At 39.1% G+C, this 144,179-nt stretch overlaps 1 protein-coding gene across 1 annotated transcript; it reads right to left on the reverse strand.

Annotated features, from left to right (window-relative positions):
* Nucleotides 1–15,347: 15,347 nt before the first annotated feature.
* On the reverse strand, nt 15,348–86,221 carry LOC149015791 (mannosyl-oligosaccharide 1,2-alpha-mannosidase MNS1-like). Its single transcript, XM_089155601.1, has 14 exons — nt 85,576–86,221; nt 84,207–84,254; nt 49,446–49,625; nt 41,865–41,977; nt 41,609–41,674; nt 41,089–41,260; nt 40,597–40,686; nt 40,225–40,349; nt 29,234–29,299; nt 28,090–28,198; nt 27,899–27,997; nt 24,511–24,591; nt 24,251–24,421; nt 15,348–15,852 (listed from the first exon to the last, which is right to left on the reverse strand). Exons 1-14 carry the CDS (start codon nt 85,726–85,728, stop codon nt 15,607–15,609), a joined length of 1,719 nt encoding a protein of 572 aa, XP_089011727.1. The 5' UTR covers nt 85,729–86,221; the 3' UTR covers nt 15,348–15,606.
* Between the last annotated feature and the right edge of the window lie 57,958 nt (nt 86,222–144,179).

Genomic DNA, 144,179 nt, shown 5'->3' on the forward strand with positions numbered 1-144,179 from the left:
TTTCCTACTAAGAGCATCCGCAACTACATTTGCTTTACCTGGGTGGTACTGGATGTCACAATCATAGTCAGAGACCAATTCCAACCATCTTCTTTTCCTCATGTTCAACTCCTTCTAGGTGAAGAAGTATTTCAAACTCTTATGATCCGTGAAGATGGCGATCTTCTCACTATACAGGTAATGTCTCCAAATCTTCAAAGCAAAGACAACGGCGGCAAGCTCTAAGTCATGAGTGGCGTAGTTCCGCTCATAATCTTTCAATTGCCGAGAGGCATACGCCACTACCTTATCATGTTGCATCAACATGCAACCCAAACCGATCTTGGAAGCATCAGTATAGACTATCAAACCGCTGGAATTATCAGGTATAGTCAAAACCAGAGCGCTTGTCAATCTAACTTTCAACTCTTCGAAATTCTTCTCGCAAGCATCGGTCCACACAAACTTCTCTTCTTTTCTAGTTAGCTTAGTCATAGGGGCAGCCAACCTAGAAAGTTCTCAATGAATCTCCTATAGTATCCCGCCAATCCAAGGAAACTTCTTATCTTAGTCACGGTCTTCAGTCTTTCCCAATCAGCAACAGTTTGCACCTTCTCAAGATCCACACGAATACCTTCGGCTGAAACAACATGGCCGAGAAATACTACTCTTGAGAGCCAAAAGTCACACTTGCTAAACTTAGCATAGAGTTTATTTTCTCTCAACCTTTGCAATGTGAAGTTCAGGTGCTTCGCATGCTCTTCCTCATTCTTTGAGTAGATCAAGATGTCATCAATCAAAACGATTACAAACTTATCGAGCACATCATGAAATACTCGGTTCATGAGGTCCACGAACACGGCAGGGGCATTAGTTAAGCCGAAAGGCATAACTCTAAATTCATAATGTCCATACCTTGTTCTAAATGCCGTCTTAAAGATGTCACTTGACTTCACATTCAACTGATGATATCCCGATCTCAAGTCAATCTTTGAGAAAACAGCCGCTCCTTTCAACTGATCAAAAAGATCATCAATCCGGGGCAGCGGGTATCTATTCTTGATTGTCAGCTTGTTCAGTTCCCGATAATCAATGCACAAGCGCATACTACCGTCCTTCTTCTTTACAAACACAACTGGAGCTCCCCAAGGCGATACACTTGGTTGCACAAAACCTCTCTTTAAGAGTTCATTCAATTGTGTTTGCAACTCTTCGAGTTCGGTAGGTGCCATTCTGTAAGGAGCTTTAGATACATGTTTTCCTTCAAAAGCGAGTGATGATCTTGATGAAGATCATCCACCAAGCTTTAGATGCTTAGGAAAAGAGAGGGAATGAGTAAAGAGATAGTCGCAACAGAGATGCAACATCATCTCTACTGTCCTCAATTAGAAAAGGAAAGAAAAGTAATGGAGAATCAATGATGAAACATAAAAGAGGATGATCACATACCTTTTTGTGCAAATGCAAGAGATTTGACGAAGATCCGTCAAGAGAAACACCAAGGATGCAAAGGAGATGACTTGCAGAGGGCTTTGGTTCATTCCAAAGAGTTTGGAGGCAGAAAATACGAAGTAAACTCGAGATTGGACTTAAATAGAGCAAGCAAAGACCTAATCAACAAATCAAATCCCATTGGTCGATTGATTGGTCGACTAGCCCAGTCGACCAATCAGTCGACCACAACAAGTCCAAAACAGGGAAATGAAGGCTCAGCTCAAATCCAAACATAAAGGGGTTTTGCACACACACCAAGTGACTTACCTAGTAGGTAGAAATGCCTTCGAACCAAGTCAGAGAGTACTCCGAGTCCATCAACTAGTTCCTTCTTCATCAGGGTGCAGTTTCCATAAATGGAACACTGTCATCAACACTCATGGATTCTAAGCCAAACACCAAGTCTTCCACTGGGATGGCCCATAGTTGACTTCTCGCTTTACTTAGGGTTGTCGGACCTACAAATAACATGGTTTCCGAGTCAAGGTTAGGGTTGGGTTTCACAAGTAGCGTATCCCCAAAGCAACGGGCAAGTAGAGGTTACAAACCGAACGCTACTTGACGGAATAAAGAAGAGACTCGAGTCTAACAAAGCCTTATGGGTTGAAGAATTGCACAATGTTCTTTGGGCCTATCAAACTACAGTTCGGACTCCCACCAGAGAAACTCCATTTAAATTGGCTTATGAATCAAAGCATTAGCACCCATCAAAGTAATGGCTGGGACACTTCGGGAAAGAGAATTCGAGGAAAAAGCAAACGAACAAGGATTGCTAGATAGCGTCGAACTACTAGATGAAGTTCGGACAAAAGCAGTTGCCCGAACCCAACATTATCAGCGAAGGATAGTGTCGCACTATAATTCCCGAGTAAAGCATCGGCAGTACCGAGCGGGAGACCTGGTGTTAAGGAATACGTTAGCTTCAGATCCACGCCATCAGAAGAAATTAGATCCTTCGTGGGAAGGACCATATATGGTAATCAAGTCGGTCGGCTCAGGGGCATATAAGCTGAAGAACATGGAAACAGAAAAAGAGTTGGATCGTTCGTGGAATGCTAGACATCTGAAGAAATATTATCCCTAGAAGATTATCATTTTCATTTATGATGTAAGGCATTCGACTCAATCAATGCAATTCCCGGTTTTCAACACAACATCTTTTGATTGGGGGCAACACACAATATTCAGCAAAAATGGATCAAATCAAAAGGCATCGGTTTAAAACCCGAGTGGGACCTCCAAAAGCTTAGAAGAATTCTTCAGAAATTCCTAAGTAAAGGCATCGGTTTAAAACCCAAGTGGGACCTTAGCAAGCTTAATGAATTTCTAAGGAAATTCTTAAGTAGTCATAGAGGCATCGGTTTAAAACCCGAGTGGACCTCCGAAAGCTTAGAAGAATTCTTCGGAAATTCCTAAGTAAAGGCATCGGTTTAAAACCCGAGTGGGACCTTAGCAAGCTTAATGAAGTTCTAAAGAAATTTTTAAGTAGTCATAGAGGCATTGGTTTAAAACCCGAGTGGGACCTCCGAAAGCTTAGAAGAATTTTTCGGAAATTCCTAAGTAAAGGCATCGGTTTAAAACCCGAGTGAGACCTTTGCAAGCTTAATGAATTTCTAAGGAAATTCTTAAGTAGTCATAGAGGCATCGGTTTAAAACCCGAGTGGGACCTCCAAAAGCTTTAGAAGAATTCTTCAGAAATTCCTAAGAAAAGGCAACGTTTTCGATCGGCTAAGGCCTACTAAAGCAAAGACTTCGTTGATTCACAAAGTGTAAGGATAAAGTTAATTCTTTATTTCTTTAAATGACCAGAAGGGGCCAACCTTTACAACATCAAAAAGTTCTCAGGAAAAATGCATGTGAGATAACAAGTGTTGAGGTCAAATCTTCATTCGGTCGAGAAACAACGAATTCTAAGTATCATCATCGGTGATTGCGAAGAGTTCCGTAAACTTTCCTTTGTCCAAACAGAATCGGGAAGAAATACAAAAGCAACTTTCTCGAAAGCAACACAGAGTCAAGAAGAAAAATTGAAGCGGCTTCCATATGTTGAAACAAAGTCGAGAAGACATAGGTGGACTGCTGGCCATAGAGACATAGGTCCTCTCCATCATTTGATTGACCCCTCTCATCCTCGGTGATTGCAAAGAGTTCCGTAAGATCCCACTTACAGGACAAAATCCTCCGCAATTCCATACCCTTCATCCAGCTTTTTCTGAAGAAGTCTGACCCTTAGTCAAACCTGCATTCAAAGCAAGCTCTTCATAGCTGAATCCTCTAAGGGGGGACAAAGGAGGAGAGTCATCAAGATAATGCATTATATCCGGATCTGGAATGGGCCAGTCCACCACATCCTTAGCCCAAGCAAGAAGAGGAAGTCGCAGCTTTTCAAACACTTCGGGATGGCAGCTTGTACGATGGGGAGCCGTGTTGAAATAAGGATTCCTCCTTAAGATCGACTCCCATAACTCGTTCTCACCGTCCCGATAAGACTGCAAGTTATAAGTGTTCAACATATCAACAAATGGCTTACTCTGCAAGTATTTGAAGATTCAAGCCCTGCGAACATCAATCGGAAGAGTTTCGAGCTGAGGAGTAACGGCTTGCCTCTGAGGTGTAGGCGTAGGAGCTTTAGCTTCAGACCCCTTAAGCTCTCCTGAAAGCTTCTCAACTTCCCACTCCAGCTTTCGGATTCTCTCCCTAGCACCATCCAAATCTGAATGAAGTCGCCTGATTTCATAATTCTTCACTTGGGCAACTTCCCAAAGCCTATCCCGAAGATGAGCAAGCTCAGCATCTTTGGCTTTGGATTCTTTCCGAAGTCGGGAAAGATCATTATTTAAGCTACTAATCCTAAAAGCTGGTTCCACCTGCTTGTGGAAGTTATCAGCAAGGCTCCTGCAATACCGCAAGAGTTAGTCGGGAGCAGAAAATTTTCAGAAAAACGATGAAGAGATACTTACAGCACAAATGACCTTATAAAGGCCTTGTCTAGAACAACATTGAAGGCTCTGTTCTCGGCAGGCATCTGAGCAGAAGTGCACCATTCTAGCACCTTTTCAAAATCGCCTGTCACCAAGTCAGACCTCTTCAACGACCAGGAAGGCCTATGCACTTCATCATCTGACTGAGGACGCTTTCTTTTGGAAACAGTACCCTCGGCCTCTTGGAAAACCTCCTCCACTACCGGAGGAGGAACCTCCACAGCTTGTGGAAGGTTGGAGGAAGATGCCAACGAGGCACCAGATGGGGATTCGGAGGCTCGGACGACAGCTAAAGGAACTACATCTTCCTTAGCAGGCCGAACGGTCTCCATCATGAAAGAAGATGCCAACGAGGAACCAGCTGGAGTTTCAGAAGCTCGAACGACAACAAAAGGAATCACATCTTCCTTGGTGGGCCGAACGGTCTTCATCATGGAAGAAGACGCAAACGAGGCATCAGCAAAGGCTGTGGGAATCTGAACTTTAGGAGAATCACCAACAGCAACCTCTTCGCGCTGAACAACCTTTTTCACCACTGGAGTAGTCTTCTTAGAAGATTTTTCCCTAACAGCATCCAAGTTAACTTTTGGAGGCACTACAAGGAAGGACAAACGTCACCATTTACGAAAGGTCAACCAACAAAAAAAAATAGCAAGGAAAACCCTAAATGTCTGAAGTTCAAAAAAGGATATTCCAACAAAAGGCTTTCAGAATGAATAACCACCAAGGAAAACTACTTTGGAGTTACTCAAGGAGGAGAAGCCAAAGAACCCAACAAAAGAGAAGGATGGAGTGGATTAAAATAGCCCCAATGGTGAAGAGAAACGACTGTTCTTACAAACGACAGAGACAAGAGTGAAGCACACTTGAGGGATTTAAATAGCCCCAAGGGATGATGTGACGGTTTAAAGCTCATACGGATCAAGGGTCAAGGACGAGAGACGATTCAAATTTCGAAAAACAAGTCCAAGATCAACGGTCAGGAGATAATGACGTTTTAAATTCGAAACTTAAAAGTTAAGTCGTCCCAAGCCTCCACGTGGAGCATTGTGCACCTGATACGAGGATGTGCAGCAAAAAACCAACCGTCGCACCAATATTAAATGAAAAGAATATTTCCAATTTCTTGGGAAGTACAACTCATACGCAAATACGAGGAAACGTTTGAGTTTCGTCATAAAGTGGGTGCAACTTGGAGAAAAACTCTTCAAGTAAGTCACAAGGGATTCAAATTGAACCGAATCAACTTAGAGGCAAAGGTGTATCCCAAGGTTCCCGAACGTCAACCCCTCTAAGGTTCCCGAACGTCAGCTTCAACGAAGGTACAAGGTTATTTCAGAGCAAGCCTAGTTCATTTCCAAATGTGATTCTAAAAGAAGAAAAGAGCTAATTCTCTAAGTACACTATGAGAAAATACTACCAGATCATCACAAAAAATATTGCGAGAGTTCGAGAAAAAGAAAATTCATTTCATTTCCAAGGGCCATGGGGGGCCAACCCTTACAAAAATTTAAAAAAAATAAAAAGAGAGAGACAGTTTCCTATTTTTCTTGGACGGGTTTTGCAGAAGGATCCGCGACTGGAGCAGGCTGCTGAGGTGCCTCAGGAAGAGGTGGTGAATCAGTAAGAAACTCCTCGATGTTCGGATCCTCCGGAACAGGATCCTCTTCTTCCTAAGCCCAATCAGGGAAAGGCAGCTCGAGCTTTCCAAAGACTTCTTTGTGCAAACTGTCACATCCCGCCCCAAATCCACTTAGGGGGTACCCGATTTGGGTTACTCGGGAGTGATCCACAGCCCAACAAATCCAGTTTAGGAACGATCATATCCACTTATCACAATAATATAATCAAAAGCAAGAACAATATATAGTATTCAAGTAATCTAATAATAAAGGTTAAGAAATGATCACAGAAGGATCACAAAGAACATCAAAGTGCGGAAATGATTCAAATAGGGTAAACAGTCAATTATGAAAAGGAGGGAGGAAACCCATCATATAATAATAGCGGAAGGTAGATCGATTTAAAATTTAGGTTTACAACCGGTTCCCAAAATGACAAGGGAACAAACTAAATTACGGTCTCGACGAATCAAATAAAATGTTAAAGGAAAATGGGACGATATCCCAATACTAGCACACAAGTGCAAAGGCCGAACTGCTCCAGATAAGTCCCAATCTCGGACTACTAGTCTTTATCAGTTTGTACACCGTGACCAGTAGGGTACAGGTCATCAACTTGGTCTTCAGATTGTTGACCATCATAGTCAACAGTAGTAGTACCTGCAGTAGAGTCTAACAAAAATGTTGCAAAAGGAGTGAGTTCAAAAGAACTCAGCAAGGCAGATTATTCCACAATAACATAGATACATGATACAAAACATAGCATGATGCAATATGATATGAAACACATGATGCAATTTTGATTCTAACTCTATGTATGCTAGTCTCTATTGGTAGACATGCTTTAAGTCATAGCACCATACTTCTTTGGGTAGTCAGTCACTCCCCCTCAATCATACAAGATATATTGGGTCTGCCCCGGGAAGTTCGGTAAAGTCATCTCAAAAAAAGAACCATGGTAGGGGAATCGGTCACCGCTCTCTCACATCACCGTTTGGTATAAGTATTGGCGCATGTCATAGAAAATCCTAGCCCAATGCAAGTCATCTACTCAGTCGTATCAACTCAGTTCCAAATACGTCCATTCCTCGCCCCCGGCAATCCTTTATGGTATCCTTCACACTAGAGTCAGCGTAATCCCGGATTACGGACTCATCAACCCTATTGGTCATCCACAAATAGTAAACAGGAAGCTCTCACGTCCTCTCACGGGTTAGTTACCGGTCTTGAGCGCCCGTGAGCCCAAGTCTAGCCATTTGCAACCCTACCAATAAATGGCCCCTTTCGGGTATCCGTAGCATGGTTTATGTCCCCTACCGGATTGGTTACCGGCCTAGAGTGCCCATCAAACCATACACTACCACGGGTCATTCGGTCTCAATGCCCTTCCGATTCGGGTCTGATACGACAGGGATATCCTAGCCATACATCTAGACAAGTCCTATGTATGTCATCCAATGATCCAGGAGAGCGTCGATGGGCATCTTCGGAGAACATTCCATACTATTCCCTCCGATGTCCAAGGACAGAAGTACCAGTAGGGCACTCCCCAATCCCGAATCATACCTAAGCAATCACATGCCTATTTCCATCCATTACATATCAACAATACATTATTATATTGAAAACATGTCATAACATCTCATAATACAATGTATAAATAAATGACAAGAATAAGTAAACATGATAAACCAAGTAATTAAGCATGGTGCTACTGTCATAAGGTAACTACAGTAGTCATATGATGTCTGAAATCAACTAATAAGTTACGTCTACTAAGTTACCAACAACAGTGTAAAAGTCATACAGTCTATGTTATATGGCAATAACCGTCCTTACCTTAAGTCACGATGATGATAATCCAACAATCTCAAAAGAATGATCCAAAGATGGTAATAAGACCCTAGACAAACATAAATGAAAGGTTAGAAAAGAAATCGGGAAAATCGGAGGTCGAACGGATCAAAACGGAGCAAGGTTGTTGTCAGCAACAAGTTTGGTCGATGGTGTTGGTCGATGGTATCAACCAAAAGGATCGACCAAAATTATCTTCGGGACAGAATAGTTGGTTTTGGGGATTTTGGTCCGAAATGGGTCTTTCGGGGTTCTGATCAATTTGAAACTTGGAGGGATGATTCATAACAATGTAAGAACACTACCTAGAAAGTATTATCACAATCCAATGGTCCAAATGAAAACCCCCAAATTGAGGTCCTATGTTCTAAATACAAGAATCCTAGCATTCATGAGAAATTGATGAAATTGAAAGGGAAGCTAGAGAATTAGTTGGGGAATAGGTTAGGAACAGTAGCAGGAGACTATGTAACAAGAATCAACATGATCCAATGGTCAAATTGAAAACCCCCAATTTGAAGCCTTAGGTTCAAACTTGCAAGAATCATGTTCATCAATGAAATCGATTGCAATTGCAAAAGAACTTAGGAATTCAATTAAGGGAAAGATGGGCAGTAGATTAGAGATACATACTAACATATAATGAGACCTAATTGAAAGAGAAAATCAGATTAAGAGATGAATTCATGTTGTAAAGAAGAGAAAAATCAAAATAAGAAAGCAAGAATATCATGTATGAAAATCATAGCATGGAAAGGGTGAAGAGAGGTTTAATCAAAGCAAAAGAACTTGTAGAAGAGGTGGTTGCAAGGTTGCAGCACCTTCTTCACAAACTCAGTAGCAAGAACAAGATGAGGTAAAAGTAGATTAGAGAGAGAGTGAGAGATTACATACCTTGGAGAAGAGATTAGAGAAGAGAGACAATGATTTTTGTAGAAGGTCATCACCCAAGCCAAGGAGGAGCCTAAGAGGAGCTTTCCCACGTTCTCAAGTGTTGAAATGAGTAAATATCGTTCTAGGTTCGAGGTTTCACTTAAATAGATGAAGGAATATCCAAAAAGCATCTTTTTCTCGATTCTGGGTAACTTTGGTCAATGGTCCTTGGTTGATGGCATCGACCAAAGTGCATCGACCAAAACAGGTAACAAATTTCAGCAGAAAATCCAGAAATAGTTCATAAACTTTGAACAGGGATTCGGAGGGCTATACGGGGTCAAATTGAGTGAGGTTTTCTCCTAAAAGTCAATCAAGAAGTCTAGTTTTCATAAATACTTTTGTATCAAGCATGGGAGATCATTAGGTCCACCAACTAAGCTCACCTTCTTTGATGCGCAAGCAGGATTTGCCAGACACAGTTCAGCAACTTCGGACAAGGATTTGGAGGGCTATATGGGGTCAAATAGAGTGGGGTTTTCTCCTACAAGTCCATCAAGAAGTCTAGTTTCAGAAAATATATTCGGATTGAACACAAGAGTTCATTTGATATTTCAACTAATTCACCCATCTTCGGTGCGCAGATTCAAAACTAACACTGACAATGCCCTCAAGTGAGGGGCATCATCGTCAATGTCCAAGGGCTTGGGTTTCGACACCAATCATCAACCAAAAGGGTCCACAAGTCTCTTTTCCCCCACTTTGGGTCTTCGGACCTATAAACATAATAGATTCCGAACCAGACCAAGGTTAGGATAAGGCCAAATATTACAGGTCTACCCTAAAGGAAAGGTCTGGCATGACTTCTTAAGGCTTTCAAAGATAATAACACTGAAATCAAGGTCCAACTTTAGGGTCTAATATCAAACAAGTCTTTCTTCACCCAAAACAAATAGGGTGCCCCGGGCTAGGTTTGGGCTGGATGTTACATTCTCCCCCCCTTAAAATAATTTCGTCCTCGAAATTGGGAGAGTACTAGGTTTCTAAGGAGATGGTGGTACTTCGCTTTTATCTTGACTTTTCTTCTCTCAAAATCTTCGGAAAAGCAAGTAACAGTAAGTCTTTTGTAACAAAAACAAAGGAGTAAATCTAATATGCTTTGAAATCAAATCGAAAGTACGATCATGGCTTCATGAAGATTTCACAAGGATCATGGTGAAGATCAATATGAAGATCATAAAACCCAAAAAAATGAAAAGAGATTGTAAAGAGATGGTTGCAAGGATGCAGCATCTTCTTCATAGTCTCAATCACAAAGAATAAAACGTAGTAAGAGTAAAGTACGATCATGGCTTGATGAAGATTTCACAAGGATCATGGTGAAGATCAATATGAAGATCATAAAACCTTATGAATGACAAGAGATTATAGAAGAGATGGTTGCAAGGATGCATCATCTTCTTCTAAATCTTAATCATAAAGAATAAAACATAGTAAGAGTAGATCAATACAACAGAAGAGAGATTACTAACCTTTGATTGAGGAACAAGAGGTGAAAAGCTTGAAGTCTTGAAAAAAATTAGAAGGAATAACAATTCATGAAGATCACACTTGATTTCTCTTTGAAATCATTATGTGGAGAGTTCATAAGGTTATAGGGTGTACGGAGATCCACTCTAGAACAGCAGGGATAGAAGGATCAGTCATGGGAATGACTTAAGATCACCCTCCTATCAAAGGGAATAGAAGGCACAAGAAGAAATCGTAGGGAGAATAGATCAGCTTCGGGGTAAACTTCTACCAAATGAAACTAGGCAACTCATACGACAGAGAATAAATCGAATAATGCACATGGTGGGTGTGGATTTGGCACAATAGCAAGGTTAGGATTAGGCGGGATTTCACACAAACACCATGAAAAGGAGTTGTATCAAAAATAGGGTTTGCCTCAAGGATAGCCTTCCAGACATCATTTTGTCCCGCTTGGTAGGCTTGAAGGTTGTATGGAGTCATTAGTTCGCTGAAGGGGACGCTATTCAGGTACTTCAGAATGCAGTCCCTCCGAAGATCTTGGGAAAGATGTTTGGGTTTGCAGGGAACGGTCGCCTTCTTAAGACGATCATTGTCAAAGGCCAAAATTTCAACCCTATTCATACATTCGGAGGCGTACATATTCTATTTCTTCACGTCACGTTCCAGATCTCCAACACGACTAATGGACAAGTCAAGTTCCTTCTTCAAGGTGTTGACTTTGTCATTTTCCTCCTTCAACACTACAACTTCCTTCTTCAACCGATCCACTTCGGAATTTGCCATCGCCAACTGCTCTTCACAACTTTGGAGTAGGGAGCCACCACGACCAATCCGGTTCAAAGCCTCGATATGCTGGTAGAAATTCACCACAGCAGTCCTGAGAAAACAGACAATTATCAAGAAATCCTAGAAAGGAATACAAAGCAAGCGACAGAAGACCAAGGAAACACAGTACCTTGTTGAGAGACGAACGAGCATATCGTCACTCAAAGACTCAAGAGCTTGACTATCAGTTAGCATCAAGCTAAGAGAGCTCCACTCAGCGGCTTTTTCATGATCTTGCGTGACCCGATCCGACACGCACAGCGTCCACTGTGGAACGAAAACCTCCTCAAAGTCTTTACTCTTCTGATATTTCTTCGAGACAAAAGCTTCGGTCGGGTCATGCTTCCTTTTGGTTCGGGCTGAAGAGGGAACTTCCACTTCTTTTGTTGGCCTTTTTCCTTTCCCTGAGGCTTCAACTATTGGTTTCAAATTCCTTATACCCTTGTAAGAAGGGTTAGGAGGAGGCATAACAGCTATCTCATCTGCCGTCAGTGCCCGAGGAGACCGTTGCTCTATAGCTACAACTGCCTTGGCCACCTTGACCTGAAGGTTCTCTGGGCTAACTCTGGGAGGCACTACAAAGAAGAATAAAAGTCAGAAAATCAAATAAGGTTGCAATACAAATTCAACAGTTATAAAGCTCACAACGAGTTAGCCCCCAATATTGAAGAATCATGGTGTATTCCATCTCATAACCATGTATCTCTTGGTACCATGGAATTAACTTGATCTTCTTGGCAGCTGCTTTTTCGGCTTTGGATAGGGGAAGGACCCGATTGCCCTCAGAATATGAAGTAAGCAGCTTCCAGGTGATTGGGAAGTTAAGATCTGATTGAGGCACTTGGCAGAAAAAATACCGTTTGCGCCATCCTTTGTGATTGGAATGACAGGTTCCCCTAGCAAGGATATTGCCCGACCATCCAAGTTCAACCTTATTGCGCTTTGAAAGAAAGACCCAACCCGAAGGGTTGGAAAGAGACAAAGCATGGAAATGTACAAAGAGAGGGAGAGAAGGTTCGATACCAAGTTCAAAACACAAACCCAAAAAGCCAACGATAAGACGCCAGTTATTGGGGAGAAGCATTCCAAGACAAATGTCCCAATGATTTAAAACAACAGAAAACAAAGAATGGAAGAATGGAAAATGGACTCCACTCTCCAGAGTATCTATATACAAAGAAAATTCTTCGGGCAGGTTCAAATTGGCCCTTTCATCAAGTTTGGGGGCTCTAAGATAATACGATGGAGGAAAGTCAAAACGTTCAACTGCCGAAGGGAGTTCAACTTCGGTGAAGTAGGAAGGAACGGAACTAGGTTCGTCCTTGGGCCTGCTAGGTTGTTTAAACTGCCGAGAGGTCTCAGCAGTCACATTAGGAGTTTTGGACGGTCCATACTCAGGAGGCATGGAAGGAACTTCAATATCTTTCTCTACTTTCTTCTTTTGGCTCACTTCTTCGAAGTCACGCCAAATGGCGGTTAAAGTTTGCTTGTCACTATTTGACTGTTCGACGGGGATAGAGACAGATGCCTCACCGCCAGAGTCGCCCTTACCGGCGCTATGTTCGGAAGAACCTTCATAAGAAACCCTACCACCTTCCATTACTGGGAAGGTCTGGTTCTGGTTTTTAATAAAAAATATAAAAAAAAAAACGGAGACGAAAGTAAAAGGAAAGATCGAGACAAATAAAGGATACAAAGGAGTCAGTGAACTTACTAATTCACCGAAGCAGAGAGCGTAAAAGCGAGAAGATTGTTAGGGCACAAGGAAGAGGACGAAGTTTCAAAATCCAGACAAGAGAATGAAACATACAAAGACAACGAACAACTTTTAAGCACGCAGATAATCGAGGATGTGTACGATTAGCATAACTTCAGGATCGACGATCATGATCGGGAGACGTTTCAAAAGAGTTTGAACAAATCCAATCAGAACAAACGTTTTGAGAAACCGTCGTTTCGATTTCGTGAGCAATGATGATTTCGGCCGCAGAGGACACGTGGCGTCACCCCCATGAAAAATGAAGACATTCGCAAAACTCGAGGAAAAAGTGATGCAGCAGCATTAAATGCGATTCGACATTTAATAAGCGAAGGATCATTCAAAACCATCATTTGATAAAAGGGACCGGTTCAAACCAAGCCCTCGAAGTCACCCGAATGCTTGGTCTGGGGGGCTCGTGATACAAGAAAAATAATTATCGAACCGGGTCTGCCCTTGGTTCAACCCTCGACCCCAATCGGGAAGAAATGGACTGACTCGCATCCGAGCGGGCCAGGTTTAAAGATAGCTTGCTGAGGAAGAAACCTGACTCAGTCAATAGGCACGCCCGAATCCGTAATTATCAGAGTGAACGAATCCGTCAAGGAGGCGGTTAACAGCACTTACGGGAGCAAACGATCGTGCTTACTTGGATAACTGCCACGCTATGATCGTGCTAACAAAGAAGTCATCCATTATCCCATCAACGAACGGATCAATTATCAATGGATCTAATCGTTAAAGATCGGACGGCTACCCGTAGAAAGCTCAAATAAATCCAACGAAGGAGATTCAAAGGTAAACACTATATATCATGACCTACATACAAGAGAGGTATCTGAATCGTATTCCATATATTCGTATTCATATTTTTGCTCTGTACTCAAGCAGAGCCTTTTATGATCAATTCATCAACTGACTTAGCCTTCGGAGGTGGACTCCCGACCACCGCGGTTGGGCCACATCTGAAGATTGTTTTTGCAGGTCATTCATCCATGATCTAAGGGCTGAGCAGATTTTGGATGCATCAGGTTCAAATATATTACTTGAAGTGAACCTACGATGCCATCATAACTTCTTGGGTTTTGAGAATAGTTATCAGTGAGGCAACTGAGGATTACAGACGCACCGTTTCCTGTAACGAATATTGGCGATGATAGCCATGTAGACAAGGCGGCTGAGGAGTTCATTTAGAATTTGTATAACAACCTGAGATTACAAAACGGAATGGCCAAGAAAACACCATGGAATGAGTTCCTAAACATCTCCAGTATTCGATTTTATCTCATTGGAATTAATTCAAGAAAAGAGCTCAAGGACGATAATAATGGATTCTCTTCGCCTTGGAAACTGATTTGGATAGTCTTTGGTTTTGAAATACGTACTCATTATCGTCACTGAATTTTCATCTTCTTGAATGAATTTTTTTGTTTTTTTGGTGGGGCTCTGGATGCTTTATTATGGAGTTCTCTTCTCTCTCTCTTTGGTTTTCTTTTTTTGTTGGTTTAAATGGAGTTCTTTTCTTGAGTACGAAAGTTTTAGTAGATAACAGTCCAACCATAGAAGAGCAATAGAAATTCGCTCTTCATTTATTAGTTACCTAACGATTTTTCTATTTTCGATTGAACTAATTTTTTATAGTGATTTTTGAAAAATAAAGCAAAAAACGAAAATCATGCAAAGAAAAGCCTTAGTTGTTTGATTAATCACATACAAGGTTGATGTCAACAACATTGCTTGGAATTTCGGAAAATCCCACACCGAAGCTGTATTTCATGTTTGGCTACAATTATTGGAGTCTTTAAAGGGCATGAATGTTATAAAGAGTGAGAGTCCTCATGAATGGGGAAAAGAAAAGAAAAGAAAAAAAAATTATGAAAAAAACTAAAAATATAAATCCCTTTGTAAATAAAACAATATTTACTCTCCTTTTTCTACAAAATTTTCACCAGAGATGAGGTGGAAAAGTTGTTTGGCCACGTAAACAAACAAACTTAGATAGATTCTGTATTTAGTCAAAAAGCTAATTTTTCCCCACTTTTTTTTTTACTTTTCTCACCCCCACTTGCCAAATGCTATCTTCTCTTTATTCAATTACGGTGGCACTATACGTTAGAGGAATTATTGTGTTTTTCCCCTCAAATAGCAGCAGTCAATATGGAAAACGATATTTAACAAATCAGGTAAACATCACCAGATACCAGAGCACGTAAGAATGTCAATTATGTTCATCTTGAAAGCAGATAACCCCTTCCCACAAGAGACTGAAGTACCTTATGCAATCAGTCTCTACTCCAACCATCCATCTGGGGGCACCTGTAATTATGTCACTACCAACAAAAAATCTCATATACTGAGTCCTCAAAACAAAGCCGAACAAGAACATATAGAAAAGAATGTGGATTTGTTTATAAGATGAACAAGTAAAATATTACTTGAATGAACAGACCAGGGAATGATCTAGCAGCAGTGGTTCTCACTTGCAAATGCCTGCATTCTTGTATCAATTATATATGAGCAAGTAATAATTTTACATTCTCAGATTCTCATGTCCCATGAGAGAAAACTGCGACAATCTACAAGGTAAGGTGCATAACCTGCAAATTAAATATTAAAAGAAAAAAGAGAAACAAAGGAAGGGGGAACAAAAAGGATGAAGCCAAACTGCTTAAGTGATGGAAACTAATCATTCTCCTGTTCTACCTTCCTTCCTCCCACGATACCTAAATTGTGGTTTCTGATGTTCATCGAATCCTCTAGAATCCTGTGCAACATCTCGCCGATTAACAATTTTTAGCGGGTGGGCTTCTGTATTGAACACCCACTCATCAAAAGATATAATGGAGTCTGGCGAGAACAAGAGATAGAGATACTTCAGCGTCTCTGCCAGAAAGAAGCTTTGCATCATATTGTCTTTAACACCAGAATTTACCTGAACATGTCAAAACAGACAATAAACATATTGCATTCTTGTCAGATCAGAAAATAAATAAATAAATAACTGCTTTTATTCAATTGGTTCATAAGATCACTTCTACTCATCACTTTTAGCATGGCAGGAACGTAGGAAATCCCAACCACAGTTGTCCCTTCTCGTTCCCAGTAAGCCAGGAGAAATAATTGGTACCACATACCTTTGGCAGTTAAAATCTATTATCTCTGGACTTTAATGTCTAAGTATGAGAGAAAAAAATTACTTCAGTAGAATCAGACCAAGATGCAGAGGCTTATCATCCATGTCCCCTGAAAAGTAACTCCTAACAATGCCTATAATTTGTTGGAAACCCTCAAATTCTGCCTCTGACTATGCCTTCCAAGGTGACAGATAATGAAGAAATTAACAAAATAAAGCTAATCTAATTTTCATTTGACAACATATTTTTTAATTCGGTATACTATAATTCAAAAAATAATGGATAAAGTAATAGCTACCAAGCACGTGCAGGAATTCAAGCCCCAGTTTTAGTTTTCTTCAAACTATAAAGTAGTTTTCCACGTAACCTGATTGACTATAAGTTTTAAAGGAAACTGTTGGTCACACAAAACCCCAGATGCAGCTCTCCACTTCATCCTTCACATTTTTGTTCTCTAGGAAACATCATCATCTATATTGCTTTCTTTATTTATTGTAACGAAACCAGAACCTCTACTGAAGGTCAATCGAAGAGAGAAAGAGAGAGAGAGAGAAAAAAATGAGAAAATGAGATGGGGGAGAGGGGCGGCTCAAGCAAGCCTCTCCCCTCTAGTTCGCATTTTATTTATAGCTGGTAAAAGCTTAAGATTAGATCCCAATATATGATGGGAACCATACTACTAATTAAGGATACATGACGTAATAAAGTCTAATAAATATAAGCTCTACTAATCTAACTAAAACGGAAAATAAAATATTCTACCAAATTAGCCAGCTTGACCACTTGATTTTATATGCTCTACGATTCACTTTCCTTATCTACAACATTGAAACGTCACAACCCCCCCCCCCCCCCCCCCCAAGCTAGAGGGCATTGATCACCAACTCCCAGCTTGAGACATCCTTCCACAAAGGCTAGACCAGGTAAGGACTTAATAAATAAATCTCCAACACGTTCAGTAGCAGGGTTTACTAATGACTCCTCTCATAATTGCATCACGCACAAAATGAAAATCCACCTCAATGTGTTTGGTTCTCTCATGAAACATTGAATTACTGGCTATGTAGAACACAGCCTAATTATCACGAAACATTTCAACAAGCTCTTCAACCTCAACACCAACTTCCTTCAAGAAAGATTTGACCCAAAAGATCTCTATAAGACTATGTGAACCTTAGCACTAGATCAAGTGTAACCAGCTTCTTACTCCACTAAACGACCAATTTCCCTCCAAGAAATCTCCAAATCCTACCCAATCTGCATCTGAATAAGAACACAATTTTAGATGCTCATTTCTTTCGTACACTAGTTCATTTCCCGGAGCCTTCATCAATTATTGTAGGATCCGGATCACTGCATCCCAATGCGGCTTTTTAGGTGAGTGCATAAACTGGCTGAAGACCCCTATAACATATGATAAGTCTGGGTAGTCACAGCAAGGTGTTTAAGTTTGCCTACCAACATGTATTTCTAAGGATTAGAGAAATCCTCACCATCACCCTTAGCAAGTTTGATATGAGGATCCATGATGTAAACCCAATTCTAGGGTTAGGGTTTCTTGAATTGATTCCCTAGAATTAAGGATTTGCCCAGAATCTTCTAACAAATAATGATAAAATATTATGGGAAACCTTAGGGACAAGTTAGGATTGTTGACAAATCATCCATGGAATGGTTGGGAATATGAGATACCGAAGAATGACATGAGGAAAGATATGGGATGTAACAAATTAATGAGGAAGGGAACATATTATTCTTAGGATTCGTAGAAAATAAACTAAATAATTTTTGGATCCGTATGGGTATGTGTTGAAAGGGGAGGAGGAAAAACCTTAAAAGGGAAAGTAATTGGATCCGGCTTCTTTTCTTTTCTTTTCTTTTAGTTTATTTTGTTCTTTTCTTTTTTTCTGTTTCTCTATTTCTTTTTCTTTTTTTTTCCTTTTTTTTTCCGCTTGTTCATGTTGCTGCAAGTCACAAGGGGGGTCGGATGCTGGGTTGAGAGAGGAGGGGGAGGGTCCTACAAAGATCGTAGGGCTGGGAATCGAGGGCTGGGATGCTTAAGGGTGTCAATTGCGTACCGAAACCGTTTAACCATACCGAACTGCGCCGTCTAAAACCACACCTTTCAAAATTCGGTACAATACGTACCAAAACAGAATTTCTTCGGTACGGTTCCGGTTTAGGTCCTCATACTGTCGGTATGTACCGAAACCATACCGAATTAGTACCGTACCAAATTAAGGGATATAAATATAATTTAATAATGAAAACACTTCACATTTACCCTATCTATAATTCCCTATTTCAGTTTTTCGTTTTGTCCTTCACTCCTCTTCTTATATTTACTTGTTTTGTCTCTTTTAATCTCAAATTCTCTCAATTGTTTGGTCGCAATTTCATTAGGATCTTAATGAACTAATAACAAAAGTGGCATGGGTTTGTTTGTACTAAGAGTGTACCGCACTAGATACCATGTTTAAACCATTTTCCCGTACCGATTTAATACCGAAACCGTATGTACCATATCGTTTAAATTCAGTACGGTTCTGGTTTTCGGTATTCAAAGTTGGTACCATACCAATTGACACCCTTAGGGATGCTTGCTGCCAAGCAGCGGCAGCAGGGGAACGGGTGGGGGTTCTTGCACAGAACACGCGATGGGGTAGGGGGAGCTGTGAATGCAGGAGAATGAGGGAAAAGGGGCTTGGGGTTATCAACTTAATTGGTGAAGCTGCTGGATTATGAAGATGGCTGCTGGAATTGGTTGATCTTTGAAAAAGCTTGAAGGAAGGTGCTGAATATTGAAGAACTTTTTTCTAAAATCCGCCAAGGCCCTCTCAAACAGGAACCACGGTACTTAATAACTTTTCATTCAATCCAACTTGGGAAACAAAGAAACAATAGGGTTAAGACAACCATTCTTGAATGCTCTTTCAATTAAAACTCTAGTGGCACGTGCTAAAGTTTAAGACAACCAAGGACTCAATAACTAACTCAATAACTAACTCTAATCAAAAGAAAACTCCTAAAAGATAATAACCCCCTTAAAAGATAGGAACTCTCCTATAAGTTAGGAACACACTTTGTAAGAGAGTCTTTAACCAACTCAAACTAGACTTCCTAACTGACTGAAAACTCTTCAGAAAATAAAGATAAAATTCTGAAAATAAAATCCAGCCACTAAATTAGGGCTAAACAGACCAAAATACCCTCCTAGGGGGTTCCGCCAGCTTGCTTGCATGTGCTTTTGGGCCCGCTTTATGGTTCGGCCAGGAGGGTCACTGTGTTCACATCAACCCATGGGTGTATTGCCACTGGTTTACAGCCAAGCATACTGGTTTCAGTTAACAAGTCCATCACACTTTCACTGGAAAAGACTAATACCTTGAATGCTCCATGAGATCTCAATTCCAAAAAAATATTGCAAATGCCCCAAGTCCTTTAACTGAAACCAAGTCCCAAGAGATGTCTTCACTTCCTCAATACTTGTAGTATCACTTCCAGAATCAATTATGTCATCCACATACGCAATTAGTAACACACTTCCAGACTCTATCTTGCGTACAAAGACAAAGTGATCCAAATAGCACTAGGAAAATCCCACTTCAGATAATATGTAACTGAACTTTTCAAATCATGCTCTTGGGAACTGTTTCAGTCCGTAGATTGACTTGTGAAGTCGACATACTTTGGTAGGACCCCCCCCCCGGCACCCTGTGAGCAACAAACCTAGAAGGTTGCTCATATATACCTCTTCAGCTAAATCTCAATATAGGAAGGCATTTTTTATGTCTAACTTGATCGAGAGCCATCCCAAGTTAGTCGCCAATGACAACAAAATACGCATTAAATTCAAACGGGCTACTGGAGAGAAAGTTTCAAAATAATCTACACCATATATCTAGGTATACCCCTTTGCAACCATAGACATACAATATTCACCTGACGTCAAGAAATCTCCCATAGTGACTTGAACCCAACCTAACCTCTTTTAAACCTAATCCAAACTTCCCATATGAGATCACCTAGCATATTCAACTTAAAAACCACCATCTCTAACCATAGATATACACCCATTAGAGACCATATCATAAAAGTCACCCTAGAGTACTAACCAAAAACCTTAACCAAACCTTTTTTTGAGCTAGTTTTGAACAACATCTTGGTCAATTGGTCCTTATTCAGTCGAGGCTACACCAGGCCATCAAGGATAAGCATAGGCAACAAGGTGTCCCAAACGGATAGGAGTCCTGTTAGTAAATAACCTAGAAATCTCTCAGAAGCTAAGAGTTAGGAGTGAGGATGTTAGTCAATGACCTAGTGATCTCTCAGAAGTTGAGATATCTAATTTAGGATCAGCACCTATCTGGACTTATTTTTCTTCAAATAAGCCTAGGACTTGTTAACCTAGGTCATGGGCCTTTTGATGAGAGAACCTAGCTTTAGTGCAAAATTTGTTTGATCATGTGTCCAAGTTGCAATCTATAAAGAGTCCTCCGTCTAATAGGTTTTGAAGTTCTATTTCTTTTCCTTCCTATTTCTATTAAAGTTGTTAGGCTGTTTAGCCCTAATTATACACCCTAAAGGGAAGAATAGATGGAAAACTGATTATTATATGAAAATTCTCAACTTTGAAACCCATAATTATTGTCTCAGTTGGAATAGTTCGCAGCTCAAGGTACCTACAAGGTGTTTGATGAAAGGTTCTTCGAAAATTCAAGCAATGGATCCTTAATTGGTTCTTGTTTTTAACCAACACAAGTCATTCCAGCCTCTTCAAAGCTCAAGAACAGGCTCCCTCATCCAAAAGGAGTACTCTGTCCTCTTATCACCTTTCAATATTTTCCTGAATTTCTTTGATTTTTGGACTTCCTAAGACACCAAAGTTCAAGGTCAGATATACGTCAATCTAACCATCAAATCTATTCCACACTTTAGAAACGTCATCCTCAAATCTAGTGGTCTTGGATCCTCCTAATTTGACCTCATTCTGACAGGCCAATTTCAAGAAATAAATATTTTCTTGAATTTCCATTCTCCTAATTTGACCCCATATCTTCCAATTTAGCCGTTGAATATCCCTATATCCTGACCTAAATCCCCTCCAAGCTTCAGCCCATTCTAACAAGCCAAAGCTAGTTCTTGGAAGTCCAGATTTAAAACCCCAATATCAAGGTTCTTCACAAGTTGAAATTTTCACCACCAAAATTCAATTAAAATCTCCTAGGCAACGAGCTTTATGTTTCATTGAAGTTTCATTCAGTTCAGGGACCATTAGACCCCCAAACAAATCTCAAGAGATTTACCCCATATCTCCACATTTTGATTCCATATCTTGAAAGCTGACCTAATCTATTTAAAGCCTAACCCAATCATCCCACTTGAGATCACTAAGCCATTATACACTAAGCATATCCATCCTTAGCAACAAAGTCATTCCATCATAGTCCAAACCACAAGACCCAATTCATAAGGCCATAACCAAACCTACCTACACCCAAGGTTATCAAGGCAGCAAGGCATTCAGGGTGCTTAAGCACCAAGGCGATTTGGCGGCCACAAGGCGTTTTAGTATACATTTTTTAAATACAACTACTTATGTGGCACGAATAGCATACAAAAATTTATATAGCTCTACTATAAGCTAAACAAATATCAAAGAATCATATTTATGCAAGATTATCAAGAGAAAATAATAATAATAATAATAATTATATATATAAGTTCATCTCATTCTCATCATAATACAAATATACAATAATACAATAGTAATTAGCAACATAACATAATAACATTATACCATGTGATTATGAACAAGATAAATAAAAGGGTAAATATCACTTACCTTCCCTCTTAGTTGGATAAATAGCACTTACACCCCCTTTTAGTTGGATAATATCACTTATCTCCCCTCTTACCTATCAAATATATCAAACACCTCCCTTCTATTAACTTTCCCGGTTAAATTTAACTTTTACCGTTAAATATTTTTCTAAAAACCCAAACTACCCTTGGCTAAAAATATTTTTTATTTTAAACCCTAAATTACCGTAATCACTCTAACAGTTAAACTACTAAATTTCCCTCAATTAAAATAACTATTAAAAACCAAAACAACATAGTTAAAACCTAAATTATCTTTAATTATTAAAAGCCCAAGATAACCTTTTTTTTTAAAAACAAATTGTCAAACAATTAAAAAAACACGTACACTATCAAGTAAAATTATAAATGCAATTAAAAAAAAAAAAGGTAGGTTGATAAAATTAAACACGTACTAATATTTTGGGTTTTTTAATTGTTTGATAATTTTTTTTTAAAAAAAAGGGTATGTTGGGCTTTTAATAATTAAAGATAATTTGGGTTTTAACTATGGTGTTTTAACTGCTAGGGTGATTATGGTAATTTAGTGTTTAAAATAAAAAATATATCTTTAGCCAAGGGTAGTTTGGGGTTTTAGAAAAATATTTAACGGTAAAAGTTAAATTTAACCGAGAAAGTTAATAGAGGGGAGGTGTTTGATATATTTGCTAGGTAAGAGGGGAGATAAGTGATATTATCCAACTTAGAGGGGGTGTAAGTGCTATTTGTCTAACTAAGAGGGGAGGTAAGTGATATTTACCCTAAATAAAATTATAAATATGAAAATGGCAATAGTAATAATACTTACCTATGTGATGTCAAATAAGTGCCTTGTGCCCTACAAGCATTCCATTATATGACCTTAGCCTTATCTATATGATTATTGCTCAACTTAAACATCCAAAAAAATTTAGCCAGCTTTATTAAAAATAATAATAATAATAATAATAATAATAATAAATCTTGAATCCAAATCCAAATTTTAATTTGCCTGTTCTTTTACTAACTTTTTGACCAAACCGATAAATTAATCGGTAGCATTATTCCGGAAAATTCTCCATCTGAATGATTCTTGAATCGTAGAATAAAATTTGATGGTTTAGGAATCCCAAAAAAAAGACTGGGTCAAAATGTCAAAAAAAGCGACCGCTTTATCACCTAAGCGTCAATATGATGCACAAGGCAAAAAGGTGACATCGCGTAGGCAATAAAGTGGTTGTTTTTTTGCATGTCGGAAACGCATTGCATTGTCTAGGGGTCAAAAAACTGCCTTGTTGCCATGGCAAACCCTTTGATAACAGTCCCTACACCTAACCTACTTTGTACCATAGGTTGGTTCCTAATCAAAATCTTGGAAGAACTGGCTCTAGTTGATCATCTACCAATCTCGGACAAGTATCTATTGAGGCAAGTAGGCTGCTATTTTCCTATGCAACCACTAAGCCAAATAGATATGATATTGCCTTTGTACTGATGTCTATATGCCATACAAGTGTCTAGCAGCCATCAATTTTTATTTATAAACGTATTATAGAAAAAGAAAAATAAAGTTGGTGAAAGTTCTTATTCACTCAACATGTGTTGTTATCATACAATATACCATCTAAGTATTTTTCTCAGGGGAAAAAACTTAAAATGAAGAAGAAATACAAAAGCTGGAATCAATTGGCTAAGACAGCCAAGAATTTTAAATTATCTGGTTGTATAGTGCCTGGACCAGCAAGGCCAACGAGAGCACACACATAGGAGTTTGCCTAGATGAGCCTTTATATTTCATTGGTGGTTGAACAGTAAATTCAGAGTCCTAATTCTAGGTGTTGAAATCGCAGGTTGGTGAAGAAGAAGCTAACCCACTAAATCAAAGGTGAATGGCCACAAGCGCGAAGGGAGTCGAACATAAGTCACTGTCATTTAGAAAAAAACAACTTTTACCACTACCTTAAATAACTTTTGACAATAAAACAAAGGGCAATCAAAAGGACACAACTTCTCACTTCACCACTTCAGTAAGATTATGATATGCACCAACTGACCCGGACAGACAGTCGCACATCCAATGTCTTAGTGAACCTGAGGGTGATGGTTGGCTTGTTGGTTACCTCAGATATCCTTACATAGTTTTTAGGTTCCATTGACTTAGGTTTGTCAACGCATTCAAGAAAACCACCATAGTAGATGCAAATAATCAAAATGATGAATGGTTTGTAGCCCATACTTCAAACCAAGTTGGCTTTGAGTGATTGATTGAAGCTTTGAAGCAATTGTATCCACCATCAACAATTTCTATGGATGATTTTAGCTCAAGATATATCAATGGGATTGATAAGCACTTACATCCTTTAGACCAACATATCCAGATTCTATGCGGGAGTTCTTTTCAAAAGCTTGGAAAATGTTCCAACCCCATTCTTGGTATGTCTTGTTACCAGTTAAACGCCAAAGATAGAAGAGTGATTCAACAGTCTCTGGCCTCAAAATGTTCCAGGATGTGCCCACGCTCATGTCCTGCAAGCATTTAGTATAATTTATTTAATCTCCATAAAGCAAATCTGTCGTCAAGTTGAATGAACAAGCAGGAAAGCGGAATAACATACCTGTCCATCATGAAAGAAATAGTTCTCTCCAGCAAGTTTCGTAGGCGTGGACTGATAAAAGTTATAGCAAGTCCAAGCAAGCTACAAGAGAGAAAGAAATCAGAAGAAACAAAAGTAAAACGCAAAACTGAAACCACTAACTTGGTAAAGTGAGGGCAGTGGAATCTGTAATCTAGATGCCAATGACAGCAGTCAATGTCTCTGTTCATGCCATTGTCATGACAAACTGCCTCATACAATGAAATCAGTTACGAAAAGTACGGTCAACCAGATAAAATATTGGTTCTGAGTATGTGCCACAAGCATAAGGAAACTATTCAGAACAAGTTAAAACCTCCTTTTGGATTTACACCTGACAATAAAGCTTCAAGTAAGTCTTAATTGACTTCAGTTTGATCAAGGGGGAAAAAAAGCAGCTTCTTATGAACAAGACATTGTTCTTCCAAATCAGACACTTCAATATGAAATGTTGTAATACTATTTGTAGCATCTCTTAAGTTCCTGGAATGCCTCCAGTTGTGTAAAAAGAATCATTTGCGAGTCCAAAATTGATTGTGAAGAAAAATTTGGCTGATCTCCTGTTCAAACCTAAATCATCTTTATTTCCATGAGGCTAGGACCTTTCATGCATCCTGGGTAAATTATTCCTGTACATTTTAGCAGTCTAATAATTTAACAAAAGTAATATAAGATCTAAAAAGGAGATACTATTCATTATCAAAAGTAATGCACATATGTGAAAAAATAAATTTGCTGTTCTAAATAATGCAGAAAGCACTGATTTCCAAAGAAACATTGTTAATATGCTATTAGCAGTAGTGAATCACGAGTCTCCAACTCTAGTATTTAGAAACTGCTAAACCTTAACAATCCAAAATTTTGACCATAATACCTTACTATATCAGTCCAAACTAATACAGCTATTAGAAGATGGACTCTTTATACCCTGAGATATCAACCAATATCGAATTAGATAACTATTCTAGGCAGAGATTTCCCATTTATGAGTTTCCCCTTTATATGAGTGGTTTTCTATATATTATTTAACAAAAAGCATACATCATAGTCATGTTGAGACACAGTAACTTGACACCCATGATAACAAGATACTTGGCCATTTTTGCTTCAATAATGTCTCTAAAGTGCCAACAACAAAAAACATCACGGACTCATTGAAAGGGTTGGCTCTTGCTTTCCAATCGGCTTATTCAAAGCCATACATCATACAAGGCATATGGAAACCATGTCTTTGCTCCACAAAATGCTATTGTTATTTTAGGCTTGCCCCAAGCTCTTTTAGCTCCATCAAACTGAATCAGATTTTTGAGATGGATTAGAACTTAGTTTTATTGGAGTTTATTCTGTTATGTATTCTAAATTAGTAGCATAGAATTCCATCAGCTATTGGGATCCAATTTTAGGCTTGTACAAATACTAAATATGGTGTGAACTGAAGGGGAGAGGCTTGCTTGAGTCGTCTCTCTCCCATCCCCTTCTTCTCGTTTTCTTCTCCCTTTCTCACTTGCCTTCTCTCTCCTATGTCTTTGTTGTCTTTAGTAGAGGTTTTGGTTTCATTACATGGTATCAGAGCCCATCTACTGAAGGCGTGATTTACCTGCGAATTGGATTTTGGCAGTTCCCTTGAAGCAGCGGCCTCAAGTTGCAAAAATATTGTTATCAGAATGCGTTAGATTCTCAAAGAAGACAATTGGATCGTGATAGTTGCTTTTGTCCATAATTAGTATCGTGGTATAAGTTTTGACCATGGCTGATCCTTCAAAGTATGTCCAAGGAGGGTATACCATTCCAAATCACAAGTATAAAGTTGAAAGAAGCTAAAAATTATTTTCTTTGGGGGTAGGCGGTGACAACTTTATCTATTCCCAAAGTAAGTCAAAGTACTTAAAGGAGGATTGTCCCGTTGTTGATTCAAAGGGTGCAGTCTCAGTTTTTAGCATGAAACGTGGACTCATGATGATGCTGTCATCAAGGTATGGATCTAGAATAGTGTTAATTCTTCCTTTGCAAATGTTATGTTTTATGACACATACAAGCAGATCTGAGAAGACTTGGGTGATTCTTTTGGTAAAGAAACAAATTTGAGTCTATATGACTTGTATGATCAGATGTTTAGCAACTCTCAGAATGGACATTCATTGATGGAGTACTATAGTGGTTTTAGGGGATTACTGGAAGAGTTGCAATAGTATCAGCCTCTAACCACCAATCTTGAAACGTTAAAGAGGGTTGAATTCTATGTCTCAATTTTTGTCTGGCTTAAACCCAGAATATTCCCAGATAAAAGTCAAATTTTAACATCTGAAACCGTTCCTATCTTGAGTGATGCATTTTACAGACTACTATGCATTGGTGGAAGTAAAAATACTCAAGGAAGCAAAGAGAATGCAACCATGGTTTCTGGTTCTTTAACCCTGAGTTGAAATTGAAGATTCACAAAATCTAGATAATTTTTTAAGTATGATCAAGGTGCGACATATCTGCGAACTTCATCGTTTTGCCCTCTGCCAAAACTAAAGAATTTCGACAAAATATCGGGCAAAATTTCGCCCTATAAGAAATGGTCAGGAATCAAAATACAATTTTTTTTAATCTAATTTATAAATAAATAAATAAGGGGAAAAGAAAAGAGAAAAAGTTGCATGAGATCTCACAAATGTATGAAAAAGATCAAATAGTGGAGATTCAAAATACGGATTTTTCCTAAGAAAGGCTAGGTTGGGGTTTTCAAAAAGCAAGTGTTAATAATTACAAACCACGTGAGATCAAACTCGTACAAGTTTGCAAATAAAGCCATTCAGAAAAATATCCAAACTGAAACTGACAAGCACGGAATCACAAATAACAGTCCTTTCCACCTTGTGAAGCCACAATATACAGGCATGTAAATAATTGATCACACCCTAGAAACCACACATACAGCGATACATATCAAGTAGAAATAAAAAATGACCTCTATTTGAAAAGAAGCGATATTTTGCAAATGAAATTTTAAAATCAGCGATACATCGCCCATTTTTTGTAAATCTCATTTCGGAGGGGTCTTTCAGTTCAGCGAGTAGCAAACCAACGAACTATTGCCATGTTTCGGCGATATTTCGCCGAAATTGTTTTCCATGAGTATGATGATAGAAACTTAAAACAATTTTTGAAAATATCCATTAAAAAGCATTTTGAGCACACACTTACATATGATGGGCATATTAACATAGTTAGAGGACTCAATTGAAGAATTAGAACTCCTAAAAAATGATCCAACCAAATACTAATATTTCAATTCAAAATGGCCCTACACCTACTTGAAGAAATTAGAATTATTAAACAACCAACTCTATTCACAATACGTAACTAAATAAAGCAAAAAGAGTACCTCTTCTGCAAGTGTGAAAATTTTTTGAGCTTCTCCCGGGCCATACCCAGATGATCCCAGAGCAAGCATTCCTGGAGCAAAGCATGCTAATTCGTCCATCTGTGAGCATATGTTTAAAAGATAGAAGACTACTTAATCATATTTAGGAAAAACCCATATAATATGCTTTCAGCTTTAACAACAAATATTACCTTGGGACTCACAGACTCCCCAGTCTTTTCACATATGTATGTGAAGGATGATGGAGTTGTTTTCCGGGTCAAACTCACTAGTCCCTTCATTGATGTCTCCCACATTTCTCTGCATCAAGATATTATAGTACAAATACTGGTAAAAGGAAAGTTTAAGCAAACAAAAATCCTTGAAAGTCATTACATCAATTTTCTAGGATTAAAGATCATAGGGATAATTACTGATGCCTTCCTATACTATAGTTTAATTACTAATCGAACCCTACTCTTTATGAAATTACTATTGCCCCCCTCTCACTCCTAATGGTGTTAAGTGGCTGCTAAGGTTGGGTGTGCAATGTCAATTTTACCCATTGTTAGAATTAAGAAGCCAAAGAGATTCATCTAAAAAAATCATATGGAATACCAATTTTACCCTTACATTCTAATCATTTTGGATTCCAAACAGATAAGTAATAACAAAACCTTAGGGTTATTTTTAGGTTTTTGAAAAATATACAGATGCCACGTCCCCACGTCATCAATTAACTAACGAAGATTAATAACATGGGGGCATCAGTAGTTTTGGTCAAAATGTTAAGTTGCATTAGACAATTAGTGATTTCAAAAGGTACATGAGACAAGGCAGGTAATTAAGTTTTAGTACGGGAGGCATCAGTAAGTACCCAAGAGCCAAGATAATATGGTAATACTTAAACACCCCCCCCCCTCTTTTTTTTTCCTTTATTTAGAGAAAGAAAAATATGAACTTTCAGTAAATATATAAACAAATTTTTAAAATAAATTAATCAATTTGTGTGGACCAAGCCTGGGAAAAGCATATCAATTTTATTTGCATACTAAGTACACAAAAGATATATTTCTACATAAAGTCGCATTACAAAGAAATTTTCGAAATTCATCCAAAAACAAAGAAATTCTGACGGCCTCAGTAGGAGTGTGAAGAAACAGAGAAAAGCACTAAACCTGCTTACATTGCTCAATGAAAATTAAAGCATCATGGAAGATATCAATGAAATAATTAAGGCATAAAGACTATTGGTAGAATAAGTAGTCTGAATTAAAGTAGCTCCGATTAATTACAATAATTTCCACCTATGAGCAGCATAAATTCAAAGTCAAGATCAATGCTCAACCTACTTACCTATAGAGACTTACAGCTTCAGTTTTGTTTCCTTGTATCCAGGCTTTGAGGAGGTACTCATAGAAGCTGCACCATCAAGTTTGCAAGTCAAAAGCATTTTAAGTGAAGTAACATCGAGCAATAACTTTTTGCACTGGATGTTCGTAAACTTATCCTCTTGTAGTAATAATAAATATATCACAAAGCATCTGTGCAAAAAGACTGATATTAAGAAAAACTGATACACGAATTAGAAAATCCAGTTAGTAACTGAGAATAAGGATGAATCCAGTAAAATTTAATCTAGAAATAGCTAACACATGCATAAATATTCATGCCAGAAATAGACATGGTATTAAAAACTGATCAAAACACAGCTAAAAACCTAAGATATCAAAACAGTTTATTTAGCATCAGAAACAGAGATGGTCCTTTATATATTTTAGTCTTTCATTTCAAATAAAGTTGTAACAAAGCAGCCCACAATGGGAGTCCATGTAAGGGTTAAATTATAAAACCCTATTTCAGTCTTAATTCATGTTTCAAATTCAAGTCCAAGTGCCAGTCCTACTTTCATTAGGACTTTTAAGTTGCGAGGCTACAAATAAAAAACCCCCCTCCCCCTCAAAAAAAAAAAAAGGGAAAATTTTCTTCCCCTACGATGTGTAAAAGAGATTTACTTTGTAAGGTTTTCTAGAAAATGGTTTACCATAACTGATTCTGACTTTGAAATGAATTACCTAATCCTTAATTTTAATGTCTATTATTCCACCCAACAATATAATTTGATCAAAACTACCGAATTTATCCATTTTAAGTGTTTATCCCTAATAATTTACTCCTAAAGTTTAGTAACCATTATTGCTCATGCTTTTTTTCTAAAAAATAGAATTTTTTTTTTGGGTACAAAAGCGCTTTTTATATATAGGGATAGGGATATTACATATGCCGCCGGTAGGAGTTGAACCTATGACCTCTCCACTGAGAAGCAAGTACCTAACCATCCTACTCCTCCTCCATTGGCATACAAAATAGAATTTAATCCTCACACTTTGTAAATATTTTTATCATGATTTACTTCCTTCCTTAGGAGTAAGTGATTAAGAAAATTTTAAAATTTACAACAACCTTTCATTATAATAAATTTGAAATTTCACAACAATTTTTTGTTATCCATCCTATTTTTATTGTTTTTTACTTTTAGGAGTAAACTAATAAAAAAATGGGAAAATATCCCTCTCCGCTATACTTATTCTCTATTTAATCATACTCCGCTCTCAAAAGTCTCACCTCTAATTCTCCTAAAAAACTAAACTTTTACCTCTTATGCTCCACTGATACTTTAAAATGGCCAAATTACCCACTGTTTTTACCTCTTTAATCTGTTGTGTTGATTGTTCTAACTGTTTTTTTATATTGTTTTCCCCTTTTTTTCTCCCTCTTCGTAGGAATCAATACCTGGATGTATTTTTTAATTTTTTTTAATTTTTTCTTTCTTTTTGTTTAATAGTAATTTTTTTTTCTTTCTCCCTTTTTCCAATGAACCCATTAAACATGATTATATGTACCTTTTTTTTCCCCTTCCTCTATCTTTTATCAAAATCCATTAAACATGATTAGATGTATTACTTTTCATTTCTCCCTCTTTTATAAGAATTCATCAAAGGAAAAATAAAATAAAAATACAAAACTTCCATAAAAGAGGGGAAAGGAAAAACATAAAAAAAATCCTAATCACACAAATGGATTCTTACAAACAAACGAACCAAAAAAAATAAAAATAAAACGAGAGAAAAGGAATAAACAATTTGACGTAATCAACTAAAAGAGACAAAAAATAGAGGGTAATTTGGTAATTTTAAAATATCCCGGGAGAAGGGGAGGTGAGAGTTCACTTTTTGGGGAATGAGGTGAAACTTTCCCCATCTTCTAATTAATTGACTCCCAAAAAATTAAAAAAATAAATAAATAGAATGGATAATAAAGATCATTGTGAAAATTTTGAAATTATTATAAAAGAAGGTTATTGTGAATTTTAAAATTTTCTTCATAATTCACTCCTAAAAAAAGGGGGAAAATAAGATTATTATAAGTTTTCAATTTCCTAACAGTTTACTCCTAGAAAAGAAACAAAAAAATTAAAAAACAACGGGTAACAAAGATTATAGTGAAATTGATTTAGCAAAAAGAAAATTATTATGAAAATTCCAAATTCATTTTCATAAAAAATTTTATAAGTTGAGGTTTGGTAATTAGATTCTAAGAATAAACCGTTTTTCAGAAAAGTTGAGGAATTGTAACTAAATTTCATGAAGAAAAAGAATATAAAAGGATAGATAACTTCAGTAGTTAATGCCAAATTTTTTGTTCGGCGGGGAGGAAAAGCATTATATTGGTATTAGGTAAATATTTTCAAAATTAAAATCTATTAATGAAAAAAAAAAAATTGAAGTAAACATGTCAAGCAAATCCTTTCTAAGTACCGTAGATAAAGGAAATTATCCCAAAAAAGGGAAAAAATATCAGACACTCCACAATATACGGAAAAAAAGTACAAACATCCTAGAAGTATGCTAAATTGGCAATCACCCCACAAGTTGCATAATATACTCTTAAATCTCAATAGTATTTTCACAATTTCACTAAAAATCAAAATTACCGTTATGCCCTACCATAAATCCTCTCTAAAATAAAAAAGACCAATGCACCCTTCTAGTTATCCCTCTTCAACATTGGTATTGATTTCCCTCTTCCTTTTTCACTTCTAAAGATTCACCATTCTTGAAGATACCTCATTGCGACTCCTTGTAAAGACAATTTGTGAAGGTCAACTACAAACTCTTGCTACGGTTCTCACCAAGACACCATCCCTGGAACACTAAAATGGACAATATTTTCCTCAGCAAAAACTGGCTTCTCCCTCAAAATGAACCTGAACTCCAATAAACAAGTGGTTTTCCTTTTTCTTCTCCTTCTTCCCTATTACTCCAACCTCAATTGATGTAATTTTTCGCCTATTTCCTCAACAATAAGTTCAGATCTCCCTAACCCTAGCTTTTCTTCTTTGACTCTTACCAAAACCATACCCTGAATTACCGGTTCTTTTCTGCTTACAAAGAGAAAACCCTAACCCTGAATCTTTGTGATTCAGCATGAGCATTGAAGGGTTTATATTAGTATGCCTCATTAGGGATCAGGGTTGTGTTCATGGTTGTCAAAGCATCTGCCTAGGTGGCAAGGGGTTTTTCAACCGCCTTGTTTTGAACTGCTTTGTTAACATGCAATTTTTTTTCCCCGCTTTTTCACCTAAGAGGCACCACTTTGTCGCCTTGTGCGCCTTATTGCCGCTTAGATGCCGGTCACTTTTTTACATTTTGTACATGATAATATTTTTTCTTGATTTTTAAATTCACAAAGCCGTATACGAACTTAATAGTTAGTCATTTTGGCATTTGGAATCAATGAATCATGAAATGGATAAGGCACTTATTTGGCATCACACTATCATAGAGGCAAGTAAAAATGTAAAATTACTACTTTCATTTTCATACTTATAATTTGATGAGATAGTCATATATTATGATGTTTGATGAGATGAACTTATGTTTGTTTTCTTTTTTGAATAATCTTTCATAACTATGATTCTTGAATGCTTTTTTTTTAGATGAATGTGATTTTTAAATGTTTCTTTAGCTTATAATAGAAATTTATCCAACCGCCTTGACAAACTTGGTTGTGCTTTTTGTGGGGTATTCTACTAGGTACGCTTTAATGGGATCGGGAATGCAATGGCAAACATTGGCTTAAATTCAGTAAAAGGGAAAAAAGTTATTCCCAAGAGGTTTCGGGTACAACTTGGATCCAACCCATCTTCTAATGCCTAGGAGATGCTCACCAAGTGTGGTTGAATTCCAATGGTTGAATCCTAAGATAATGAAATTTGAAATTCTAAGATTTGGGAATTAGAGTTTGCAAGTAGGACTTAATGTTTCTAGGGCTTGGCAGGTCAGAACAAACTAAAAGTTGGAGGGAAATAAGTAGGGATATGATCCTCCAAGTTTGGCTGGGTTTGGATGGCTAAACTAGAAGAACATGGAGTGTCTAGGTTTTAAGGTTTTAGGAAGTCCAAAATTCTGAGGGAAAAAAAAGAGGCGATAGACAAGGGATGGGCAGTGGGCTGCCAAACACCTCAATGGGGGGCCATTTAGAAGCTTGGATCAAATGGATCTGGGGTTGTAGAAAAACAGCTTTCAACCATAGCAAGAATCCAGACTTGACTTCACCATGGATCTTAATTGTTCTCCAATCTTGGACTGTCCAAGCTGAGCAAACACAATGGTTACAGCAACACTCACAAAGGGGACTCAAAACTGAAAATAACTTTATTAATATTTGAATGGTAGCCTTCCAACAAATGTGATCGGCTATTTATAACAATAAACCAGGAGCTTTAATAAGAAAGGAACTACTAACTAACTTAGACTTGTACACTTAAAACTGAAATAAATAACATATGAAAATACTATTATCATAGTTATCAAAGCGTCCGCCTAGGCGGCAAAGCGGTTTTTGAACCGCTTAACTAACGGGCTGATTTCTTGCCGCTTTTTTGCTTAGGCACTACCGCTTTGCCTCCTTTTGCGCCATATTGCCGCCTAAATGCTAAAGTAACCGCTTTTTTTACATTTTGTAATTTGTGCATTTTCTTTTTTCTTTTTTTTTTTTTAATCATAATTTATTCTACAATGCCGTATATAAATTTAAATATGTGAGCCATTTCGGAATCGAGGCCCAATTTGCAAATGAACTCCGAGGCCCAAAGTGCCTATCGGCAATAGAATGTGAAGCATGAGCCATATTCAACATTGATAATCAATGAATCATTAAATAAACAATGACTTGGAAATCGGCATAATGAGATCTATTAATTTATCATGTCGGGCACTATTTGGTTAAAAAAAGGGAAATATGGATACATCAATTCTGATTACTGATCTATGCACAAGAGTACAAGACACTTATTTGGCGTCACACTATCATAAAGGTAAGTAAGAATGTAAAATTACTACTTTCATTTTCATTTTTCACATTGATTACTAATATAGTACATACTACATAATTATTGTTATGAATCTTATGATGCTTGATGAGATGAAGTTATGTTTTTAATCTTTTTTTGGATAATTTTTCATAACTGTGATTCTTGAATGTTTTTTTATTTTTATGAATGTGATTGTTGAATGTTTGTTTAGTACTTTAGTTTATTATAAAAAGTATTTGTATTAAAAAGTAGTTTAAAAGTAGTTATATTAAAAATATTGACTAAACCGCTTTGGTCGCTTTATTGCCGCCTAATCGCCAAGACGGAGCCCCAATCTCTTTGCCGCTTTAATAAGCTTGACTATTATGCCCTTGGATATTAAGTTGGGCAGAATTTACATAATTAGATCAATTAATCAAATTAAGTAACTTTCTTCCATACTCGGCCTGGCTCTCCACAATAGGCCCACAGAATAAGGCCCGTGACCACATAAACCTATGGAACATAGGCCCAACAACCACATCTATTGACCCTAGATTGATTTAAAAGAAAATAGTACAATACGATGTTGATCTCAATAACTATTGGCTTCTAGTTGGTTCTACTACCAATTAAGAACTACATTAGAGAGGATCAACTCATACCAACTAGTAGTGTCTCGGCCGATACTCCGGGAAGGATCACTCCCCCAATTGGGGGCAACTCACCCCATTCAGTTTGGAGTGAAATTTGTAAAAGTAATAAGATCTCAATCATAGTATGAGATCTTGCGAGATACCTCGCTATTTTGGCTTACCGAGAAGAGATGGAAGCGAGATTTTTTAGATTCTCGCCATCTCGAGAGATCTCACCCCTAGATCTCTGGCAAGATCCCCCTTTTTTTGGGTCCAACCAAGTGGTTTAGTGGGTTTTAAAACCCCTAAGTCTCGTACAAGAAAGGCATATCTCGCCTCTCTCTCGCTGCTCTCTCGCTGCTCTCTCACCTCTCTCCTACCTTGCCCATCTTGCCGGAAAATTGAGTTTTGGCCAGATTTTTTTGGGGATTTAACTAGATTTCAACTTTCAAGCACCTTTAGCAAATCTGCAGCTTCAAATTAGCAACATCCAAGATCTTTTCAGCTTCAACTTCAACAAAAAGTAAGATTCTTGCCCAAATTTTAAAATCTTCAAATACTATGGTGTACATATGTCTATGCATGTGATGTAAATATATATTGACCTACTAGTGCAGATCTACACTTTCATGGGAAAAAAAATTTTCCTTAATTTTAAATTTAAATAATTAAATAAAATAATTATGAAAAGTAGTATTATTAAAATTATCTTTCCTTTTTTTTTTTTTTAATGATGCTTATCTTATGTAGTTTATTCTGTTTGAGCATTATATGTATGTTATCCTAGAACGAAGTGTGTGTTTTGTTTTATAAATTGTTTTTACATGTTTTAAATATTTAAAAATTATTCTAATGATTATGTAAGAACATTCATGTATGTATTTAAGTGTTGTAGCTTAAATGGCAACTAGAGGGAGTGGCACTAGCAGTGGAGCCCAAGACATTGCTTGGCAACATGGGGATCCATTGACTGCCAACAAGAAAAAATCCTAATGCAAGTATTGCCTTAAGACCTTGAATTCTAGTGTTTCAACCAGATTGAAGCAACATTTGACTGGTGGCTACAAAGATGTTGCCAAGTGTCCCAAGGTTCCTTAGGAAGTGCAACAAGCAACTATAGGAAGATTAAAGGGAGGAAGACAAAGAAAGGATGAGAGGGCACAAAAGCAAAGAAAATTTGAGGGTGCAATGTTATAGAGACCATTTGTTGATGTTGATGAGGAGTTAGACGACGATGAGGAGATGAGGACCATGGGTATTGAGCCAAAGTCCAAATGGGGACATATGAAGGTTGCAATGGAAGCAAGCCAATAGTCCTTACATTTTAAGAACATGAGGCAATATGAACAATCAAAAGGAGCAGGAGGTTCGGGTTCAAGGTCATCTATGCCACCTAGACATAGTTTTCACGGAAGTGGGGGAAGTGAGAGGACTGAAAGGAGGAGGAAGACTGCACCATTCGATGCCACATTTGACCGAGACCCCACACTCTTCAGGCATGAAGACACCTATCAAAGAAGCATCCCATATATGTTTACTAGAGACAAAGAAGGCAGCAAAGAGGAGGAAGCTAGGTTGGCGATCAACAAATTCATGCTCTACAACGACATTGCACCCCATGTAACCAACACACCATACAACTACGGGATGATCAATGCAGTAGCTAGGGTAGGTGTAGGGGTTAAAGGCCCAACAACTTGGCAGTGATGAATAAATATTTACCAAAGGTGAAAAAGGAGGTGGAGGAATACATTGGTTCATTGAAGGAACGATGGGCAACATATGGTGTTATTGTGATGGCTGATGGATGGACTAGTCCTACTAGACAGTCCATCATTAATTTCATGGTAACTGTAATGGAAAGACAACCTTCCTTAATTCAGTGGACACCTCAAATAAAATCAAAGATGCTGACTATCTTTACAATCTTCTTAGGCAGGTGGTCCTCAAGGTAGGGCCAAGCAACATTATCCAAATTGTCACTGATAACAGTGCTAACTTCAAGAAAACTGGTGAAATGTTGATAAACAAGAACAACGAGATCCACCTTTTTTGGACACCATGTGCAGCACACACGACAGATCTCATGTTGAAGGACTTCGGGAATAGGAAGTCGATCGGTGGTGTGGTTGAGAGGACAAGAAAGGTCAGTAATTTTATTTATAAACATATGTCATATGTGTTGAAGATAGGAGGTGATCTAGTTAGACCTAGATTGACCAAATTCACCACCAACTATCTGACTCTGAAAAGCTTCCAAAAGAAAATGGTGGGTCTTCGAAACATGTTTGCAAGTGAAGAGTGGTTTGGTTGGCATAGATCTAGCCCTAATGCAGTAGTAGTCCAACAAACCATTATTGATGATTCCTTCTAGAGGGAGCTGAATAGGATAGTGGGCCTTTTAGAGTCTATTGTGTTTGTTTTAAGTATGGTAGTGCGGAGAAGAAGCCCACATTGACCACATCCCACATTGACCACATATATGCCGCCCTCCAGCAAATGAAGGAGTTGGTTAGAGCTGCTACTCTGACTCCTACAAATCCTACTTGAGGATCATTGATGATACATGGGAGATGCACTTGATGCATCATTTGCACTTGGCTGGTGAATCACTTTACGTCTTTAAGTTTTTGTTGTATACTTTAATTTACATTGTTATAAACAAGTAAATAACTAAGGCACTAACCAATTTTTTTTATTTAGACAATACAAGCTTACTACCTCAACCCAAATTACCACTACAAGAATAATTTGGGGCCCGATGTAAAGTTGATGAATGCGATGCAAGCCATGGTGGAGAAGCTCGTGCCAAATCCCGTCATGTAGGGGACAATTATTAGAGAGGTGAGAACTTATTCAACTGCTTCTTCAACTTATTGAATATAAAGTATAATAATTGAATAGTTGGTGTAGAGATCAGGGAGTTTAGGGATGCTTCTGGGAGTTTTGGAAAGCCTTCTGCGATTGCAAACAAGACTTTTACACGTGCAATTGTGATACTTGTGTACACGAATTTAGTACTCTAAGTCCTTACCATTGATTTCAATTGAATATGTGGCTTTATATTTCTATTTATAGGCAAGGAGGACAATGATGTTGTGTGGCAGGGCTAGAAGATCACATGCAACTACTGCAGAAGAGCCAAGAGCCCTCTATGGAGGGAAACGTTAATTCAAGCAACGCTTGTCTGGTGGGTATTGTGATACACCCATGTGCCGTGTTGTCCTTACTCTTGTGAGGGAATATATGGTAGATGGAGGGCCAACATGTAGCTGCCGGTATACATCGTGATTGTGATTGTGGAGCTGCTGGAGCTAGTGGTGAAGCAGAGGATCTTGATTGAATTTTTATGATTTGATCCCATTCCATGATTGACTTGTTCTTTTGTGAACTTATGACTTATGGATTATAATTTATGACTTTCTAAAACTTTTAATGGTTGTACACTTTTAAAGACATTTAAGTTCTTTAATTTATATGCCTTAAATGTTCAGCATTACATATTGTCTAACCTTTAATTCTCCAATCCTACAGCATTTCCATTTAACACATCGGGTAGACTTAGAAGACATATTTAGGGTTATTTTCTCACAAATCCAAGGCCAGTAGTGTGTTCAAAAGGCCACTAGTGTATTCAAAAGGCCTTAAATAGACTCAATACCAAGTTTCAGCCCATTCGGGACCCTAAAACCCACTGAGATGGGCCACCAAATTGATGCCAAAAAAACTTCACATCTCGATCGAGATCTCGCCATCTCGGTTGAGATCGTGGTTTTCAAGGTAGCGAAATCTTGCTTGAGAGCGAGATCTTCTACCATGATCTCAATTAGGGTTCAGACCTGGTTGCTACAGTACCACTTAAGCAATGCAAGGGATTTCTATTACTATCTACTGCCTCTTCAGTTCAATTTAATCAATATTTTATTCGAAGAGGGGTAAAATTGCCTACTTCATCCTAGAATTTCAGTGTTTCAAGCCTCCAAGAAACGTACATAATTCTCAAAATGAGATTAGGTCTGCTATCATTACTAATTGCGGAGTGAAGAACAATTTATTTTTCACATACAGGGATAAATTCTGCAGCTGAAAGACCTTTCTCTTAGAAAATCTTTCCCATGAGTTTTCTCTTCAAGCAACTTAACTAGTCACACCTACTTTGTTTGTTCGAAGATTAGTTTCTTTTAGGCTCACGCATTAATTTCTTTTAGGCTTACGCAACTTTAGGCTTACGCAACCTCGTTAAGATTTTCAAACCTAGGTTAAATCAACCCAAAGTTCTAATTTAAGCCTATTTGGTATGATTTTATGACCCTTGTTTCTCACTCAAATAGATAAATTAAAGTATAAATACATAAATAGATCAAGGATGCACAAGATTGAGCTCAAAGCTTCGGTTTTTCCTCAAACGCTATCCCTATCCCATAGGTACAGCGTTTGAATAAATAGAGAACCTTTTCGTCTATATCTATATGAATCGATCAATTAAAGTATAAATACATAAATAGATCAAGGATTGTTTATGATTTATCACCATTAACTGTTAATTTTTATTTATGTCCGTTAATTTTTATTTATGTGGGTACCATTTTCCTAATTAGTTAGGGTTAAAATGGTAAAATTACCAAAAAAATAAAACAAAACTTTGGTTCTTTCCAACCAAAGTTTTGTAAAATGTCCGTTAATTTTTATTTATGTGGGTACCATTAATGAATATGTAGAGAGTTCCTAATTAGTTAGGGTTGAAATGGTAAAATTACCAAAAAATAAAACAAAACTTTGGTTCTTTCCAACCTCCACCTTGCTCCCTTCTCCACTTCAATAATATTTTAGGGACATTGATAATAGTCTCAAACAGAGCTGATTGGAAGGCAAGAATCCATGTAGCCGATCCCATTTAGTTGGGACAAGGCTTGTCGTCGTTGTTGTTGTACTAGCCCAAACCAATAAAAGCAAACCAAAACCTCTATATATGCATACACACACACACACACACACACACACACACACACAAGGCAAACCAAAACCAACCCAAAACCAAACTGATGATACATGATAAATTGTTAACCCAACTACACCAAACCTATTTCTTGTTATATAGTATGTCATGTCTAGTAGTTAACAACAACCAGCCCTGTCCCAACTAAATGGGTTTGCTACATGGATTTTCACCACTTCTCTATTTGTTGGTATATAATATATCATGTCTCATAGTAACCAAACGATTATTATTTACCACTCATAAGCTATTATCATACTTGATTATTCATAAATTACGTCATAAGTCGTAACCATAAATGTAAGTTATGCCAAAGAGAGCCCAGGAAAGTATATCTCATATCAAAAAAATTAGAAGGTACCTATCACCCATGGCACCAAATGTAATAGCAGAATATGATGTCCTCCCTGTATGAGGATTAATATAGATAGGAAGTAGACCATCAGCTGGGAAGTTTTTGTGAAGCTCTGTGATAACATTCTCCACCTGATACGATAGATTCAAATGAAACAACTATATAATTAAAACAGAAAAGGGCAAATAAATGGAAATTGTTGTGTTCCTACTCAGGATTGAAAAAGAAATGAAGTATTTTCCTAACAAAGATAACACCTATGAGATAACAGCACGCCTAGGCACCAAAAAAACACACATTTTGCAAAAAACAACAGAAGTAAGAAGATAACAACAGTGTCATATTATAGAAAAAAACTACAAACATTATCAAAGATACCTTCTGCTGGTACTTTGGGTCACCTGTCCTTTGAGATAGAGCAATAAATTCTAGCTGCTCTGTGGCAGAATCTGCCAGGATGCTCTCACCCTATGAATAAGAAATGCTTACTAAGTGTTGTTAGAAGTAGCAATGAATAAACAAAAACAAAATGGAAGAAGAAGAAACGAGAACAGCAGGATATATGTGGGTGTGTGGGTGTGGAAATGAATCTTTCTAAAATCTACAAACATAAAAATAGATACCACTAAAAGAAGGGAAAGAGGTATAGGACATGCTAGACTCTTCTAACCCTAGAAAACATAAAATAATAACTCAGATTAATATGTGGACATCTGCATCTGCAGGTTAGTTGCTGCAGATGCACCAACCTAGGCTTAATTTAAGGAAAATAAGCCCTGGTAGGTGCTGCATCTGCATCAGAAGTATAATAGTTAAATATAAGAAAGGGAAATTCAAACTAGAATCATACAAAAGAAGTTCATAACTTACCCCCGTCCATCCAGGGTTATGCGGATTTCCTTGTAACAAATTAATCCTGTTATAAGGAATCCCAGAAGGTGTATCCCACGCAGGCAACAACCTATCTGCAATATCTCTAGCCTTTTCAAGGAAAACTTTGTCCCCCGAGAGATCATAAGCACTAAGAAGTCCACCAACAACTCTGGAATTGAACAAACGTTAAAGAGCTATATAAGTAAGATGCACAATAGGCATCCTCTACTGTCTCTCATCCCACATTTGCATAAAAAGAAGAAAACTCCCATCATCCTTTTACAGGAGAGCAATATCAATCCAGATTTTTAGGATCATTCAATCTGAAAAGGATTAGCTTGGGGAGCAAAACAGTGTATACAGCAGAATGGCTGATCAACTGTGTATAAAATATCAGAGCAGTCGTCTATCATATCAGGCAATCCATCATATCTGATATCAACCCTTACAACCCTCTTTCCTAGATGAGAGAGGACAAACTAGAAAACAACAATAAGATTAAACCTTATAAAGCAACCTTATGGTTGTCTCGAAAACACTAGCCTCATAATCTTTGTTGAAATCCAGTGAACTTGCAACCCACCTGCCATGAAGCATGAAAGTATTTATAGATCAAAAAGGTGCTGTGATAGAACTTACTCATTCCATCAGAGACAAAATATAGAAGCATTAGACACCAAAACCTAAGGAATAATAATACTTTAATAAATTTACATTTTTTTAGTTTGAGATAAAGAATGGTACAGTTGATTATGTAGAAGAATAGCACTCACTCTCTAGCTTTCTGAAACTGCTCCTTCAGACCCATTATGAATAATGTGTCAAGTGAGTCGATTATAGTTGCGCCGAGACCACCAAAACTATTGACACCATTCTTTGTTTGTGGCTGCAAAGACAATTAAACATAACAGTTCTCAAAGTTATAATCATGAAAGTATCACATCAGGTAAAATTGACGGAAGCTATTGTCAGAAGTTAAACTTAGAACAGCAGCCGTATTTCACCCACAAGACTAATATAACAAAAGAAACAAAGAACAGTTATACATGTTCTAGGTTGGATCAGTTGACAATTATGGGAAAAGGCCGAAGAAGATGTTTTTATTCCCAGTGTTGGTTGAACACTTTGGTGGCCTTGGATTTGTCAGAAACAACCCTATGTATGATTTCTAAGTCTACCCATAGTGTGAAACCGAAATGTAGTAGGATTAGGGAATGCAATGTTATACCACGTAATATAGAACCTTTAAAGCATATAAATGAAAAGAAAGTATATCAAATGCATCAACTAACTTAAATGTTATCAAAATTCCATCCATATGATTATCACAATCTCAATTTTCAAGAATAAAATAATTATACAACCATTAAAAGTTCTATATAAGTCATTAAATCATAAATTCATAAGACAAGTAGAGAATGATTGATCTTCCTTGTTGTAGATGTGCTAAGAGTAATTGTAAGTGAAAATTCAGCCAAAATCTACACAAAAAAAAAAAAAGGCAAAAATTGAGAGTTCCAGCGAGATCCAGGGCGAGATATGGTGAGATATAGCGAGATATGGCGAGATATGGCGAGATCTCGAGCGAGATATCCCAACTCGTAGATCTCGACCTCCATCTCGTCTCACCAAGGTGAAAAAACGAGATATCTCGGCGAGATCTCCCACCATGTTTGGAAGTAACCTGCTCGAGATTTAGAACCTGTCTCTGGACAGTTGTTGAGTCCTTATTGGACTCTCTTTGAGTCGTTTATTTGATAGACAACCCTTTTCCTTTTCTCCATAAATTAACAACCGGTTTATTGGAGTTCAGCAAAAGAAGTGAGATGTCCCACATCTTCCCCTCACGACTTCTTCTCCTCTTCTTCCTCTGGCTTTCTTCTCTTTCTTGTAGAAAAATTCACATGGTATCAGAGAATTGGTAACAGAATCCTTCAGAGTTCTTACCCTAAAACTCTGAGTTCTTCCTACTACTTGCGGCAACTTGATGGAGATAACAACACACTGTTTTGGGAGTTTATACAGCTTACTTTTCAATTTGGAACGGAAATGGGTGCTAGTTTTTTGGCACTAGTTTCAGAATCTGCAATGGACTGATTCTTAATCAAATGCATTTTTTGTCTGAAGGTTGGTAGAATGCTCTTTCTTCTGTCCAGGTATGTTTACTGTACTTTAGACCTAATTTTATTGAGTTTTTGGGACTACTTTGTGAAAGGTTGTGATTTGAACCAGAGTCAAGGCCGAAATAGGTCCTCGGATAAGAGCCCCATACCCTACGGCGCTCTTCTCCAACCAGGGGTATTTCAGTAATTTTGCAATTTGAAAGAGTCCTTGTGTGAATATGACTACTAGTCCAAGTAGGAGTTCTAGTTTGAATATCAAGCCCTAAAGTTGAATCTTAGTGTGACTTCCTTCTAAAGGCCATAAATAATGCCCTTTATAATGTCAAATTCAAATTATTATTAATGAAATAAAGCTGAGATTTGAATGAGAAATTGCTGCAATTGTGGGTCCCCTAAAGGGGAACTTGTGGCAGCTTTAGAGTGAAGAGTTTCTGCACAATTGTGAAGTTTGAAAGCCCTACGCCGTCTCCAAGTATTGAAGCCCTACACCAACCCCAGCCCCTTCCCTCCCCCTCCGCCCCCACTTTTCACAAGTCACCTACCCCACTCCATAACCCTACAGTAGCCCCTACCCTCTCCCCCAGACCTAACACCTCTTACCCCTCCCTTCCCCAACCCTTGGTTATCAATCCCAGCCCCCTCTTCTCTCTTTTCTTCTTCTTCCTCCTCCCTCTTTCTTGTGGCAATTCTGGAATTTCCAGAATTCATAGAAACCAGAATTCCATCCGCATTCTAAACCTTAGATTCCCCCAACCCCTTGGCCTATACCTAACCCCTTTAGGATCTAGACTACACTCCCCGTACCCTACCTTCGACCCTAAGTTATCGCCCCTTCTTTACCTCAAAACCCCAGTATAACCTAATCTCATCTTCTTCATTAGAAACCCTATACCCTAAATTTTTAAATTTCTTAATTCTCTTCGACCACTCATCCAAACCCTAAACCGGTAAGCCCTTAATGATTATTTTCCATCAACCCTAAGAGAAACTCGACCGAAATCTTAACCCAACTAGTTCAAACCCTAGAAACCCTAAAATCCTAAGAAACCTAATTTTCAAACGTTAGACTTGAAAATTCAATTCTGAAATCAAAATTAAGTAAGGTTTCCGACTTGGCTCTCTAAACCCTAGCTAAACCTAACCCTACCGCATCCCCAACCCTAGACACCCCCCCCCACAAAAAAAAAAAAAGTCCAACCCAATGTACACTAGCTCGGGTTTTACAAACCATAGTTGTCAAAGTGTCCGCCTAGGCGGCAAAGCGGTTTTTCAACCGCTTTGTTTTGAACCGCTTAATTAACGCCCAATCTGCAAAGGAACTCCAAGGCCCAAAGCGGGACCTCCGTGCCCATTGGCAACAGAATGTGAAGCATAAGCCATACTCAACATCAAGAATCAATGAATCAATAAATGCATAGGTGAAAGCTTTGACAATCATGGTGGATGAGATGAACATATGTTTGTGTTCTTTTTTTGAATAATTTTTCATAATTATGATTCTTGAATGCTTGTTTTTTTTGGGATGAATGTGACTATTGAATATTTGTTTAGCTTATTATAGAAAGTAGTTGTATTGAAAAGTAGTTTAAAAGTAGTTGTTATATTGAAAACAAATTATCCAACCGCTTTGGTCGCCTTATTGCCGCCTAAGCGTCGCTTTGTCGCCTGCTTGGCTAGGCGGGTCCCTAATCGCTTTGATCGCCTTGCCACTTTGACAACTATGTTACAAACCCTAGAAAGTTGTTGATTCACTTGAAGAGGACTCCGAGGGTTGGGTTTGCATCAACCATTTAAACCCTAGATCCTGGTCCACATCAATTTGGTATCAAAGCTACAGACGAATCAATAGTAGCTAGGCAACTTGAGAACATACAACAAACCTAGATAGAGATGCAAGCCCAACCACAAGGTCTTACAACACAAGTTCAGGGTCTAACCAACAAAGTGGCTCATCTTGAATAGCCACACAAAGAAGATGAGCAACATAGTCCTCTCCCACCCCCAAGAGTTCATTCCCAAATTGTTCTACCCCACCAAGGAGAGACTAGCAAGCCACACAGGGATGATGTATCAGTTGGAGGATATAGGGAAGAGAGGGATAATGAAGGTCACACTCAAGAAATTAGGTATGACAGTCCTATTTATGATAGGTTTGATATAAAGGAGAGACCAACCCTTTGGAGAGGCCACCAACAAACACCCCTCACCTTGGAAGAGCACATGCATTCCTACCTTAATAGGGACCAGCACCATAGAAGGGGAGTAGACCACCTGATGTAACAACAATTGGCAACCATAGGGCACCTCAAACTTTGAGGCCAAAAACAGACCCCAGGAGACACGTTATAGATTTATAGGCTGGCCGAACCATATGAGGGGAAAAAGTGGTCTTTTACCCGTCAAGTTAGTTCCAAAATAGTTTTAGGATCCAACATCTACTTTTTGTTTTCCGATTGGACAAGTGGTTAAAGTCCTTGTCTGAAAGAAGTCTAAGTTGAAACCAATTTCAAGAAGGATTCCATTTTAAAGTTGATTTGCAAGTTGCATTTGTTTAGGAACTCTTATCTAAGTGTCATTTTCCTAGCTTAGAAGTTGAGTCTAATTGGAATAGGGAATTATAATCCAAATAGGTTCCTTAGTTGAGTTCAAGCATTGTAAAAAATGTAGCTAGACTATCACTAAAAGTTGGCAATATTTCAGTGTTTTGTTAAGAGGCGACACAAAACCCCATGGCAAAAACGAAATTACAAAATGTTCACAACATATCGTCATTCATTCAATTTCTCGCCAATTTATTGGCTATATACACCATTTGAGAGTCGAAATTTCACTTATTTGGGCAAAATTTCAATTCTCAAAACCACAGTTTCTCTCTCTTCATTACCTTGATCCATGCATTTTTTTTTTTTGTGTCAATTTTTGACATATGGGTTTGTTCTTGCATGATGTCGCCAGCAAACATGTGCACCTTATCAATCAAGCGGGTTTCGCTCGAATATTAGAGATTTTCATCTTAGAGGTAGGCATAGCAGAGGATGACATGGGTTCAGTATGTATTTATGTTGGCGGAAAAGATGATATATAGTACGATGGAGCATTAGCAAGGGATGGATCCGTCAAGGCACAATACTTAGTACTGAAATTATGGGATCACTATGTACAGTTGCCTGCACTTGTGTTGTTGACTGTTGTACATGATACATTACATATACTTCACTAGTATGGTACTGAGATGATTCCTTTTGTTCTTGCAATAATAAAGACCTTCGTGTTCTCTTGCATCATTTGCATATTTACATTTGTTTAAATTCATGTTTCAAACTTCCAATTTTGCATGCATACAAGCAAGCATGTGTCAATCAAGAACACCTCTTTAGGTTAGGTTTTAGACAAAATAACACTCCCAATGTGTTTATTGGCCACAAATTAGGCTATACACCAAAAATGACACTCCCAGTGTGTTGAGATTTCCTGCAATTTTCCGCAATTTACAGATTCTTTTTCTCTTCACTCACCTGCAGCAGCTTGGATCTTAAGAATCTCAAAAAGGCCGTATAAGGGTTCTCTAATCCAAGGCTTGAGGTCTCGCAGGATCTCAACCGAGATTTCAAGATCTCAAAATGTCGAGACGGGTTGTCTTGTGAAATTGGAAAAGTCCAAGATCTCGGTTCAAGATCCTCTTTAGAGTCATCCAACTCGACGAGTCAAGTTGAGATCTCTCAAACTCTGACTCCTCTTGGTGCTTCAAACCCCAAACTTCTCCCAGCTGCCATTTCTTGAGATTTTGCCAGATTTTTGGTCAGAAACCTGCTGGAGCTACTACACCTGCAACACTTGTACACTCTTTAGATCATCTATAACAAGGAAACCCAAGGCTGCCAACAATCCACCATTCTCAACTGTCAAAAATAAGTTACAGAGAGAAGAGTGTTACATATTTATATCAAAACCCTAATCCAAGTATAATCAACACTGTACATCTCTAAGAGACACTAGACCCTAACCCTAACAAAAGTTCAAACACTAGAAACCCTAGAATCTTAAGAAACCCTAATTTTCAAACCTAGACTTGAAAATTCAATTCTGAAGTCAAAATTAGAGCAAGATTTCAGACTTGGCTCTCTATACCCTAGCTGAACCCAACCCTAACCCATTCCCAAACCAAAAACCCCCTCCAGTCTAACCTACCCTACCGTAGGGTATTACAAACCCTAAAAAGCTGTTGATTCACTTGAAGAGGATTCTGGAGGTGGACCTTGACTTAGGGCTTGCACCAACCAATTAAACCCTAGATCCTGGTTCATATCAGGTTGTTTGCATCAGACCTTGCTGATAGATATAGGAGACTGTTTGAAATCTTAATTAATTTTTGAGGACTGGATCAGACCTAGTATATTTTTCTGAGAGAATAATTTTCTGTTTACTTGTTTTGGGAGCAGATTCTGCTACCCTGAAGATTCAGATATGCCCTATTTATCTGGTTGTTAGTTTATTTGAAGAATTCTGCAAGGTCTGGTGCAAGGTTTGGTTATCAGATAGAGACTGATCAGAAGCCTTGTTTACTGCAGTTTCAATATTTCAGACCTAGCTCATTGCTACCTCTATCTTTCAGAACTAGATTTTATTGAGTTCTGTTTTGATTCTTGGAAGACTGGTTTACTGCTGTTTAGTGTTTTCAGATCTAATTTTACTGAAATTAAGAGTGCATTTGGTAAAGTTCATAAAGAACATTTCTGGCATTCTATTTTTTGAGAATGGGTACTCAGCGGTTGATAAAACATTTCGTTCTTTTGTTCTTTAAGCACAACTGGTGTGAAAAGCATCTCAAGAACACCTCTTGCAAAACATGTAAGACACATTCTGTACGAAGAACAAAATCCACGGTAAATTGTTCTCGATAGTTGAGAAACATACAGTAGAGGCATGCACACGAAATCCTCTGTTGGTAGAAGAGGGACTCCATTGTCTCTCTCAAATGACACATCTGCAACTCCTAGCATAAGGTGATGTTTTCAATCTCTCCAAAAGCTGGAAACTTCTAATGGCTTCTCACTCTCTCTCTCTGCCGGTTTGCTGATAAATTAGGACATCAGGAAAACCTCCGTTGTTGCTGCAGAAACCGAAATCTCTCTCAATACATATCTTCAAAGCAAACCTTAGATCTTCAAGATGGACAGGAAATTATTGGCAGTGAAGATTAAAGCACCGATTACAGAAAAGCTTGTCGAATTTTTTGGGAACTACACGGATGATTTACTCACAGTATGCTCTTCGAAACTTCAGAGTTTGCTTATCCAAATATTGACTTTCTCCTGGACAACTCATCTGTTTTAGTTAGTTTAGGTTTGAAGTTCTATTTTATGGTTTTATCTGCTTAGATTTTTTAGTTTATTTTGTGATCCTCAGAGGATGACTCATTAAGGATTAGGGAATAAATTTGGCATTCTGAAAAGAAGCAAAAAAGTTTGAGAAGACAGAAGATTTCGGAGTGTAATGACTTAGCAGAGTTATGGAGGCTTCATTTATTCTGAACATGAGTTTGGGTCCAGAATAAGTGACTCAAATGTAAAATCTTATTGTCTTATTACTCCTCTTAATCATAGTCCCTACCCTATTTTTATATGCCTTTATCCCCTCCAGCATCTTGGGTTGTATCAGACTTACATCTTCTTAAACCTGTCCCTTCCCATAAAAACTATTCTGTCCAGCAACCCTAGTACGACATACCTAATCTCACATCCTGTTTGGACAAATTGATCTTTCATCTGTCCTACATTAGGTGGGGTTGCTGTCTCATGGGGTCATTTGTAATTGGTATAAATATGATGTATTTACATGCACTGTGAAGTTCATTCACTTTGATTTGTTTACTGGAAATTGCAATTTATATTCGAATTAACTAAATCAGTCTATTATTCTCTAAAAAAATACATTTTGTCAAGATTCTTCTGTTTTTTCCCTTTTTTTTTTCTTTCTTTTTCTTCCCTTCCAAATTCTCTATCTCATTTAGAACGGGAATCGGGTAACTTACACGGTTACACCTACATTTATGGGGGTAGAAGTGAAGATGCCATTGTTAGGAGCTCTGTATGCTTCTATTTCTGTAATTTCATATTTTCTTGCATGCGCCTATATAAAGAGCATATTCTACACATGAATAACAAGTATTGAGACAAGTGGTCCCACATCTACAGAATGAAATATCCAATAACTCATCAAACAAGAAGCAACCTGAAGTTCATCTTGACCCCATGCATATTTCTCATAAGATGTCCATGCGTGAAGCATGGCTTCTTTAACCTTTTCTCTTCTTTGAACATCAAGAGGATCATCCTCAGCAGTCATCTTCTTAGTGACACCACTTCTGATATTTTCACTCACATCTCCTGCATTACTCTGCAAATCCTGCAGCTGCAATCAATTTATAAATTCAGTCAACTGTAAACATGAAATCAAACCGCCAAGGATAGGTTTAGAATTCCAGCTTGAAATTCAGAATCGCAGTAATAGTTAGAAAACAGAACTGAGAGAAAATTAATTTCAGAAATCAAAGAACCAGATGAGACCAATATTCTGGTTGAAAGTCAAACATGGATTGACGATCAATCTTGCGAAGTTTGGTTCAAATCCAACAGCTGAATTGGGAATGTCAAATAGAAAAGAAATTGGTAATTGAAGACAAGTAATATCAGAAATACTGATGAATAAACAACTGGAATAATTGATTGAACTCAGATGACAATAATCTACCTGACAATGGGTACAACACTATACCATGCGGGTACAGATTGTGTGTACCACAATAACAGGAATGCCTACCATAGCATATCTGATTAGATTTGCTTTGTCACTTAACAAGTTAGATTAGATTTTCCTTTTTTCCTATTATAGCCCAAGATCATATATTGGTTCTTATATATTCCTTTTCCTTGGCTAAAAAGGAACTCTAGGTTGTAACTACCATAGTATTCCGAGCAGTCTCCTTCTGCGTTTCTTCTCCCTATCACTCTCATCTTGTATCATTAATCATTTTATACTTAAGATGTTTACACATGGTATCACAGCTTTAATAACCAGTAATTTTCCTCTTTCAATTTATAAGTTAACTGTCCATTAAAGGACTGCAATTTTTCTCTGGTTTCAGCAATCTATGCTTCCTATTACTGGTTTTGCTTGATTCAGGCCCCAGTTAACGATGACACAAAGCTATGGTAAGGCATTCTAGAATACCTACTTCGGCACATATGAAGTTATTCTGATAAAAAGATCAGATACTATTAATGTAACTGATGCAATTCCAGTTGTGGATTTTTTTTCATGCTTTTCAGATACAATGCATGTCAACACCTTAGACATTTAGAGGGATTCCTTGTAGAAGACATTGTAGGATATTATTAGTGTTTACCAAGTACTAGGCAAGGATATTCATAGGAGGTATCGATGTGATGATGTCCATGAAAATTATGTACCTTATTAAATGAACCTTTGAGAACATGTCTGAATGCTTTATTTCTTCACTTGTTTAATATCTTATTTGTGTCTTTTAGTACTTAAAAAGACTTTCTAAATGTGTAACTTGCTTAATTGCTCATTTATGTCATTAATACTTAAACAAAGTGTAAATGTGTGATGCATGAGGATTTGACCATCTACTGCCAATCATGGGTGTGAATAGCACCAATATTGATGCAGATCCAGCACCAAAGTGGCCTATTTACCTTTGAAATCAACCTAGGGTAGCTAGGTAGATATGCGGGTTGGACCTTTGTTCCATAGGTTATATGATCTCTTTTTTCAGGGGTAAAAATAGGTTAATATGATGATGGTACGAAAATATGTTAATTAATTATTTTAATTTGTCAAGTTATGTAAATTCTGCCCAACGTTTTTATCACAGTTTTAGGTAACCTAATCTAAATCCATCAGTTTCTATTTGGAATTAGTTTCTAATTTTAAGTTAGAGTCCAGCTTGGAGCATACGTTGTATAAATAAGCCCCTCCCCCCACCCCCCGTCTCAACGGGAAAGCACCCGACCTTGATATAATTAGTAAAGCTTCTCAGATTCGAGTGATTCTCGTGTTATGCAGCTGCATGCTGGTTTTGTGCAATTTAGTTAGTGAAGGACTAAGAATGAAGAGACACTTAAAATCCTAAGGTGATGTCAAGCCTAGATCTTTTCTCTGGATGAAAGGACTCCATGAATTCTGGCATCTACAAGACCCCAACCAAATATTCAGGTGGCCTACCCCATTCCAATCCCCTCTTTTCCCCTTTGGTTTCTGTCAGGAATTTCCAGTCCCTGGTTCAAGCAACCTCTCTCACCCCATATCAAGAATTCACACATCTCCTCAACCAGCAACCATAATCCTCTCAAACTCCAGCTACCATACCACAACACTCACCTTCTATACCAACTACATCCTTTATCATTGATTTCATCCCAATGGAGCTTTTCTCACAACCTCAACCCCTCCCCCCCCCCCCCCCCAAATCCCAAAAAAGAAAAAGAAAAAAAGAGCCTATAACCAAGGTTCAAGATCTTGCTCTCAAGGGCAATCTCGCCCTTGAAAAAAAAGGAGATCTAGTATTTTTTGCCAACCAACTCAAGGGCCCATCTCAGGGGATTTTAAGAGTCAAGTAGGGCTCAAAGTTGGTATTTAGCCTATTTTAGGACTTCTAAACACACTAGCTGCCTTAGATTTGGGAGAGAACCCTAAGTATGAGTTCCAGCTCGACCCCAAGTTTGAAACCGAAATGCTATAGGAATGAACAAGCAAGATTATAAAGTACGAAATATAAACTATTAGGACACATAAATCAAAAACAAGTGATAAGATACAGAAATAACTTAAATACCAACAAAATTCCATCCATATGAGCCCAATAGAAGATCACATTCTCAAGTCTCAAGAATATAATAACACAACCATTATAAATTCAATATAAATCACAAGTTCATAACAAAAGTGTAGGTTATGGCTCATGCTTCACATGTTGTTGTCAAAACCTTCCCCGCCCCACCCCCACCCCCCAACACACATGGGGGTCCCACTCCCCGGTGAGTGGGCTAGGGGGCTAGTAGAGGCCTTATATTATATCACCTTGGGCTTTGAGATTTCCTTTGCAATTTGGGCTTGGGCCCATGAATAGTTGTTGTGGCTTAGGGTTTCTGAGCCTATATATATCCTCTTGTAACCTAACATATATAGTAGGTTGTTAAGAATAGAATATAATGAAAACCTAAAAGCTAGGCGAAACTCTAAATGGGATGAACCAGGGTAAATCCGTGTTGGGAGCAAGGAAAAACTTTCGGTCGAAACCAAGATTTTGACCCAAGAAAAGGCCGAAATTTTAGGTTTCAACCGAAATTTTGGTCCTAGGTTTCAGGCCTTATATGACGTCCATTTCATCTAATTTATTGCCTCCTACCTATTTAAAGCATAATGAATACAATGGAACCAGTATTTTGCCAACAAAAAAACCATTGAAAATTTATCATTCAAGTATACTAACAAATGACTAGTTCCAACAAGTATAAATTGTATTGCATACATGCATAGAATCATCACCATACATGAATTGTTTGATAGAATGGTTACATATACAACAAGTCAACAAAATAAAATGACCAACTAGATCAAGTGATGGAGTCTCACATATATTAAGTTGAAGCCCACATATCATATATACATAAAATAAAAATAAATGGTAGCAAATAATAAATAAATAAAAGTTTAACAAAACACAATCATAGATCATAATTCTAGGCTAAACATATATTAATTTCAAGGCAATACAAGATCATTTAAGGCATGAACAAAACAAAAATAAAAAAAGGGGAAGTTTGGAACTGTTAAGCATGGCTCATACTTCACATCTATTGCTACCGGAGTTTCCTTTGTAACTGTTGTGGTTTAGGAGGTGTTTGGAGGCAAAAGACGAGCAAAAGAGGTACTTGAAGGCGAAGGAGTCATGGAAATTAGGTGAAAATGGGATAGAAATCAACAAAAACTGAGGAAAAACAAGTTGGAATGTTGATATGGTCGAAATTTCGGCCAAGATGGTTGAAATTTTGGTCAAAATCTCTGAAATTTCAATTGAAACCTGTAACTTTTCCGAAATAATTGGAGTTCTGTTTCGGTTTTCAAAAATGCAGGCATTTCGATCGAAATTTTTTCTATAATCGAGAGGAGGCAACAATCTGGCAAGAAAAAGAACTTAGAAGCTGTCTGCAAAATGGGAAGGCAGGTCGAGTGGTGTATTTCGTGGGATTCAAGGTCAATCTCGGCACGAGCCTTTCAAAATAGCGAGATCTCACGAGATCTTGAACCTTGCCTACAACCAAAATCTCAAGAAACCCTTTCTTTGACCCCCCCCCAGCCCCCATTTGAGTTAATTGGCCTTAAATTCATTTAAGGCTACACCATTCTCTAGTGTAAGCCTCCAACCTCTCGAATAAAACTCAAAAAGATGGTAATTCTTAAGGCAACCCAAGAGGATCAAAGATGAGTGGAGTGTTAATTGGTCTTGGTTAATTGGCCCCTGTCCATTTGAGGCTACACCATATATGGTGTTAGCCTCCAACATCTCAAAAATTAAACCTATACACACTATTTATGGTGTCAGCCTCCAACATCTCAAAATTAAACTTAAAATAGACAATAGCTCTTTAGGCATCCCAAGAAGATCAAACATTAGTGGAATATTTAAAGATCAATCGGGTAAAGTTTTGCACTTCTTCAAAAAATTACTAAGGGTCTTTCAAGATAATTCAAGTAAAGTTCTCCAGTTCTTCAAGACAATTTTTGGTGTCAAAAGACTCAAAACTATCTTTGGCGAGATTTTTTACAACAAAGAGATGAATGCCCCATCATTGTGGTTCAAGTCTTATTCAACTTCAATGAGTCCTCTATATTCAAGAAAATGGCACTCAAATTGTCTATCAAGATTAATTCTTCATCCAACCTTCCCTAAGCTCTATCCATTGGAAAATTGATGTGCACCAACCGGATTTGACATTACTTTGAAGAGCAGCATGGGTGTGGGCCTGCAGTAACGTCAGGCCTATTCAAGGGCTGGTTGGCCCCCCCAGAACGAAAATGAATTTGGTTTGGCAACAACAAAAGAAGAAAAGCCGCCTTGCCCGTTCCCACCGGGGTGGCTCTGGTTCTGCCTCCACGCGTGGCTTACTTTTGGCCTGTTGCCTGTTTCTCGTTCTCTGGGTGTATCTGCCCCTAGCTCTTCTAATTCCTTGAATTTTGGTTAAATCACTTTTCTGTGCAGGGCATCTACAGGCCTCTGCTGAACGACCATGCCACCTCAAACGACTTTCTTGCAGCTTATCACTTCTCGAGGCTACTCCTAGACCAGCTCTAGTAGATCATTCGTAGTCTTATCCTTCCTAGTTTTTCCACTCATCCATCCTAGCATCCTCATTTCAGCCACAGTGAGTTTATCTATATGATGCTTCTTAACAACCCACACACTGCACCATACATCATAGCTGAGTCTAATTAATATATTTATGTAAGTTCTAGTAAATTTAAGTTAAGAGAAAAAAGAGTGTAATCATATATCATGGTCTTAGTCTTCTACTAAGCCAACTCTGTCAACACTCAGCTCTCTACTCGTACTAAGTAAACCTATAATGCTTCTAGAAGTCTTGGGAAAAAGAGAAGGGGCGAACCTGGGGTAGAAGGCGTTTCCACAAGCAGTGTGTGGGGAATTTCCTACGCAGCCCTACCTGATTTAACTCAGGGATATGGTTATGTTTCAGGAACTCTCTTTAACTATAACCAGCAACAATGACCTCACCATATGGAATCTATTTCAAAATTTGGTAGCCCACAAGGAAGGGATTTGAGAAAAGGATTAGCTATGGGATGAGTTTGGGATGGGTTAGGGCTTTAGCAATCAATAAGATGGGATAGATTAGGATAATTTTAGGGTTTGGGGATACCCAAAATTACCCAAGGATAAGGGGGAAGCCTTAGGGTTTGTTAGCTAGCTCGAGATGGTAGATGGAATCCTAGGTAAATGAAAAGGAGGCAAGAATGCTTGCGGCACAGGTGAGAAGGGGTTGGGTTCTTGCAATTAGTCCAAAGAGGGCTTTGGGGTGACTTCTTGAACCTGATTGGATCTTCTTTGTCATTCTTCCCTTCTTGCTTGCTTTCGTTTTCTTTCTTTCCTTTCCTTTTCTTTTCTTTTTCTTTTTCTTTCTTTCTTTCTTTCTTTCTTCAGCTTTGTTTTCTGTTTTTCTTACTTAGAATTTCAGCACAGACTCAAGAAGGGAATGGAGTTGCAGAATTTCTGCAATCACAAAACAGGGCTGCAATGGGATTTCGGGGGTTTCCTAGGCTATCCCATAAGGATGGGGAGGAGATCACAGGTTAGAGAGGGGAGAAGATGGGGGAAAAGGAGTGTGATGGGGTTTCAGGGGGTATGAATTCACAGCAGCCTTGGGGAAAGAGATTTGAAGGGTGGGAAAGAAAGAATAGGGGTGTGGGAAGGGCTGGAATGAGACTTACTGGTCCTAGAAAGTTGCTGCTCAGAACCTTGGAGGGGGGGATGACTTTACCAGCTGGCACAGGGCTTCTCAGCCCTGATGCACATTGGCACACTTCCTGACTGTAATTCTCGCAATTTCATTCATCAAAACTGAACTGAATTACAACCCTAGACTTGTATTTATGGCTAGCACTAAGACTCCTTCTTGAACTCTTAAAGAAAAACCCACTAACCTCTAATTAGGATTCCTAATTAATAACTTAGGAACCCACCACTAATTAATTAAAGAACTTCTACTCAAAACTAAAACTCTTAAATAACTCATACACTAGGACTCCAATTAACAAAAAAAAAGTAGGTAAGGACTCCACAAAAATAGCAGGAATTATTCCAACTAAACAGGGCTCGAACTAGGGGTGGTTAATGACCAAAATACCCCTGCAATGGTTCGACCCCCTCTGGGCTGCTGCGAGCTGCTAGTGGGCTTGGGCCCTCTTTCGGCACCTCCTTTGTTGTCTCTCAGGTTACATCACTACCCCAACAATTTTTGCTGAGAGGCCGTTTTGATGCCTTGACCTCAGGCTACAATTGTGGTCCACTAACCATTGCGCCAAAGCCCTCCCCAAAGTACAAGTATAAGAAGATAAAAAAAGATTACAAGAGAGTTTGGAAGAATGAAAATTGTAATAGCACTACAACTCACTGACAAGGCTGGGAACTCACTTGCTTGAGGCCTTGTCCAAATACAACCAACTCTACTTGTATGCACTCTAGCTTACAAGGAATGGCCAGGATTTGTATAAGTAATGAAAATTGTAATAGCACTACAACTCATTGACAAGGCTGGGAACTCACTTGCTTGACGCCTTGTCCAAATACAACAAACTCTACTTGTATGCACTTTAGCTTACAAGGAATGGCTAGGATTTGTATATGTGTCCTCTGTCCAATAGTGGAGAACTTTCTAGCTTAGATGATATTCTCCAAAGCCCCTAAATATTTCCAAGGTTAAATTCTAAACAATTACAAGGATTTAGACGCTTACAAGGCTAGTCTTCCCTACAAGTGAAGGGGGGGGAAAAAGATAAAAGGCCAATCTTAGCCCAATACATATATTCATGGGTTAGGCCATTTAGGCCTTCCAAGCTTATACCCTTGGACTGAGGTTTCAGTTCCGACTTCCGAGGCCGGTTTCGACTTGGCTAAAAACCAAAATCTTGAGGTTTCGACAAAAATTTCAGTCAAAAACTGGTACTTTTTTATTAAGGCTTCAACCCCAGGTTTTGGGGCTTGTATGGTCTCCATTTCATCTTATCTCTTGCCGCCTACCTATTTAAAGCATACTAAACACAATTAAACTGGTAGTTTGCCAAAAAAATCACTGAAAAACTATCATCAAGTATACTAACAAATGATTGGTTCCGAGAAATACAAATTATATTGCATACAGGCATAGAATTATCAACATACATGAATTGTTTGATAGAATGGTTACATATACAACAAGTCAACAAAATGCAATAATCAACTAGATCAAGTGACGAATCATTTAAGTCATGAACAAAACAAAAATAAAAAAGAGAAGTTTAGAACTGTTGGGTGTGGTTCATGCTTCACATTCTGTGCTTGTAGAGGCCTTATATCACTTCAGGCTTTGAAGTTTCCTTTGTAGTTTGGTCTTGGACCCATGAATAATTGTTGTGGCAAAAGAGGAGCAAAAGAGCTATTTGAAGGCGATAGAGTTGTGGAAATAAGGTGAAAATGGGGTAGAAATAAATAAAAATTTAATAAAAAAATATAAAAAATCAGCAAATAGAGGTCAAAGCCTAAGCTGCGAAACTAGGGTAGAAAGATTGAAACCTGCGAGATAGAGGATTTTATAAGGAATAATCGACCGAAACTAGTCGAAATTTCAAACTATTTTGCGCGAAACATTGTAACAAAATGTCAATTTTGAAAAATGCCGATATTTTGGTAAAAATTTCGATCGTTTCACTGGAAATTTGTTCTATGCTTGTACCCATGGATGTTGCAGGTTAAGCACGTTGGGCCTACAACTTTATCCCATCTATCTTCTAGGCTATACTTGTGGGCCTATGTTTGACAAGCTATGACACTCGGGTGTAAGAAATCTTCTAATCAAGGTGCGAAATTTCAGTCATCTCGATCTATTGGTACTTACCGAGTTACCTAGAAGACCAAAATTTCAGAACTTTTTTTCAGATTTTGACCTTAAGTTTCGATGGGTTTTTAATGTCCAGCCTAATTTGAGGCCAATAAACACACTAAAAGGGTTATTTTTTCCTATAACCTAAGCCACAGTGGTGTTCTTGATCAGCACATGCCCTATTGTATATGAGCAAAATTAGAAGTCATAGAACATGAATTTTAACTAAAGTAAATATGGATAAGATGCAAGAGAACACTAAGATCTTCATTAAAATGTAACAAAAAGCCAACAACTAAAATTCAATATACAAGTAGTTGAGTACAAGTGTAGAAGTTAATAGTACACGGTTAAAACAAAATAATTGTGTTATATAAATGAATTACAAATTTACAATACATATCACACCTATGAATAACCTAATAATGGACATTGTGCTGTGGTGGCTCCATCGTCTCAACCCTGTAGGCCTACCTCTGTGAACGGTGGACATACTCAACCCTTGCAATCAAACCCATGCAGTGCTCCAAATAGTCAAACACTGCCCTTTTGTAGCTAGCATCATCATCATCATAAAACAACCAACCATCCTAAAGGATGTGTCATAAGGATAAGGATTGCCAAAAATTTTAGTGAACAAAATTTCAAACTTTTCCATTTCGACCCATATTTCATTTCGGTGTTTACCAAAACACCAAAATGTCGGTGAGATTTAGCCGAGATTTCGCGAAATTTAATACCTTGGTTCTAACTTCTATTTCTTTAGAGTTCAGTTCCTATTTCTTTTATGAGTTGTATGGGTGATTAGCAGCCTATTTACACCCCCGTGAGGGTAGAATAGAGATAGCTCCAAATGATTGCGCATTAACTCTCAAGCCTTGCATGTTTTTATGTGTGTGTTGCTGTTACAACAAATGGTCAACTTTGGCCAAAGAAGGTCTAAGAGTTGAGTACTCCATAAGGTTCTAGGAGAAGTCAACCCAAGACCCTTGTTGTGGCTTAAGTGACAACTTTCCAGACTCCACTACCATCCGACCCAAAGCTCCACAAGGCTCCCTCATCCAAGTATTTTACAGCCTAAACCCCATCACCCTTTCCTTTAACACACTTTTTTTCTTGAATTTTTTCATGGATTTTGGACTTCCCAAGGCACCTAAATATTAAGGTGAATTCTTGATGTAACACAGGGGTCTGGGTTAACCTCCAGGACCATTCTCTAATTAGAACCAGCAAAATATTGGGCAATCAAAGAGTTAGGATTTTATCTACGGGTTGGTTTGGGTATGTTTTAGGAGTGGAAACTAATGGGTATCCTATGGGATGGTTTAAGTAAGGTTTTGGGATGATCTGGAGAAAGCAATCGATAGTTCGAGAACAAAAGGTTCCTGGATGGGTTGGAAATTTACACCTAAGGTATAGGATGGATTGGGGAAGGTTAGGGTTTTAACAAATCTAGTTGGGATGGGGGGCTAGGGTTTACAAACATCCACAGACACTAAAGTTTGAATCAGGTAGACGGGAAGGATTAGGGTAATGGATGTGGGAAAGAAAAGGAAAGTGTAAGAGCTAATATATAGGGAGAACGGGGACAGGAAACTTTACGATTGGGTGAAAAGGGTAGGGAAGGTCAGCGGTTGGGTCCTGGGAATGATTCTTGATTCTTTCTTTTCCTTCTCTCTTATTTCTTTCTTCTTTCTTTTCTCTCTATTTCTTTTCTGTTTCAGATCTGCCACAAAAAATCAAGAAGGAATTGAATTGCAGAAAATTCTGCAATTCAAGAAAGGGCTGTGATGGTTTGTTGGTTTCCCATGCTGTCTTAAGTTCAAGAAAGGGGAAAGAAAATGGAGAAGAGGAAACAATAGGTTGGGGAAGGGTTGCGCAAGGTCTTAAGGAGGCAGGGAAATGGCTGGTTTATACTTTACTTGGATGGGAAGACTTAGGCTGCTGTGATGTTTGAGCATATCTGCTGTCATAGGCTTGAAAGTGATCAAGGAGATGACGAATTGCAGGAATTATTCACACAACCGTGCCTAGGACCACGACTCCACTCTCCTTCAAATTCTGATTTTTTTCCCCAATAACTCAAAACTGCTTTCATCCATAATAAGAGGGGCTATTTATAGCCTTACTACTTGAAATAAAACCTACTTGGACTCAACTTACTAATTCCTAATAAGACTCAACTAGGGGATCCTACTTAGGATAGGATTCCCTTTACAACTCTTATCTCCAGATAAAAACTAGAAAAGGACCCTTTAAATAAGAGTTCCAAAAAAATACTACTTTGGAAATAAAATGCCTAATTACAAGGAGGGGTCCTACTTGAAAGTTGGACTCTAACTGGGATTCCTACTCAGACATTGACTCTTTAATAACTAGAGAAAAACAAACCCGAACAGAAAAATAAAGATAGATCCATGATCCTTGGATCAAGGGGATTCCAACCAAACCCCTCTAAAATGACCAAAATGCCACTAGGGTATTCAACCAGCTATGAATAGGGTCTGAGCTTTAGGCCCAACTATAGGGGGTCCAACCCTGGCTACATCAGCTCGCCCCTTCTTGAAATCTTTCAACTACTGATGAAGATGCCGACTATGTACTCCTAGGTCAATCTTCTGGAGGCTTCTGGTATGAACTCATCCTCGCATCTTACAGTGGGGAGGAAATAGCATGTGTGTGGCTGCTTGCACCTTTCCTAAACAGAACTCCAATAAGATAAGGCTGGTGGAGATGAAGTCTTCAATACTAGGGGCCCTTTTTGACAAAAACCCTAGGAGGAAAGATGAAGTCAGTAGGCTACTGAGCACTTGAAGTCAATGGGCATGCTCCTGGAGTCTTTCATTGTCATCACCTCAGTCAGCACTGTAGCTATAGCCTTGAGAATCCCTGTAGTGTCTCCTCTATGTTTGCCTTCTTCAATAATGATAGCCTGGACTTCAAACATGTCTTGAGGAATGCTTATACTAGTACTCGTAATGTAGTATTGTATTTGAATGATCAAAACAGTAGCCAAATAGGACCTTTCTCAGGAAATCAACTTCAGATTTGATAGACTTAAGATAGATAAAATTCAGATATAATGGAAGGCTGAAAACCGAAGTGGTAGAACAAGGATATTGGTTTAAGAACAAGGACTAACTAGGTCTTCAAAACAGCAGTATGCTATAAAGAAGAATGGATGGAACAATATAAGAGAATTAAGAGAACAATAAGGACAACAAAGTAACATGTAACACCCGGGCTTCTCACCGCAAGGTGGATCGATTGGATCAAACATCAACCTTCCTTGATCAAACACAAGGAGTCTTAACACCCGGGCTTCTCACCGCAAGGTGGATCGATTGGATCGAACACCAATCTACCTTGATCAAACACAAGGGTTCTCCAAAGAGGAGGAATGCTAGCAAGCAATTTGATTTCAATTCATAAGTTGTTTTTTCACCATTTACATAAGTCTCTTTATATAGCATTCTAAAGAGACAAAAACATTAATGGTAACATCCAACCACTAGCTAACACAACCTACTACAAACATTAATGGAAACATCCAACTACTACCCAACACCACTAGTCAAAACAACATTGGAAATATCCAACTACTACCCAACACCACTAGTCAAAACAATAATGGAAATATCCACCAACTATACCCCACCACTAACCAACACCACCTACTAGCTCCTTTTGTTGACTTTTCAAAGCTAGACTTGGGCTTAGTTCAAAATAGTGGGCTGGTATTCTTCTTCCACTAAAGTGATCCAAGCCCATGAAACCATGGGCTCATTTTAAACCCACTCCAATAGTCCTAGCCCATGCAAGCCATGGGCTGTTTTGGGTCATGTCCTTAGGCTTTAATGGGCTTGAGCTTTGGTCTTTTCTCTCTTTTGTATCTGCTGCCAATTCTGCATCAACTCTCCTGGTTGGCGTCGTCCTAACCTACTGGTGGTACTCCCAGAAAAAAATTTGAGGCTAAAAGGAGGGACGTTTCACATGGAATAGGGGCTGGTGCAGTCCTGATGTCTGTGGACAGAAATACTCTACCTTTAGTGCCAAGGGCATAAGAAACCTCTGGTGGAATGGGTACTCCATCACTTACGTCTCTGATTGGTGTAAGCTGACTTCGCCATGTCTCTGTACCTTGTGGGGGCATCTCCGTCAATTATGAAGTCCTTGTCATCAAGGATTTGATAGCCTTAGGGTCACCATCAAACTCTTCTAGCATGGTTGTAGTAAGCATCGACAAGAGCTTTGTTCGTTTTGTTATCTCACTAATACCTTAGCAATGATCCAAGCGCACTACATTATCAATGGTTTCTTCTAGGACTAATTAGAGTTTGTATAGGAGTTAAATTAGAGTTTGCATTCATGTAAAATTCTATTCCTTGTAATAATCTAATTTCCACTTAATTATACATAGAGGGCTTGAGATCATGGATCAATAAGCCATTCTACTACAATCGTTTATTTCAACATGGCATCAGAGCCTAAGTTCGATTAGGATCTTCTTCTTTTTTTCTCGCAAAACCCATCGCAGATTTTCTCCAATCATTGCAGAAGTTTCTGCAATGGTCGCAGGAATTTTCTGCAACCATCAAAGAAAAATTTTTTCTGTAACCTATCGTTCGCTTAGGGAAGCAACCCACCTTCTTCTTCTTCTAATTTTTTTTTTAAACTCATCGCCAATCTTCAGTTCTACAGCTGGCAGTTTTTCAGTACCGTCTTGGTCGCCAACTAAAACAGAAAAAGAAGAAAGAAGAAGAGAAGAAGACTGTCGATTCAGTTCCGACGAATCAGTTCCGTCTCGATTCGACAAATAAAAACAGAAAACAAAGGAAAGAAGAAGAGAAGAAGAAATCAGCAACTTCCGCTGCTCCTGCAACTGCAAAAGCTTCGATTTCAGCTCCCCAATGCCCGATTTGACACGCAGCTTCAGATCCTGCAACTACCGCTACTTCTACAACTTCAATTAAATTAGAATCAGAATCAGAATCAGATTCAGAATCAGATTCAGAATCAGAACAAAAGAAAAAAAATGGTATTCTTTATAAGTATTTTTTGAATTCTATCATTTGTTTGGGTGGTTTGGCTATTGTATTCTGCGACATTTCGGTTACTTCGAAAGGGTGAAGACTGAAGAACTGCAGATAATTTTGTCAACATGACAACTATTGACGATACAACCTCGAGGCCCTCGACCACTGCTTCCTCTACTACCCATACCAACTCCTACCTTGCTACTTCTAGGTAAAACTTTACAAGCTTTCAAGCTTCTTCGGTTTCTACTCCTTGGATCATTGATACAGGAGCCACAGATCATATGACAGGTTTATCCTCCTCTTTCTTACAATATTCTCCAACTTCTGGAAAGGATAAAGTTCAAATTGCGGATGGCTCCTATTCTTCCATTGCTGGAAAAGGGACCATTCAGCATTCTCCATCACTTTCTTAGTCTAAAGTTTTATATGTTCCATCCTTCTCTACTAACCTACTCTCTATCAGTAGTCTTACACATGACTTGAATTGTAAAGTAACTTTTTTCCCATCTTACTGTGTCTTCCAGGATCTGGTCACGGGGAAGGAGATTGGACGTGGTAAACTAGACAATGGACTTTATTTGCTCGAGCCAATTGGAGAATCTACGTCTGCTTTGACTACATCTTCTAATCCGGTCCATTCGGTAATATCAGACCTTCATCAGTGGCACCGTAGGCTAGGTCACCCCCCTCTAGGAACTCGTAAGAAAATATTTCCTGATTTGGTTTCTTTTTATAATGAGAATAATTTTTTTTGTGAAGCCTGCATTTTTGCAAAGCAGACTCGTTCTACTTATTTACCTTCTCTTCATAATAGAAAACGTATTCCTTTTATGCTAATTCATACTAATGTGTGGGGTCACTGCCGACGTGTGTCTATTACTGGCCATAGGTACTTTGTTACTTTTATTGATTGTCACTCTCGTTCAACATGCATTTATCTTTTAAAACAAAAAAATGAAGTTTTCCGACGTTTTCGTGATTTTTATAATATGATTAAAACTCAGTTCAATGCCACTGTGAAGATCCTTCGCAGTGATAATGGCACAGAGTATATTGATGGTGAATTTCAAACATATCTCTCTAACTCTGGCATAATACATCAGACCAGTTGCATTGATACGGCTGCCCAAAATGGGGTGGCCGAAAGGAAGAATCGGCATCTCTTAGAGATAGCCCGTTCTATTATGATTGCTATGAATGCACCTGACCAGTACTAAAGTGATGCTATATTCACTGCTTCTTACCTTATGAATAGGATGCCCGGTAGGATACTTGGTTTTAAATGTCCTAATGAGATTCTTCAGGGAGCCTCTTCTTTTGTTATTCCCCCAAAGGTTTTTTGATGCGTGTGTTATGCCAGAATTACAGCCCACCAGAGTAAGCTGGCTCCCCGCGGCCTACGCGGCATATTTTTGGGGTATTATGCTACTCAGAAAGGGTACAAATGTTATCATCCTCCTTCCAGGAAAACCATTGTATCCATGGATATACTTTTTCACGAGTTTTGCCCTTACTATACACCTCTCCAGGGGGAGAGTCCTAGAGGAGAGGTGTTATTTCCGACTTTAGATCTTCCTATCACACACCAACACAATTTAAGAGTCCCAAAAGAGTTTCCTGACCAGGGGGAGACTTCGGCCAATATACCTAAGGACTCTATACCTCCCCCTTTGATTTCTGAACCATGTGAAGAACCTAGCCAGGGGGAGACCACTCCTGTGAGACACACTGTTGGGGTCTTTCAAAACCAGATTGATCAGAATAAGGAGGTGCAAACTTATCAGAGGAAGAAATACAACCGGCTAAAGCAGGTGGAGAAAGGTGATACGTTACCACTTCAATCTCCTACTCCAGAATCAGATTCGACTGAGGTATCTTCTTCTGATCTTCCTATTGCTGTTAGAAAAGGGGTCAGATCTTGTACTCAACATCCCATAGCTAAATATGTTTCTTATAACTCTTTGTCTGACTCCTACCGTGCTTTTATATCCTCTTTGTCATCTGTATCTGTTCCTAAAAGTTGGCAGGAAGCCTATGCTGATAAGAGATGGAAGGAAGCTATGGTAAAGGAAATGCAGGCAATGAAGAAAAATGACACTTGGGAGCTGGTTACACTTCCTCGATAAAAACCAGTGGGCTGCAAATGGGTATTTGTGGTTAAACAAAATATGGATGGATCAGTCAACAAGTTGAAAGCTAGACTATTTGCAAAGGGGCTGCAAATGGGTATTTGTGGTTAAACAAAATATGGATGGATCAGTCAACAAGTTGAAAGCTAGACTATTTGCAAAGGGGTTTACCCAGACCTATGGGATTGATTATCAGGAGACCTTTGCCCCGTTGCGAAACTAAATACGTCGAGTTACCGTTGTCCGTAGCTGTGAACAAACACCGGAACTTGCACCAACTAGACGTAAAGAATGCCTTCTTACATGGGGAGTTAGCAGAAGAGGTCTATATGGAAATCCCACATGGTTTCTCCGATGACAATACTGCAGGGAAAGTTTGTCGGTTGAAGAGGTCAATTTATGGGTTAAAACAGTCTCCTAGATGCTGATTTGGACGCCTTTTGAAGGCAATGACTTCTATTGGGTACAAGCAAAGCAATGCTGATCATACACTATTTGTCAAGAAGTCAGGTACTAACATCACACTTCTCATTGTTTTTGTAGACGATATTGTCATCACAGGGAATGATGGTGAAGAAATTCAAAAGTTGAAAGACTTTCTTGGCAGAGAGTTTGAAATTAAAGATCTAGGGAAGTTACAATATTTCTTAGGGATTGAGGTGGCTCGATCAAATAAAGGTATATTCCTATCCCAAAGAAAGTATGTCCTAGATCTATTATTAGAAGTGGGAATGTTGGGGTGTAAAGCAATTGATACCCCTATTGAAGCTGGAGCTAAACTTAAAGAAAAAAAGGGAGAACCAGTGGACAAAGGAAGATACCAAAGGCTGGTAGGGAAGCTTATTTACTTGTCCCACACTAGGCCAGACATCGCTTATGCTGTAGGGATAGTGAGCCAATTCATGCATGATCCATATTTAGCTCATATGAAGGTTGTTACCAGAATACTACAGTATTTGAAGGGAATTCCTAGAAAAGGAATATTTCTGTCACCCAACGATAATCTAAAAGTAGAAGCATACACTAATGCAAACTGGGCTGGATCTCCAAACAGGAAGTCAATTTCAGGTTATTGTACCTTTGTTGGAAGTAATCTGTTGGAAGTAATCTAGTTACTTGGAGAAGTAAGAAACAAAATGTGGTAGCTTTATCTAGTACAGAAGCTGAATATAGAGCTATGGTTCGTGGAGTTTGAGAGCTACTATGGTTGAAAGGCTTGCTGCAAGATATTGAAGTCCAAGTTCCAAACCCTATGATGTTATATTGTGACAACAAGGCTGCTATTAGTATTGCTAATAATCCAATGCAACATGATCGAACTAAGCACATTGAACTTGACAGGTTTTTTGTCAAAGGAAAGTTGGAACAAGGGCTTATCTGCATGTCTTTTGTAAGATCTGGAGACCAAGTAGCATATGTTTTCACTAAGGGTTTGAATGAAACAGATTTCCTTCTTATTGTAGGCAAGTTGGGCATGACTAATATCTATGCCTCAACTTGAGGGGGAGTGTAGGAGTCCAATTAGAGTTTGTATAGGAGTTAAATTAGAGTTTGCATTCATGTAAAATTCTATTCCTTGTAATAGTCTACTTTCCACTCAATTATAAATAGAGGGCTTGAGATCATGGATCAATAAGCCATTCTACTACAATCATTTATTTCAACACAACTACATTTCTTTTGTGGTGCTTTCTGGCTAAGTGATCTTCATCAGAACAACCTCCAGAGTTGCTGATTTTACCTGATTTTTCTGGCACAACCTGGCTTGGTGGAGAAGGTCTATTGTCTAGAAGACGGAGTTCTGCCTTCCCTGTGTGATCACTTATGGTGTTATCCACTACTTGTAAAACTTCTGGATTGGAACTTATGGCTTTAACTTTTCCTGGAATGGGAGGGGCTTCACTTCAAGCTGGACTTCTGGAGTAGGTCCTTCGAATTCTTGGGATGTAGAGCTAGAATTATGCTGATGTAATTGGCTGGCCTGTTTCTTCCAAATCTCTGCTGGTAAGTTTAGTGGTAATAGGACAATTACATGACTATTGTGGACAAACTTACATTCTCTCCCCCATAATGGCTACATCATTGTCATACAACCAAGGTCTCCCCAATACAATGTCACTCACCCTCATCGGAACTCCATCACATCAAACCTCATCATAATAAACACAATGACTGAGAGGGACTAAACATCTCTGAGAAATCCTATCAGCATTCAAGAGAGAGAGTTAGGGATGGGGATGTTCTTCAGATTGGCCCTTCTTACAAACACACTAGAAACCAAGTTGACTCTACTACCGCTATCAATGAGTACTTGGCCTATACAATCACCTGATTTAACTCTGGTGTAGAAAGGCAACTCCTCCTCCAGTCCTCCTCTTCTGGATCTGCTGAAAGGAGCTTCAAGATGACATTGATGGAAGGGTTGTAGCCATAGTACCCTTCATCATGGGGTTCGTTTGTGTTCAGTTTCCCTCTGGTAACAATATTTCAAATCATTAAGGTTCTGTCTACTACTGGATCATGCTAGCTCTGACTATTGGGCAACTTCTACCGTTAGTTCTTGCTGGTTCTTCTAGCTTGATTCCACTGATGCAACCCAGGTGTAGAAAGGCAACTCCTCCTCCAGTCCTCCTCTTCTGGATCTGCTGAAAGGAGCTTCGAGATGACATTGATGGAAGGGTTGTAGCCATAGTACCCTTCATCATGGGGTTCTTTTGTGTTCAGTTTCCCTCTGGTAACAATATTTCAAATCATTAAGGTTCTGTCTACTACTGGATCATGCTAGCTCTGACTAATGGGCACCTTCTACCGTTAGTTCTTGCTGGTTCTTCTAGCTTGATTCCACTGATGCAACCCAGGGTTCAAAGTTAACCTTAGGACAAAGAACCAGCAAAATATTGGGGTATCAAAGAGTCAGGATTTTATCTACAGGTTGGTTTAGGTATGTTTTGGCAGGATTGGAAACAAAGGGGTATCCTATGGGATGGTTTAGGTATGGTTTTGGGATGATTTGGACAAAGTAATCGACAGTATGAGAACAAAAGTGATGCGAACATAGAGACACCCCTCGGCCAAACCCGAAGTGGGACCCAAGAACCACCCAAACATGCTGGCCAAACCCCATTCTAGGGGTATTCTGGTCATTTTTACAGCCCTTTTAGGGCTCAAGATGGGTCTGGTTGGAATCCCCTCAATCCGAGGGTTAAGGATCTATCTTTATTTCTTTTATTTGGTTAGTATTTTGTCAGTTATCAAAGAGTCAAGTCCATTGTAATTTTTTAATTTGAGTTGTGTTTGAATTGGTTAGGTTGTGAATAAGATAAGACTCTTTAACAAAGAGGGTTCTTATTTTAGGAGTTTGGTTTTGTTTAGAATTTGTGAGGTACTTGTGTAAGGAGTATTTTCCTAAAGAGGACTCTACTAGATAAGGCATCATTTATTCCAAGAAGAAGTCTCTTACTTAGGTGGTAGTTAGGTTGATTTCTAAGTCTTACTTGAGTTTGAGTCAAGTTCTTCTTTCTTTGTAAAGGCTATAAATAGCCAAGTATTCTCTGTAATTTGGCAGTTTTGGATTGAATATAATTTAAGAGTTCTACAAACCACAGGGTCGTGGTTCTCTTTGGGAGGGCCACGGCGGATTTTGAATAATTCTCCATTACAACCAGAAGCTCTTCTCAGATCACAGCAGCCATTCTTCATTCCCAGAAGCTCTTAACAAGTGATCATCCCCAGCCCCATTCCTTCCCCCCCCCCCTTCTCCCCTGCCCACGCCTGCTTCCCCTCCCGTCTTTCAGCCCTTCTCTGCCCCTCCGCTGCCCTGCGCATATTTGAAGTACCCAGTCCAAACCCCTGCAGGACAACACAGCCCTTTTCCCCTTGCTGTTTCAGACCTCCAGGTACCTTCCCAACCTCCTACGACCTTGCCAAGTCCTTCCCCCATCCCACTCAGACCCTGCTAGTCCCCTTAGCACACACACCCCAGGCTTCCTTCTCATTCAGCTCCTTGTCTAGGGCAGAAATTTGGGAAACAGAAATTTCTGCAACTTATCATAAAACTTACTGAATTCAGAACCCAAATTATATTGCTGTTCAGAACCTCCCCATTAGAATAAGGTCTGAACACTCAAAGGCAGCAAGTTTAGCCTCTTTTCTACCCTAATCGAACCCGCCCCCCCCCTCTTCTTTTTCAAACCCTAGATTTCTGATTCTGTTAAAATTTCAGAACTGAAATTACATTACAGCAGGGTTTTTGATTGATAAAATCCATTACAAACCCTAGAATATTCAATCTTCTTAGTTAGAATTCCTGGGCAACCCTTAGATTTAGGGAAATTCCCAAACTACCCTTAACCCTAAATCTGGGTTTTCATCAAAAAGATTCCTGGTGAGATGGAAATTTATACCTAGGGTATGGGAGGATTAGGGAAGGTTAGGATTTTAACAGAACTAGTCAGGATGGGTTTTGGAACATCCAAAGACACTAAGGTTTGAGTCAGGCAGATAGGAAGGATTAGGGTAATGGATGTGGGAAAGAAAAGGAAGAGTGGGAGCTAGTAATTAGGGAAAAGCAGGATAGGGACACTTGCAACAGGGTGAAAAGGGTAGGGAAGGTCTGCCGTTGGGTCTCAGGAATGATTCTTGAAATACCTACTTGATCTTCTTCGTTGTTCGTTCTTCTTTCTGTTTCTTTTTCTTTTCCTGCTTTCTTCTTTCTTTCTTCTTTTATTTTCTCTCTTTTTCTTTCTCTTTCTTTTCTTTTATTTCCTTTTATTTTATTTTCCTTCTCTCTTTTCATTTATGTTTCAAGGAATTGAATTGCAGAAAATTCTGCAATGGTTCTTGGTTTTGTTCAATGAATTCAATGAATCCTGACATGTGTCTGAAGAGCACAGCAGGAGCTTTATTTATAGTCAAAACTAACCAAATAAAGAACAAATCAAATCTTCCCCCCCGGGGGGGGGAAGGAAGAGATCCTAGTAATTCTACTCTTAATAAGGAAAACACAAAAACAGAAAGTAAATCTAGAAAATAAATCTACTAACAAGTAACAAACAACTCACAATCTCACCCCAAAATCTACTCGATTCTATCTTAAAACACTCCCCCTTAAGCTGGAGCATAGACACTTATCATGCCCAACTTGTCACTGATACTACTGAATATTTTGGTGCTTATGCTCTTTGAAAGCATATCAGCCCGCTGATTTCTAAGTTAACAAAAGTCATACGAATCAATCCAGCCTCAATCTTCTCTTTGATAAAATGTCTATCAATCTCCACATGCTTTGTCCTGTCATGCTACACTAGATTGTGAGCTATATTGATCATTGACTTACTATATGAGTACAACTGTATAAGAACCTCTAAATCTGAGCCAATCTCCTGAAGCAGCTCTCTCAGCCATAGTACCTCACATATGCCTTGAGCAATTGCCCTAAATTCTGCCTCGGCACTAGACCTTGCAACCACAATCTGTTTCTTGTTTCTCCAAGTAACCAAGTTAGCTCATACATACACAAAACACCCAGAGATAGATCTCCTATCATACGAACACCCTGCCCAATCTATATCTATATATGCTTCAATCTTCAAGCGTCCATGAGCTGAAATCAAAATTCCTTTACCTAGAGTGGCCTTCAAGTACCTCAAAATACATTACATCCAAGTGTGAGGAGTAGAGATCATACATATATTGGCTGACAAGACTGACTACAAATGTGATTTTTGGTTTGGTATGAGATAAATAGTTCCAAACTTCCCACCAACTTTTGATACCTCAAGTTGTCCACCGTTTCTCCATCCTTTTCCTTCAAGCGTAGATTAAGCTCAAGGAGTTTCAGCAAGGCTTACACCTTAGCATCCCAGTTTCCTTATGTAGATCCAGAGTATACTTCCACTGAGAAAGAGAAACACCACTGGCCGAATACGCCAAGTCCAGCCCTAGGAAATATCTGATCTTTCTCATATCTTTAATCTCAAATTCAATTCCCAAAATTCTCTTCCAAGCGGAAATTTCATTCTCACTACTGCTTGTGATCACAATATCATCTATATATATACTAGAAGTACAATAGTGTGGGAACCATCTCTTTTAATGAACAAAGTGTGGTTAGCATTGCTTTAAGTGTGGTTAGCATTGATTTGCTTGTAGCCATTAGAGATCATGACCTTAAGAAACCTTCCAAATCACACTCTCAGAGATTGCTTCAGCCCATACTTCCCATGAGTTTTGGCAATGGAATACCAAGGTGGAACACATCCATATATACCTCCTCTTGGAGTTCTCCATATAAAATAACATTCTTGACATCTAACTGTTGTAGGCTCCACCCTTTATTCACCGCACACAAAAGAACAGCCCAAACTGTGTTCCTCTTATAAACAGGGGCGAATATCTCCTGGTAGTCAATCCCAAAAGTCTGAGTGAAACCTTTAGCCACCAATCTTTCCTTATACCTCTTAATAGTCCTATCTGCCTTGTGCTTGATCATGAACACCCATTTGCACTCAACAATCTACATTCTTGCAAGCTAAGTCACCAGTTTTAGCGAGATAATGCTTCTTGCCAATGTTAGGAAAAGAAGTAGAGGACAAGAAGGAAACGAAACTTTGAAACTCTAAGGATAGAGATTTATGTGAAACATAATTGGAAATAGGATGTTGGTGCAAGCCCGTGGCTTCTTTCTCAATGCAATTGGTAACTATAAAGCAAGGTCAAAAGAATGGTAAGAGATAGGCCACCTTCTAAAATAGGCTCAACTAGAGGAACTTGTACTTTAGGACTAGGAGCTGAAGCTTCCAACTGGCTCAGCATAGAAGGGGGTTCTTGCTGGTTTCTTTGATTGATCCTTAAAGGTCTTTGCTCCCCCTGCACATCATCCACCAATTGTTTCTTTCCGGTCACTCCATCTTCCAAAGGAGTATTATCTCCAAGAATCTTAAGAGAAATAGCTAGAGGGGGAATCAAGATTGGAACCTCTTCACTACAACTCTCCCCAAAAGAGGCATAGGGGAAAGAAAGGAACTTGTTCCTAGAATACTGTGATTCCCCGCATTTTTTTATATTATTATTTTATCATTGTATTGGAAAGTTTCTATCCTCAAGATTATTAAACGATCATGGTGGTTGGACCATATGTCAAAATGGTTTGTTTGATGGTTTAACCAAATGGTTTGAGTGTAATTAAATGATAGCTTAAATAGAATTTGATTCCAATTAGTATTTTGGTCGAGATCCTACATTGCTTGTCGGACCCACAAAGATTGAATTAGACTGAACTGAAAGCAAGGAAATGACCAGCATAATTTTCTGAACCCGAAGTTATTAATATTTGCATCCCAGAGTGGGTTCTGCGTAAGAAATAGAGTGGGCCTACGAGCCCATAAAGTAGCCTCATTAATTGTGTGTGTGTATATATTATATAAAATGTGAAAATTCATGAGAGAGAGAGAGGAGGTGACACCTCCCCCTCTCCCTCCCACTTAACGTGGAGAATTTACAAAAGGATGAAGTGAAGCATTATAAACATATATAATATTTTATATGCTAAAATACAAGGGAGAGAATTAAGTGGGGGTGGTTTTGCGTGTAAACAGAAGATAGAAGACAAAAACACACGAGAGGTGAGAGAACAAAGAAGAAGTTAAGAAGAATTTAACGAAGAGTGAGCAGAAGAAGAGAAAGAATAGAGAGAGTACAAAGAGAGAAGAGGAGAATTTATGAAGAAAGAGAGAAAGAAAGAGAGAGGAGGAGAGAGAGAATTAAAAGGTGGTGTTAGTGCATGGAAGCAAAGAGAGAAGAAGTAAAGAAAGAATAGAGAGAAAGAGGAGAATTTATGAAGAGAGAGAGGAGGAGAGAGAATAAAAATGTGGTGCTAGTGCGTGGAAGCAGAGAGAGAAGAAGAAGAGAAAGAATAGAGAGAGTACACAAAGAGAAGAGGAGAATCTATGAAGAGAGAGAGAGAGGAGAGAGAATAAAAAGGTGGTGTTCGTGCGTGGAAGCAAAGAGAGAAGAAGAAGCGAAAGAATACAAAGCGTACAGAGAGAGAAGAGGAGAGAGAATAAACCAATGGTGTTAGTGTGTGGAAGCAAAAAGAGAAGAAGAGAAAGCATAAAGAGAGTACACAAAGAGAAGAGGAGAATTTATGAAGAGAGAGAGAGAGACACGAGAAGAGAGAGAATAAAAAGGTGATGTTACTTTTGTGCGTGGAAGTAGAGAGAGAAGAAGAAGAGAAAGAACAGGGAATAGAAAGAGGAGAGAGAGGACGGACAGAGAGAGGAGGAGAGAGAAAGAGAGGGCAAGCCTGTTTGGTTCCTACATATTCGGAATTAACCGATAATCATTCTAAATACAAAAAAGAGGGTGGGCTTCAATTGATTCAAGATCAAAAGGTGCATCTGGAACAGGAATAGGTAAGTGATATTGACTAACCTATATATGTTATAAGTGGGTGGCTCCCCTTAGTAAACAGGTAACATTCACATGTTAATATAAAATTTATCTTATTCTTTCACTTATGCAATCTATGGAAGTGCATGATATATTACTTTGTGAATAGAACAGAAGTGCATGGGATCGAATGATAGCTTAAGAACTTGATTGAAATGTTTGAATTAAAATGTTTGAATTGAAATGTTGATAGTCTTCTTGAAATGATACTTATGCTTGTTAAATTCAGAATTATCATGTTTTCTTATTTAAATGATGGGATTGTATGAATAATCGTATCAATTGTGACAAGTCTTACTCAAATAAGGCTAAGTGATAATTGAAATGCAAGAGGTATACTAAAATAGACACAATATAGTAATGCAAGGCTGAAATTGAATATAAAAAGACGAAAGAAAATGCAGGAAATAATTAGAATAAAGAAAGAAATAAAATGTTAATGGCTTCTGTAAGTCCTGGTACCAAGTGTACTCAAATGGAAAGGCATGAAGCAAGACTAAAAAGTGAATAGACTAAACCGATGATGGCCTCCTGTGGAGAACACTTGGCCTTGGGCCAAAGAGACTGAAAAGAGAATCTCTTAATGAGAACCTCTAAAGACAGACAGAGACTGGTGCCATTTGTGTGGTTTAGACTGAGGGTGTCCTCTCTATAGGTAGCGCTAGGTCTAGATTAAGAAAGAAAAAGAAAAGGGAAAATGAAAAGGAAACTGAAATGCATAATGTCATAAGACTTTGATGTGATAATGAATGTATGATGATTTACCTGGTTTGCTCACATGGTTGACTATATCACTTATTGGGCCCACAAAGTCCATTATTATAAATATTGACAGGTCCCCCATATACATGAAAAGGGCAAAGGTATTGGCATCCAAGAGTACAGTTAAAGTAAAGGATGGGAATTTCTTTTGCAAACTAATGTTTTGCTAAACTGGACTGTGGAATGTATATATCTCTTTTGAGGTTGTATGATAAAACCAATTTGATAAGAACCCACGAATCGAATGCAAAACTGATATTATTTAATTAATAGAATAACGAAGAACAATGATAAACTGGTTACAATGGTGTCAGTCAGCCCCACAGCACATTGCTGCCCCTCAGCCTACGGCTGCCCAAACACTCACATAAATAATCCTTAACTACTACTCACATCTTACCCCTATTTATAACCCCTAATCAACCATAATCTCCCCAAATCTCTCTCATTCAGTAGTAAATATTCTGCAACATTCTGTCTGTCCCCAAATCTCTCTTATTCAATAGTAAATATTCTGCAAATCATTCACAATATTCTGCCTGTCCCCAAATCCCTCTTATTCAGTAGTAAATATTCTGCAATATTCTGCAAATAATTCTTTATTCAGCAACCTCCTTCTTAGGACCAGATCTGATTTCTTTCCCTAACTATTGTTCGCCAGATATTCAACAAATCATTCCTCTCCCAATATAGCATAATATTGTGATCCGAGTGCTCTACCACTTTATTCAGTAGTAAATATTCTGCAATATTTTGCAAATCATTCTTTATTCAGCAACCTCCTTCTTAGGACCAGATCTGATTTCTTTCCCTAACTGTTGTTCGTCAGATATTCAGCAAATCATTCCTCTCCCAATATAGCATAATACTGTAATCCTAGTGCTTTATCACTACCGACCCCTCGAAAATCACCTTGTCCTCAAGGTGATGGAAAATTGGAAGCTTGGTCTTTACATGTTTGCCACACAACCATGCTAGTTCAACATTCTGCACAACATTCCTCCTTGAGAACCAATAACCACATAACTCCAAGCAACCCAAATGAAGAAAAACCTTGGAAATTACAGCTGAATTAAAGAGTACACTGGGAATAGCCATTGGAATTGACTTCATCTGAACAACAGTAACATACGGACCCATATAAAGCACAACTCTTGCTCCTTTGAGTTTCGTGTCAATATATGAATTAAGGACTTGCAGCGGATTAGCAGCACTGGTTGCCATGCCGTCATTTGCAGTAATTTCCCCTTTGACCTCTTTTTCACCCTCTTTTAAAATCTCTACCAATGCTTCATCGCCATGGTTACTATTTGCAATACCGTCACCCCTTGTCTGGATGGCTCCAAAAATTTTCAGAGCATTTCTATGATTTCAGCCTTTGTTGCTTTTATTTGTTCCTTTGTTGATGGTTCATACACTGTGATGCCATTAACTTGCTCAAACCTGGTATTTTCTGCTTCTCCCGCTCCTTCAGTTGCTTGCTCAACACTGAAATCCAATTTCAAGGCTTCCTTGAAGGTTGACCAATTGAAGTTCGACCAGTTCTTATGGTAAAGCCATGCTAATGCATCTCCTTCTAAATGTTGTAGTGCCACTCCCAATCTATGTTCATCATCGATCTGGTGTTCCCAACAAAATAACAAAACTTCAAGAAGCCATTCCTACACATCCCCTTCCCCGAAAAACATGGATAATCCGTTTTCCATTGCTTCCCGCGGATCAAAACATGCTCTGATACCAATTTGATAAGAACCCACGAATTGAATGCAAACTGATATTATTTAATTGATAGAATAACGAAGAACAATGATAAACTAGTTACAATTGCTGCCCCTCAGCCTACGGGCTATGGCTGCCCAAACACTCACATAAATAATCCTTAACTACTACTCACATCTTACCCCTAATCAACCCTAATCTCCCCAAATTTCTCTCATTCAGTAATAAATATTCTGCAATATTCTGTCTGTCCCCAAATCTCTCTTATTCAGTAGTAAATATTCTGCTTGTCCCCAAATCCCTCTTATTCAGTAGCAAATATTCTGCAATATTCTACAAATCATTCTTTATTCAGCAACCTCCTTGGGACCAGATTTGATTTCTTTCCCTAACTGCTATTCGCCAAATATTCAGCAAATCATTCATCTCCCAATATAGCATAATATTGTGATCCTAGTGCTCTATCATTGTATGTATTTAACTAGATACTGGGTGAAACTCAATGTCAATAAGACAGAACTTTGGACCATATATATCTGTATATGAGTCAAACAGTCAAACAGATTATCTATTTTCATCCTTGGAAATGTTTAGTTTAGCACTGATTTTAGTGGCTATAAACAGGTTGATACTAAGAGGAATTGTCACGTGCCCCGGTTGGATGTTCGTAATGTGAGCCCCACCAAGCCTGTAAAAACTGGGGTCGTGACAAATACAACATCCATCGACACAAAAAAACAACAAGAACCAGGATGACAACACTTATAACCCCTCTGTGTAGGAGGATAACCCAAGAAAAAGCACCGTAGCCCACGTGGATCCAACTTACCATGAATATGGTGGTTTCAAGCAAAGGCAACACAACCAAAAACCTTAGGTGGTACTACAAAGGCTGCTATCCCTAAAAGAACCTCAAGCGAGCAGCACTGGTCCAAGACTGAGGAAGGCATTCGGTTAATAAAATAAGCTGCAGTAAGAACCACATCACCCCAAAACCAATGAGGTACATGCATAGTAAACATAGGGAATGTGCTACTTAAAGTAGATGTCTATTTTGAATTTGGAAACCTCGTTTTAAGGTGGAGTGTCAACACAACTAGTCTGTGTATAATGTCATGGTTGACTAGGTAAGAAGGGAATGCACCACCCAAGTACTCATTCCCATTATTCGTATGATGGATTTTGACTATGACCCCAAACTGTGTTCTAACCGTATTATGGAAGTTTTGAAAGCATGGTAAAACATCAATTATCTAGTGTAGTAAGTAGGCCCATATCGTCTTAATGCACTAATCGATAAATGTGGCAAACCATATATGACTTGACAAAGACATAGTCTGAGAAGGACCCCACACATTAGAGTGAATAACTAAAAATGGAACAGTACTAAGATGATCTGAAATAGGTAAGCATGTCCAGTCTACTTAGCTAAAATGTAGGCCCCACAATGAAAGTCATTTAAATTATAATTCTTAACTAAAACAAGAACTTGGGAAAAAAATAGATTAAGGGATGTGGCTAAGACAATGATGCCAATGCAATAAAGTAAAAAGTGCAAGAGAAGTGGAATTAGAGGCCGTAGAAAGAGCTGATGGAGACCCATCTAACAAATAGAGCCCCCCCCCCTTCTATCTATCACTGCCAATCGTACACCACGTTCACAAGTTTTGAAACACACAATGAAAAGGGGAAAATGTTACTTTGCAATTTATAACACAAGTAAGGCTACTAATAGACAAAAGGTTAGCCAAAAACTTGGGAACATGCAAAGTAGAGGATAGAGTAAAAGAAAGCAAGTAAATAATGGATGCCTTCCCAAAGATAGAAGAAAAAGACCCATCAACCATTTGAACAACCTGAGTCAAAGGAACAAAGAAATAGTATGAAACAAGGAAGATGAACCAGTTATATGATCGGTTTCCCCAAAGTCAATTATCCAAGAAGGATAAGTCGAATTGACATTGTGACAACCAAAATGATCAGCAAAGGGAACAACGAAGGAGGCTACACTTGCACTGGAAGTCAACGTTGAAGACAATATGTCAAGTCTGTACATCAAGTGGCAAAGGTGTTGGAGCTCACCTGAAAAAAGAGGTGTTAAGAGTACTCAGGGACCCAAAGTGTCAAAATTAACTTGATTTGCAGACACTCAATTACTTCACCAATTTCCATTCCTACCTCCTCCACAGGAATTTGCTGAACATCCATGTCCATAACACTCGCACTTCACTAGGGCGCGAGAATCACCAGAACTAGTCTTATTGCTACCAAAGCCAGCCACTAAAGCAAACATGTCAGATGCCAGAGTGTGCACCGCAGCTATCCTACAACTATCCTCAATGTCAACCATAGTATAGGTTTACTCCAAAAGGAAAGGGTTCCCAGGAAAGAATCTGTGATCGTATCTTATAATATTCAATATTCAGCCCCACAAAAAAATCACACACTCTAAGCTTGTCTTTCCACTTTTGATAGGTAGCAATGTCCACAGCATAAGATGGAGTAAAATGGTCATAGAAGTCAAGAGTCTAATAATAGCCTCGAAGAATGTCGTAGTACTGAGACAAGGTAACCTCCTTTTATTGCAACTGATAAATCTTCCTTCGAATCTCAAAACATTGTGCATCATTCCAACCTTGGAATAAGTCTCTTTAGTAATCCTCCATATAGTAGCAGCATCAAGAAGAAGAAGGTAACTCTCTCCAATAATTGTTAATGGAATTAAGGAGAAATCCCCATTACCAAGCACTCATCTATCTCCCACTTGTCTTAAGCCATGACAGGTGAAGAAGGTTTGATAGAAGTTTCATGAAGATGGTCAGTTAAACCACGAGCACCAACCGCAAGAGAAATAAAGCGAGACCAGTGAAGATAATTGGTCCCGTTAAGCTTAACAGTGATCATCTGAAAAAGGGAAGAGTCACAATCCTGAGAAACTGAAAAAACGGAGATCCTCCATATTAAATGCACCAAAAGAGGCGGAGGAGACTGTATCAGCCATTGCAAGAAGAAGAAAGGTCAAGGACTAAAAGGAAAAAAATTGGGCAGGAGAAAAGTGCTCACCACCACAAATTAGATATGGAAAGATGAACTTTTAGGGGAAAAAATTTCAGAACATAAGAGAGACAAGGGTAATGACTCTAGGGACTCTCGTAAAGGCCAAAGTTGCTAGGTGATAGGCCTAAAGGGATTGCATATGGTTGTCGACCCTTCTAGGACCTATCACAAAGTCTAAAATAGGAGCTAGGAAGGGGCAATAGATAGGGATGCCTAGAGAGGTGTTACAACATCCCTAGGAGTATCACAAAGAGCAAGCGATGCTCCTAGGTGAGATCATTGGCAAAAGGAGGCTCAAAAAACTAAGTTTGACCCTCCTAGGAGTAAAGCTAAGAGCAGGCAATACCCTAGGGGGTTGTCACTGGTGTTTGGGGGGGTTCTTCTAAGGGTGTCACTGGGTTAGAATGGTGGAAGAGATCCTGGCAATGGGTGGTGGTGGTGTTTCAAATATGTAGCAGCAGCTCGCAATGGTAGAAAGAAGAGAAGAAAGGTGGTGGAAGAGGGAATGGGCTACACGATGGTGTTTGGAAGGTTTGGTGGTGGTGAGATGGGAGGAGGATGAGCCAGAAGGTGGCGGCCACAAGTGGTGTAGTCTTGCGATGGATGGTGCTGGCCCTCAGATCAGAGAAGGCACTGATACCATGTTGAAAGAAGTGAATGAATTTTGACACGTATCTGAAGGACACAGCAAGAGCTTTATTTATACCCATAACTTACAAAATACAGAACAAATCAAATCTTCCCAATGTGGGAATCTTACAAGAAAATAAGAGATACTAAAAGATCCTAGTAAATCTACCTTCATAAAAAAAACACAAAAATAGTAAGTAAATCTAGAAAATAAATCTACTAACAACCAGATCACAATCTCACCCATAAATCTACTCGATTCTATCTTAAAACAGGTTTTGTATGCTGTCGCAAGTTCAACAAAGGGAAAAGAAAGTGGGGAAGACGAGGAATGGGTTGGGGAAGGGTTGCACAAGGTCGTAAAGGGTAGGGGAAGCACTGGTTTATACTTACTCGGATAGGGTACTTAAGCTGTTGTGATGCTTGAGTATAGCATTCATAGGCATGAGAATGACGAAGGAGTCGAAGAATTGCAGGAATTATTCACAAACAGCCGTCGGATTCCTCCTAGGAAACCACAACTCCACTCTCACTCCTTCAAATTCTTTTCCCTTTTTTCTTTTCTTTTTTTCAATGAGTCAAGACTGCCTTCATCTATAATAGAAGGGGCTATTTATAGCATTGCAACTTAAAATAAAACCTATTTGGACTCAACTAATACCTAACAAGACTCAACTAGGGGATCCTATTTAGGATAGGATTCCCTTTACAACTTCATCTCTAAATAAAAACTAGAAAAGGACTCTTTAAATAAGAGTTCCAAAAAGAAACAACTTTGGAAATAAAATACCTAACTACCAGTAGGAGTCCTACTTGAAAATTGGACACTTAACTGGTATTCCAACACAGACATGGACTCTTTAATAACTTGCGGGGAAAAGAAGAAAGGAGGGGGGACACCCACACAGAAAAATAAAGATAGATCCCCTTGGATCAGGGGGATTCCAACCAGAACCCTCTTGAGCCATAGCTAGGAAAATGACCAAAATACTCCAACGGTATTCGGCCAGCTTTGCATTTGGCCTTTTGAGTCTGGTTTTTTGGCCCAATTATAGGGTGGTCCAACCCTAGTTACACAGTTCTCCACCAATCTAACCATTGATCTGTCCCAAACTTTACACATTATTCCCCAACACTATTGACTTTAGTTCATAATTTGCCCCATTTTGACTTAGCCAATTTCAAGAAATAAATAATTTCTAGAATTTTACACCACACACCACCTAAAACCTCTAAAAGAAAAAACTCAATATCTCCCAGTTAAGCCATCGAAACATAACCGAACTTGGAGAGTCATAACCCTATACCCTTTGCTACATCTGCTCCAACTTTCGGCCCATTCTAAAACCTACAAACCCCAGTTCTCCATCTCAAGGAAATTATCCCATATCTCCATTCAAGCATTCTCTTTTGTGGCTGCAATTCCAGTTTTCTTCAATATGGTTAGTGAAGATCAAGATTGAAGAGACTCTTAATGAAAGTGAGGTCAAGCCTAGATCATGGTGGGAGATCTTGCGAGATATCTTGCTTTTGCAAAGAAGCAAGACGAGATGGAGGTCGAGAGCAGAGAGTTGGGATATTTTGCTCGAGATCTCACCATATCTCGCCCTAGATCTCGCTGGAACTCTCAATTTTCACCCTTTTTTTGTGGATTGCGGCTGGATTTTCACTTGCAACTACGCTTAGCACATCTACAACATCAAAGGAAGATCAATCATTCTCTGCTTGTCTTATGAACTTATGATTTAATGACTTATATAGAATTTCTGATGGTTGTATAATTTTATTATTCTATTCTTGAAAATTGAGATTGTGATACTCATATGGATGGAATTTTGGTTATTTGATTCATCTGATACACTTGCTTTTCATTTATATGCCTTAAAGGTTCTATATTACATGTTGTATAACCTTGCATTCTCTAATCCTACAATATTTTGGTTTCACACAATGGGTAGACTTAGAAATCATACTTAGGGTTGTTTTCTGAAAAATCCAAGGCCACCAATGTGTTCAAAAGGCCTTAAATAGGCTAAATACAAAGTTTTAACCCAATTGGGACCCTAACACCCACCAAGATGGGCCACCGAGTTGAGGCCAAAAAATTGTATATCTTGACCAAGATCTTGCCGAGATGGTCGAGATCTCACTTGAGAGTGAGATCTTCTACCATGGCCTAGATCTTCAACACTCAATTGAATCTAGGCATCTACAAGGCCCCCAACCAGATATTCTGGCAGTCTACCCCATCCCCCCCACCCCTCTTTCCCTTTGGTTTCGGTTTGGAATTTCCCATCCCTAGTTGAAGCACCCTCTTTCACTCCATATCAAGAATTCACACTTCTCTTCAACCATCAATCACAATCCTCTCGTACCCGATCCACCATAACACCATCACTGCCCTCAGCTTCAACCCAATTACAGCCAAAAGTTGAAACCTAGATCTGCCCCTTTCTTAAATTTAGACCCTATTTTCCCTCCAAAATCAAGATCTTTTGCAACTCCAAATTCCACAATTCGAACTTGATGGAACTTGGTGAGCATATACCAAATAAGTAACCATACACTTGATCCAAGTTTCATCCCATTCCATTACCTTTAGGCCCCTAGGCTCCCCAAAGAACTTGTCTCCAGTTCCCACTACCCATAATTCTTGATATATCCCATATACCCTGTAAATCAATCCTATGCCAGCACAACCATACCTGAGGGATTCAAAGGTATTTCACTCAACCCCTGGGAGGTCACTTTCCAGAGACCTCCCCTAAAAGCCATTATCGGAGTTGTTAATTTGAGCCTGGAATTGAGTCTTGTACTATAGATCTTGGAAGTTTGGCCTTCTGTCGATTGAGGATAGATTAACCCCATCCAAATCACTCAAAGGCTCACCATATTATAGAAACTCAAATAAGACGGTTAGTGGCAGATCTGTAATTTCACAGTACAGTTTAAGAATCAAGACCATTTGGATAGCAGATGGGCCCACCAAAATTATACACTAAATTAGCCAAAGTGGATAGACAAGACTCAAGCTAACAAGGAAAAAACTGAAGTGAATCATATGTATAATGGGAAAGCGGTAAACTTGGAAGCCATATGAAAGAGCATGGGACACGAAGGAATAAAAGATAAAAGAAAGGGTATACTTGGAAAGACAGCAAGGAATACCAAATGTTAGAATTCCAGAACCTGTGATAAGATTAAGAACAGAGAAGAAGAAGAAGAAGAAAGCAGACTGAGAAAGAGAAGAAGAAGACAACCAGCTACTGCAAGAAGAACGGCAGCCTGCAATTAGATAAATTTCCTCTCATCAAAGGGCCCTATTTTATATTATATTAATTTAAACAACTAAAAAGGTCCTTTCTGCCCCTCATTTAATGACGGCAGAAATACAATATATAAAACAACAGAATCAAACCTAGACTAATAAAGAAAAGAACAGAACAAAAGTTCCCTTGCTGTCGCCGCTAGGACTATTAAAGAGGCTGAGAGAAAGAAATAAGAAGACCAGCTTTGGACCATGCTCATATATCCATAATTCATTAGACAATCCCAAACCCAAACCTCCATTCCTCAAATTTGTTCAATGCATTCAGTTAAATGGCATGTTTAAATAGAAAAAACAGAGTCCGACAGATGGAAATTACTACTAAACAAGGAAACAAAGAAACTAGGAAACTTGAAATAGGAAACTAGGAAACTTGAAATAGAAAACTATCTTCTGAATATCCAACTCTAATTATAGAAATTATGCAGAATCCCAAACTAGAAATTATAAAACCTAAGATACCCCTTCTGAAAACCCAATTTCGCCCTGGTTCTCAGTTGGGTTCTCAAACAAGTTCACCCAACCTGGGGAAGTGTTTCTACATCAACTCAAAAAAATACTAAACTTCCGAAATAGAAGTCCTGAACCAACCTAGAACTTAAGGCAACATAACCTAAGAGGAAACTAAAAATACACAGTTTGACTTTTAGAGTCCTATTCCAGCCTAACTAAAACACATAATAACAAATAAATAAAGAAATAAGGCTCTAAATAAACTCACCAATAAAGCAAACCCTACTCGGAATTATGAACCTACATAGGGCATACAGAAACATGCTCATTACACAAATAACACAAAATAAGAAGGGCCCAGGCCCATTAAACCCAACAATGGACCAAAACAAAGTTTTCTGAAGCCCGCTGGCAAACTTAACTGCATCAATAAGAATCCAAATCATCACAAAAGAAAACAAGCTGATATCAGCCCTTCCATCAACCACATTCCACCCCCCCCCCCCAATTCTCTTTCTCAACCTCATCCCCAGAACTCCAAAAAAAACCAGTGAATGTACAGACATTAAAGTGAAAGGAATTTTTATTGCATACATGATGTGTTTTCTATTGTGCACCACGTGGGTCAGCAGGCAATGCACTGAACTTGAGAGGATAAATATCCAGGTGAAAGCCAATGAAAACCATAAAAAAATTTATTGGAAGGAGACAGCAGAAAGAACATAAGCCTTTCAAATATCTTAAATAATTACCTGATTTCGCAATTTGGTAAGTTCTTCATTTAATGTGGAAAGCTCTACCTGCAAAAAGATAATAATAATAAATTTGTTAAAATGATGCAATAAACAAAGAATTCCTAATACTTTCTGTAAATACGGGTTCAAACTTTGATAGAACAAAACTTTTCTTTTCATATGACTGTTCTATAAAAATACAAATCAATTCAATTGAGTAATGTTGCATTGTTTCACTGTAGTTATAACCAGAACAGCACTTTTTTCAAGATTGATTTCTCCCACAACTAAGCTAATGGTTTTCAAATGACTTTGCCAGCATCAGACATCATAACAGAAACAGTAATTTATTAAAGGAATTGAATGACATAAACAGACAGAGAGAAGTCAAAGGTCTGAAAATTATCAAATGCAGCAATTCTGAAAAGGAAATTCCACAGATAAAAAGCAAATAATCTAACAAAATAACTAAATACAAAATGAATCCTTCCAGAATTTAAAATTTGACTACAATATAAACCAAATGAATTCTTTATATATAACATTTTAGCAGTGACCTGAAAGTATATATCATTTAGCAGCAGTGTGGAAATGTGACCAAGGGGAAGAAGAGTTCTCCATCTGTTTGCACTTTCTACATACTGGTAAAGTCACCCATGCAAATGCACATGCTTTTATCTATGAATTATATTTTTTTCAATTAAAAATTCAATTCAGCTCCTGGAGAAGTAAGGTGCTCCTACTTTAAAAGGGGGTTAGTTAATCCTTAATTTTGAAGATGGGTACTTGTTTAAATAAATATATATGATTTTTTTTTTTTGTGATTACTGTTATTTTTTCTTTTTTCTTTTTTCTTTTTTTTTTTTTGGGGGGGGAGAGATGGGATTTTGTGGTTTTCAATGCCATATTTAAAGCTTAAATTAAGTGAAAGTGGATTTCAGTTAATAGTAATCATTACTAGATGACAACTACTAGTTTAGGGCATCCTTATTTAATGACATAAAGATCTAATAGTCTGAACAAGTAAGGGTTCTTTAGGTAAGGAAAATGTACTCATATTTCTGGAGTTCATGCTTTTGTGATATGAAATGAGAGCTCTCACAAATTCTACTTCTGCTAAGGGTAACACAGCTATAACGATAATCTATAAAAACAAAACCTTTCACTAATCCAGAATGCAAGTTAGACAGCATAAGATTTTCATCATATCTTACATTTCTGTGCCAACACATCCTCCCAATTCGAATCAACAATCCTCATAGATCAAACAAAAGAAACACTAACAAGAAACCCTTACCTGATTATTCAAGCATAAGGGAATTTCACAAGCAGAAAAATACCTGAGAACTAACAAATGGGAAAACTATTAGAAGATGCAGACAAGTACCTCGTGCTCCCTGATTAGGGTTTGTCGATCCCAGATAACAAAGGTGACACCAACGAAGGCAAAGAAGAGTAGCGCTAGACGCGTTGGTCGCTTCAGATAATACGATGGCTGAAGATATCTCCATCGACTGCTTGAAGATCTGCCCCGTGCCATTAAAATCTCAAATTCTTTCCAGACTATTCTGGCTCCAAAAAATGTAGATTCGACTTGGATGGAAAACTCTCACTCTCTGAAACTGTTATTTTGGCCTCAGATTAGATCGGAAGGAGTTCGCTTCAAAGGGGGCGTGATCGGAAACATCTGTCTCGCTTGCTGTGCTTGGCTCTCCACAATCTTTAAAGGGTCTTGGAAGTCTACCTTTTGGAAAGAGAAATTTCGGTCTCTGATGCAGTGATGCAACGTTCGTCTGGTCTCCTCAGGAAACTGGAGACTCAAAACAACGCAGAACATGAAGAAATTGGAATGTTAAAAGCCCATCAGAAGTCAGATGACCAAGTCTTTCTTCACGCACGGTGAAGGAAGATTACTCTTACACCAAAAAAATAAAAAACGGAAGATTACTCCTGCGGGGTAAGTTACCGCTAACATCAATCAGGCAATCAAAGATGATGGCTATTTTCCAAATTCGTCAGGGTTTGCCAGATTACATTTTATTTCTCTTTCTTTAGTAAATTGTCGCGAGCTGACATTTACGTATGGATTGTCTGGTAATAGTGAATTACATTTTATCTTTTTTTTCAAACATTTTCCCTTTTTCGGTAAAAAAAAAATTAGCCGAGCTACCTCACTCTTGGCACCGGGCACTTGATTTTTATCCGCTCCAGTACTGACAACTTTCAATTTCCTGAAGTTAATCGTTTGATTTTCGACACGTGGCTTATTCCAATCCAATGAACAAAATTTCATCAGAAGAAAATACCCTTTCTAAGTGTCAGCGATTCCCTCTCTTCACCCGGCTCTCCCCTAGTTCTCCTTCTCCATCTTCGGCTCCGGCCACACCAATGTCTCCACCACCACTGCCGCCTTTTTCTTCTTTAACTCCAGCAGCCTTTCAAAGAAAAAATCAAAAGAAGAAAAATCACAGAATCAATCGTTTGAAGATTCTTGGGGATTGGGGACTATTTGCTCTAGTCTAAACATTTCTCTTCTCCCTTTGGCCTTGCTTTGATTTTTTAACATTCCTGCAAATGACTCATTTTGCAAGACCCTATTTTATCTCAACATACACCAACAAAGTAAGCACCACAATTTTTCCTTTTCAAGCACTCCTCTCCCATTTTCCTGTAATTCAACATTCCTTTTGTAAGTCTTTCATAAACTTTATTATATTTTTCTCATGGAAAGTGAAAATCGATGAAAATTTTCAAATGCATCATTAGTACTTGTTTGTGAAATTAAAAGTAACCGCAAGTGCACGGTATCGTGTAGCTAACGGGTCGATCTCAAGGAAATATGTCACTTTAGAATTAACTTCTTAATGATAATGTGAGAGTGCAATGATTAAAATTTGTTAATTACTTAATTAAACTAAACGAATGGTCATAATCCATACATCTAATGCGATTGATTTGAAACGAAAATTAAAGCAACATAGTCAACGCATAATTAATAAAGGCAGAAAGAAATGCGAATAATAAATAAATAAAAATAAAAGGGAAGTGATCTTAGTGTCAGCTCTGGATCTAGGGAAATTGAGTATAATTATAATGACTTTGACCGTGGACCCTTTGCCATAACTTATAATCCACCGATCAGGGGAGAGGACATTAGAGAAAAAGAAATTGCAGAAAAGAAATAATTAAAGCAATAAAAGGAAAGGGAAACATTAACCAAAGAGAGGCATGATTGTAAGCATCTCTGATCAAGGACCCAGGGGTAGGGGAACAATAAATAAATGATGAAAGTAAATCCTAAATTAAGAATATGGAGGGGTAGATAGAAGCGGGAATGGATGGAGGAGAGAAGATTACTGAAGAAGGTTACTTACTTGCGAATTGAACAAACGATTCCAATCTCAGCCAACCCTAACAACCAGATCTAGATTTGCAATTGCTAGACCCAAAGAAAAACGAATCTTAAAACTTGAAACTTGAACTTGAATTGCATTACATAGAAAAATTAAACCTAAACATTCAATCTAGAAATTTAAATCTCACAAATGCAAACAAAGAAAACTAGAGAAAACCTAAATAAACTGAAGAGAAAATAAGAGTGCTTCTACTAAGCTCTAAAACACATTCTCCCTTGATGGATTATGCTCTCCTTTTATAGAGTTTACATGGGATATGAATCTTGACAGAATTTGAATCAAACTCAAGGTTTCTATTTGACTCAACCAATTAGGGTTTTGACGTACTAATCGGACTGACTTAGAGAGATCAAATGCACAATTCCACCGTTGGATTTGAGGATCAATAAGTCGTGAAGCTCTCCTCCAAAATTCAGCTCGATCGGACACCGGATAACCGTTCGATGAAGGGCTTGATTGAAATTGAACAGAGACATTCAAAAACGGGATTTTTCCTTCTTCCTTATCTGAATATAATTATTTTTTCCTCTTTTTCTTTCTTTAATCATATCACAAATAGGAAATAAGATATTGAGGTATGCAAGGACTATTTTCTCCATTTGGACTCTCTCAATAATATCTCTGTAGATTTGATTGATAATTTATAATCTCAGCCATAGATCAAATTTGCCTTCTTTATCTCTTAAATATTTCGGAGTTGGCCCATAATCACATCTCTAGTCCATCATGCTCCAGATAAGGCCCATTTTTGCAATTGAGAATTTGAATAGACCTCTTGACATGTAAAATTGCATGATTCATACCCAAAACTCCAAATATTTGCTTAAATATTAAAAAGTCCTAAAATCTGCAAAAACAAAATAAAACCCAAGGTAGCTCAACTCTAAGTGTGTAAAATGCATGCTTTATGCCATAAGATTACACACATAAATGTGCTCATCAGTATTCATTGATGCATATGGGTTAGATCTTGTGATGGTGAGGGAGACAATTAGGTTTCCAAGCCTGAGAGTCTATTCTTCCCTGCGACAAGGCGCCAAGCCATTGCCCTATCTGTTTCTACTCCCTTTCGAGGGGATTGTTATTACATCATTGCCGCCGGAGTTGATGAGGAAGAAGGCGGTGATGATGGCAAGGTCGGCATTGCTAGAGCCGAAGATAAAGAAGGTGAGAGGAAAGCCAAGTGAGGAGAGAGAACCATTGAACCCTATGAGTGTTTTTCTTCAGATGAAATATTGTTCGTCGGATTAGAATAAGTCACGTGTCAAAGTTTAACAATCAACTGCAAGAAACGGACGTTGTTAGTACTTGGAGCGGATAAAAATCCTTTCAGGAGTGGAACCAGAACCTTGGAATACACAATTTATTTTTGGAGGGTTGAGGGTATTTCGTTAATTAGTCGCCCGCTATACCTGTCCTTTCTATGTTATACTTATACGTAATCCTAATAGTAACCGTAAGGCCTCACAATTTCGGAAACCCTAGAACCTGAAAAAGGAAACTCAAATTTGATTCATAATTAGGAGTGTGGATACACACTCATATCCCTTGACGGGGAACACTCTATGCTCCCCCGACAGCGATTACAACCACAAATTATGTGGGGCCCATAAGTAAAAAAATAAACTACATCACCCCAACTCTGTGGCTCCCTCTGTAATTTGGGGTCAACAATAGTTGGGAGAGCATAGAGTGCTCCTCGTCGGGGGAAATAATACGGACTCCATAATCAGTAGCTCTTTCCAAAGTACATGTATCTAGTCACGATGTATTTTCTTTTGGTGAAACTGTTAGGGTGAATCAAAATTGGACCAAACTTGTAACTTGTTGAATGAATGACATGTGGATTATCACCAAATTTCATACATGCATAAATTCACAACTTAAAACCAACGATGTGAATTGAAAGAATTTAAGTTGTGGTTTTATGCATATGAAAAATTTGTGTGGATTTAAGCCATCCATGTGGCTTTCATTCGATAGTACAAAAGATTGGGAGTATAGGAAGGCTACATGTAGAGGATCTAAATCCTTAAATGAGACTCAATAAAAATTGTTGCATATTCTGCAACTCCAAATGATTAGAGTTTGACTGTAATTATAATTAGAATAGGTTCTGAATCAATTACTCATATAAAGGAAGAGTTCTAATTATATTTAGATTAATGTATTGCATTTTTCTTAAACGTTGTCTATATAAGAAAACACCCATGTAAGCAAGCAAAGGATAACAATTTATAAATTTGAAAATGATATAGAGAGTTATTGAGGTAATTTTTGTTTATTTATTTATTTATGGGTAAATATCACTTACCACCCCTCTTAATTGAACATAGCACTTAGACCCCTCTTAATTGGATAATGTCACTTACCTCCCCTCTTACCTAGTAAATATGTCAAATTCCTTCCATTTGTTAAATTTTTTGGTTAAATTTAACTTTTACCGTTAAATATTTTTCTAGAAAAACCCCAAATTACCTTTCGCTGAAATATTGTTTTAATTTAAACCCTAAATTACCATAATCACCCTAGCAGTTAAAATAATTGTTAAAAACCAAAATACTAGAGTTAAAACCCAAATTATCTCTAATTATTAAAACCGCAATGTACACTCTTTTTCTTTAATTTTATCAAACAACTAAAAAAACACATATTACTTGATATTAAAATGCAATTTAAATTGAGAAGATGAAGTGTCGATTCTCTCTCTTTTTTTTTTTTTCGTTTAAATTAAAGAATAGAAATTAATTAAGGGTGTTTTGGGCCAAGATGTCTCAATTTAAATTGAGGGGTTTTTTTAGTTGTTTGATAAAAAAAATAAAAATAAAAAGGTATATTGGAATTTTAATAATTAAAGATAATTTTGGCTTTAACTATGGTATTTTGACTTTTAACAATTATTTTAATTGAAGGTAATTTAGTATTTTAACTGCTAGGGTGATTACGGTAATTTAGGGTTTAAACTAAAAAAATGTTTTCAGGAGGGTAGTTTGGGGTTTTAGAAAAATATTTAACGGTAAGAGTTAAATTTAACCGAGAAAGTTAACAGAGGGGAGGTGTTTGATATATTTGCTAGGTAAGAGGGGAGATAAGTGACATTATCCAACTAAGAGGGGGTCTAAGTGCTATTTGTTCAGCTAAGAGGGGAGGTAAGTGATATTTACCATTTATTTATTTATTTTTAACCCTCAAGTAGTTGTAGGCAATTTTGTGGAATCAGGTAAATTCTTTGCTATTAGAAAAGAAAAAGATCGATGAATTCAAGTTGATTCCATTTGGGTCTAGAAGGAAGGCCGTCGTATGTTATTTAGAGGAAGAAGGAAGGTCGTAGTATGAACATCCACCTAGCCGGTACCCTACCTGTCATACCCGAGTGTGTGATCCATAGTCTCGAAGATTAGTATCGAGGAAATCAACCTCCTACATGCACAAAAATATAATCAAGAACAAGACTAAATCAATGTTAACAATATTAATTAATGGATCATGCAAAGTAACAAAATAACATCAGAGTGCGGAAATGATACCAATATATATATATATATATATATATATATATATATATATATATATATATATATATATATGTATATTATATTTTTTTTTTTTTTTTATATATATATATACCTATATATATATATATATATATATATATATATATATATATATAAAGTGAGGCGGAATCTCACTCCACGAATACAGCGAAATGTAGTTCAAATGTCAAAAGAAGATTACAACCGATTCCAAAGGAAAGAAAGAAAGAATTAATCAAACTAAGCTAGAATCTATTCTACTTTATAAAGAACGTCTTCATAGACATAGACTTCAGAAATTAAGCTCGGACGCTCCCACTCCACAGTAGGGTTAATCATGGTACGAAGCATGATCACTCGAGGGATCATCACTGAGATCTTCATAACTGCCAACACCTTGCGTGTAGTATGCTTCTTCAGCTTGCGCTTCCTCATATTGGCCTTCATAGTCTTCTACACCTGTAGGATAATCTAACAAAATATATTTGTATAAAAGGAGTGAGTTTAAGAAAACTCAGCAAGGCAAGTCATTCCATAACAACATAAATAACATGATAATAGATACATAACATGATGCAGTATGATATGAAACGGACAATGCATGTATGAGTCTAACTCTATGTATGCTGGTCTCTATAGGTAGACATGCTTTAAGTCATAGCACCATACTTCTTTGGGAAGGTCATTCACTCTCCCTCAACCATCTTGGTATCTTGGGTTCTGCCGGTGGTAGTTGGGTCTTGCATCCCTCTTGGACATTCCATGGCTGGGGTTTAGGTCACCTCTCTCTCACATCACCATTGGTCTAAGTATTGGCGCATGTCAGGGTAAAGCCTAGCCAAATGTGAGTCATCTACTTGGTTATATCAACTCAGATCCAGATATGTCCATTCCTCGCCCCGGGCGATCCTTTCCAGTATCCTTCAAACTAGAGTTAGCTTAGTCCCAGACTACGGATTCATCAACCCTATTGTCATCCACAAGTAGTAGACGAGAAGCTCTCATATCCCCTCACAGATTGGCTACTGGACTTGAGCACCCATGAGCTACTAGATGCGACCCTCCCAATGAATGGCCTCTCACGAGTATCCACAATGCGATTTATGTCCTTTCACGGATTGGTTACCGGTCTTGAGCACCCATAAACCCCCATTGCTACCACGGGTTGTTCAGTCTCAATACCCTTCCGAATCGGGTCTGATATAACAGGGAATCCTAGCCAAATACTGCTAGACAAGTCTAAGGTATGACAACCAATAATCCAGGAAAGCCTCAAAGGGCACCATCGAAAATATCCCATACTATTCCCACTGATGTCCAAGGACATAAATGTCAAAAGGACATTCCCCAATCCCAAATCATACCTAATCGATCACATTCCCAATTCAGTCATATCACACACAACTGATATCTCATCAAATGAAAGAGTATATAAAGACAAGATCAAATGAATAAGCAACATACATGAGTAAGTATTCATACATGATCAAATACATAAAGGAAATAAGAAATAAGATCCTATTGTACTTACAACATTCATATCATAATAGAAACTACAACATCAGTAGCAAATCTAGGTAATTCCCAATTTAGAAACTAAGATTCACGCAATCTATGTTAATATGGTAACTACTGTCCTTACCTTAAATAGATTCGAAGATATTCCGGACGGATAAGAGAATGGATCCAAGGTTAGCAAACAAACCCTAGAATAGCATCATACAATCATTAGGAAGCAATACTAAAAGAATAAGCATCAAACGAATCAACACGGACGAAGAAATCCCTTACTATCATGCCGGGTAGATTGGCTGGGTTGATTGGTCCAATTGACCCAAGGCAGTCTGCCCATGAACAATACGCATCCAAAATCATATTTTTGGTCCCAAATCTATTCTACATGATCCGAAATGCTACGAAATTTGGAGGGAATGTCTAACATAGTATTCTAAGACTATCTAGCATATGTTGGACATCAAACAATGATAAAAACCAATACTTACTAATTTAGAATCATACTTTCTAATTTGGTAGAAAACATAGTTTTCAATGAAAACAAGATATGAATGAAAGAGAAGGACTAGAGATGATAAAATCTCATTCTAGTAGATTAACACAGTAAATCAAGAGTATAAATGATCATGGAGATGCATCTATAGTGCTAGAGAAATCATAATAAGAATATGATCATAGATGCATGAAGAAAACATAAGAATCATGGTTAGAATTGAATATGAAGATCATAGCATGAAGGAATAAATAGAGATTGTAGAAGATATGATTGCAAGGATGCAACATCTTCTTCATAATCTCAGTTCATAGAAGAGAATGATCATAGTAAGAGTAAATCAATAACACACAAGTGAAAATACTAACCTTTGATTGAAGAACAAGAGAGAGAAGGCTTGAGAGTTGAGTGTAGATCTTCTTCCACACTAATGGAGGCTTGGAGAGGAGTTCCTTTCGTTCTCTAGGTGTTTTGGAGGCTAGGGAAACTAAACATACGAAGTCCTATGGTATATATAGCAATATAAACCTAAACAGAAGATTCTGCTCGAATTCAGTATCCTTGGGTCGATTGTCTGGGTAGATTGACCCAGTCGACCAGGGCTATCAGCAAAGCCTGAATTAGGGATTTGAGGGCCTATCTCTTATCAGAATCAAACGAGCTTTTAAACGCACAAACTATAACTTACATAGCATGGAGAAATGCCTTCAAATCATGTCTAACCTAGCTCTAAGGTCATCAACTGAAGGCACACAAAGTCTTCCTCTAAATAACAAAGCCCCATCCAGAAGGCATCTTAAAGTTCGTCTGTATGAAGTGCCTGTGAGTATTGTTTTGAGTTCCTCTTAGCTGTTTAAGAAGTCAGCCAAGAGTCCAGTGTTCTTTACCTATTAGGTCTATTTTTCGTTGTACCTTCCATCCCCTGGTAAAGATTCGGTGGAAGAATCACACCTCTGAAGAAGTTTCCTCATCTTATTGGAAGCCCAAGTATGCTTTCAATTTCGAGGACGGAATTTATTTTTTAGGGGGGGGGGGGGAGATTGTGAAATCCCACCTAACCCTAACCTTGCTGTTGTACCAAATGCATACATACCATATGCATTGTTCGATTTATTCTTTGTCGTATGAGTTGCCTAGTTTCGTTTGGTAGAAGTTTACCCCGAAGCTGATCTATTCTCTCTAAGATTTCTTCTAGTGCCTTCCATTCCCTTTGATAGGAGGGTGATCTTAAATCATTCCCATGACTAATCCTTCTATCCCTGTTGTTCTAGAGTGGATCTCCATACACTCTATAACCTTGTGAATTCTCCACATGATGATTTTGAAGAGAAATCAAGTGTGATATTCATGATTTGTTAACCCTCCTAATTGTTTCTGATTTCAAAGCATGTTAGATTTACTCCTTTGTTTGTATTACAAAAGACTTATTGTTATTTGTTTTCCAAAGATTTTGGGAGAAGAAAGTCAAGATAAAAGCAATGTATCTCCATCTCTTTGTAAGCCTGTACTCTCCCAATTTCGAGTACGAAATTATTTTAAGGGGGGGGGGAGAATGTGAAATCCAGCCCTGAATCTAGCCTGGACACCTTGTCTGTTTTGGGATAAAGAAGTGACTTGTGGATATTAGACCTATAAGTGGGACCTCGAGTTCAGTGTGGATAGGTTTAGAAGACCCTAGAAAGTCAGTTTAGACCTTTCCCTAAGTTGGCTATAGGCCCAAGTGTCGGATTTAACCCCGGGAGACCAAAATTTAGAAGTTTGAAGAAGGAAGACCCTTTGATCGATCCTCCTTGGTCGATCCCATCAACCAAGGAATCGACCAAAGCTGCCCATATTTGTTGAACTTCTTATTTTTGGAAGTTTTGATCTTAGGACCCTCTATATAATGCAACCTCGTGTTAAACCCTATTGTTTGGCCTCTTAATTGCTAGTGAACATGGGAAGAACCCTAGAGCCTCCTCCTCAAGCCAAGGAAGATCCCCAAGCATTCCTCTTTGTTTCTAATTTGGTTTCATCTTCAACAAGGTTAGTAATCTATCTTCTTCTTCTTACTATTCTAGCATGATGTTTTGATTATGGAGAAGGTGTTACACTACTGTAACTACCTATTCTCTTGCCTCTTTGTGTCTTAGAGTGAACCCCCAATCACTCTATGCATTCCTGGAAGCCATATGGTGAATCTCCTCAATTCTTCATTGGTTTTTAATTGAGTTTTGGACAGCATGATCATCCTATTGTAGTTTCCTTTCTAATCAATGTTTCAACATGTTTAATCTTAGTCTATACTGCTGTTCTAATGTATTTCATCCCTTTGAATGAATCCCCATTCATTCTAGCCATTCTAGCATGCTATGTTGATCATTGGTTTAAGCATTCTAGCAAGTTTATATTTTTGATTCCTCTCACTTTAGGATTAATATTCTTTGATTTTCTATTTAGTTACTCTTGTTGTGATTAGGAAGATGGTATTGTATCCTTGCAAACACCTCTTCTATGATCTTTAAGGTTGCGCATCCATTCAATTCTAATGATGCTATGATTCCCCTATTTGATTTTCTAAAGGAGATCATGGATATCTTCATGAATACATGTTTTCTCTAGCATGATTGATCCATTCTTATGATGATTCTTATATCTGATATGTTACTGATATTCCATTAGAGTGAAGCTTTGTTCCCTCTAATTCCCCTTTGAATCCATGGTGTGTTTTGCTATGAAAACCATGTTGTTTCTAATTTAGAAACTCATGTTCCCAAATTCGAAAGTGCTGATTTTTGACCATGGATGATCTCCAATTCATGCTAGATAGTCTTAGTATGTTTGTGTGAGGTTCCCTTTTGAATTTCAGATCAATCAGACTTCAAACGAAGAAGATATGACCAAAGCAATGTAATTTGCCCGGATTGAATTCTGCTTGGTCGATCCCATCAACCAAAGACCATCGACCAAGCATGCTGGTGACAACAACTTTTCTCAGTTTTGCTCCGTTTCGACTCCGATCTTTTGGGAATTTGTTCTTATGACCTATACATGTTTTGTCAAGCTTGTTTAGGTGATTTTGGATCTGTTCTCTGGTCTCTTATTTGAAGACTATAAGTTCGGATTACGAGGTGAGTATTCCAACTCACATTATGCCTATTTACATGTCTTTATGTATTATAACATGAATACATGATCTAGCTGCTGCTACCTTGTTTTCTTTACATCATGATACTTCTGCAACTACAGTAGCTTGTCCACATTGTGAATTACATATTAGAATTGATTATTGATTATGAGAATGTGATATGGACTATGATGTGGATATGAATGTGAATATGACTTGTATGGAATCATGATGTGATGTGGATGCTTAGGTCGTAGTTGTGGAATGGGGAATGCCCTATTGGCATTTCTGTCTTTGGACATCAGTGGAAGTGGTATGGGACGCTTTCCTATGGTGCCCCTTGACTCTTTCCCTAACTACTGTTTGACATACCTAAGATTGGTTTAGCAGTGTTTGGCTAGGAATACCCCTGTTATATCAGACCCGATTCGGAAGGGTATTGAGACTGAACGACCTGTGGTAGCAATGGGGATTTGTGGGTGTGAAATCCAGTCCAAACCTAACCAGGACATCCTATTTGTCTTGGGTTAAAGAAAGGCTTGTTCAATGTTAGACTGTGATTTCAATGTTTTTATATTTGAAAGCCTTAGGAGGTTATGTCCGACCTTTTTCCTTAGAGTAGATCTAACGTCCCAAAGTGATGGAATAAGTCCTTGTGGGCCCTTTTTATGGAAGACATGGTGTTTGACCCAAAACCCATGGACATTGACGATGATACCCCTTACTTGAGTACATTGTCGGTGTTTAGTGAGATTCTGCGCACCGAAGAGGGGTGAATTAGTTGAAGTACCAAATGAACTCCCGTGCTCGATCCGAAGGTATTTCTGGAAACTAGACTTCTTGATGGACTTGTAGGAGAAAACCCCACTCAATTTGACGTATAGCCCTCCGAATTCCTGTCCGAAGTTACTGAACTATTTCTGGATTTTCTGCTAAAACCAGTTTTGGTCGATCCTCTTTGGTCGATGCCATCAACCAAAGAGCATCGACCAAAGCTGCCCAGCTTTGAGTAAAAGATGCTTTTTGGAATATTCTCTCATCTATATATACTAGCCTCATGTTTTGAGCCCTATTACACTCATTTAGACCACTGAGAACGAGAGTGGAGCTTCCCAAGGCACTCTCTTGATATCTGTGAAGGATTCTTGCTCCCAATCATTGCAATCATTGTCTCTCTTCTCCAACTATCATCTTCTAAGGTATGATTCTCTCTCTTTCTCTCTATCCTACCCACTTCTCTTCTTCTTTTTATTGATGAGACCATGGCCAAGGTGCTGCAACCTTGCAAACACCTTGCCATGAATGTCTCTTCCCATTTATACTTGCTTTTCCTTCATTCTTGCTATGCCTCACTTGCATCTTGATCCTTGCATATGCATTACCATGATTCTTTGCTTAACAACATTGATTTCTTATACTAGACTGAAATGTGGAGTATGATTAGCCTAACTTCTGGCTTGTAATTGATTGTAATCTTATTCCTAACCCATTCCCCAACTTATTCTCTAGCTTCCCTTTCAATTACATCGATTTCTCATGAATGCTAGGATTCTTGTCTTTAGAACATAAGATCTCAATTTGGGGGTTTTCATTTGGACCATTGGATTGTGATATTACTTGCTAGGTAGTGTCCTTACATTGTTATTAATCATCCCTCCAAGTTTCGGATCGATCCGAGCCCCGGAAGATTGATTTCGGACCAAATCACCAAAATCCAACTTGCTGTCCGAAACCACTTTTGGTCGATCCTCTTTGGTCAATCCCATCAACCAAAGGGCATCGACCAAACATGCTGCTGACAGCAACCTTGCTCTGTTTTGACCCGTTCGACCTCCGATCTTCCCGATTTCTTCTCTAATCTCTTATTTATGTTTTTTTAGGGTCTTAATACTATTGGATCATTCCTTTGTGACTCTTGGATTGTCATCAACTCAACTTAAGGTAAGGATGGTTATTGCCATAAATAAATAGGCTATGTGCTTATGTCTTGATGCTCATAACTTAGTGAACATAGCCTCTTAATTGCTTTTGAATATCATAGGATTGCTATACATGTTTTAGAACAGTAGTATTGTGATTTCATATGTTCTTGTTATAATGATTTATTATTCTTGCTACTTGTATATATGATGGATCATTTCGATGTTATGATTTAACTTCTATCATGATGATGTATTAAATGTATGCGATATGATGGACTTGAGTATGTGATTGCTTAGGTATAACTTGGGATTGGGGAGTGTCCTATTGACGCTTCTGTCCTTGGGCATCGGAGGGAATAATATGGGAGGTTCTTCGAAGGTGCCTACCGACACTTTCCCGGGTTATTGGATGACATACATAGGATTGTCTGGTTGTGTGGCTAGGATGTTCCTGTCATATCAGACCCGAATCGGAAGGGCATTGAGACCGAAAGACCCGTGGTAGCAGTGGGGATTTGTGGGCACTCAAAACCAATGAAATGATCCGTGAGAGGTCATGAATCACATTGTGGGAGCCATTTATTGGTAGGGTTGCAAATGGATAGACTTGGGCTCATGAGCGCTTGAGGATCGATGGGTCATATCCGTGAGGGGACGTGAGAGCTTCCCGTCTACTATTTGTGGATGATCAATAGGGTTGGTGAGTCTGGTGGGTAATATCCGTGACTCTAGTGTGAAGGATACTAGAAAGGATCCCGAGATGGGAGGAATGGACGTATCTGGATCTGACATGATATGACTAAGCAGATGACTTGCATTGGGCTAGGCTTTACCTTGACATGCGCCAATACTTAGACCAAATGGTGATGTGAGAGAGCGGTGACTGAAACCCCAGCCATGGATTGTCCGAGAGCGATGCAGGACTCAATTCCCCAGGTGATTGAGTGACTGAGACTTATCTAAAGAAGTATGGTGCTATGACTTAAAGCATGTCTACCTTAGAGACTAGCATTCATAGAGTTAGAGTCATACTTGCATCATGTGTTTCATATCATCTTGCATCATGTTGTGGTTTGTATCATATGGCTAATGTTTTATAGAATAACTGCCTTGCTGAGTTCTTTTGAACTCACTCCTTTTTGCAACATCTTCTGTTAGACTCTATTGTAGGTACTACTACTGTTGACTATGATGGTCAACACTTTGAAGACCAAGTTGATGACTCGTACCACACTAGTTACGGTGAACAAGTTGATAAAGACTAGTAGTCCGAGATTGGGACTTATCTGGAGCAGTTCGGTTTTGCACTTATGTGTTAGGGATGGGATATCGTCTCACTCCCCTTTTAACCTTTTAGTTAATTTGTTGAGACTGTAGTTTAGTCTGTTCCCTTGTCATGTTGGGAACCGGTTGTAACCCTTATTTTAGTCGATTTACCTTCCGCTATTATTATAGGATGGGTTTCCCCCTCCTTTTCACACTTTGACTATTTGTCCTATTTGTATCATTTCCGCACTTTGATGTTTCTTGTGATCCTTCTGAGATCCTTTATTGACTTTTATTATTAAATTATTTGAATACAAAGAATTGTTCTTGCTTTTGATTATATTATTGTGCTAACTGACTATGATCATTTCTAAACTTGATCGGCGGGACTGTAGATCACTTCCTCGAGTAATCCAGATAGGGTACCCCCTGAGTGGATTAGGGCGGGATGTGACAGTGGGAGCTCAAGATCAATAACCAACCCGTGAGGGGACATAAGTCACATTGTGGATACTCGCGAGAGGCCATTTATTGGTAGGGTTGCAAATAGTAGACTTGGGATCATGGGCGCTCAAGACCAGTAACCAACCCGTGAGAGGACATGAGAGCTTCCCATCTATTATTTGTGGATGACTAATAGGGTTGATGAGTCCATAGTCCGGGACTACGCTGACTCTAGTGAGAAGGATACCGGAAAGGATCGCCCGGGGTGAGGAATGGACGTATCTGGACCTGAGTTGATATAACTAAGTAGAAGACTTGCATTTGGCTAGGCTTTACCTTGACATGCGACAATACTTAGACCAAACGGTGATGTGAGAGAGTGGTGACCTAAACCCCAGCCATGGAATGTCCCGAGGGATGCTAGACCCATTACCAACCGATGATGTGTGATTTGAGACCTTCCCAAAGAAGTATGGTGCTATGACTTAAAGCATGTCTGCCAATAGAGACCAGCATACATATATAGAGTTAGAAGCACACTTGCATATATTGTTTCATATCATTGCATATATGTTTGTTTGTGAATGGATGTGAAGATGCTTATTGTGTTTGGATTACTTGCTAAGTTCTTTTAAGCTTACCCTTTGGGGGACTTGTTTTTAGATGACATTGCAGGATCGAAAGAGAACTCGTGCCCCAGTACAGAGGACCTTTCCATACATGGTACAGCTCCGGAAGTCCTTGGACAAGGTGTTGACCAGCGAGGCAACCGACACATAGATTTGGACTGCATTGATGGCTCCTATTGATGACAGCCGGCATCATCTTATTCGCCGATGGGATCATGCGCTAGATGTTGATCGAAGCTTCAAGAGCATAACCCAAAGGTGAAGAAGATGAGGACTGAAGAAGAAGAAGAGCCGACTGAAGATGTTGATTAGACTTCTCTTGTTCTTCTAGACTTTTACTTTACTTGTATTAGCTTAGAGCTTTACTTTAGATTTTGATCTACCTTCCGCATATGTTGTGGGGTATTTTCTGCTATACTCTACAGTTGTCTTTTGATTTGGTATCATGCTATTCCGCACTCTGATATTCCTTAGTGATCTTTTTGATATCCTTTCTTGACTTTGATTAGTAAAATACTTGAATATAATGATTTGTTCTTGCTTTTGATTATGTTATTGTGCTAAATGGATATGATCGTTCCTAAACTTGGTCTTTGGGGCTGTGGATCACACACTCAGGTATTCCAGATAGGGTACTGGCTGGGTGGATGTGACAGTAGGCAATTTTGTGGAATCAGGTAAATTCTTTGCTATTGGAAAAGAAAAAGATCGATGAATTCAAGTTGATTCCATTTGGGTCTAGAAGGAAGGCCTTCCATGAGGCTCTCTAGCCACGTGCAAGATTGGCTTAACATGGGGCTCATTGATTAATCCTTTGAGTGGGAGAGGCTCGGAGAAAAGCTATTGACTTCATGGAAGCTAGAGGGCTCACCTTGCAAAGGGAAGAGTCAAAATCCTCTGCTCCCAGCTGCCCGTACAATCCTGCTCCCACACTCACAAGAGTGTGGGGCCTACGCTACCTGACCTAACATGGGGAGGCTTGACATAGTGTGGGCCCACACTGTTGTGAGAGTGAGAGCAGGGTGTCTAGGGCAACTGGGAGCATAGGATCCAAATTACAAAGGAAAATGGTTGATGCAGTGGAGGTTAGATGTAGGCCAGGTCAACGATGTCGGCCCTTCTATCCTAACTATGAGTTGGCCATGATTCTTCGATGTTTCATGAATCCATAATACTACAATATTAATGTGTCTCTCCTTATTAAATAAGCCTGGCCCTCGCTATCTAGCACTACTTGCTTGTGAAGTCCATTGTTATGGGTAAACCATCCATTACCGATTTGTACCTGGTTAGCCGTCCGTCTAAGTATAAAACATAGTCAAATCACGCATCACATTGAGAACAAATCATGACCATCGATTGAGAGATAAGCATCCAACGGTCCAAATGAAATCCAAATAGAAGTTGAAACTTATAAATAGGAGAAAGACGAATGTAGAGGTACGACGTCTAAAAAACATAAAAATTAGTTTGCAATCTTCCCGTCTTCTAGCCTTTTGAACCTAGAGTTCCTCGGAGCGCTAGACTTTTTCCAGCCAAATTCGCACTGACTTGATCATCGGAGACGGATTGCCGTTCAAGCTAATCGGTTCTATTTTTAATGTTGTTCTTGAGATCATTTGCAGGTTAATTAACAGAAGTTCAACTAGTTTAGAATCTTTAGATAGATCAATCTTGTGAAACCCAGCCCTAACCTTGACCTGGAAACCTAGTTGTTTGTAGGTCCGAAGACTCGAAGTAAAGGAAGAAGCCAACTATGGGCCATCTCAGTGGAGGACATGGTGTTTGACCCAGAACCCATGGAAGTTGATGATGGTGTTTCATGCTTGGAAGCGTTGTCAGATTTGGAAATGAAACTGCACCTTGATGAAGATGAGACTAGTTGATGGATTTAAAGTGTAGTTGGACATGATTTGAAGGCATTCCTCTATACTAGGTAAGTCATATGTTGTGTTGGGAGAAGCTCATTGGATTTGGACTTGATTTGGACCTTCATTTCCCTGTTTTGGCCTTGCTGTCTTGCTTGGTCGACTGGGTGGTCGATTGGGTCAATCGACCAACCAATCAACCAACAGGGACAAAATCTGCCAAAGATCCTCTGTTAGGTCTGTTGGTGCTCTATATAATAGAAGTACGTGTTTCTTAGCCTCCTTTGTTTCTAAAACCCTCAGAGAATGTGAGAAGCCTCTCTCAAAGCCTCTCCTTGGTGTTTGTGAAGAACTCTTGCAAGATCTCAAGTTCTTCATCTCTTGTTCTTCAGTCAAAGGTTAGTAATCTCTCTTATATGGTATTGATCTACTCTTACTATGATCTATTCTCTGTATTAGATTACGAAGGAGATGTTGCATCCTTGCAACCATCTCTTCTACAATCTCCCTTCATTCTTATGGATTCTTATGGTACTATGATCTTCATATTGATCTCAACCATGATCCTTGTGATTTATTCATGAAGCCATGATCATTCTTTCGATTTGATTTCTCTAACATGTTAGATCTGTTTTGCATGTTAGTTTCATGTATAATCTACTGATTATGTTTTACTAGAATGAGATCTTATCATCTCTAGTTTTTCTCTTTAGTTCATAGCATGTTTTCATTGAAAACTATGATTTTTACTGAATTAGAAAGTCATGTTTCCAAATTAGCAAGTACGGTTTTTGATCATTGTTAGTGTCTAATCTATGCTATTTTATTATTAGATTACTGTTTTAGAGGTTTCCTCCAAGTTTTGTAGTGTTTTGGATCTTGTAGAATGAGTTTCAGATAAAAAATCAGATTTTTGCTACATACTGTTCAAGTGGTCGATTGCTTGGTCGATCGGGCCAAGCTACCACCCAATCAACCAAGGCTGACAGTAGCTCTGTTCTTTGTCCGATTTGATTCGTTTGATCTCCAATCTTCTAGGCCTCTTTCCTAATGTTGTATCTATGCTTGTTTAGGGTTTATTTGGTAAGTTTGGAACCATTCTCTTTGATCTTTGGAAATTCTTCGAAGCTATTTAAGGTAAGGACAGTTGTTTCCATATTAACATAGATTGCGTGAATCTTAGTTTCTATTTTGGAAATTTCATTGATTCACTGCCGTTCTTATACTTTCACAGTATGATGCTACTGCTGTAAGTACTTCAAGTACAATAGTACCTCACTCATGTATCTCTTTATTATTTGATTTATGTGTGATTACTTATCCTCGTCAATTACATATGAAATTGATAATGTTTATATGGATCTGTCTGTATGATGAGATATTAGTTGTGTGTGTTATGAATGAATTGGGAATGTGATTGATTAGGTATGATTTGGGATCGGGGGATGTCCTTTTAACATTTTTGTCCTTGGACATCAGTGGGAATAGTATGGGATATTTCCGAAGGTGCCCTTTGACGCTTTCTCGAATTATTGTATGTCATACCTAGGGTTTGTCTAGCGGTGTTTGGCTAGGAATACCCTATTATATCAGACCCGATTCGGAAGGGTATTGAGATCGAACGACCTGTGGTAGCAATGGGGATTTATGGGCGCTCAAGACCGGTAACCAACCCGTGAGAGGACATGAATCACATTGTGGGGGCCATTTATTGGTAGGGTTGCAAATAGTAGATTTGGGCTCATGGGCGTTCAAGACCGGTAGCCAACCCGTGAGAAGACATGAGAGCTTCCCATCTATTATTTGTGGATGATCAATAGGGTTGATGAGTCCGTAGTCTGAGACAATGCTGACTCTAGTGAGAAGGATATCGGAAAGGATCGCCCGGGGCGAGGAATGGACGTATCTAGACCTGAGTTGATATAACTAAGTAGATGACTTGCATTTGGCTGGGCTTTACCTTGACATGCGCCAGTACTTAGACCAATGGTGATGTGAGAGAGTGGTGACCTAAACCCTGGCCATGGAATGTCCCGAGGGATGCAGGACCCAACGACCACCGGCAGAGCCCAAGATACCTAGATGGTTGAGGGAGAGTGACTTGACCTACCCAAAGAAGTATGGTGCTATGACTTAAAGCATGTCTGCCTATAGAGACCAGCATACATAGAGTTAGACTCATACATGCATTGTCTGTTTCATATCATATTGCATCATGCTATGTTTTTCTATCATGTAATTTATGTTGTTATGGGATAACTTGCCTTGCTGAGTTCTTTCAAACTCACTCCTTTTTGTACAAATATCTTCGTTAGATTATCCTGTAGGTACTAAAGAATATGAAGGCTAGTACTATGAGACGGAAACCGTTGAAGCACACTTCTCTCAAGGTGTTAGTGGTTATGAAGATTACATTGTGGATCCCTCAAGTGATTATGCTGTGTACCAAGATTAGCCCTACTCTAGAGTGGAAGCGGCCTTGCTTAGTTTCTTTTGTTTATGTTTATGAAGACATACTTTGTAAGACTGAAGAGACATTAGCTTAGTTTGAGTTCTTCTTTTCTTTTCTATCTTTTGAGAATCAGTTGTAATCTTTCCCTTTTAGATTTCGAACTACTTTTCTGCTGTATTATGTGGAGCGATTTTCCATGCACTCTACATTTTGATTATAACATATTGGTATCATTATTTCCGCACTCTGATTATATTGTCATTCTCTTTTCTTATCTTGATCTCTTGTTTATATTGTTACACATTGATTATATCTTGTTCATGATTATGTTATTGTGCATGTGGGAAGATGATTTCCTCGATACTTGTTCTTCGAGGCTGTGGATCACACACTCGGGTATGCCAGGTAGGGTACTGGCTGGGTGGATGTGACAAATCTAGTTTGGTTCAGTCTACCACCTCGGGAGATTTGACACAAACATGCATAATAGAGGGAAGATTTCTCTCTGACTTGTCTCTTTAAATGAATTTGCCTTGTTGTGTATTACAGAGAGTCCACAATGGTTGCAAAAACTCTTTGTAAAGTGCACAAAGTGACCTTTGAGTTCTTTGTATAAACTAACCCATCATTGTAGAAAGGGTCAAATATTCAGCTTTGTAATCTGCATTTAACTTAACTTTTCTTGGTTGCCTAGCTACAAGGCAGCTGCAGCTACACCATCAGTGAAGTTGATTTTAAGCAATTGACCTGAGCACTTAAATAAGAGTTTCAATGCCTCACGGCCCTCACATCGGATTTGATAATGGCTTTTGATGAGGACTTCTCATCAAATTTAGATCTAACAAAATTTTGTTAATTCGCTTGACCTCACATTAGATTTAACAAATGGGGATGGATTAATTCCTTCATTTTATAAGTTTTTGGTATTTATGGGTTGGCCACTACCTTAATTTGTCGTATTGATTTTCACGACTGCGTCCTCTGAGCCAACCTTATACATATCCGTCCTAGCATCCATTATTATGGAGTCAATGCTGTGAAATCCAGCCCTAACCTTGACCGGAAAACCTTGTTGTTATAGGTTTGAAGATCCGAAGTGTAGGAAGAAGGCAACTATGGGCTATCTCAGTAGATGACATGGTGTTTGACCCAGAATGGAGATTGATGATGGTGCTCCATACTTGGAAACTTTGGCAGTGTTAGAGAAGAAACTGCAGCTCGATGAAGAAGAGCTTAGTTGATGGACCTAAAGTCTAGTTGGACATGGTTTGAAGGCACTCCTCTATGCTAGGTGAGTCATTTGTTGAGTTGGGAGAAGCCCATTTGATTTTGAAGAGGTTTGGGCCTTGAAGTCCTTGTTTTGGCCTTGCTGTCAGGCTTGGTCGACTGCCTGGTTGACTGGGCTAGTCAACCAGCCAATCGACTAGCTGCTGGCAGGATTTGTGAAGGTCTTCAGTTTAGGGTTTTTGAAGCTCTATTTAATAGGTCATCGAAATCCTTGATGTTTGTAGGTCCGAAGACCCTGAGTGGAGGAAGGAGAGATTTGTGGGCCCTCTTTGTTGAAGACTTGGTGTTGGATTCCGAGCCCATGGACATTGATGATGGTGCCCCTTACTTGGATGCACTGTCAGTGTTTGGTGAAAAGCTGCACCTAGAAGAGGGGAAGTCTAGTTGAAGTACCTAATGCACTTCCGGACTCAATTCGAAGGTAATACTCTAATCTAGACTTGTTGATTGACTTGTAGGAGAAAACCCACTTGAGTTTGAGTTGTTCTAACCTTTCAATTCCTTGGATCAAGCTTGCTGTACTAGCTTGGTCGACTGGGCTAGTTGACCAAGCAAGTCGACCAAAGGATTCCCAAATCCGAGAATTTGATGCTTTTTGGATATTCTCTTCTCTACTTAAGTGAGCCTTGTGATTTGAACCCTATTTTACTCATTTAGCTTGCTGAGAACGAGGGGAGAGCTTCCCAAGACATTTTCTTGGTAGTGGTGAAGGAATATTGCATCCATCATTGCCAATCAATGTCTCCCATCTTCAAGATCATCTCTAACGTATGATTTCTCTATCGTACTCTCTAGTTTACTCTAATCCTTTCTCTTACTTGCTGTTGTAACCATGAAGTTGGTGCTGCAACCTTGCAACCACCACTTCATGTGTTCATTCCTTGCTAATGCTTAAGCTCCTTCCATTCTTACCTATGCTATGCTCTCATTTTGATTCTTGCCTATGCATTTCTATGATTCTCTTCTTAACAACTTGTTATCTTGTCCTAAACTGATTTGGTTAAGTATGCTAGGTCTGATTTTAGGCTAGCATTTGATTGTAATCTATTGTATATCAATTCCCCTAGCTAATTCCCTAATTTCCCTTGCAATTGCATTTGATTTCATTGAAAACTATGATTCTTGCATATAGAACTTAGGGTTTCAATTTGGGGATTCCTATTTAGACCATTGGATTATGCTAATTACTTGCTAGATAGTGTTCTTATACTATTCGTCTCTGGGTAGGTGCCATCATATACTTAGCATAATCCAATGGTTTAATTAGGAATCCCCAAATTGAAACCCTAAGTTCTATATGCAAGAATCATAGTCTTCAATGAATCAAATGCAATTGCAAGGGAAAATCAGGGAATTAGCTAGGGGAATTGATATGCAATAGAATAGGATCATATGCTAGCATAGAAATTAGACTTAGCATGCTTCATAATTCAGTTTAGGACAAGAATACAAGATGCTAAGAAGAAAATCATGGAAATGCATATACAAGAATCAAAATGAGAGCATGACATAAGTAAGAATGGAAAGAGCTTATGCATTAGCAAAGAATGAGCACTTGAAGTGGTGGTTGCAAGGTTGCAGCACTAACTTCAAGGTTACAACAGCAAGAAGAAGAAGAGAATAGAGTAGAATAGAGAGTAAGAGAGAGGAATCATACCTTAGAGATGATAATGGAGGTAAGAGACAATGATTGGCAATGATTGAATGCAATATTCCTTCACCACTACCAAGAGAGTGCCTTGGGAAGCTCTCCCCTCATTCTCAACAAGCTAAATGCGTAGAATAGGGTTCAAGACACGAGGCTCACTTAAGTAGAGAAGAGAAATACCTTCGAGACAAGATCAGAAGCGCATCAAGTACTTCAACTAAGCTTCCCCTCTTCTAGGTGCAGTTTCTCACTGAACACTGACAATGTATCCAAGTAAGGGGCATCACTGTCAATATCCATGGGCTCTGAATCAAACACTAAGTCTTCAACTGAGAGGGCCCACAAGTCTCTCCTTCTTCCACTCTGGGTCTTCGGACCTTCAAACATCAAAGGTTCCGGGTCAAGGTCAGGGTTAAGATAGGGCTGAATTTCACACTTATCATGATTTCATTGTTTATTTATTATGACTTTGATTATATTATTGTTCAATGATTGTGTTATCACGTATGTGGGAGGCATGGTTGCTCGATACTTGATCTTCGGGACTGTGGATCACATACCCGGGGATGCCAGGTAGGGTACTGGCTGGGTGGATGTGACAATGTTTCTTAGCCTCTTTTGTTTCTAAAACCTCTAGAGAACGTGGTAAGCCTCTCTCAAAGCCTCTCCCAAAGCCTCTCCTTGGCGTTTTTGAAGGACTCTTGCAAGATCTCAAGTTCTTCATCTCTTGTTCATCATTAAGGTTAGTAATCTCTTAACTTTCTTTTGATTTACTCTTGTATTGATCCAATCCTATTGTTGTGATGAAGATGGTATTACAACCTTGCAAACACCTCTCCTACAATTTCTAAAGTTGAGAATGAATCTCCATTCATTCCAATGATGCTATGATCTCCATACTTGATTTTTAAAAGAGATCATAGTATTCTTCATGAAAGCATGATTTAATCTTATTGATTTGAATTCTCTAGCATGATTGATATTTATCTAGAGTGAATCCTTGTTCTCTCTAGTTTCTCTTTTGAATCCATGGTTTGTTTTCATTAAAAACTATGTTTTTTATCAAATTAGTAAGTATCATTTTTTTTAATCATTGTTGGTGTCTAATCTATGCTAGTTTGTCTTAGATTACTATTCCTAATGTTCCTTAGAATTTTTGAGTGTTTTGAATCTTAGAAGATGAATTTCAGATCAAAATTCTGAATTTTGTTGCGTACTATTCACCTGGTCGACTACTTGATCGACTGGACCAAGCTGCCAGGGCTGACAACATAGGTTTTCTGTCACATCCACCCAATCGGTACCCTACTTGGCATACCCGGGTATGTGATCCACAGTCCTGAAGATCAAGTGTGACCAGCCCTATCCTAACCCTGACCCTGACCTAGATCCTTTGATGTTTGTAGGTCTAAAGACCCGGAGTGGTGGAAGAAGAGACTTTTCGTAGTTGAAGACTTGGTGTATGATTAAGAGCCCATGGACATTGACAGTGATGCCCCTTACTTGGATGCATTGTTAGTGTTCAGTGAGAAACTACACATAGAAGAGGGGAAGCTTAGTTGAAGTACTTGATGCGCTTCCGATCTTGTTTCGAAGGTATTTCTCTAATCTAGACTTGTTAATTGACTTGTAGGAGAAAACCCAACTCAATTTGGATCAATCTAGCCCTTCAATTCCTTGGATCAAGCATGCTGTCCATGCTTGGTCGACTGGGCCAGTCGACCAAGCCAGTCGACCAAAGGATACCCAAATCCGAGAAAAAGATGCTTTTTGAATATTCTTTTCTCTACTAAGGGAGCCTCGTGTTTTGAACCCTATTTCACATTCCTAGCTTGCTGAGAACGAGGGAAGAGCTTCCCAAAGCATTTCCTTGGTAGTGGTGAAGGTTATTCCATTCAAATCATTGCCAATCATTGCCACTTGTCTCCATTTGCATCTACAAGGTATGATTCCTCATCCTCACTCTCTATTCTACTCTTTTCTTTTCTTTTCTTGCTGTTGTACCCTTGGAGTTAATGCTTCAACCTTGCAACCATCACTTCAAGTGTTCACTCTTGCTTAATCCATGATCTTATTCCATTCCTACCTATGCTATGCCATCATTTTGATTCTTGCATATGCAATGCTATGATTCTCTTCTTAACTTCTTGCATTCTTGTCCTAAACTGAAGTATGAAGTGTGCTAAGTCTATGTTCTATGCTAGCATATGATCCCAATCCATTTCTTATCAATTCCCCTAGCTAATTCCTTCATTTCCATTGCAATTTCAATTGATTTCAATTCATGCTATGATTCTTGTATTTAGAACATAGGGTTTCAATTTGGGGATTCCTAATTAGACCATTAGATTATGATAATTACTTGTTAGATAGTGTTCTTATACTGTTACAATGAATCCCTCCAAGTTTCGGATCGATCCGAGCCTCGGAAGATCGATTTCGGGCCAAAAATCACTATTCAGCCCGGACATTGTTCACTTGGTCGATTGGGTCCCAGTCGACCAAGTCAGTCAACCAATCAGTTGCTGAATTGCGTACTTCGCCGATTTGATTCGTTCGACCTCCGATTTTCTCGATTTCTTTTCTAATCTTTCATTTATGTTTGTCTAGGGTCTTAATACCATCTTTGGATCATTCTTTTGTGACCTTTGGATTATCATCATCGAGACTTAAGGTAAGGACGGTTAAACTATGACATAGACCATGTGAGTATTACACTGATGTTGGCAACTTAGTAGGCTTAGCTTATTGGTTGTATCTGAACATCATATGACTACTGTAGGTACTTTGTGACAGTAGTATCATATTTAATTACTCTTGTTTATCATGTCTATTCATTCTTTTTATTTACTTATACAGTTGATCATGTAATGTTATGACGTATCTTTCAATATGATGATGTATCATGGATGTATGATATGATGAAACTGAGAATGTGATTGGATAAGTATGATATGGGATTGGGGAATGTCCTTTTGACATTTCTGTCCTTGGACATCGGAGGGAATAGTATGGGATGTTCTCCGAAGATGCCCATCAACGCTTTCCCAGATTATTGGATGACATACATAGGACTTGTCTAGATGTGTTGGCTAGGACATCCCCGTTGTGTCAGACCTGAATTTGAAGGGCATTGAGACCGAACGACCCATGGTAGTAGTGTGGTTTGATGGGTTCTCAAGACCGGTAACCAACCCGTGAGAGGACATAAATCACACTGCAGATACCTGAAAGGTGCCATTCATTGGTAGGGTTGCAAATAGATAGACTTGGGCTCATGGGCACTCGAGACCGTTGGGTTATATCCGTGAGAGGGCGTGAGAGCTTTCCGTCTACTATTTGTGGATGACCAATAGGGTTGGTGAGTCCGGTGAGTATTACTTGTGACTCTAGTGTGAAGGATACCAGAAAGGATCCTGGGATGGGAGGAATGGACGTATCTACATCTGACATGATATGACTGAGTAGATGACTTGCATTGGGCTAGGCTTTACCTTTACATGCGCCACTACTTAGACCAATGGTGATGTGAGAGAGTGGTGACCGAAACCCCAGCCATGGATTGTCCAAGAGAAGAGGGATGTAGGACCCATTACCAATTGGTGCTGAGTGATTGAGACTTACCCAAAGAAGTATGGTGCTATGACTTAAAGCATGTCTACTATAGAGACTAGCATATGTAGAGTTAGAATCATACTTGCATCATGTGTTTCATATCATTTTGCATCATGTTATGATTTGTATCATATGGCTTATGTATTATGGAATAACTGCCTTGATGAGTTCTTTTGAACTCATTCCTTTTTGTGAAAATTTTTTTGTTAGATTTCTCTGCAGGTATCGAAGAAGCTGATGGCTCCTACCTCGAGACGGACCAGGATCCCTCATACTACTCTTAAGGTCTTGGCCATTATGAAGGTCATGGTGAAGATACCGAGGGTGGTTACCCTCTGTACCAAGATTAGCCCGACCTTGGTGTGGGAAGGCCATGTTTAGTCTCCTATGTGTATACCTATGAGGATGTCTTGTTTAAAACCGAGGAGACCTTAGCTTAGGCCTTTATACTGTTATTTTTGGAACATGGATCTGTAATTATAACTTTCACTAATTTACATTCCGCTGCCACTGAGGGAGTGATTTCTGTTCACTTTCTCTCTTTTTGGATTATATGTATACTTTGGTACCTTTTAATTCCGCGCTCTGATATCTTACTTTTATCTTGTTTATGAATCCTTTTATTATATGCTTTTACCTTGATTATTATTGTTCATGATTGTGTTATCGCGTATGTGGGAGGCATGGTTGCTCGATACTTGATCCTTGGGACTGTGGGTCACATACCCGGGTATGCCTGGTAGGGTAGTTGGGTGGATGTGACATCAAGTATTGAGCAACCATGTCTCCCACATACGCGAGAACACAATCATTGAACAATAATGTAATCAAGGTCAAAGCATATAATGAATGAAATCATGATAAGGACAAGAAATAATAAAATCGAGTGCGGAAAATAAATGATACGAATGTATAATATCAAAAGGAGAGAGAGAGAGTGAGCGGAAATCACTCCCTTAGTAGTAGCAGAAAGTATGATCAAATCAAAGTTAAGGTTTATAGATCCTAAACGTAAAAGATAAATATCTAAACAATCGTCTCCTCGGTCTTATACAAAATGTCTTCGTAACTATAAACATAAGAGACCAAGCACGGCCACTCCCACACCAGTGTCGAACTAATCTTGGTATGAAGCGTAATCACCCTCGGTATCTTCACTATAATCTTCATGGTAGGTAGTACCTTGAGGGTAGTATGCCTCATCCGAGTTCATCTTTGGGTAGGCGCCATCAAATCCTTCCGTACCTGTAGAGTAATCTAACAAAACAATTGCACAGAAAGGAATGAGTTCAAAAGAACTTAGCAAGGCAGTTATTCCATAATACATAAGTTACATGATCCAAAACATAACACGATGCAAGTTGATATGAAACAGATGATGCAAATATGATTCTAACTTTATATATATGCTAAGTCTCTATGGTAGACATGTTTTAAGTCATAGCACCATACTTCTTTGGGTAGGTCTCCATCACTCTTCCCTCAACCATTTAAGATATCTTGGGTTCATCATTGGTAATTGGGTCCTGCATCCCTCGAGACAATCCATGGCTGGGGTTTATGTCACCACTCTCTCACATCACCATTGGTATAAGTATCGGCGCATGTCACCGTAAAACCTAGCCCAATGCAAGTCATCTACTCAGTCATATCATGTCAGATCCAGATACTTCCCCTATGGCTACAACCAACTCGGTTTGGTATCCTTCACACTAGAGTCACGTATCCTATGGCCCCAACCAGCTCGGACTATGGACTCATCAACCCTATTTGTCACATCCGCCCAGCCGGTACCCTATCTGGCATACCCGGGATGTGATCCACAGCCCCGAAGATCCATAGTTCAGGGACCACATAATCCACATCGACGATAATACAATCATGAACAGATAATAATCATAAACTAACAATGAATGATCATGGAATTCAGAAATAAGGTGTCAGACATAATCAGAGTGCGGAAATAAATATCAAATCAGATAAATTAAGAAGACAGTGGGCGGAATCCACTCCTTCACCAAACGGAAGTGAGGTCAAAAATTTAGTTAAGTACAAGTCTCAAGTTATAAAGGTAAGTTAAAGTTATTACAATTCTTCTAAGTATACTGTCACAAAAGAAGGGGTAACTACTCATAAGTCTCCTCCATAATAAATATATCTTCTTCAAAGTTGAGGACCATGGAGACCCAACATGACTGCTCCCATACAACTCCGGGGCTAACCTTGGTACGCCTGGTAATCTTCTTCGGTATGGTCACCGAAGTCTTCAACGTAGCCAGCCTCCGGATGGTAGTATGAGGTATCTGGGTCCGCCTCAGGGAGGGTGCCATCGAGTAATCACCCGTAGAATAGCCTAACAAAATATTGCAACGAGAAAAGGAATGAGTTCAAAAGAACTCAGCAAGGAAGTTATCCCACCACACATAAACCACATGATAATCATAAAATGATGCGAGATGATATGAGGCATATAATGCAATATGACTTTATTCTAAGTATGCTGGTCATCTATGGTAGACATGCTTTAAGTCATAGCACCATACTTCTTTAGGTAGTCTCGGTCACTCATCACCGGGGGAATTGGGTCTTGCATCCCTCTCGGACAAATCCATGGTTGGGGTTTCGGTCACCGCTCTCTCACATCACCGTTTGGTCTAAGTATTGGCGCATGTCAGGGTATAGCCTAGCCCAATGCAAGTCATCTACTTAATCATATCATGCCAGTTCCAGATACTTCCATTCCTCCCCTCTTGGGATCCTTTCCGGTATCCTTCACACTAGAGTCATGGATATTACTCACCGGACTCATCAACCCTATTGGTCATCCACAAATGGTAAACGGGAAGCTCTCACGTCCCTCTCACGGATCATTTCACCGGTCTTGAGTGCCCGTGAGCCCAAGTCTAGCCATTTGTAACCCTACCAATAAATGGCCCCTTTCGGGTAACCGTAATGCAATTTATGTCCTCTCACGGAGTGGATACCGGTCTTGAGCGCCCACAAATCCACACTACTACCACGGGTTGTTCGGTCTCAATGCCCTTCCGAATCGGGTCTGATATGATAGGGACATCCTAGCCATACATCTAGACGAATCCTATGCATGTCATTCAATAACCCGGGAAAGCGTCAATGGACACCTTCGGAGAACATCCCATACTATTCCCTCCGATGTCCAAGGACAGAAGCACCAGTAGGGTACCCCTCAATCCCAAGTTATACTTAAGCAATCACATGCCCAAGTTCATCATATCAGTTCACAAGATACAACGTCATAATAAACATTCAATTCATGACAGTGACATAAGTCATCATATATTAAAATTGATAAACATGATAAAACATTGAAGTAATATAATGTAAACACAAAGTTACTGTTAAAAGACATATGTAGCAAGTCTAACACGATAAGAATATGAAATAGAAACTATATTTACTAGGTTAGGAATACCAAGTCAAGATTTCCATATCCTAGGTAATTACATCGATAACTATCCTTACCTTGAATCGGAGAAGAGAATGGTCCAAGATCACAAGCAGTGGCCCAAATAGTCTTAAAGTCCTAAACAAGGATATATGAAAGGTTAGAGAAGAAATCAGAACAATCGGAGATCAAACGAATCAAAACTGGGCAAAAGTTGCTGATAGCAACTCTATTGGTCGATACATTTGGTCGATAGTATCGACCAATAGTATCAACCAAATCAATTCCAGGACAGCAAGCTGGCTTTTCGGATTCTTGCCCAGATTTGGTCTTCCGGTCTCGGGATTGACATGAAACTTGGAGGATAGTCTAAGCACAACATGGGGACACTAATTATCAAGAAACTTTCATAATCCAATGGTCCATTTGGAAATCCCCAAATTGACATATTAAGGTTAAGAGTTGTAGATCATGGCATTGGCTATATCTCAATGCAAATTAGGGGAAAACATGGGGGATTAGGTAGGGAATCGTTTAGAAGTAACATGGAGCACATATGCAAGGTATAAATTAGGTTAATCATGAGCTTCATCTCAGTTTTGGTAAATAAAGCAAGTTGGTAAGCAATAAATCATGGAAATGTGTAGTCAATGATCATGAGGTGAATCAATCATAGTCATATCGGTGAAAACATCATTGTATGGGGTTTAGAAGGTTCATGGCAAGGTGTATGCAAGGTTGCAGCACTTTGGCCATGGTCCCAACAGTAAAATAGAGAAAAGATGAGTGAGAAAGTGATTTGGAGAGAGAGTCATACCTTTAAAGTGGAACAAGAAAGTAGGAATGAGTGGTTGGCAATGATTGATGAAGAAGATGCTTCACCACTACCAAGGAGGAGTTCTTGGGAGGCTCTCTCACGTTCCCAGATGTTAAAGACGCGAGAATAGGGCTCCAGTCTCGAGGAATAAATAAATAGAAAAGAATATTCCAAGAATCTTTAAATCTGGGCTCAGCAGACTTGTTGGTCGATACCTTTGGTCGATGGTATCGACCAAAACAATCTCTGCAGAAATTTTACAGAATAGTTCAGCAACTTTAGGTGCGGACTTGGAGGGCTATACAAGGTCAAATTGCATGGGGTTTTCTCCTACAGTTCACTCAAGAGGTCTAGTTTCAGGGAGTACCTTCGGATTATGCACAGGAGTCCGTTTGCTATTTCAACTGTCTCGCTCTTCATCAGTGCGCAGATTCTAACTTAGCACTGGTAATGTGCTCAAGGAAGGAGCAGCATCATCAATGTCCATAAACTGGAATCCCGACATTACGTCATCAACCAGTAGGGCCCATAAGTCCCTCCTACCACCACTTCGGGTCTTTGGACCTACAAACATAACAATGACCGGGTCGGGTCAAGGTTAGGTAAAAGCTGGATTTTACACTATTGGTCATCCACAAATAGTAAACGGGAAGCTCTCACGTCCTCTCACGGGTTGTTTACCGGTCTTGAGCGCCCGTGAGCCCAAGTCTAGCCATTTGCAACCTTACCAATAAATGGCCTCTTTCGAGTATCTGCAATGTGATTCATGTCCTCTCACGGGTTGGTTACCAGTCTTGAGCGCCCATCAAACCACATTACTACCATGGGTCGTTTGGTCTCAATGCCCTTCTGATTCGGGTCTGATACAACATGGACATCCTAGCCAACACTTTTAGACAAGTCCTATGTATGACATCCAACAATCCGGGAAAGCGTTGATGGGCATCTTCAGAGAACATCCCATACTATTCCCTCCGATGTCCAAGGACAGAAATGTCAGTAGGACATTCCCCAATCCCAAATCATACTTATCCAATCACGTTCTCAGTTTCATCAAATCATACATAAGTAATACTTCATCATATCAAAAAGTAAGTCATAACATCACATGATCCATCATATATGTAATTGACAAGAATGACTAGTCATGATAAGCAAGAGTATATAAACATGGTACTACTGTCCTATGGTATGTACAGTAGTCATAAGATGTTCAAATACAACAAAGAAGCTAAGCCTACTAAGTTGCCAACATCAGTGTAAGATTTATATAGTCTATGCATCTATGGGGATAACCGTGCTTACCTTGAGTAGAGATGATGATAATCCAATAATCACAAGAGAATGATCCAAAGGTAGTATATAGACCCTAGACAAACATGGATGAAAGATTAGAAAAGAAATTGGGAAAATTGGAGGTCGAATGGGCCAAATCGGCGAAGTACACAGTTCAGCAACCAAATTGGTTGACTGACTTGGTCAACTGACCCATTCAACCAAGAAATCGACCAAGTGAACAGTGCGGGGCTGAATAGTGCATTTTGACCCGAAACCTAGCTTCCGGGGCTCAGATCGATCCGGAATTTGGAGGGATTGATAGTAACAGTATAAGAACACTATCTAACAAGTAATTAGCATAATCCAATGGTCTAAATAGGAATCCCCAAATTGAAACCCTAAGTTCTATATACTAGAATCTTAGCTTTCAATTGAAATCAAATGAAATTGCAAGGGCATTAAGGAATTAGCTAGGTAAAGTGTTAAGAAATAGATTACAATCAAATGCTAGCTTAAGATTAGACCTAGCATGCATTACAATTCAGTTTAGGACAAGAATACAAGATGCTAAGAAGAAAATCATGGAAATGCATATACAAGAATCAAAATGAGAGTATAGTATAGGTAAGAATGGAAAGAGCTCATGCATTAGCAAAGAATGAACACTTGAAGTGGTGGTTGCTAGGTTGCAGCACCAACATCAAGGTTACAACAGAAAGTAAGAGAAGGAAATAGAGTAGAATAGAGAGTGAGATAGAGGAATCATACCTTAGAGGTGATCTTGAAGACAAGAGACAATGATTGGCAATGATTGATGCAATATTCCTTCACCACTACCAAGAGTGTGCCTTGGGAAGCTCTCCCCTTGTTCTCAACAAGCTAAATGAGTAAAATAGGGTTCAAGTCATGAGGCTCACTTAAGTAGAGAAGAGAATATTCAAAAAGCATCAAGTTCTTGGATTTGGGAATCCTTTGGTCGACTGGCCCAGTCGATCAATCAGTCGACCAAGCTAGTACAACAAGCTTGATTCAGGGAAATGAAAGGCTAGAACAACTCAAACTCATGTGGGTTTTCTCCTACAAGTAAATCAACAAGTCTAGATTAGAGTATTACCTTTGAATCGAGTCCGGAAGTGCATAAGGTACTTCAACTAGACTTCCCCTCTTCTAGGCATAACTTCTCACCGAACACTGACAATGCATCCAAGTAAGGGGCATCACTGTCAATATCCATGGGCTCAGAATCTAACACCAAGTCTTCAACTAAGAGGGCCCACAAGTCTCTCCTTCTTCCACTCTGGGTCTTCGGACCTACAAACATCAAAGGTTCCGGGTCAGGGTCAGGATAGGTCTGGATTTTCCACTTTCTTCGTCGGATTTGATCCGTTTGATCTCAAATCTTCTAGGGCTTTTTCCTAATGTTGTATTTATTATTGTTTAGGGTTTATTTGCTAACTTTGGACTTGATCTCTTGTTCCTCCGGAATTTCTTCAAAGCTAATTAAGGTAAGGATGGTTGTTTCCATATTAACACAGATCGTGTAAATTTTAGTTTCTAATTTGGGAATCTCGTGGATTCACTACTATTCTTTCATTTTCTTATAATAATGTTAGTGTTGTAAGTACCTTAAGTACAGTAGCTCTTGTTTATGTATTTCCTTTATTAAATTGATCATGTACGAATATTTATTCTTCTATATATTGGAATATCAGTTGTGTATGTTATGACTGAATTGGGAATGTGATTACTTAGGTATGATTTGGGATTGGGGAAGGTCCTTTTGACATTTCTATCCTTGGACATCAGTGGAAGTGGTATGGGACATTTCCTATGGTGCCCTTTGACTCTTTCCCGGATTATTGGTTGTCATACCTAGGGCTTGTCTAGTAGTGTTTGTGTCACATCCTGCCAGCCGGTACCCTATTTGGAATACCCGAAGGTGTGATCCACAGCCTTGAAGATCAACTTTAGGAATGATCATATCCATTTAGCACAATAACATAATCAAAAGCAAGAATGAATCATTGTATTTCAAATAAATTAATAATAAAAGTCAAGAAAGGTTCTCAGAAAGATCACTAAAGAATATCAGAGTGCGGAATAACATGATCCCAAATCAAAAGACAACTGTAGAGCATAGCGGAAATATACTCCACAACATATGCGGAAGGTAGATCGAAACTAAGACAAGCTCTAAGCTAATACAAGTAAAATAAAAGTATAAGAGAAACAAGAGAAGTCTAATCAATGTCTTCAGTCGGCTCTTCTTCTTCTTCAGTCTTCATCTTCTTCACCTTTGGGTTATACTCTTGAAGCTTCAGATCAGCATCTAGTGCACGATCCCATCAGCAAACAAGACGATGGCAGCTGCCATCAATAGGAGCCGTCAATCGCAGTACAAATATGAGTGTTGGCTGCCTTGTTGTTCAACACCTTGTCCAAGGACTTCTGGCACTGTAGCATATATGGAAAGGTCATTCGTGTTGGGGCACGAGTTCTCTTTCAATCCTGCAATGTCATCTAAAAACAAGTCCCCCAAAGGGTAAGCTCAAAAGAACTTAGCAAGTAATCCAAACACAATAAGCATCTTCACATGCATTCACAAGCAAACATATATGCAATGATATGAAACAATAAATGCAAGTATGCTTCTAACTCTATATATGGATGCTGGTCTCTATTGGTAGACATGCTTTAAGTGATAGCACCAAACTTCTTTGGGAAAGTCTCAAATCACACATCATCGGTTGGTAGTAGGTCAGGCATCCCTTGGGATATTCCATGGCTAGGGTTTAGGTCACCGCTGTCTCACATCACCATTGGTCTAAGTATTGGCGCATGTCAGGGTAAAGCCTAGCCAAATGCAAGTCTTCTACTTAGTTATATCAACTCAGGTCCAAATACGTCCATTCCTCACCCCGGGCGATCCTTTCCGGCATCCTTCACACTAGAGTCAGCATAGTCCCGGACTACAGACTCATCAACCCTACTGGTCATCCACAAATAATAGACGGGAAGCTCTCATGTCCCCTCACGGATTGGTTACTAGTCTTGAACGCCCATGAGCCCAAGTCTACTATTTGCAACCCTACCAATAAATGGTCCCCACAATGTGATTCATGTCCTCTCACGAATTGGTTACTGGTCTTGAGCGCCCACGAATCCCCATTGCTACCACGGGTCGTTTGGTCTCAACACCCTTTCGAATCGGGTCTAATATAACAGGGGTATTCCTAGCCAAACACTGCTAGACCAATCCTAGGTATGTCAACCAGTAGTTAGGGAAAGAGTCAAGGGGCATCATAGGAAAGCGTCCCATGCCACTTCCACTGATGTCCAAAGACATAAACGCCAATAGGGCATTCCCCTTTCCACAACTACGACCTAGGCATCCACATCACATCATAATTCCAAACATATCATATTCACACTCATATCCACATCATAGTCCATATCACATTCTCATAATCAATAATCAATTCTAATATGTAATTCACAATGTGGACAAGCTACTGTAGTTGCAGAAGTACCATGATGTAAAAGAAACCAAACAACAGTAGTTAAATCATGTATTCATGTCATAATACATAAAGACATGTAAATAGGCATATTGTGAGTTGGAATACTCACCTCGTAATCCGAACTTATAGTCTTCAAATAAGATATCAGAGAACATATCCAAAACCACCTAAACAAGCTTGACAAAACATGTATAGATCATAATAACAAATTCCTAAAAGATCGAAGTCGAAACGGAGCAAAACTGAGTAGAGTTGCTGTTAGTAGCATGCTTGGTCGATGGTCTTTGGTTGATGGTATCGACCAAGCCGGATCGACCAAGTAGAATTCAATCCGGGCAGATTACCTTGCTTTGGTCATATCTCCTTCGTTTGAAGTCCGTTTGATCCGAAATTCGAAGGGGAACTCCACATAAACATACTAAAACTATCTATCTTGGATTAGATACCATCCATGATCAAAATCAAGGGCTTTCTAATTTGGAAACATGACTTTCTATTTTGAAAACATGACTTTCTATTTTGATAAAAAACATGGTTTTCAATGAAAACAATCATGGCTGCAAGGGAGGATTAAGGATTCACTCAAGAAGATCATTAGCAATAGATTAGAGATGAATACTAACATGAATTCAGATCTAATATGATTGGGAAATCAGATTGAAGGAATGATCATGAAGATATCATATAATGATGGCTAAGAATTCAAGCATGAAGATCATAGCATAAATGGAATGAATGGAGATTCATTCAAAGACATTGAATACAGTAGATCAGCAATGAAAACTAAGAATAAGAATGTCTAATACTAATTAGAAAGGAAAAACTACAGTAAGAAAGAATCATGCTATCAAAACCAATTTAGAAACAAGGAAAATCTAGGAGATTCACCATATGGCTTCAAGGAATGCATAGAGTGATTGGGGGTTCACTTTAAGACACAAGGAGATCAGAGAATAGGTAGTTACAGTAGTGTAACACCTTCTCCACAATCAAAACAATAAACTAGAATAATAGAGAGAAGAGATTAGAGAAGAAAGAGGTAGAATACCAACCTTAAAGATGAACAAGAGAGGAGGAACTTTTAGATCTTGCAAGAGTTCTTCAAAATCACCAAGGAGAGGCTTTGAGAGAGGCTTCCCACGTTCACAATAGGTTTTAGAAACAAAATGGGCTAAGGGACATGAAGTCTACTTAAATAGAGCACCAAAAACCCTAAACAGAAGATTTTCTCGAATTCTGACACCTTGTTGGTCGATTGGTTGGTCGACTGGACCAAGCATGTCAGTAAGGCCAAAATTAGGGATATCAAGGCCCAAACTTCATCAAATTCACATGGGCTTCTCCCAACTCAACATACAACCTTCCTAGAACATAGGGGCACCTTCAAACCATGTCCAAATGGGTCTTAGGTCTATCAACTAAGATCTTAATCATCAAGGTGCAGATTCTTATCAAACACTGACAATGCTACAAGTATGGAGCACCATCATCAAACTCTATGGGTTTTGGGTCGAATACCATGTCTTCCATTGAGAGGGCCCACAGAGACCACTTCCTTCACTTCGGGACACTGGATCAACCCTAAGAGAAAGGTCTCACATGACTTCCTAAGACTTTCAAGATAGCAACACTGTTATCAAGGTCCAACTTCAAGGTCAAACATTAAACAAACCTTTCTTCACCCAAAATAGATAGGGTGTCCTGGCTAGGTTTGGGTTGGATTTCCCAGTTTGGCTAGGATGTCCTTGTTATATTAGATCCGATTTGGAAGGGTATTGAGACCGAGCAACCCGTGGTAGTAATGTGGGTTTGTGGGCACTCAAGACCGGTAGCCAACTCGTGAGAGGACATGGATCACATTGTGGGGGCCATTCATTGGTAGGGTTGCAGTATTAGACTTGGGCTCATGGGCGCTCAAGACCGGTGTGCAATCTTTGAGAGGACATGAGAGCTTCCCGTTTATTATTTGTAGATGACCAATAGGGTTGATGAGTCCGTAGTCTGAGTTGGTTGTAGCCATAGTGTAATATCCAGCCCTATTCTAACCTTGACCCCGACCCGGATCCACTGTTGTATTCAGGTCCAAGGACCCAAAGTGGTGGAAGAAGAGATTTATGGACCATTCTGATTGATGATCTTGATTCGGAGACCGAACCCATGGACATTGACAATGATACCCCTTGCTTAAATGCTTGTCGGTGTTTAGGAAATCTGCGCATCGGAGAAGATTAATATGGTTGATGTACCAAATGACCTCCTGTGCACAATCCAAAGGTATTCCCCGAAACTAGACTTCTTGATTGAATTGTGGAAGAAAACCTCACTCAATTTGACCTTGTATAGCCTTTCAAATCCCTACTTGAAGTTGCTGTTCTAAACCTGAGTTTTCTGCTGAAATCATTTTGGTCGATACCATCGACCAAAAGCATCGACCAAAATGTCCCGGTCTGCAAGTTAATGATTCCATGGAATATTCCTTTTCTATTTAATATGCCTCGAGCCTTGAGCCTTTTGCAATCATTTTTCTCACCTGGGAACTTGGGGAGAGCTTCCCTGCGCTCCTTGGTTAGTGTGAAGGGTATCTCATCAAAGACACTTGTTTATCATTGATTCTTGCCTTCATCTTCTACACTAGGTAAGACTCTTCACTCCACTCTCTACCCTACCATTTTCTACTCTTTTCTATTGTCATCTTGCTGATGGGACATTTGGAATGGTGCTGCAACCTTGCAACCACCACTCCAAGTGCCTACTCATGCTCAATCCATGATTCCCTTAGCCATTCATTGATGCTAATGCTTAAATCTCATGCCTAGCATTGTACTCCATGCTTTACCTATTAACATCATACCATTTGATATCAAACTGGCTATAAAGTGTATTATGTTCATGTTTAACATTGCCATATGATTCCAATCAATTTCTATTAGTTCCTCTAGCTATTGCATGCTATTCCTCATCAATGCAATCAATTCCAACTCATGCCATGATGTTTATCACTTGAACTTGATAGCTCAAATTGGGGCTTTTAATTAGACCATTGGATTGGGTTAATTCCTTGATTTATAGTGTCCTACTACTGTTGTTAAGTATGCCTCCAAGTTCCAGATTGATCCAAATACCGGAAGACTCATTTCGGACCAAAATCCCCAAAATCCACTATTCGGCCCGAGGACTATTTTGGTCGATCATTTTGGTCGATACCATCAACCAAAACCATCGACCAAAGTTGTTGCTGACAGGAACCTTGGTCAGTTTTGACTCGAATGACATCCGATCTTCCCGACTTCTTTTCTAACTTATTATTGATGTTTGTTTAGGGCCTTAACACTTCTATTGGACTATTCTTGGTATTCTCAATTCATCATCAACTCATCCAAGGTAAGGATGGTTATATCCATAAACATATAAGTCATCAAATATTGAACTATGCTTTATTCAAGGAATGAAATCCCTAAATTTCTTTCAATCATTATGATACTGATACATATGTGTTAGAACAGTAACATTTAAACCTTTATACATTTGTTGTGTTACTCTATCATTTTGATTTGCTTATGTTCATAATGATTCGTTTCAATATCATGATTTGAGTACTATTATGAATATGCATTGGATGCATGAGAAATGATGAGATCTGATGTGTGATTGCTTACGTATGACTTGGGATTGGAGGGTGTCCCTCGACACTTCGGTCCTTGGGCATCGGAGGGAATAGTATGGGATATTCTCCGATGGTGCCTATTGACACTTTCCCGAGTTATTGGATGACATACATAGGAGTGTCTAGTTGTGTGGCTAGGTTCATCCTTGTCGTGTCAGACCCGAATCGGAAGGGCATTGAGACCGAACAACCCGTGGTAGTGTATGGTTGGATGGGCGCTCTAGGCCGGTAGCCAATCCGGTAGGGGACATAAACCATGCTACGGATACCCGAAAGGGGCCATTTATTGGTAGAGTTGCATATGGATAGACTTGGGCTCACGGGCGCTCAAGACCGGTAACCAATCCGTGAGAGGACGTGAGAGCTTCCCGTTTACTATATGTGGATGACCAATAGGGTTGATGAGTCCGAAATCCGGGATTTCGCTGACTCTAGTGTGAAGGATACTGGAAAGGATCGCCGGGGGCGAGGAATGGACGTATCTGAATCTGACTTGACCGACTGAGTAGATGACTTGCATTGGGCTAGGCTTTACTATGACATGTGCCAGTATTTGACCAAATGGTGATGTGAGAGAGCGGTGACCGATTCCCCTTACCATGGTTTTTGATGACTTTACCGATCTTCCCCGGGCATTCCCAAGATATGGAAATGGGAGAGTGACTGACGACCCAGAGAAGTACGGCGCTATGACTTAAAGCATGTCTACCTTAGAGACCAGCATTCATAGAGTTAGGCTCATATCTGCATCATATGTTCCATATCACATTGCATTATTATATGTTCTGAATGTGTATGATTTCTAATTATGGAATAACTTCCTCACTGAATTCTTCGAACTCATTCCTTTTGTGCAAATGTTTTAGATTACATTCCAGGTACCGAAGACTACGATGGCACCTCCTATGAGGCGGACTATGATTCCACATACTACCCTCCGGGTAGTGGCGTCGGTGAGGATTCGTATATTGGAGCCGAGGAGGATTATTATTCGCACCAGGGTTAGCCCCACAGTTGTGCGGGAGCGGCAGCGCTGGGTTTACTTCATCTGTACTGTTGAGGAGACTACTATTAGTATAGAAGAAACCCTAGCATAGTGCCCCATTCCCCTGGTGTATTTGTGGAACCATTGGTCTTGTAACTAACTTATCTTTGAGTTTATCTTTTGAAACTTAGACATGTATTTGACGTTATCACACTTCTTTTCCGCTGTTCTGAGAGAGTGGTTATCATACCTTCTCTCACCCTTATGATTATGCTTTAATGTTATTGCCTTCCGCACTCTGATTTATTTAGTCTTATCTTATTCATGATATTTAGTATTAACTGTTTTTACCATTGATTATTACTGTTCATGATTGTTTTACCGTGTATGTGGGAGGCATGGACCTCAGATCATTGATTCTTGGACTGTGGATCACATTCCGGGTATTCCAAATGGGGTACCGGCTGGGTGGATGTGACACATTGGATATGCTGACTCTAGTGAGAAGGATACCGGAAAGGATTCCGAGAGGGGAGGAATGAAAGTATCTGACTCTGACTTGATATAACTAAGTAGATGACTTGCATTGGGTTAAGTTTTACCCTGACATGCGTCAATACTCAAACCAAATGGTGGCGTGAGAGAGTGTTGACCTAAACCACATCCAAGGTTGTCTAAGAAGGTTTCAGGACCCATTGCCAACCGGAGAACCCAAGATACCGAGATGGTTGAGGGAGAGTGATTTGGACCCTACCTGGAGGAGTATGGTGCTATGACTTAAAGCATGTCTGCCAATAGAGACCAACATACATAGAGTAGATTCATAAATGCATTGTTTGTCTCATATCATATTGCATCTGCTATGTTCTGCTATCATGTTATTTGTGTTGCTATGAAATAACTTGCCTTGCTGAGTTCTTTTGAACTCACTCCTTTTTGCAAATATCTTTGTTAGACTATCCTGCAGGTACTGATGACTATGAAGGCCAGTACTATGAAGCACAAACCGATGACGCATACTACTCCCAAGCTGGTGGCTAAGGTGACTACGAAAGTGAAGTACTCATGGGTGACGACGTATCGCGTTAGGATTAGTTGTACTCTTGTGCTTGTTACGTGCTACCTGGATTTTGAGACTTATACCTTTTGAAGTTGTATTTATAAGTTAGAAGAGACCTTAGTTTAGTTTGATGACTTCTTTTTTTTCATTTCATTTTGGGAATCGGTTGTAATCTTCTTTTGACTTTCGATCTACTATTCCGCTGTGTTATGTGGAGTGATTTTCCGCACACTCTACATGTGATTATTTTATTTGATTATTATATTGGTATCATTCTTTCCACACTCTGATTATATTGTTTGTCTCTTGAATCTTATCTTAATCTCTTTGATTATTGTGGTATAACATTGATTTAGTTTTGTTTTTTATTATGTTATTGTAAATGTGGGAGGTTGGTTTCCTTAAATACTGGATTTTTGGGTCTGTGGATCACACACTCGGGTATGCCAGGTAGGGTATCGGCTGGGTGGATGTGAGAAATGCAACCTTACAACTTAAAAAAGACAATGCCATACTCATTCTTCTTTTTATTTATTTTGGTAAAAGAGAGACTCATTCAACAGCACAGGAAAGCAAAGCGATACACACATCCAACAACCAAGAAGTGGACAGTGACCGCCTAATCCTCCTTAAGTAAGCCCTGCTTATTCAATGAGATGGATTACGTAGAGCCGTTGCTGTAGCCAATACCATGGAGTGGTCAAACATTCAATCTAATGGCTTGGCTAGATTATTGAATTACTAACTATAAATTAATAACGTAGTCCTAATCAGTCATAGGAGTTTGGATCTTCCACCCAATAGAGTTATGTGTGGTGAGCACTTCCCTCACACTTCTTCTACATCTTCATCTAATAATGGTGCAGTCCACCTTTAAACACTGACATAGAGGTGATCCAAAGGACTCCTAGTCACAGTTGGGATAGAAGGGCCAACATTGCTGAGTGCGGCTTGCATCTAGCCTCCAATGGGTTAGACTTCCGCATGGTGAGCCCTCCGCCTTCAGCAAGTCCACCAGCTCTTCTCCAAGCCTCTCCCATTCAAAGGATTGAATCAAAGAGCCCAATGTCAAGCCAATCATACGTATGGCCAAGGCCTCTGTAGGGCAAGCCCTCCTTCCAAACACAAATGGAATCAACTTGAATCCATCTTTGCCTTGTCCCACTCCTTCCATCCTCTCGGGCTTAAACGTATGGGATCTTCCCATAAACTAGGGTCATGATGGATGCCCCACATATTCACCAGCTACATTGTGCGACGTGGTATGGTGTAGCCTCCTACCATGCACTCTTCTGATGCTTCTCATGGTGCTAGAAGTGGACCACCTGGGTAGATCTGAAATATCTCATTGATGATACAATGGGGGAGGTATGGTAGATCAACAACGTCAAATTCTTCAAGTAGTCGACCATGTCTGACAATAGCATCAATCTCAGCTTGGGCCTTCTTGAGGACCTTTGGATTGTTCAACAATTGTGAGAGTGTCATTTCCATTGTCGCAACCGGATTCACTCCTAGCTGCCACTAAATTCTGCACCAACTGATGACCATGTTATCACAATTTTGAAAGTTTAACGAAGGGACTATACTGTGAAATCCAGCCCTAACCTTAACCTGGAAACCCTGTTGTTGTAGGTCCGAAGACCCGAAGTGAAGGTAGAAGGCAACTATGGGCCATCTCAGTGGAAGACATGGTGTTTGACCTAGAACCCATGGAAATTGATGATGGAGTTCCATACTTGGAAGCTTTGTCAGAGTTGGAGAAGAAACTGCACCTTAATGGAGAAGAGCTTGGTTGATCGACCTAAAGCCTATTTGGACATGGTTTGAAGTTAACCCTCTATGTTAGGAGAGTTGTTTGATGAGTTGGGAGAACCCCATTAAAAAATAATGAGGTTTGGATCTTGAAGTCCCTGACTTAGGCTTGCTATCAGCCTGGGTCAACAGGTGGGTCTATTGGGCCAATTTCGGCACGGTTCTCATTGTGAAGGGTCGCAAAACCAGCCATCATCTGGTTAAATTGGGCAGCTTGCTGTTGCATCATGTTGGTCATGACGCTGGCGATATCCTTGAAACTTTCGATATCGGGGGCACTAGGAATGCCATTTGTGGTATGGCTATCTTCCTGAGTTTGCTGGTCAGAGCCCCCAACAAGTGTTTCTTTGTTCCCGGCACTACCGGAACCAACGAAACGGTTTCTTCGTTCCCGGAACTACCGGAACCAATGAAACGGTTTCTAAGAAGGGCCATTCTACAAAAATCAAAGATAAGGACACCAAAATTCAAATATGTCAAATAACAATTTGATCAATGATTAGGATACTCAAATCATGGTTAAAACTATCAATATAGCAAGCAAATAAATCAACATTGGTCAAAATCCAAAGAAATCCAATCACAAATAAAAAATCTTCAAAATCAGCCCAAGGCAGCAAAATGACCCATCTTGGTTGATGCTCCTTGGTCGATGGCATCGACCAAAGAGGATCGACCAAAAGATTTCCTGCGCGAAAAATCAGATTAAAGGGCCCACTTTCTCATTTCATTTTCATTTCATACACTTCCATTTCGAGTTTAGCTCTAGGGAAAACAAATTCCTAGGGTTTCTAAGGGTTTCCAAGCTTGATTCAAGGCTCCAACAACACTTGCAAATCTCCTTTGATCATCTACACTAGTATGCTCTCTTTCTTCTTCTCTTTTCTTGCAAAAATTCATTTACCATTTATATGATTCTCTTCAAAACTGAATAATGCTTGTTGCTAATGGTTAGAATCATGCTTAGGGATGTTTAGAAACATGTTCCCATTAGTTTTCAAACAAATCCAAGTTTAAATCACAAGATTGCACACACTTTGGCTCCAAAATCACTATTCATCTCACAAAAATCTAACTTTGCAAAAACTTGTCCCATTTTCAAACCAAGTTGAATTTTGACACGAAACAAATTTCTACATGACTGATTCACCATGGGGAAGGTGTTCCCATTCTCCGTTTGGTCAAATTCCAATTTTCAAAGATTCACAAACGCAAGCCCAAAGAGGATTTCTCTTTCCTACTTGCTGAATTTTCACTTTCAAAATGTCAAAATAATAGATTTTCACCAAACGAAGCATCCCAGCATGTTTATCCAAGTCTTATGCACATGATAGTATGTTCGAATCGCAATTTTGCTAAAATAATTCAAAAATTTACGAAAATGCCCTTCATCTATTAAATACACACAGGGACTAATCCAAATGCAATTTCCTCTTTGTTCCAACAGATTCACTATGCCTAGAGGAGGGCGACGAGCTGATAGGGGTCGAGGACATGTCCCACAGTCTGAGGTTGCAGTCGAGGAGCATTGCACCACTCCTATGGCTGAGTTTCTATTTGAGTACTACTTCCACGACATACCGATCGAGCATGAACGGTTGGTTGTCTTGGATGACTTAGAGTGTCACATCCGCCCAGCCGGTACCCCATTTGGAATACCCGGGATGTGATCCACAGTCCAAGGATCAATGATCTGAGGTCCATGCCTCCCACATACATGTTAACATAATCATGAACAATAATAATCAATGGTAAAAACAGTTAATACTAAGTATCATGAATAAGATAAGACTAAATAAATCAGAGTGCGGAAGACGATAACATTAAAGTGTAAGCATAATCATAAGGGTGAGAGAAGGTATGATAACCACTCTCTCAGAGCAGCGGAAAAGAAGTGTGATAACGTCCAATACATGTCTACGTGTCAAAAGATAATCCCAAAGATAAGTTAGTTACAAGACCAATGGTTCCATAAATACACCAGGGGAATGGGGCACTATGCTAGGGTTTCCTCTATACTAATGGTAGTCTCCTGAATAGTATGGATGAAGTAAACCCAACGTTGCCGCTCCCGCACAACTGTGGGGCTAACCCTGGTGCGGATAGTAATCCTCCTCGGCTCCAATATACGGATCCTCACCGACGCCACTACCCGGAGGGTAGTATGTGGAATCATAGTCCGCCTCAAAGGAGGTGCCATCGTAGTCTTCGGTACCTGGGATATAATCTAAAATATTTGCACAAAAGGAATGAGTTCGAAGAACTCAGCAAGGAAGTTATTCCATAATTAGAAATCATACACATTCAGAACATATTATAATGCATTGCGATATGGAACATATGATGCAAATATGAGTCTAACTCTATGAATGCTAGTCTCTAGGGTAGACATGCTTTAAGTCATAGCACCGTACTTCTCTGGGTCGTCAGTCACTCTCCCATTTCCATATCTTGGGAATGCCCGGGGAAGATCGGTAAAGTCATCAAAAAAACCGTGGTAAGGGGATCGGTCACCGCTCTCTCACATAACCATTTGGTCAAGTACTGGTGCATGTCACAGTAAAGCCTAGCCCAATGCAAGTCATCTACTCAGTCGGTCAAGTCAGATTCAGATACGTCCATTACTCGCCCCCGCGATCCTTTCCGGTATCCTTCACACTAGAGTCAGCGAAATTCCGGATTTCGGACTCATCAACCCTATTGGTCATCCACATATAGTAAACGGGAAGCTCTCACGGATTGGTTACCGGTCTTGAGCACCCGTGAGCCGAAGTCTATCCATATGCAACTCTACCAATAAATGGCCCCTTTCAGGTATCCGTAGCATGGTTTATGTCCTCTACCGGATTGGTTACCGGCCTAGAGCGCCCATCCAACCATACACTACCACGGGTTGTTCGGTCTCAATGCCCTTCCGATTCGGGTCTGACACGACAAGGATAATCCTAGCCACCCAACTAGAGAGTCCTATGTATGTCATCTAATAACCCGGAAGAGTGTCGATAGGCACCATCGGAGAACATCCCATACTATTCCCTCCGATGCCCAAGGACAGGAGTGTCAGTAGGACACCCCCCAATCCCAAGTCATACGTAAGCAATCACATATCCAATCTCATCATTTCTCATGCACCCAATGCATATCCATAATAATAATCAAATCATGATATTGAAACGAATCATTATAAACATAAGCAATTCAAAGTGATAAAGCAACACAACAAGAGTATAAAGATTTAAATGCTACTGTTCTAACACATATAACAGTCCTATAATGATTGAAAGAAAATTAAGAGGTTTCATTCTTTAAATAAAACACCATTCAATATTTGATGACTTATATGTTTATAGAGATAACCATCCTTACCTTGGATGAATTGATGATGAATTAAGAATACCAAGAATAGTCCAATAGAATTGTTAAGGCCCTAAACAAACATCAATAATAAGTTAGAAAAGAAGTTGGGAAGATCGGATGTCATTTGGATCAAAATTGGCCAAGGTTGCTGTCTGCCAACATTTTGGTCGATGGTCTTTGGTCGATGGTATCGACCAAAAGGATCGACCAAAATTTCCTTCGAGACAAAAATGTGGATTTTGGGGGTTTTCGTCCGGAATGAGTCTTCCGGTGTTCGGATCAATCTGAAACTTGGAGGCATACTTAACAACAGTAGTAGGACACTATAAATCAAGAAATTAACCCAATCCAATGGTCTAAATAAAAAGCCCCAATTTGAGCTATCAAGTTCAAGTGATAAACATCATGGCATGAGTTGGAATTGATTGCATTGATGAGGAATAGCATGTAATAGTTAGAGGAACTAATAGAAATTCGATTGGAATCATATGGCAATGTTAAACATGAACATAATACACTCTATAGCTCAGTTTGGTATCAAATGACATGATTTTAATAGGTAAATCATGGAATACATATGCTTGGCATGAGATAGAAGCATAGCATCAATGAATAGTTAAGGAAATCATGGATTGAACATGAGTAGACACTTGGAGTGGTGGTTGCAAGGTTGCAGCACCATTCCCAATGTCTCATCAGCAAGGTGACAATAGAAAAGAGTAGAAAATGGTAGGGTAGAGAGTGGAATGAGGAGTCATACCTTAGTGTGGAAGATGAAGACAAGAATCAATGATAAACTAAGTGTCTTTGATGAGGTACCCTTCACATTAACCAAGGAGCTGCTTTGGGAAGCTCTCCCACGTTTCCAGGTGAGAAAATGATTGCAAAAGGGCTCAAGGCTCAAGGTTATAATAAATAGAAAAGGAATATTCCATGGAATCATTAACTTGGCAGACTGGTATATTTTGGTCGATGGTCCTTGGTCGATGGTATCGACCAAAAGGATCGACCAAAATATTTCTAGCAGAAAACTCAGGTTTAGAACAGCAACTTCAAGTAGGGATTTGAAAGGCTATACAAGGTCAAATTGAGTGAGGTTTTCTTCCACAATTCAATCAAGGAGTCTAGTTTCGGGGAATACCTTCAGATTGTGCACGGGAGGTCATTTGGTATATCAACTATATTAATCTTCTCCGATGCGCAGACTTTCCTCAAACACTGACAATGCATTTAAGCAAGGGGTATCATTGTCAATATCCATGGGCTCAGTTTCTGAATCATGATCATCAATCAGAATGGTCCATAAATCTCTTCTTCCACCGCTTCGGGTCTTCGAACCTGAATACAACAGTGGATCCGGGTTAGGGTCAAGGTTAGAATAGGGCTGGATATTACATTCTCCCCCCCTTAAAAGAATTTCGTCTCTCGAAATTGAAAGCGTACTCGTGCTTCCAAAAAGATGAGGAAATTTCTCCTTCATGTCTTCTTCTTTCTCCCATGAAGCTTCTTCAGGGGTATGATTTTTCCATCAAATCTTCACCAGAGGGATGGTGCGATTCCGCAACTGCTTGTCCTTTCTATCTAGGATCTCGGCTGGTCCTTCATCGTAAGAAAGATCAGCACTAAGTCCTTCGGGTGCTTGCTGTAGTATGTGCTCCGGGTTTTCTAGGTATTTCCGAAGCATTGAAACATGGAACACATTGTGAACTCCAGCAAGTGACGGAGGCAAGGCCAAGCGGTATGCTACAGGTCCAACCCTTTCCAAAATCTCAAAAGGTCCAATGAAGCGGGGACTAAGCTTTCCTTTCACATTGAATCTCGTCACCCCTTTCACAGGTGATACTTTAAGGAAAACTTTCTCTCCAATTGGAAATTCTAAGTCGGTTCTTCTCTTGTCGGCATACGACTTGTCGTCTAGATTGAGCAGACTTGATCCTTTCCCGAATCATGTCAACCATATCACTGGTAGCTTCAATCATCTCTGGACCTAAGACTTTTCTTTCACCAGTCTCAGTCCAATACAAGGGCGTTCTACAAGTGTTACCATACAAAGCCTTAAATGGAGCCATGCCTATTGTTGCTTGATAACTGTTGTTATAGGCAAACTCAACTAAGGCTAAGTGTTCATCCCAATTTCCACCCATGTCAACCACACAATACCTAAGCATGTCTTCAAGAATATGAATTGTCCGCTCAGATTGTCCATCAGACTGTGGGTGATGAGCTGTACTCAGATTCAATTGGGTTTCCAAAGCTTTCTGTAGACCATTCCAAAACCTTGAGGTGAACCTAGGATCACGGTCAGAAACAATACTCACTGGCACTCCGTGATGACGAACTACATTGTCCACATAAAGTCTAGCTAGCTTATCCAAAGAGTAAGTGATCTTCATAGGAATGAAATGGGCTGATTTAGTCAACCTATCAACAATCACCCACACAGTGTTATTTCCCTTACTCGTCCGCGGCAAGCTAGTCACGAAGTCCATTGAGATATCTTCCCACTTCCAACTAGGAATAGGAAGGGGCTGAAGTAATCCCGATGGGGGTTGACGAACAGCTTTCACACGTTGGCAAGTTTCACACCTGGCAACAAAGTCTTCAACGTCTGCTTTCAAACCATTCCACCAAAAATGTTCCCTTAAGTCCTTGTACATTTTGGTACTTCCAGGGTGTACTGTAAAGATGGACTGGTGTGCTTCTTTCAATATTTCCTTCTTGGTTTCATCAACAGCAGGCACACAGAGTCTACCTGTAAACAATAAGGTACCATCCAAAGATGTACTAAAAGCAGGGTCCATTTCTGAATTCGAGGCAATTTTATCAATCTTCTCTTTCAAGTCTAGATCAGAACTTTGCAAAGCAACAATTTTATCTCCAAGGGAGGATCTTGCAGTCATGGCATAGAGAATGCAATCCGAACCCTTAGGGACCACTTCCAAACCAAATCTTTCCATTGAGGACAACAAAGGCAGACTCAAAGCATTTAAATCCAATACTTTTCTTTGATTCTTTCTACTGAGAGCATCCGCCACTACATTTGCTTTACCCGGGTGGTACTGGATGTCACAATCATAGTCAGAGACCAACTCCAACCATCTTCTCTGTCTCATATTCAGCTCCTTCTGGGTGAAGAAGTATTTCAAACTTTTATGGTCCGTAAAGATGGCGATCTTCTCACCATAAAGATAGTGTCTCCAAATTTTCAAAGCAAATACCACAGCAGCAAGCTCTAAGTCATGAGTGGGGTAATTCTGCTCATAATCCTTCAGTTGTCGAGAGGCATAAGCCACTACCTTTCCGTGTTGCATCAACATGTAGCCCAAACCGATTTTTGAAGCATCAGTGTAGACCGTCAATCCACCGGAACTATCAGGTATAGTCAGAACCGGAGCGCTTGTCAATCTAACTTTCAGCTCTTCGAAGTTCTTCTCACAAGAATCGGTCCAGACAAACTTCTCTTCTTTTCTAGTTAGCTTAGTCATAGGGGCAGCCAACCTAGAAAAGTTTTCAATGAATCTCCGGTAGTATCCTGCCAATCCAAGGAAACTTCTTATCTCAGTCACGGTCTTCGGTCTTTCCCATTCGGTAACAGTTTGGACTTTCTCTGGGTCAACACGAATACCCTCGGCTGAAACAACATGGCCAAGAAATACTACCCTTGAGAGCCAAAAGTCACACTTGCTAAATTTAGCATAGAGTTTCTTTTCTCTCAACCTTTGCAACGTGCAGTTCAGGTGCTCCGCATGCTCTTCTTCATTCTTTGAGTAAATCAAGATGTCATCAATGAAAACGATTACAAACTTATCGAGCACATCGTGAAATACTCGGTTCATGAGGTCCATGAACACGGAAGGGGCATTAGTTAAGCCGAAAGGCATCACTTTAAATTCATAATGTCCGTACCTTGTTCTGAATGCTGTCTTAAAGATGTCACTTGACTTCACTTTCAGCTAATGATATCCCGATCTCAAATCAATCTTTGAAAAGACAGCAGCACCCTTCAACTGATCAAAAAGGTCATCAATCCGAGGCAAAGGGTATCTATTCTTGATTGTCAGCTTGTTCAATTCTCGGTAGTCAATGCACAGACGCATACTACCGTCTTTCTTCTTTACAAACAAGACCGGAGCTCCCCAGGGCGACACACTTGGCTGCACGAAACCTCTCTGTCACATCCTCCCAGCCGGTACCCTAACTGGCATACCCGAGAGTGTGATCCACAGCTCGAAGATCAGGTATTGAGTAATCAACCTCCCACATAAACAATAACATAATCATGAACAATAATAATCGATGTGCGAAAGATAAACCATAGATCCAAATAAGGAAAGAATGAATCATATATAAATCAGAGTACTAAATATAATCAGAGTGTCTAAATCAAATAAGTAAAGTGAGGCGAAATCCCACTCTACAACCAGCGGAAATGTAGTTCTAAAAGAGAAGAAACATAATAGAATCTAATCCCAATAGCAGGTACAATAGGTAACTAAATTGTTCTCAATCTTATAGACAATATCCCTATAAGTATAAATCTCATAAATGGCACAAGGGCGCTTCCACTCTATGGTCGGACTAAGCATCGTACGGAGCATAACCACTCGCGGAATCTTCAGTGTAATTGTCGTAACCGCAATCACTTTCCTGGAGATATGCCTCTTCTCCTTGCGCTTCTTCATACGAGCAGTCATGATACTCAGAACCTGTAGAGTAGTCTAACAAACATTGTACAAAAGGAATGAGTTTCAAAGAAACTCAAGAAAGCGATTAAATCCATAATAACATAAATGGCAGGATTACAAAACAAACATAAATGCAATATGGTATGAGACAAACAATGAATATATGAATCTAACTCTATGTATGCAGGTCTCTAATGGTAGACATGCTTTAAGTCATAGCATCGTACTTCTTTAGGAAAGTTTCATTCACTCATCATCAGTTGGTAATGGGTCCTTCATCCCTCAGGATATTCCATGGCTGGGGTATAGGTCACCACTCTCTCACATCACCATTGGTCTAAGTACCGGCGCATGTCAGGGTTAAAGCCTAGCCAAATGCAAGTCTTCTACTCGGCTACATCAAGTCGATCCAGGATACGTCCATTCCTCGCCCCGGCGATCCTTTCCGGTATCCTTCACACTAGAGTCCTCATAGTCCCTGACTACGGACTCATCAACCCTATTGGTCATCCACATATGGTAAACGGGAAGCTCTCACGTCCTCTCACGGGTTGGTTACCGGTCTTAAGCGCCCGTGAGCCCAAGTCTAACCATATGCAACCCTACCGATAAATGGTCCCCACAATGTGATTCCTGTCCTCTCACGGGTTGGTTACCGGTTTTGAGCCCCCATGAATCCCCATTGCTACCATGGGTCGTTCGGTCTCAATACCCCTCCGATTAGGGTCTGACATAATAGGACATCCTAGCCAAACACTACTAGACAGTCCTAAATATGACATCCAACAGTTTAGGAAGGTGTCCAAAGGGCATCTCCGGAAACATCCCATAATATTCCCGTAGTAGTCCTAGGACAGAAGTGTCAAAAGGAACACCTCTCCTTTCCAAACCATACTTAAGCATACACAAGCATCAATTCATAACATCACATATATGGTAACTTCATATATGGAAAGAAATCAATAATTACAACCAACTTGTGTATAACTGGTAAGTAAATCATACATGAGTCAATTTAATATAAACAAATAATGTTACTGATATCAAGACAGTACCACAGTAGTATAACATTATAAGAATCTAATTAAAGAAATAAATTAACAAGATTCAAATATAGAAACTAAGATATGCAATTTATGTTGTTAAGGAAGTAACCATCCTTACCTTTTATAACTTGCAAAGGAATCTTAAGAAATCAAGTAAGATCTTGACAAACTTGAGAAGAAGGTCCTAAACAAGTGTATACAATATATTAGGAAAGATCCCTAACAGAAAAGATATCAAAACATCCAAAACAGATCAAATCTGGAGTTGTTGTACTCATTGGTCAATTGGATTGGTCTATCGTCCTGGCCGACCAATCAGTCGACCAATGGAGACAAGTGGCCTACAAAATCAGAGTTTTAAGAATAAAGAACCGAATTTGGTGGTTCAAAAGGGTACTAAACAAGGGGTAAACTACATTGGTAGTATCCTAACATATAGAGGACCTCAAAACACTAATCGAATCAAGTTTTCAAGTTACAAATTAGGAAACAAAAAGTTACCATAATTAGATCAATCATGGTTCTTGAAGAATTCAAGATACAAATCATAGACAAGAACAATAGGAGAATGAATCATTGATTTTGATAAAGATATCATGGAAGGCATACTTAGATCTTCAAGAAAATAGATCTAAGAACATAAATCTAAATAAGGAAACAAAACTTACCATAGATGTATCAGTCATGATTCTTGAAGAAAGCATGGTATGATAGAGGAGAAACAACTAGAGATTGATAGATCACAACTCTTGTAAAGAAAACACAGCGATTGACTACTAATATGATCAATAAAACAGATCTAAGAAGATCAGAATTTGAATCAAAAGATGAACAAAGACAAGATCATGATTTAGATCATGATTCATTCAAAAGCTTGCAATGATCATGGTTAAGATCATCGCATTAGCCATTAATCCTTAGGAAGATCATGAGAGATAAGTTCACAGATGTTTGCAACAGAGAATGCAACATCTCCTCTACTGTCTCAACTCAAAAAGGAAAGAAAACAAGGATGAAGAAGAAGAAGAGAGTGTAAACATACCTTTTTGTGTAAGAACACGAGTTTTGACGAAGATCCGTCAAGATAAACACCAAGGACGCAAGGGAGATAACTTGCAGAGGTCTTTGGTTCGTTCCAAAGAGTTTGGAGGCAGAAAATACGAAGTAGACTCGAGATTGGACTTAAATAGAGCAAGCAAGACCTAATAGGTAGAAATGCCTTCAAACCATGATAGAGAGCACTCCAAGTCCATCAACTAATCCGATCTTCATCAAGATTCAGTTTCCATAAATAGAACCTCATCATCAACACTCATGGATTCAAAGCCAGACCCCAAGTCCTCCACTGGGATGGTCCAAAGCTGACTTCTTGCTTTACTTCGGTCACTTGGACCTACAAATAACAAAGTTTCCGGGTCAAGGTTAGGGCTGGGTTTCACACTCTCTCTAAGAGTTCATTTAATTGAGTTTGCAACTCTTCGAGTTCGGTAGGTGCCATTCTGTAAGGGGCCTTGGATACAGGAGCCGCTCCAGGTATTAAGTCTATAGAAAACTCAACTTCCCTATCAGGAGGTAAACCTGACAAGTCATCCGAAAAAACATCGGGGAATTCACTAACAACTCTGACTTCTTCAAGTCTCTTCTTCTCTCTGACCTTGCTTCCAGATGAAGCATCTTCCAAAAAGGCATGGACTTGCATTAGAGTGGACAAGGTCTTCTTGCTAAATCTTCCCTTCTCTCCTTGAAATTCGAAAACTGAATTCGCTTCTACACGGAACTGGATCTTCTTTGAGGAGCATAAGATCACGGCATTGTAGAAGGTCAACCAGTCGATTCCCAAGATTACATTAAAATCTCTCATGTCAAATAAAACAAGATTTGCCTTCAGATTCCTTCCACAAATCAAAACAGAACAATCTTCTAACACTTTATCTAGTTTAACAACAGACCTAACAGGGGTACAAATAGATAAATAACTAGATAAACAGCGAGGTGTCAAGTTAGTTCTCAAGGCAAAAGTAGATGATATGAATGAAAGTGATGCACCCGTATCAAATAATACAAATGCGGGAAGAGAAGCTACTAACAGAGTACCTGTTACAACATCATGGCAGGGGTCTTGCTCGGTTCCAGAGATACTAAATACTCTGCCAGAGGGAGGGGCAGGAGTAGTAGCAAGAGTACTCTTCACTACAGGAGCTGGAGGTTGCACAGACTTCTTGGGGGCAGAAATGAGCATAATGGCCTGCTTGCTTGCAGAGGAAGCAAGTGGTATCTTTCGGTCCAATAGGAGCTGCAGCAGGGGGAGGTCTCTGATAAGCTGGTCTAGGATTCACCATCCCAGGCCTAGGAGGATAAGTAGCTCCCTGAGGTCTGGCTCCACTGGACTGACCATAATAGCTCACAGGAAGGGAATTAGGATTCTGACCAAAATTTCTCGGCTGAAAGGCGGTTGCAGGATAAGGAGCTGGTCTAGCAAAACGCCGATCAGTGCGGTACACAAATCCATAAGGTCTAGGTTGCCAGGGTTTCTGAACTCGAGCATTTTCTTTTTCATTTTCTTCAAGCTTCTTCGAGTTTTGGACCACTTGAGCATATCCTTCAAGAGGCAAGACAGTGAGGTATGCCTTGATAGAAGGTCGCAAACCCTTGAAAAACTTTTTTGCCTTGGCTTCTTCAGACTTAATAGATTCGGGGGCGAAGAAGAAAAGTTCTTCAAATTTCTGCTGATACTCAAGCACAGACAAAGTACCTTGTACTAAGGCCATGAACTCGGCCTCCTTAGCATCCTTTACAGCTTCCGGAAAGTAGTTCTTGCAAAAAGCTTCCTTAAACTTCTCCCAGGTAACAACACCACCATTCAAGGTCTCAAGGATAGGCCTAGTGGAAGCCCACCATGCATCGGCTTCTTGTCGAAGCTTCGCTCGGCAAAACAACACTTTCCGGGCTTCAGAACATTGCAAATATCTGAAGGCCTTCTCCAACTCACGAAGCCACTTGTTCGGAAAGAGGGTGTCTTTTGTTACACCAATAAAGGAAGGTACTTGTAACTTTAAGAAACTTTCCATCAATCGGGTGTGGGGTGTCCCGATGAATCTCTCCACAAGAGGGGCTGCAGCTTCAGAAGTTCCAACTCCAGCACGGTTCTCATTGCAAAGGGTAGCAAAACCAGTCATCATTTGTTTAAAATTGGGTAGCCTGCTATTGCATCATGTTGGTCATGACGCTAGTGATATCTTTAAAGCTTCCGATATCGGGGGCACTAGGAATGCCATTCGTGGTGTGGCTATCTTCCTGTGTCTACTGATCAGAGCCCCCAGCAGGGGTTTCTTCGTTTCCGTTGCTTCCGGATCCGACGAAACGATTTCTAAGTAAGACCATTCTGCAAGGATCAAAGATAAGGATACCAAAATTTCAAATTTGACAAAGACAACTTGACCAACGAATAGGATAACCAAATCATGGTTAGAATTTTCAATATAACAGTCAAATGAATTAGCATTGATTAAAATCCAAAGGAAATGAGTCAAATAATCAAAAATTCCCAAAATAACCCAATGTAGAAAAATGATACATTTTGGTCGATGCTTCTTGGTCGATGGTATCGACCAAAATGATCGACCAAAATAAATTCTGCGCGAAAATCAGATTTAAAGGGCCCACTTCTCATTTCATTTTCATTTCTCACTCAACCATTTCGAGTTTAGCTCTGGAGAAAGCGATTTTCTAGGTTTTTCAAAAGTGCTAGGACTTGATTCAAGGCTTCAACCATTCTTGATAATCTCACTTGATCACCAACACAAGTAAGTTCTCTTTCTTTTTCTCTTTTCTTGTACACTTCATTCACCATTGTTGTGTTCTTCAATAAAACTGAATAATACTTGTAGCTAATGGTTAGAATCATGCATATAAATGATTAGAAACATGTTTTCATAACTTTTCAAGTAAGATTAAGTTCCAAACACAAGCTTGCATCTATTTTGGTGACCAAAACATGAGTCATTTCACAAAAATCAACTTTACAAAAACTTGTCTCATTTTCAAACTAAAAGGAATTTTGACATGAAACAAATTTCTACAACACTGATCTATTATGGGGAAAGTGTTCCCATTCTCCATTCGGTCAAATCCCCATTTTTCAAAAATCACAAATGCAAGCCCAAAGAGGGATTTTTCTCTCTCTTACTTGCTGAATTTTTTTACTTTAGATATGTAAAAAGATGAATTCTCAACAGAGGAAGTGTTCTAGCATGTTTGTATAGGCCTTATGCATATGTTAAAATGATCAAATCAAGATTTCACCAAAATCGAAATTTTCTGAAAATTTATGAAAATGCCCTTCATCTAACAATCACACACTGGGACTAATCCAAATGAGTTTCTTTCCTTGTTTCAACAGATCCACCATGCCTAGAGGAGGGAGACGAGTGGATAGGGGTAGAGGACTTGTTCCCTGGGCTGAGGTCATAGACGAGGAGCATTTCACTACTCCTATGGCAGAGTTTCTATACGAGCATTATTTCCATGATATACCGATCGAGCACGGACGATTGGTGGATGTGGATGATTTAGAGGTATTTCGCATCCGAGAGAGATTAGAGGCTATGGATTGGCTTCACTTATACACTACGGCACAGCCTGGGGCTACCCGCATCTTATCGAATACTTCTATAGTAATCCGACTTACCGTATAGAGGATGATCTCGAGGGATGGTTCTAGGATTGTCATGGATTCCGTGGTCGGAGGTAGAGAGATCGGGTTCACTACGAGGACACTGGCTCGCATCTTAGATATATCGATCGTGCGAGATTCCCGTTGGTGGATTCCCGCCGGCATAGATATCACCGAGGCTCTTCTTCCCTATGAGGTACACGAGGTATGCATGACTCTATGGGATGACATTGACTGCTATATGCCCCGGTGTGGTACCGCGATGCGTCCTTCAGCTAGAGTTATCGCTCGCATCGTCGGGCGAAACATCCTTCCGAAGGCAGGGCATCATAGCAAAGTGTCGGCGATGGAGGCACTAGTCATTTATAGTATGTATACTGGAGTACAAATCGATTTAGCATACATCATGCAAAATGTCATGATTGATCGGATCGAGTTTCCTGGGGATAGGAACTTGGCTTTCGGCCGACTCTTGACCCGTATCTTTGAGTACTTTGGTGTGGACTTGGAGAATACACCTATGATTCAGGGTTGAGATTTAGGTGAGCCCATTGGTACTTGGTTGATCGGGAAGGTGGGGCTCCAAGATGCAGCGGATCGAGAGGATGAGGATGATATCGATGATGCATCGGGGAGATGATGACTCGGAGGAAGATAGTACTGATGGTGATGATGGTGGTGACGATGATGAGCATAGTGAGGATGATGATCAGGGTCATGATGAGGCTTCGAGACATGAGGAGGTTCCCACTCCACGATTTACTGAGGTCGGAGGTCCATCACACACGACTTTTGAGGCTCCAGATGTGGCTTCTCATCAGTCATCGATTTACTCTATTCTTGAGAGGATCGAGGCTCGGTAGGAGAGGATGGAGTTACACATGTGCACCCTCATGAGAGGTTTGCACGGCTGGAGGAGGAGTTCGGATCTAGGAGGGATCGGACAGATCCAGAGAGTCACTCACCTACATAGACGGTACTAGGAATTTTCTTTTATGCCATCATGGATGTATTTCCTTTTTCAAACTTGTAAAAATTCCCTTATGAGATCAATGAAGTTCAGTTATTTTGTCTATATTATTGTGTCTTATTCATGAGTCAAATTATGTTTCAATATTTTGATTTCTAGTCCAGTTATCTCGTTATTCACTTCTAAGAGCACTTGAGTCACTTTAGGATCTCGTGACTCGGAATGTTCTCTCACCGTTTCGTGGTCGGGGTTCCACTTGATCTTGGGCTCGATACCAATCTGTCACATCCACCCAGCCGGTACCCCATTTGGAATACCCGGGATGTGATCCACGGACCAAGGATCAATGATCCGAGGTCCATGCCTCCCACATACACGGTAACATAATCATGAACAAGAATAATCAATGGTAAAAATAGTTAATACTAAGTATCATGAATAAGATAAGACTAAATAAATCGAGTGCGGAAGACGATAACATTAAAGTATAAGAATAATCATAAGGGTGAGAGAAGGTATGATAACCACTCTCTCGAGAGCAGCGGAAAAGAAGTGTGATAACGTCAAATACATGTCTAAGTGTCAAAAGATAATCCCAAAGATAAGTTAGTTACAAGACCAATGGTTCCATAAATACACCAGGGGAATGGGGCACTATGCTAGGGTTTCCTCTATACTAATGGTAGTCTCCTGAACAAGACGGGATGAAGTAAACCCAACGCTGCCGCTCCCGCACAACCTGTGGGGCTAACTCCTAGTGCGGATAGTAATCCTCCTCGACTCCAATATACGGATCCTCACCGACGCCACTACCGGAGGGTAGTATGTGGAATCATAGTCCGCCCTCAAAGGAGGTGCCATCGTAGTCTTCGGTGCCTGGGATATAATCTAAAATATTTGCACTAAAAGGAATGAGTTCAAGAACTCAGCAAGGAAGTTATTCCATAATTAGAAATCATACACATTGGAACATATTATAATGCAATGCGATATGTAACATATGATGCAAATATGAGTCTAACTTCCTCTACTTTAAATTTTATTAACTTAGTTCTTCTTCTTTTGGGCCTTAGCACCACTCTCCATTTCCATATTTTTTGATTTCGGGGGGGGGAATGCGGAAAACATCAAAAATTAAGGGAAGGGGTTACGGCTCCCCCTCCCCATTTACATTTAGTTTAATTTTGGCGTTTTTCCACATGAAGCCTAGCCCAATGCAAGTCATCTACTCAGTCGGTCAAGTTAGATTCAGATACGTCCATTCCCCCCTCGTGATCCTTTCCAGTATCCTTCACACTAGAGTCACCGAAACCCGGTTGACTCATGAACCCTATTGGTCATCCATATATAGTAAACGGGAAGCTCCACGGATTGGTTACCGGTCTTAGCGCCGTGAGCGAAGTCTATCCATATGCAACTCTACCAATAAATGGCCCCTTTCAGGTATCCGTAGCATGGTTTATGTCCTCACCTGGATTGGTTACCGGCCTGAGCGCCCATCCA

This window comes from Hakea prostrata, chromosome 5 (genome assembly GCF_041222555.1).
Source record: "Hakea prostrata isolate BN-2017 chromosome 5, UWA_Hpros_2, whole genome shotgun sequence".
Classification (NCBI taxonomy): Eukaryota; Viridiplantae; Streptophyta; class Magnoliopsida; order Proteales; family Proteaceae; genus Hakea; species Hakea prostrata.

Coding starts and splice junctions, on each gene's coding strand:
- LOC149015791 (XM_089155601.1), bottom strand. CDS start 85,728: ATGGCACGGGGCAGATCTTCAAGCAGTCGATGGAGATATCTTCAGCCA. Junction 41,675..41,864: donor CAGTTTCAGAAAGCTAGAGA/GTGAGTGCTATT, acceptor GCTTCATGGCAG/GTGGGTTGCAAGTTCACTGG. Junction 40,350..40,596: donor ACCCAAAGTACCAGCAGAAG/GTATCTTTGATA, acceptor CTATCGTATCAG/GTGGAGAATGTTATCACAGA.